This window comes from Strix aluco, chromosome 4 (genome assembly GCF_031877795.1).
Source record: "Strix aluco isolate bStrAlu1 chromosome 4, bStrAlu1.hap1, whole genome shotgun sequence".
Taxonomy (NCBI): Eukaryota; Metazoa; Chordata; class Aves; order Strigiformes; family Strigidae; genus Strix; species Strix aluco.
In genome coordinates, this window is record NC_133934.1 from 11,340,118 (window position 1) to 11,484,296 (window position 144,179).

At 39.4% G+C, this 144,179-nt stretch overlaps 1 protein-coding gene and 2 long non-coding RNA genes across 3 annotated transcripts; 2 read left to right on the plus strand and 1 right to left on the minus strand.

Annotated features, from left to right (window-relative positions):
* Positions 1-22,316: 22,316 nt before the first annotated feature.
* Positions 22,317-43,662, plus strand: LOC141922210 (uncharacterized). Its single transcript, XR_012622907.1, has 3 exons — positions 22,317-22,334; positions 39,884-40,052; positions 43,576-43,662. It is a non-coding gene; the product is annotated as an uncharacterized LOC141922210 (long non-coding RNA).
* Positions 43,663-62,040: 18,378 nt separating this feature from the next.
* On the plus strand, positions 62,041-64,234 carry ADRA2C (adrenoceptor alpha 2C). Its single transcript, XM_074821349.1, has one exon. The coding sequence runs from the start codon at positions 62,057-62,059 to the stop codon at positions 63,392-63,394; it is 1,338 nt and encodes a 445-aa protein (XP_074677450.1). The 5' UTR covers positions 62,041-62,056; the 3' UTR covers positions 63,395-64,234.
* A 21,104-nt stretch (positions 64,235-85,338) lies between these two features.
* On the minus strand, positions 85,339-121,568 carry LOC141922212 (uncharacterized). The gene is made up of 3 exons (XR_012622908.1): positions 121,504-121,568; positions 96,331-96,429; positions 85,339-85,401 (listed from the first exon to the last, which is right to left on the minus strand). It is a non-coding gene; the product is annotated as an uncharacterized LOC141922212 (long non-coding RNA).
* Between the last annotated feature and the right edge of the window lie 22,611 nt (positions 121,569-144,179).

Consider the following 144,179-nt stretch of genomic DNA (forward strand, 5'->3'; position numbering starts at 1 on the left):
GTGGCTCTTCTATATACATCCTGAGCTTCCAGTTCTGGGACCTGCTCAGAGCTAATAGTTTCACGTCCCCTTGTGGGTTTGCTGACTGTTTGCCCAAAAAGCAGGCATTAATGGGGTGATTGCATCTTGAAATTAAATTTACCCAGCATATATGAGGTATCTGATGTCTCCCAAAGCTGTTCTCTGTTTTCTGCACTGATTTGCCCCTTCCAAAATGATTTTCAGCACAACTCCCAGACCGCACTCCCACTAACAAGCCTGCAGGAAGAAGACAAACAGTGCTTAGAATCATCTTGCCGAATTCTCTACAAATCTCTACAAATCATCTTCACAAAGGGAGACAAGCTTAAGACTGCAGCGTGGAAAGCAGTGGATACAGGTATGCAGAGTCTTTACCTCTTTCCTGCCTGTCAGAAAATACCTTCTCTCTCTGCCTGTGCTTCCAAGTACCCATCACTTCTGCTGCGCTTCCTTGATACTCAAGAACAGTGACAAAAACTCTCACAGGGAAAAGCTACCCAATTCCCATAATTTAAACCAATTCAGAACTGAAGAGGTTTATTAATTTAAGAACATATAATTAACTGGCAATCAGCATACTATACACTCAGGATGAATACTTGCCACTCCCTATAACCTGTTGATCCCCATGTCAGTGAGAAAGCCCACCACAAGGTTGCATACACATATGAAGTGCAGGTCCCTGCTTGCTGCACCCTGTAATCCACTAGCCAGTTGAATGCCACTCATGGCATCTGATGAGGTGGCTGCTCCATCTTGCTGAGCAAAGGTTACGAAGACAGCGGGGCAGTATCTAGTGGGTTTTGACTCCTGCTGTTTCCACTCAAATATCTCTGCTGCTATTAAAAATTTCCGTGCTTCTTTTATACTTCTTTTCAGCCTTACTCTTTCTTCATTTCTAAAGTTCCTTTGAAATTTCCTGATTACTCTTTGATCTGGCTGATGGCCATCATCCTCTTTAAATTGATTGGTTTGGGGCCAATGCCCCCCAGAGAGTTTTATGTATTTGATACATGCATATACTGTGCACACCCGTACTCTTAAAAGCTGTGGTTATGCAGGCCACTTGCCATGCAGGCATCCCCACAAAAACATGTCAGGGATCTCTGGATCTCAGTCCTGCTCTCTACAAAGGAAAAACAGACAGTGAGCCATTACTCCACTTATTTTCTTGAGACGCAGAAGAACTGCCATCTTGTAGCTGTTCCCAGTAGGCTTCATCCCTCCCACGCCAAGAGGGGAAGTGATACCATCCATGAGGGGAGATTTTGTTGGCAACTTGTCAGCTGAATCCAGGCCACTTTCCTCATGCAGGTGAGGCATAGACTTCTCGTTCTTTATTTTTATGGCTAGTTCAGCTTTGCATACTCTCCAAGTTCTTATGTGACAAAAATGTAGGTTTGGTTTTTTTTCTTTTAGGCAGAGGATAGTATTCATAAAGATCCATGAACCCACATGGAGAAAACAGAAAAAGAAGAGTTTTTTAGACTCTCTTTCACTTATTTGACCCATAACATAGAAATTCACGATGACAAGGGGCTGAAAAAGCAATAAGGATTTTGTGACATGAAAACAATGGAGTCAATTATTGTCGTAAACCTTGTGGTTGCCCACTGAGGACAGTAAGCAATTACTGAAACAAACTGGTCAGGAGGCTGAAAATGAGTTTACAGTACATTAGTTGATCCACACTGAATCTGGCACATGGTAGCTTGCTCCAAAGCTGCCTCATATTTCTGTGTGCACTGAAACAGAGAAAAGCCTCTGAACTTTCCTTTAGAGACTCCTAATTTCCTTAAGAGACCAGAAAAAGAATTGAAAAGACTGAAAAGAATTGGCTGCAGAAGGAGGAAGGCAGCAGCAGCTAATGCTGAAAGGAAAACAAAGTTTTAAGCAAAGCCAAGACACTCAAGTGTCAGAGCTTGTAAAACTAATTGTATTAGCAAATAAGGTACATTGTGGAAATAGGAAATAAACATATATTTTGCAATCAATTTTTCTCTCCACCACTATAAAATAATCAGCTTGATGAAATGCAAGTGGGACATTTATCTTCTTTCTTTACAAGATGTCGTGTGAACTTCTCTCTCCTGCCAATTAGTATTGATCTTCTTCACTTCATGTTTCCATTCTACCAATGAAGTAATAGAATGTGACACATAATTTGCTGAAATAATTTTTTCATTAGACTGCACCAGACCTTGTCAATACCTTAAGAGGTTAGGCAGTTCATTGTTTGCAATGATATCTAGCAGTGTTGTCACATGGCTATGGCTCTTCATTTAATATCTTTATAAAAACAAGCTAGTCTGCAAAATAAATATGCTTTAGAGAAGGTTTTGGAGTTCAAGTTGCCAGCAAAGTTAAGTGGCATATGGCTAGAAGTAAACACTAGATGATAAATTGCTTTGATACAATTGTGATATTTGGTCTGGTTTTGAATTGTTGCTTTTATTGAGACAGAAGCGAGATGCATCTGCTTTCAGAGACAAGCTAAGGCACATTTATATTAAAGCCAATTAAAAAAAGTAGGCAAGGTAGCATAACAACATTCTCTTTCTGACCTGTGCTTCCTCAGAAAATGTTTTCCTTTCTGTTGTCTTACAAGGGCTGTAATTCCAACATATTTAAAATTGATCTCACCAAATCATTAGTTTGATTTTCCAATCTAAAGATCAGTGCTGCACCTATGCACGCAAATACCTTTTCCATTATGTAATTTCTTCCCTTCTGTTTTCAGGGATTTCATTTATACCTTGTCCTTCCTTGTATACTTGTCTGCTTGTAATTCTGTCTTTTGTTTTAGTCAGCCTGTAAGCTCTTCAGGGACAGATATCATTCTTTGTTCTGAATCTAGGCAGTGTCTCACTCAAAGGGCTCAAGGTCTATGACTGGAAACACTAGTTGCATGGTGCAAAGCCACCAGACCTTCGAGTACTCCCATCTTACAGACTTTCTCAAGAATCTCAGGGGCAAGGGGAACAAGTTTGGTTGGGGTAACTCAGGTAGATTTGATCCTGCTTTGTTCTTTGTGGAGGTACCTACTTCTGAGATAGACAACAAAGCTTCCATTACAAGTCAGTTGCAGACTGTGGATACAGTTAGGATAAGATTCATCCGACCAAATGGTGGTATCTCTTTTCAAATAATGTGAATTACTTCCTGGCTCCTACTGGCCTTTTTACCTAGATATACAGTGACTACAGAGGAAATCTAAAAAGGCTTATTATATGTAGACATAGATCTATGCAGGCACCTGTGAGTGTAGGTCCTCACACTCAGTTAAACAAATGTCACACTTTGTTAGTACCAGCCTGCAAATGCAGGCAGTTCACATTCTTTGATTTTGAACCTGCCAGAATAATGAGAGTTCAGATATTTTGCTCCACTATCCCAAATTAATGGGGAAAGACCCAATGTAAGAAGAACACTGAGCAAGTTGGAAGAGGGCCACAAAGATGATCAGAGGGCTAAAGTACCTCACCTATGAAGACAGGCTGAGAGAGTTGAAGTTGTTCATCCTGAAGGAGAGAAAGGTCTGGAGAGACCTTATAGCAGCCTTCCAGTACCTAAAGGGGGCCTGCAGAAAAGGTGGGGAGGGACTGTGTAAAAAGGCATGTACAAGGACAACGGGTAATGGCTTTAAACTGAAGGAGGGTAGATTTAGATATAGGAAGAAATTCTTCTCTATGAGGGTGGTGAGACACTGGAACAGGTTGCCCAGGGAGGTTGTGGATGCTCCATCCCTGGAAGTGTTCAAGGCCAGGTTGGATGGAGCTTTGAGCAACCTGATTTAGTGGAAGGTATCCCTGCCCATGCAGGGGGTTGGAACTAGATGATCTTTAGGGTCCCTTCCAACCCAAACCATTCTGCAATTCTATGATTCTATGATGATTAAAACCATGACATGATTCGTCTGACCTAATCCCAGTGGAATGATGGAAAGAAAGGTCAGCTGCATTTTTGGCAGAAATATAGTAAGGAAGGTCCTATGAACACACAGGTGCACAGAAAGGTATAGCATATGTGATGGAAATAAGTGATATTTTTCAGACCTTCATCCAGGGACTTGCTGTTCTCAACTGAGACCATTTCCACTGACTTCCGCTGGTGGAGGATCAGGGCCTTTAACATGCTGCATCACAAGTTGCCAACCCCACAAAGGCAAGACCAGAAAAAATGAGCAAATAAAAGGAAGTGATCACACGAATTTACAATATTCTGAATTTAAATAATAACAGTAATAGTCCTGCAGTAGTTCCATGTTTTCCTTGATAGGAATCTGAAACACACCTGAAGTTATGCCACACAAATTTGTGCCCAGAAGGTAGACCTTCATCATCTATTCCTGACATGATGCAGAATGCGTGTTTTTATAAACACAATGCATAAATAAATACATTTTTAAAATAAAGTCAGGCAGTCTTGAACATGAATGCATATAGCTGTAGATATCCCCAAAATATTGAAACCAACATAAAAACAGCCTCATTAATTACTTTGGCACTGAGACACAAATGGATATCTAAAAGTTTCTAAACAAAATGGAGAAGATTATAATCCATTCTGAATGTAACCAAAGGACAATTACAGACCACACCAAGCCACTAAAAACCTCAAAAAACCTCACAAAAGCATGAGAAGATCTGAAAACAGAAAACCATTAGGGGAGTTTTCTGAGTAGGAAGCATCAGGTATACAGAAAAAAAACCTCTAAACATACACATCCACAGGAATCTGTGAATATTAAGAGAGAAATGTAGCTCTAAGGGAGGGTTAGTAACCAATAAACAATTATAGTTGCATGACCAGTATCGACAGCACTGCCAAAAGTCACAGGGTTTATCTTCAGTTTATTATGACTGCAATGTTTTCTTTGGCTCCTGAAATGGTTTATTGGAAGGTTTTAACAGGCAACGACACAACCTCAATGGCCCTAAAAATGCTATGGTCTTAAGCAGTCTTAATAACTGGCAAACAAGCAAAACATCTAAGGTCATTGTCTACATTAAAAAAAAAAAAAAAAAAAAAAAGACATTCTTACATCTTAAAATACAGCAGCAGCCACTATTTGTATAGCAAAGCTTCAGACTTTGTATTGGATCTGAAAAAAATAAAAAACAAAATTAAAATTTATGGACTAATGTAACCCAAACAACACACCCACTTACTGGCAGATTTCCTTCAGCTACGAGAAATTAGCCCCTTTATGGGAAGTATCCTAATTTTGAGGCAGACCAGCAATGAGAAACTAAAGCAGTGTTCCTGATTCTGTTGAATATATTAAGACTGTTTGCAGCAAGCTATCTTTCAATCAGAGATGGTCAGCCGAAAGGCATCATTAAAGAATGAAAGGGAAAATTATTGTAATATTATTTAACTCTGCACATGATTGTAAGCCATATATTCTGAATGTTCCTTTCATTTCAAAGGGAATGTGAACAAATCATTCAATAAGTCATTCAAAAATATATACAAAACCAAAGATTGTCAGGATTTTTTTCTGAACTAGATTTGATGCAAAACTATAGAATTATTGCAAGCAAAACTCAATGTAAGTGGACATAAAAAAGTGTCTCTGGATGCATTTGCTAGGAAAAATGGCTGAGAAAGGAAGAAGAGAGAAGATCAGCCTGGTAGAAGAAGCTGTCAGCAAGTAACTAACCCTGCTGCAGGGTTGGTTAAAAAGAAATTGCTTATTAAAATTATGTAAACTAAAATGAATTACTGTAATTTTAACACTATTAACAAGACTTAAAAATCTTTACTGCATTAGTTTATCTTATGTAGTCTATGTATTGCATAATATTTGTAATTACATTTCTGTTGACCTTCTTAATCTATATAGAAACTATTAAAACGAGCCAAGTGAAATAAAATGTTGACATTTGACCTTTGCATTCTTGTCATGCCACAGTGTGCATCAAAGTGGTCATTCTGAAGACAAAAGGGTAAGGACTCAGCTCACTCAGGAAACAAAGACAGGCAAGAGTAATTTAAATGTTAAATTAACACACAAAAATCAGTGTAAAGTAGTTGCATATAGTCATGGGAGGATGCCCACAAAATGAGACTTCAGTACAGTCAATCAGTTAAAAGGGTAAGCAGAAATCTCACCATATGAAGAAAAGAGCGTTCAAAGACTTGTTGCATCAGGACATCTGTTTCTTTGATCATAAATTAAAAAATACAGTGTATTACTCTGAAAAAAAAAAGGGATTTGAGTAATTCTGGGTTTCACCATTAATCTCATTTTCCCATATATGCAATAAAAATAAGTATGTTCTTGCAATTGGAAATGCCTAGGAAATGAACATTCCAGCCAGAAATGGGAACTGGCTTTCCTTTTTTTTTGCATTTTTCACTTTTTCTTTTTTCGTGGGTCCTATTTTTACTCTTGCAAAACACATTGAAGGGTGTCTGTTATGCCTTTGTATAAATTAGAAAGAATTTTTGAAAATGTAAGTTCTTTGAGAAATATAACTACTTGTTTTCTTAGCTTGTCTTAATCTCTTACACACATATATTAGATTATTTTTTAAATGTTCAGTTTAGTTTGACAAAAACTGGAATGAATAACAAAGATATTGTTACTTAAAACCTGTATTTTCATTTAATTATTGTATGATTGTAGTTTCCTAAATGGGGCACAGACAGCAAGTTAATAAAACATTTTACTATTAAAAATGCTGAGAAGCACTCCTCCCTTTTTCTGAGAAACTAAAACTCTGAAGTCTCTCTTCACCTGGTTAGCCAGCAGCTTGAGTGAGATTCAGCTCCAGATGTAGACTCTAGTTCGTCTATCTAGACTGCTGCAGATGAAATAGAGATGTCTACATGTGCATTAAAGGTTTAAAACTCCCATTATAGCTGATGGAGTCTAAAGGTCTCAACCTCAAGTAAATGTATAGGTAGGTGCCTACTGTGAGCAGGATCCCTCCTACAAATTACGTAGGGACCCATTCCTTCTTTCCTTTCTGATTGAAATACCACCTGTGCCCAGATTAAAGTCATATTTAAATATATTTTTGTCATTCATGCCCAGTAGTTTTATTCTCTGGTGAGAGACAACACTTGAAGATTTATGAAGAAATAGCTACCTACATGGTCATGCTCAAAGTGGCATGTGCAGACGTTCACAAAACCTTCCTGGCTCAAAGGAAAGGAGGATTAAAAGAGCAGCTTCTGTAGCCTTGTTAGGCACTGTTTGCTGGTCTCAAGAATAAAGCTATGAGCACTGGATTTGATGCCGACACTGACACTTGCTTAACGGTTTCAGCAGCTTTCTGTGTCTCCGCAGGGAGACTGCACCTGCAAATTATCACTCGGCTGTTGATCACAGGTTTAAGAGCATCAGTGTCCTACAGTCATTGTCTGGTGATGCTTTTGAGCCACCTTAATAATCAGGATTTGTAATAAATTCAGAACTAGTCTCCAGTCAGTCACCCAGCTCCTGGTATTTGGAAAGTTCCTGTTTTTCTAGCACTCCTGCTGGGTCCCCAATCATTAGCCAAAACCAGTGCCCTGGTCGGTTATGGAGAATCTGTTTCTCCAGTGCTGTGATCAATGTTTGCCAGAGCAGTTTTTTTCAATAAGCTGTGTAAGCACGTTCTTGAAATTTGCCGCATTAATCATGTTGCATTTTGTTACTAGGGCAGCACACTACAGGGGTTGGTTATGGAATCAATTTTGACAAAGAGAAGAAAGTTCAGGCTCAGAAACTCTGAAATGTTAGCATTTCCCAAGAACATTAGGTTAGGCAGCTTTTTCCTTACACTCCAAATCTAAAAGAATAACACAGATGTTTCATGACACAAAACTCAAAGTAAACTTCATTTGATTCATGTATTACATTCATGAACTCTGGATTAGCTGAATTTGAAGCTTGAAGCCTTTATATTAATCTTTTTGCCAGGGCCCAGGCCCTTCTGTTCTTGCAGCAGACAGACAGAACATATAAAACAATAGAGACCATGGCACCTCATCTAGGTGGGGACAGGCTCAAGCTCTGCAACTGTCCACAGCTATTATGCACATTTCTGTAATTTACTTAATGTTCATAATATTACCAGTTCCACCCACTCTGTAGGCATTGCAAATTGTGATGATTTACAGCACCTAAAGAAAAATGAAACTTCTAGACCAGCACAACTAATAATACTGACAAAAAGGACTTCATAAGCCTCTTTAAAAAAAAAAAAAAATGCTATTTTTTAAACCCAGGTTCTGCAAAGGACACTGTAATACAGAATTAATTCATTCACTTAAAATGCCTGAGATCTGCCAAACTATGAATTAATAATGATAGCTAGTCTTTTATGTCAAATCAATCTCACCACTCTCCCTCCCCCAGGAAAGTTCATGACATTTTGTTATCTGCTTTTATCTGCTTCAAGTGAATTCACTGGACTTTAAGCATGTGAGTTCAGCAGTGGATGTTTTTGAACCCTACATTGCCTTTCTCAGCAAAACGATAATGAAGTCTGTGGCATTCATTTGTTTGTGCTTGGGTATGGGGATCTCTGTTCTGTTACTGTGTCCCTAGTGGGAACATTTCCAGAAGCTTTAATGAGTGCAGGATCAAGCAATTAAGAGTAAAATAATATGGAAGAAAAAGCATGTGACTTTAGGTAAAAGAGAGATAAACTGTATGTTGTTATAGGCTGCAAAATAGAGCAAGGAGACAATCAAGGAAGAATGAGGATAGTCCATCATCCAGGGCTGAATGTCAAAGACCTATCCAAAGGGAGAGAGAAAGAGGACCTGGGTTTATTAGCACAAACACAGTCTGCACAGAAGAAAAGATATTTCTGGGTCTTCCCCTTTGAGAAATCAAGAACAAAAGGTCAGACCCACAAAACAAGTTGGGGGCAGTAAATCCCGAACTGTAACCCTAATCCTTCTCTACCTTCACCCAAAATGACTGCTGGACTCTGTTTAAAGGTAGGACTTGTGGTCAGAACACTCACTTTTTTTTTTTCCTCTTGGTGTCCATGTAACATAAAGTGTGTGCTTGAAGGGTCCCAAAAGTTACTCGTTCAGAGATTTCTGCCACAAAGAACAGAGATTTCAGTAAAGGAAGGGATGGAGACTGCCCCTACCCAGAACTGCCTACAGACTTTTTCCTTAACGCTTTATCTAGAGGTAAGATTTGTAGTTTGAGCCCCTGAAACAGTAGAGAGCTGAGCTCAACCAAATACACCAGCCTCCTCCACACCCTACAACCACATTTCCTTCACCACCACCCTAGAAACAACCTGGGATCCTCCCCAAACTCTTGCATCCAGGTGACTGACCCGAGGTTTCCTCTGTTGCCTTCATACCCTATCAAGAAACCATCCCATGACCCCACCAGCACAGTGGCTAGTGCCTGAGAAAATGGGAGGAGCTGCCTTAAAACACAGCACTGCAACCAAGCAAAACAATTTGGGCTTTATTATAGCATATTCTAAAAGAACTGGAAGGACATGCCCTGTGCTGATCTGCTTTCCAAACACCCATTGCCTGTTCCTCATTAGTGCACATTAACAAAGCTGGGGAGACAACCTGACATTTCAAAGGACACTGAGGGATTATGGGCTGCTATGGTTTGTAAAACGTAAATTTACATCTGAGTGCAGGCAGGGGACATCAGATATCTCTGTTCCCCCTGCAGGGGTTTTTGGAAATTACACAATGTCAGATCATGCACTGGAAACTGCTTTCAGGCCTGGAGCATGAGGTAAGGAGTCAACTGAGCAACAAAGAACACAAATGTGATATACTCCTGAATAACTGGATGGAGCCTTGACTCAGTAAGAGAGTGACACTTTTTTAATCCTAGCAGGTGTTTTATTGATGACACTTTCATATTCACACACGTGAAGTGGTAAGCATTTGATTTATTGTGAGTTTCACCAGTGAAAGAAGAGCTATTCACCACTCAGCTTTGGCAGATTTAGCTGAGGTTTCAGCAGGTCTTGATGGCAATGTACCTTCACATACCTGAAAAAGCCTCAGACGGATTCCAGAGAAAAGAGAGCTCTTGTTTTTACTTCCAGTGTTGTTTTTGAGCAGGTAGACAAAAATGCTCAAAGAACACCGTCTGCAGAACACAGGTTGGTTTGCCTGCCCTGTGCCTAGGGGCTCTGCTGGGTATTCCCTGTACCCGACAGTTTGTGGCAGGGTCGAGCAAATGAGACCTTGAATTGGTTATTTGAAGAGCTTTCTCCCTTGCTGCAAGTAGACTGTTGCAAGAGGTCCTGCCTTTAACTTCCTACATGTATACAGATGAAAGATAAGTCTACCCAGTGAAGTGAAGGTACGATTCCAGCCCATTTGTCTACCCTTATTCTCAGTGCTCAGACAAGTAACAATAATATTTGAGCCTTAGCACAAAACGATTTCACTGTGATCTAATAACATGTTTTTCTTTGCATTTGGTAGGGGCTGAGCATATATGAGTACTCAGTCAGATGAGCCATGGAAGCTTGATTGTGTGCAAGAGCCCTGTGCAGCAGTGGCAACAAAAGCTGTGGAGCGAGGGTGGCATGGCACAGCTCAAGGGTTGTGCTCAGAGTACGGAAACCCCCAGTCCTAGGGGATTTGGTCCTTGATGCTCTGCCTGTAATGAATCCTCATATCCTCATCATCACGCAATGTGGAGAAGACACCAGCTGTTCTGCAGGGTAGATGTCCATGTCGTTGTACACCAGGTTAGGACAAAGCCTCCCCTGAGGGGTGGTGGGTAACACTATCTCAGGCTTTGGCTTCACTGACAGCTACTCTGCACTGGTGGACATGAATACCCACTTCACATCTAATTCTCATTATACCCAAAGCCTGTGTTTCTTTTTCATTCAATGAGAGGAAAAGCAATATGATTTGTCTGCTTTGAGCTCAGGTAGTATAAATCACTGGTTGATGTACACGGTGACAAATGAGCATCCTCCCCTGTCAGAAGAAAAGTCTGTGGGGAATGACAGGTAGAGCTGAGCCTGTTTTGTACCAGGGAGCCTCTGAAAGTCCTTCCTCTTTGCTTTCCTATGAGGCTGTGCTGCTTTGAGGATGCATAGCTAGCAGATTGTGTGAATGGTGACAAAGTACAAATTGCTTTAAAATGCTGAATAATTGACATGTCAGTATATGGACAGAAAGCTCCAAATTATCTCACACTCCCATGAAAGATAAACACCCTTGTTATGAAAAAATAATTGATATAAGGTTCACTTATACGGTGGAATCCATGTATGAACCCAACCTGCCCAGATGGATGCATAGTTCCAGATGCAAGTAATGGCATTACTACTGATTTCAAATTATTTCAAGAGAAGACATCCTTGTAATCTGAATAATCTGAATAGTCTACAGTTATATATCTATATTATACTGCTATTTGTGCAGAAACTCATATTTATACACCACCATTTAATAAATATCAGCTCTTGGTATTAGCTGGATTGTGATACACTTTGGAAGAATTTAAAGTCTTATTTCATTTAGTTTTACAGTTGCTACGATGCACAGAGTCACTGTGGAGTCACTGCTCTCATGCTAGAATTCATCTAATCCCCCTGAGGTAAGTTAAATGTCACAGGTAGCAGCCAGGTCCTCCTCCTCTGAAATACCTCCACTGTACGTTCATGCAGGAAACAGTGCTGAGCTGTGCTGAGACATTTTGACTTCTGTTTGATGTTGCAATGATATTTCCAGCACCCCCGTTTAAAAGCGTGGGATCAGCTCAGTTTCTGAGCCTGTTCCAAGCTGGAAAACACATTTTTCCTTCACCAGAACCTGCTGTGGCCTTCACTATCATTTACTAACTTCACGTATCTGATTTCAAGGTCTTTGCCTCATTAGAAATTTTTTGGAGCTTCAAGTGGAAATCTTTCTGACAACTGACACAGTTTGGATATATCAAGGAGTAAACCTTCCAGACCCAGACTGGGAATTCTTCCATCATCATGCCCAGTTTCCCAGGCACATGAGATAATCCTTTACACCTTCTACATTTATGCCTTTTTCTACTGACTTCTCTCTTTCTGGCTCCTCAGCTGCCAAGTCTGACTTTGTCCGTTTCTCATACCATGATCTCCCTTTTATCACACAGAGGGAATTCACAGCATGGAAGGGTGCTTGGAAAGAGGTAATGGGGCTTCTGCTTGTGCTATTCTGAGGGAATTTCCCTGTAAGCAAGTGTAGCTTCTCTGCCCAGTAAGGACTACTGTGCAAAGTCCACAGACAATAATGCCACAGTAGTTGACATATCCATTTTCCAGATACATCTATCTTCCAGATGGCTAAAAGTTCCTGTGGAGAATGATCTCCATGGGTGCATCTATGGTTACATTCCACCCTTATGCAACATTATACACTGTAGGCATTGCTAGTATCAACAGTGGTAATGTCTTGCTATTTCACTGCCAATTCTCAATTTGCAAAACACAGTGCCTGCAAATTACCCTTGATTTGTTTGCACCATTTACAACAAGAAAACCTCCCAAAACACAAGTCAACATGTCTATCTTATTTATCATTGCAGTTTATTTATAATTTTGCATTTTGGAAACATTAGATTTGCTTTTATTGTTGTCTTAGCACCAAGTTATGTCCCACTATCATACTATTTATATCAGAAAAGAAATTACCAGAGGCTAAATTTGAAAAATGAAAGTTGGATAACTATACATTTTGGCTAGCAACACAAAAGTTTGCTCATAATATAGAATGGCCTGGAACTGCAGTTTCACATTTCATGGTATCACAGATGTCCTGTTACTATGCCTCGGTCAGCAGATATGCCAACAGCAAGGCAGCTACCAGGCTTTATAAACTTGCTCCTAAATCTGGGTTACCAACTAGTCTGACCGTCATGTGGAAGCCAATCTAAGATACAGTGTTCCACAAGTAGTTCAACCGACAAAATGCAATTATTTATAAGAGCTAGGAACCTGTTGGATACATGCCAATATTTCTGTATTAGCCAAACACAAATAGCTTCCTTAGTACTTCAGATGCCTTAGCATTAAGGAAAGGCCAAAAATAGCTATAGTTACCCCAGGAGGAATGATAGAAATTATCTTTCAGACTTATATCTTTAAATTAACAATTACAGACCAGCAATGACTGAGTCCAGTCTGAGGATCACTGATATACACTGCAGTCCAGAACTCAGGAGTGAGGTATTTTTGACATGACCGAAATCCAAATTTGATCATTTTTGGCAGTTTTAGCAAGGGGGCAAATGACTGCAGAAGATGTGACTGGAACTCCTACTTCTTGTCTGCCCTTACTCTTGCCATGAGGCTTACAATTACTACTGGTTGGCTGAAGGCTAAAATCTCTACAAAATACCCCTTTTGCTTATTTCTACTGCCATGTTGGTAGAGCTCACCTGTTTCTCTACATATTCAGCCACTGTGCATTTATTAACCACTGGTAAGGATCACTCCAGAGAAGATACTCTCTGTAGTACTTACATGAAACAGGGCTCAATAGGATGAGGTTCAAGTTCTACCAAAAGAACAATATTAAAGCACCATCACTGTGTGGTTGTTAATAGTTCCAGCAGGATATACTACAGAAACATGACTGAAGTAGTAACTCCATACTCATATCTCCATCTCTGTATTGGTGTGGTACAAGACTCACTGTGATTTTGCCTAGTGTTGGCTGCACTCTATTCCACCCCCTTAGGCTGAAGCAGCCTCCAGGTACAGTACCAGTTCCAGAGGGCAGGACGCTCTGTTTGTTCAGAGCTAAAATTCACTAATAAAGAGGCATAAAAATACTGTCTGGCTGTTATTCATGTTATGTCTTGATTGTAATTAAATAGAGAACTCAGGTTTCCAGTTTGGTCAATCCAGTCTTGCCATAAGCAATACATTCACTTTAACTTTTTTTCCCCAAAGTGAAAGATTAAAATAATCACATAAGACCCATTCCCCCCAAGCTATGCATTTAGCTCCTTTAATAGTTACAGAAGCCACATTCCGCCCTCCTCCCTCCAAAATCCAATCTTGTTGCCAGAGATTGATTTTCATCTCTTATTTCCTAATGCTCTGGATAGTCAAAACTGAAGTGCTATTTCTACTTGGTTTGATTCTTCTCATCTTGAATTAATTAAGTCTTTTCAAGAGGTAAACAGCATGACTATTTAATAAAAAATACATCTAAATTGAAGGACAAAGCCAGGAAATGTGACAACTAACCTTCTCATACTCCAGGTCCCAATACATCAACTGAAATTATTTAACCACAAGAATTTGTTGTGGGATCTTGCACAGACTGTGTATACTGAGTCTTGAAGATAATTTCACTCATTTCTCATAGGGAAACAGGTCTCAACTTAAGGCAATTGCTCCTAACAAAACGAGAATAACAAATGCTGTTTTTACTAACAGACTGAGGAAATACAGGAGAGTTGCTTGCAAGTTATTCCTGACACAGATGCAAAAATAATAGACAAGAGAACATTTCTTTTGCTTATGAATCGAAGCCTCACTTTATTGAAATCCTGGTGTTTTTAATAGCTAGGTCAAAATGAGTTTAAATGATTCCCTGTGGCTTCATGGTGTATTATTTTGCATTTGAAGTTGGGCAGCAAAAGCCTCCCAAGGAGAATGGCAAGGCAAGTGGTTTGCCTCCCACCCAAGGAGAATTTTGTGGTCTTGATTTGTTCTGACAAGTGTGTGCACATCCTCTGGGTGATGTGGGGCACATCCATTGATAATGTCACCAGGGTCCACTGCTTTCAACCACTGACATGCAGCTGAATAACTTTTCAAGGATGCTACAGTGTCCCATTGGATTTTGGCAGTAATTCTATTAGGAGCAACTAGGATCAGCTGAACTAGCTTCTGTCTTGAAACACCTAATGTCTTTGCTTTTCCAGAGTGGAGAGGAGCAGAATAAGTACATGCCTGTCCCACACTTTTCCAGCCCAAAGACACATCCCCTGTTGGTTGCCCTTGCTCCCTCTGCAGCTATAGATGTTCTTCATCGCCTCCAGGGCTGCAGAAGGAACAAGTCCACAGAAGTCCTTTTCTCTCCTCTGCCAGCACCAAACCTCCAAGGACAGACTGAGAGGGGGGAGCAGAAGCATTTGGGCACCACCCTCCATTCCTCTGGTGACCCTTCTGGTACCCTAAAACAGGAGACCAGGAGAGAAAAAAGGAGGGACATAGAAAAGACAAAAGAATGATTTCTTCCTGATGTGTCTGCAAAATATAGTGACAGTATATATAGTATAGACCAAAAGTGTGTTTTCTATAGCTAAATTATGAATTTTGTCCATATATCTGAATCAAAATGAATATACACAAAAAAGACACTTAAAGTTACATGACAACACTTCTGAAATCTTCTGACTTGTTTTTCATTAGCAACACTTTGACATTCCTTTCTTTGTTTCTTATGTGAACTTATAGACACAGAGTCCACCCCTGTCATACACAACCTGTAGAAGAAAAATTGATTACCTATGAAACTCCTGTAATGCCTTTGCAATTGTGAGCTGGACTGTACTTGCACTGCTGCATAGTTATCCTCATGTATACACAGAAATACCCCATCACTACACTGCATATTAAATTTACAGGTTCTGACCAACTGCAGAAAGATCACAGAATCACAGAATCATCTAGGTTGGAAGGGACCTTGAAGATCATCTAGTCCAACCATTAACCTAGCACTGACAGTTCCCAACTACACCATATCCCTCAGCGCTATGTCAACCCACCTCTTGAACACCTCCAGGGATGGAGACTCCACCACCTCCCTGGGCAGACCATTCCAAAGTCTAACAACCCGTTCTGTAAAGAAATACTTCCTAATATCCAGTCTAAACCTTCCCTGGTGCAGCTTGAACCCATTCCCTCTTGTCCTATCGCTTGTTACTTGGTTAAAGAGACTCATCCCCAGCTCTCTGCAACCTCCTTTCAGGTAGTTATCGAGGGTGATGAGGTCTCCCCTCAGTCTCCTCTTCTCCAGACTAAACAGCCCCAGTTCCCTCAGCCGCTCCTCGTACGACATGTGCTCCAGACCCTGCACCAGCTTCGTTGCTCTTCTCTGGACACGCTCGAGTAATTCAATGTCCTTTTTGTAGTGAGGGGCCCAAAACTGAACACAGGAATCGAGGTGTGGCCTCACCAGTGCTGAGTACAGGGGCAAGTTCACTTCCCTGTCCCTGCTGGCCACGTTATTTCTGATACAAGCCAGGATACCATTGGCCTTCTTGGCCACCTGGGCACACTGCTGGCTCACGTTTAGCCAGCTGTCAATCAACACCCCCAGGTCCCTTTCTGACTGGCAGCTCTCCAGTCAATGATCAGATCAGACATGGAAGACTCCAGCTGAAAACCCCAAATGCTTTTACATTCTCAGATAAACACCAGTATTTTTTTTCTATTAAACATAAAAGTTACAGAATTAGTTGGTCTGTAAAAGATTTTCTTCAATTGGTCTAGAAGCATTTGAAAAGGTCATCATTATTTTACCTCAAGTTGTTATTTTCCCTTCACACATTCACTTTAAACCACAAGTAGTAACAATAATGGACAGTTTGATAAGCCTGATTTTTTGTTCTTAAAGAACACAATCAAATATTTCAAATGAAGTAATTTTTCTTCTTATACTTTCTTTTATCTTCCAGAGAAATGTAGTGCTTCTCAAAAATACTGGAAACACATTATCACAGCAATCACATTTTATGAACTCTAATTCCTTAAAACAAGGATTCAGTGTTATAAGGAGCTGATCTCACTAGAGAGACTTCAATTACCTCTGTCAGAAAGCAATTACATGTGTCAGAAAACAAACAAAATTCTTTTCCCATGAGAATTTCTGACATTTTGAACTTTATTTTAATTCCATAAAATATCAGTTTGGAAATGTTCAGTTTACTGTCATGATCATGAAACAGTTCCTTTCACTAACACTGAAATAGTTAAATAGATTATAAATGTATTAATAAAATAATGGTTACATTAACGTCCTATAGAACTGAAAAATCAGAACTCTCACATGAAATGTCATCAAAATCAATATGTGGATATATTTAAATTTCAATGAAATTGCATTTTCTGAAAGAGTTTTTTTCCATGCCCAACAACAAATATAGACCATATCTTCTTATAGGACCACGATGGATACCTGAAAGGGTTAGGCAGTAAGCTAGAGCTGGCACCTGGTTTACACGCTTAATTTTGAAATGAATACTCAGAACCCATACTCAGTTGCTCTTTAGCCTTGGAAGCATCTCAGGTGCCTTGAGAGCTAAGTTTTCAACACCAGCATTTCTCATGTGCCTCCAGCTGCCCCAGCATGGATGGTAGCTGTGATGTAACTTTTGTCTAAGCTCTCCTGGAATACAGGAATGAGGTGCACTTCCACATATACTGCTTCAGTGCCCTGATGCATTAGGTGTCCTCAGAAATTGCCATAAGCTTTGAGTAATGCTCTATATGTTGCTAATCAGTTGCTGCTCTCATCCAATAGTTTAGTGACTATAGCATCTCCTGTGATTGGAGAGACTATAGTACCATATTGTCTTCTGCCTGAAGTGAATCAGATCTACATTTTCTGTATTCATCCCCTTATCACTAAGCTGCAAATTGTTTTGGGAAAGGGCCAGACAGGCCTGCTCTACTTGTTGAAGAACAGGAGAGGCTAAGGGAATTCTGTTCAAGTCAGGCTTAGCTTACAGTGTTAGTAGAGCCTATGATTGTCCTGAGAGGAGGCTGTGGCATTCCCTGAGGAGCAAAGCAATCTGCATTGCAGTCCTTGGCTATTTTATTTTACATCAAGGAGTTACTTGACTGTGGCAGGAAGCTGGAAGTGAGAAGGTGCAATGACAGTCATGCTGCTGTGTCACCCTTGTGCTTAATTCCTCTCTCTCTAGTCAAATGAATATTTGATTAGCTGATATAAAGTTAAAGAGTTTCAGATAGAAAAATGAGGATAGAGTCAGCTGCAGAAAACAGACTTGATTTATACAGTAGCAGTTGTCTCCCCTCAGCTGAAAGAAAAAAGATCTGTGAGCATGCTTACTCTTTTGCAATGTGAAGAGTAAAAGCAAAATCTTGAACCACTTTTACTGGTGCTTTAGGAGAAGTATTGCCTATTACAGGAGTCAGTGTATCTGCTGTGTTTGGAAGAACAAAGGGTCAGCGACAGCAGGAAGAGAGCAAATAGAGTTACCTCATGCATGGATGAGAGGTTAGTTCATGAGGCACTCACAGGAATGTTTGTAAAGCCCAGAGAGGACTGTGATGAGTGTGCTGTGTTATGAATTTAAAGCTAACAAAGTGTGATGTCTTTTGAAAATCTAGTTACTTACTTGAGGCATTGCTCAGACACAAAAGATGTACCCTTAGGAAAATGAAAGATAAAGGTTTTCAATACTTCACAGCTGCAGAGTATCTTAGACATTCAATGTTTTCTGGCCACATTTGAAAGGTTCATTCCAAATTTATCAATCAGCTTGATGGCCACTGTATTAAAATAACTAAGTATACTGGACCAAAAAGAAAATTAAAATTGCAGAGGAACTGGAAAACAAATGAGTAGTTTCAGGCTACTGGCCCATATTTCAACAGAGTAACTTACAGCAGTAGGATGTGCTACTTTTCTTCTGGGAGACGCAGGCTTCCACTACACTGGCTTATAATGATAAGTGTTTAATAACTTGTAGAATTAACCTCAAAGAGGTACTGAAACCTGAAAATGAGAGTAAGGAAGCCCAATCTGAAAAAGGCACATTGGGTATAACTTAAAATCATAGAATCATTTAGGTTGGAAAAGACCTTTAAGATCATTGAGTCCAACTGTAAACCTAAAACTGCCAAGTCCACCACTAAACCATGACCCTAAGTGCCACACCTACATCTCTTTTAAATGCCTCCAGGGATGGTGACTCAGTCACTTCCTTGGGCAGCCTGTTCCAGTGCTTGACAACCCTTTTGGTGAAGAAATTTTTCCTAATATCCAATCTAAACTTCCCCTGGCACAACTTGAGTCTGTTTCCCCTTGTCCTCTCATTTGTTACCTGGGAAAAGAGACTGACACTCACCTTGCTACAACCTCCTTTCAGGTAGTTGTGAAGAGCAATAATGTCTCCCCTCAGCCTCCTTTTCTCCAGACTAAACAACCCCAGTTCCCTCAGCCGCTCCTCATAAGACTTGTGCTCTAGACCCTTCACCAGTTTTGTTGCTCTTCTCTGGACACATTCCAGCACCTCAATGTCTTTCTTGTAGTGAGGGGCCCAAAACTGAACACGGTATTTGAGGTGTGGCCTCACCAGTGCTGAGTGCAGGGGGATGATCACTTCCCTAGTCCTGCTGGCCACACTATTACTGATAGAAACCAGGATGCTATTGGCCTTCTTGGCCACCTGGACACACTGTTGGCTCATATTCAGCCAGCTGTTGAACAACATCTCAGGGTCCGTTTTCCACCAGCAGCTTTCCAGCCACTCTTCCCAAAGCCTGTAGCATTGCACAGGGATATTGTGACCCAAGTGCAGGACCTGGCACTTGGCCTTGTTGAATCTCATAAAATTGGCCTTGGACCACTGATCCAGCCTGTCCAGATCCCTCTGCAGAAACTTTCTATCCTCAAGCAGATCAACACTCTACCCAACTTGGTGTCATCTGCAAATTTCCTGAGGGTGCACTCGATCCCCTTGTCCAGATCATTGATAAAGATATTAAACAGAACTGGCCCCAATACTGAGCCCTGGGGAACCCCACTTGTGACCGGCCACCAATTGGTTTTAACTCCGTTCACCACAACTTTTTGGGCCCAGCCATTCAGCCAGTTTTTTAACCAGCAAAGGGTACACCCATCCAAGCCATGAGCAGCTAGTTTCTCCAGATGAATGCTGTGGGAAATGGTGTCAAAGGCTTTACTGAAGTCTAGGTAGACAACACCAACAGTTTTTTCCTCATCCATTAAGTGGGACACCTTGTCATAAAAGGAGATCAGGTTAGTCAAGCAAGACCTGTCTTTCATTAACCCATGCTGACTAGTCCTGATCACCTGGTGTCCTGTATGTGCGGTGTAATGGCACTCAAGATGATCTGGTCCATAACCTCCCCTGGCACTGAAGTCAGACTGACAGGCCTGTAGTTCCCTGGATCCTCCTTCCAGCCCTTCTTGTAGATGGGTGTCATCTTTTCTAACCCCCAGGCAAATTTTTTAACCTCCCCACAAATTTTTGAAATAGGATTTTATGGACCTAAAATATAGGTCAACAGGTCAACAATGAATATTGTTTAACCCATCATGGTCTCTCAAACAAGTTGAACTATCAATACAGGTTAATATCTCTGCAATTAAGCCTACCTGCTCACCATTCCTAAATATATCTTACACAAGGAGGGTTAGTGTGTTTGCACAGGTGAACCCTCACCTCTTCGAAACAATTCAAGAGAGGATGTGACTGGCATCCTAGGAACAGGATTAAGAGCATTAAACAGCATGGACGTTGAAGATTTACCAAGCAAAATAAGCTCAGCAACAAGTAATTTACAAGAATTAGAAAGTCCATTACGATCTTCCCTATCAGCACTGGGAACTAACCAATGTGCAACCGAGATTAATACCTCTCTTGCTCTTAGCTGTATTCTGTCTCAACTGTGGGTACAATCTACTGTGGCAGTGATTGTAAGAGGTGAAAGGAATACCTTACTCACTGAAGTTGGAAAGGTAATCTGGGATAATGCAACTAAATTTGAAAAGAAATTCCAATCCTGGTGGCATCTAGTTAATTTTGTTTATAACCCTACCAACAGTAAAGACATAGCTTTTGTTTTAAGAACATGCAATGCTTCGGTATACACCATATACCAAATCATTGTGCTGGGATTAAAACACCATGGAATTGTACCCTGTCCATTAGAACATAGAGTTTTGGCTCAACAAAATGGAAAAGAATGGCCAATTGACAATGTTGATGCATGTGTTGTATGGGAACAAGGATTTATTTGTGAAAGTAATACCATTAAGGTGCAAGACATTTGTCTTGACACTGAACAAAACATTTGTCATTTTGAAATACACCCTGATGAAACCCCTGAAACTACACTAGTATATATTGGAAATGTGTGTGTTTGTCTAAGAACCCTTTGTAATTCTATATTTATAGATGACACCACTGTAGAAATAAATAATCACTCAAATATCTGTATTTGTAATTTTAGCAAAAATATAGGATGCTACTTTAATTATTTGGCTCCTGTCACAACCTACCAATTGCTACAATCAAACTACACATAGTATCAAGATTTACTAGCTACCTCCATTGGAATGAGCCTTACATTGGTAAGAAAACTTGCAATATGATGACCTGACTCAATTGCTAAAATGAGTTTGGAACAATAGACACAAAACCCTGATTCCTGTCCATCATGATGTGGAAGAGATACTCTATATCCTAGAAAAGTAAAGAAAGATGGAGAGCATCAATCAAAAAGGTGGGAAAACCTTTTTGGATGCTCTCTAACAGCAACTATTGGCTCTTGCTGTATTATATTTGTTATTGAACATTGTTCTATATATCAAAGTTTGGAAGATGACAGAACAAGTTATGCTATTACAAGAACCTCCCCACATATATAATATTGTCCAATCCCATTTGATGAAATAACATATATGGTTCTTTAAGAGTTATAGAGGTTAACCTAACATAAATTTTCACTCTAATTATAATTAGAATGCAGCATTGTCTATTTATAGGCACAGAGGCAAGAGATGACCACACCACCACTCTGTGGAAAAAATAGATTGACTTCGGTCATGGGGTGGAATGTGGTGGTACAGACACATCCCCCCCTCAGGCCATGTCACGATGTCAGGACCAGCCAACACTGTGTTCTTGTCTTGGTTACAAGTGCAGTGGGCTGGGATCATCTGGCACTTTCTTGTCTCGGCTACAAGTGCAGTCAGTTGGGACAATCAGGCACTCCTTAAACATAGTTGAAACTCCTGTTGCCTGGATTGTAGCCTGCTCTGGAAGATATCAGAATTACCTGACAAGAATTGTGGCCAAAATGAAAAAAAAATACTGACCAAAGTCAATCATCTCATGATCCTATAAATAGTGATCCTAGATTAGACACTTTGAGCTCTCCGGGATTGCAGCAGGCTGGGATCCAGTATCTGTCCCTGAACTGGGATGCCTCTCAGGGTAGATTTTGCAAGGACTTTGAATAGTAGAGTTTGCAGGGATTTCAAAGAGTAGACTTTCATGAGGATTTCCAAGATCATCTGCTGATAGATGCTGACAAAGAAGGGTTCAAAGATCATCTGTTGACAAACGCTGACAAAGGAGACTAGTGAGTAATTCACTACAATTAGATTTTGCAAGGTTTCAAAGACCATTTGGTACCAATAGTTTACTACAATTTGCAAAGAGAGAAAAATCTTGATTATTAGTTAACCTCTATATCTGTGTGTGTGTGTGTGTTTGTGTGTGTGCGATTTGATTTAGGAAACTTTGTCGTAAGTCTCGTGTGAACCTTGCCATTTGCGAATCTTTAACTAAGTCACTGTGTTGATTATAGCAAATTTTATTAAATTACTCTGATAATTGGCTGATGATTAAGTATTATTAAACATAAAACAACCTAATCTTGTGATTTACTTTAATAGTGGTAATAAATCTTAAATTGCTGCTACCTTAAAGTTGTGTAAGATCCATGATCACTCATTTCACAACAGGTACCCAGAGAACAACTGGTCTTACTGTTAAAGACTGAGGCAAAGAAGGTATTAAGTGCCTCAGCCTTTTCCTTTGTCATTGTTTCCCCTCACATCCAATAAAGGCTGGAGATTCTCTTTAGCCCTCCTCTGTTGCTAATGTATTTATAGAAACATTTTTAATTGTCTTCTACAGCAGTAGCCAGATTAAGTTTTAGTTGGTCTTTGGCCTTTCTAATTTTCTTCCTGCATAACCTCATGACATCCTTGTTGTCCTCCTGAGTGTCCTTCCCCTTCTTCCAAAGGTCATAAACTCTCTTTTTTTTTCCTAAGTTCTAGCCAAAGCTCTCTGTTCAGCCAGGCCGGTCTTCACTGTTGTCTTGTCTTTCGGCACATGGGGACAGCCTGATCCTGCATCTTTAAGATCTCCTCTTGAAAAATGTCCAGCCTTCCTGGACTCCTTTGCCCTTCAGGACTGCTTCCCAAGGGACTCTGTCAACCAGGCTCCTAAACAGGTCAAAGTCTGCCCTCCAGAAGTCCAAGTCAGCAGTCCTGCTGACTCCCTTCCTTACTTCTCCAAGAATTGAGAACGATCATTTCATGATTGCTATGCCCAAGTCGTCCTCCAACCATGACATCACCCACAAGTCCTTCTCTGTTCACAAACAACAGGTACAGTGGAGCGCTTTCACTAGTAGGCTTACTCACCAGATACGTCAGGAAGTTATCATCCACACACTCCAGGAACCTCCTAGACTGTTTCCTCTTCTCTGTATTGTATTTCCAGCAGACATATGGTAAGTTGAAGTCCCCCATGAGAACAAGGGTTAGCAATTGTGAGACCTCCCCCAGCTGTTTATAGCATATTTCATCTGCCTCTTCATCACGGTTGGGTGGTCTGTAACAGACTTCCACCATGATATCTGCCTTGTTGGCCTTCCTGATTCTTACCCATAAACACTCAACCTTATTGTCACCATCATCAAATGGTGTTAGACAGTCAAAACACTCTCTAACATACAGGGCTACCCCACCACCTCTCCTTCCCTGCCTATCCCTTCTGAAGAGTTTATAGCCATCTATTGCAGCACTCCAGTAGTGCAAGTCACTCCATCATGTTTCCACAATGGCAACTATATCATAGTTTTCCCACTGCACAACGGCTTCCATCTCCTCCTGCTTGTTGCCCATGCTGCACACGCTGGTATAGATGCACTTCAGTTGGGCTATTGATCCCACCACCTTTTTGGGGGAGAAGCCCTAATTCCTACATGACGATTCTCAGGTGCTTCTGTGGTTTCTAACACATCAATAACCCTTGCGTCTTCACTGCCACATGGAACTCCATCCCCTACCTCCACTGAGATGGAAGACTGAAGGACCTCTTTAGCACACATCCCTCAAACATTGGCATACCACCCCCAGGCTTATCTCTAGTGAGCCTGGTTTTATCCCTTTCCCCTTCAAACCTAGTTTAAAGCTCTTGAACTTGGTGTAAACTTGGTGTACTACTAAATTTCACAAGTTACCACCTGTAAGGGAAAAAAATATATTAATCTAATCAAAGACTAGATAAATGTCCTGGGTCCAAAGGTAATAGCCTGTGCTCAGCTGCCAGGTTGCAGAGATCAGCTTTGATTTCAGAGGCTCACCAGTATGACTTTTGTTACGCAGCATCAGAAAAAACATGGTTTTACAGACAGACTATCCTCATCGTTCCAGCTCCCCAGAGAAACATACACAGAAAGTGCATAATTCCCCTAGATGACCTGCTTAATGCAGGCTGGGAAATAGCTCTGGAAAAAAGGCACACTTTGAACAGGCTAATGCATTATTCCTTTTAGGGATGATCTCATCACCTAGCTGAAAAGAAATGTAGCCTCAGTGTTTCTGCAAATTGAAACAGTCAGTGGAGAACCATTGTTTGCCATGGGATTTAAAATATTACTACCCTGAGGAATGTTTACAGAAAAAAATACCAGTAGAATTCTATACATGAGTAGGACCAAGAGGCACTGAAAATCCAAGGGAAGGCCAAGAGTGCAACGTGTTGGCCAACTTCAGATACAAACATAGAAATGAAAAGTGGTTGTTAAATAAAACACTGTAACATGCTAAAAATGGCATCACAGTACCCAGGCAAGCTGGTGACAGCTTCACTTGAAGTTTGGAGTAAAAACAGCAGTGCAGAGCAAGTGCATTTCATTATGTCCGTTAGCTGACATGGACGGCTGTTACTCATGGTCAGAAATAGTGCATATGACACATTTCTGATGTATAGAGTTGATATGATTCAGAATACACTTGTCACCCATATTATGCCTGAAATTAAGAACTCATGAAAATATAAGTTTCATTCATGATTAAAGCTGCTTACAACATGACAGTTTAAACAGAGTCCAGGTGAATGTTTTTTTCTACAAGTGTTTAAAAAAAAAACAAAAACAAAGAAGCACTGTTAGTGATTTCAAAAGAGGGCAACACAAAAGATTTTACTTACTCAGCATCTGGAACTGTAACCTAAATGCTATATCATTCTCCAGGCAGGTGAGAGATCAGATTTTTCATTATATCAAACAGACAAGAGCAGAGAATTGTGTCCTCCAGCTCCTGGTGATGTTCAAATCTAAGAAAAGATGAAGGAGTAGTGGAGTTTTTGCTTTCCATGTTTTTTTGAGAGACAGGACTTACTTATTTTGTCCGTGCTTTTAAAAAGACAATAGCGTGTTGTACTCTAGAAAATGGTGCAGAGTGGTAAATCCTAAACAGCAGAATATTCTTCTTATAATTTGATACTTGATGGCTAAGACCCAGAAAAGGGCCGGATTTTAGATTCATGTCATATGCCTACTGTAGATGTTGGCTGCGGTTAATTTTGGTAACAACCCCTAAGAAGCATAAGAATCCAACAGAAGAGTGATGGATGGTACTTCAGTGTCAAGTTCATCATCTCAAGACACAGTGCTGATGACAAGTCTATCCTGGATAGGAGTTAATCAGTCTGCTCCCACTGAATCCCTGGAACAGCACTACACATACATATGGCATATGTTTCATCTCCTATGATTAAGTGTATCCTAAAAAAGTAAAAAGGCCTCTTAAATGAAGAAGGGGTGAAGGATCATTCTTCTTCTAGCAGAATGACAGGTCTCTCACATCTCCCAGTGTTTCTTGTGGCAGGAGCTGCTTTCTGAGTGAATGCTTTTGGGTGTCCCAGACAAAAGTACAGATGTCAAAAGATGAAGTTTCTGAACTGTTAGAACTGTTAACACAGAGCTATTCAAATTCATTGCACCATACCAAGAACTAAGAGGTTATTAGGAGGGTTATTTTGCAGTCAGCATCCCTGCATGCTTGTGTATACCATAGCAGTGACTGATGGCATTCTTCACATAAAGAAGATTGCTCTTCGGATCAACTGGTTAATCTCTCTCTGGAAGGTTAGCTGGTGTAGTGTCTCCAGCTGCTACACAGAGTAATCTCTGTCATAATCCCTGTCTCCGCCACAGCCAGCCACTGCTCTTTTGTGGTGTACAGCTAGTAATGCTCACACACCTGGGCTCAGACCTTCTGTGCTTGCTGTGCATATCAAACAGAAGATGCTGGTACCATATGAGTAAGTAATTTTCTATGAAACTTAAGGAAGTTTTTACCAACCAACTCAACAAAACTACTCGCCTGAATATCTGATCATGATCTGCAGCAAAGACTTCTCACCTCTACTTCCACCTGCCTAACAAATAATTACTGGTGGTTGTAATGGGGGAATGCAGAAATGGCACCTCCCCAAATACCTATATATAAAATGAAAGTGTACTATGACTTTACTCCTTCTGTGTTGACCCAGTAGAATAACTCAACTGTAAGACTACAGAAATAACTGTAATAACTCAGCTGCAAGGCTACAGAAAATCTTCCAGCAACTCTGGAGCGTGTGGCTGGATGTTTTATCAACAAGGTAAGAATCCAGTAGGTTCACTGGTTATAAAGTAGCACCTTTTGTTTAGATATTCCACATTCACTCTTATCAGCATTTTAAGGTTCCTTGGCATTTGTCTGTTGTTTTGTCTGGGTTTTTTTTAGTAAGCAGAGGTTTCCTCACTCAATTTTTATATCTAGAAATAGAAATTCTCTGTTAATTGTGCCTGGAATGTAAAATTGTTGAAAAGAAAACATTGACACACAGCTCCTTCAGCATCTTTACAGAGTCTTTCTCCATCTAGCTTCAGGAATTTTGGACAAAAAACTTGAGAGGAAATAAAAATCTCATAATGTTGATTAGAAGCAATTTATTTTCAGAAAGAGAATGGTGTTTAATGAAGATTGAATCAAAGAGAAACAGTGGTATTTCCAAGGAAACTTAACATGCACCTCTATAAACATCAATGAATCCCTTTGTTTTGGGGGGGGTTTTTTCTTCTTTTTTTTTCCTCCCAGTTGCTGTTGAGGTGGGGTTTTTTTCTTACTGAGTTAATCCAAAGCAGGAATTCCAAACCATTTCACTTTTTTCAAATAGAAAGTGCATTGACACAAACATGTATTGGGAGGTGTTAGGTGTGCATGAAGTATCTAATTCCCGTGATACACATTTGACTTGATTCCAGACAGAAGCACATTGGGTGATCAGAAGAGAGTGGGTACCAAAGGCAGCAGAAGCAAACATGAATGTGACAAGCATAGTGTAATTACATGGTGTTTATGCCGGGGTGCAGCACTTGCCCAGCAAGAAGGGTGTCCTCTCTGACCATGTGCTTTGGGTTCCTCTCAGAGCAAACCAGGGAACACTGCATGATGGAGCCCACTCAGACCTTAGTCATGACAGGCAGTCAGGAAACAGCTGCAATGCATATCCAGGGATAAGGACAGCACAGCAAAGTGGACCTGCTCCTTTGGATAGATACAGCTGCAGAGTCTGTACCTAACAGGAGATGGAAGGAATCTGAAAGTATAGACATCTGTGTTAAATGAATTGCTTTTCCACTTTTTCTTGTCATCTGAAGATCATATTGCAGTTATTTGTGTGACCTATCTCACGGAGTGGGCTATTATAAGTCACTTGTAAACAGCTAGAGCAGATAAGGGTGTCTGGGTAGGCACGGCAGTCAGTGCTTGGAAGAGACAACTGCTGAGTGGCGGGTTTTGGCTCCTCTTACAGTTCTGCGTGTTGCTTCTCTGGGTTGTGGAATGGGGCAGTGAGCCCTGACTTAGCAGAAGGAGCTCATTGAGGCATGTTGATATTCTCAGAACATTAATATCCAAATCCTCAGTCAATTCTGTGCTGAAGTTTCTGCTGTCCAAAGAAAGGAGGACAGGGAAAAAGAGCAAGGTACAGAACATTTCACAAGAGAGCTTGAGAAGTGGAGTGAGACATTTTCCTTCCTGACTTCATTCTACATCCCATACGTTGTAGCCAGAGATGAATCAGTAACTGTGAATGGACAGATCATGCTTTATGCCTTCTTGAAGTCAGAAGGGACTAACAGCATATGAAAACTGAAGAAAATAGGGACAAGCACAGACAATAGAGATGATCAGACAAATCAAGGCTAAGATTCGTGAAGTGTCAGTAGCTTAGCAGACAACAGACTGATCAGGAATTGAAAACAGGAGACACACAAGGGGTAGCTTTGCATACTGTACACTGAGAGGCATGAGAGTGAGATGACCATCCACAAGAAGAGGAACAATATGAACATGACTGTGCCGGGACTACCAAAGTGCAGAGGACAGAAGGAATTCTCCATAGCACTCAGGCATTACCAGGTACTCAAAGAAACTACAGAAGTTATCTTGACAGAGCAGACAAATACCCCATGGTTGACTGCTCTTTGATGCAACCTTTAAGTACTCTAATATTGCATCATGAATGCACAGACTGCAGATGACTTACAAAGAACCTGGAGGGATGATGAATATGCAAGGACCATATTCAAGGACCAGCTTTTGCTATTCTCTACAAGAAGCAGTGTGAAAAAAAAAAGTTGAGTTAAATAGAGGATTTCTGTGGAAGATTTTGTGGAAGACTAGTCTCTCTTTAGAGGAAAGTGAACTTTTCAGGAGCAGACAGGGAGGATAATTAGGAAGGTATTCAATTCATAAAAGAGGAGGGGATAAATAACCACTAATTTAGCATAAAATCAAGATGTCAAGAACAAAATTATTTAAGGCACCCGGGGATAAGAAATGTGCTAATTTCCTATACACCAATGCTAGTGACCTGTGTAATAACAGGAATTGGAATGTATTTATGAGCATAAATTCAGCCTTGTGGGGAAGAATGAAGCCTGGTGAGAAGATCTGCATGACTGGAATGCTAAAGTCTCCTCCTATTACCTGTTTAGGAAGGGATGAGTGGACTAAGAGGGAGGTAATGTTTTATTCTACGTCAAAAATTATACTGTCTGTTTGAATCACTGCCATCTTGGAAGCAAACATTTAATGAATCTTTACAAGCCAATATCCTGACAGGTAAGACATAGTGCCATAGACCAAAGACTTGAGGAAAAACTGATGAGCTTTATAAATATTTAGCTAAAAACTGCAGGCTAAAAGGTCTGTTATCATGGGAAACTTCAGTCCCAGTGGTATGTGCTGACAGTTTCATTCTGCCAAATATCCTCAGATGTCTAAATTCTATAGAAGATAATCCTTAATTCAAAAATGTTGTCTCTGTTACAAGGGAATTCTATATTAGATGCCTTCTTGACAGCTAGAGAGGAATTGATCACACCGTTCAAAAGCCCTGGTAGTTGTGAACTAAACTGTGGAGTTTGGCTTGGGGCATGGAGGCAGTATGATCACATTTCCTCCATGGTCCATCAGGCTGATACAACTTGCTTCTCAGTGTGGTATGGCTGAACTAATGCAGCTGTTTGCCATACTCAGCATGTGAGTGGGTGTGGAGGTGGGAGGACAGTGCTTTCGTAGACTTTCAACTCCCAGCTGCTCTTTCCAGGGAAATGCCACCAAGTCACAATATTTTGCTTGTCATGGAGTTCATAACTCAATGAAGCTGTGATCTGCTGTCTCTCACCAAGGTCAGGCATTGCTGATCAACAGATTGGGAGTACCTTCTGTTTGTTGAAGCAGGGTTTCCAGACCCTCACTGAGTTTCTCAGATGGGAAAATGTGGGAGCATGCTGGATTCTCTGTGCATTGAGGAAGATTGTCTCGGCTCTCATAGGTGCAGAGGAGCAGACTGCCTTCTGATGCAGACCCCAGCTTCACTGAAAGTTAATGATGAGCTGTCACCTTACTCTATGAGCAAGAAAGCATGCAGGTTACAGAACCATGCAAAATGAGCTAGTCAAAACAAAGGGAGGTGAGACTGTGGAGTTGATACTCATTAGTAATAGTTCAAAGCAGAGAAATCATCCAATATTCAGGAAAAAAAAGGTACTTACCATGACAAGTTATAAAAATGCTACTAGAAGAAGAAAAACCTAAAAGAGTAGAAAAATAGCAATACAGCAGGACCAAGGATCCTCCATTTTCAAAGAGCAATATATTGACAACTGGTTGGTCAGCACAGACTCACTGGGTGGCCAGAGGTGGGGTGTGAGCATGTTAATGGTCAGGCTAATAATGGCTAGTTCCAGCCCATTACAATGTATAGAAAAAATAAATTAAATGGTGGCTGTGTACTCATAAGCTGTGTGCCTGATCTTGCTCTTGAGCCTCTGCAGCTAGTAAATGATGCCAGAATAAAGATAATTTCCCTGTTACACCCTCATTCATCAGTATTTGCCTCTTTTCAAAGCAACTGCACCTGAACCAGCTTGTTTTGCACCTTAGCAGAATATTTGACAGCAACTACTGTCTTGCAGTTGTTGCTGTTCAGAACATAGCTGTTACCTAAAAAAAATAAAATTCAATATTGCAATGTGAACATAGGGGATACTGCTCCAAATAACTGCACAATCAGCCTTATATTACTAGTCTGTTCAGAGTAAGCTCAGATAACTCTGTGTGATGCTGCATTGCTCTGTGCATATATAACTTCAAGTGATCATGACTTGATCATGTGTGCTCTGCATGTGTGAGCTCTGTGCTTTATATGAGCAGTTTCACAGTGTCACACCTTTGACAATATCAGCTGGAGGTAAAAAATACAAACAGAAAAGCATTAATAAAAATAAACTTTAAAAAATCAGAACCCTGCCACTGAAAATGAAATCACCCCAGCTCAAAAGTCAGACCCAGGCAGTAAAATGAGATAATTTAAATATTAATTAATGTATCACATGCATTACATATATCATAAAGGAAAGAAAGAAGAGACAGATATTGAAGAATATACATTAGGACATAAAACTGTAGGAACAAAGAAAACTACATGGTCAGCAAAGTTCAGGGTAAAAAGGAAAATGTGAAAGTAAATTTGGAACAAAAGAATATGTAAAGAAGTAAGGGTTTTTTGAGATGATGTCTATGGAATTGTCTACAATATGACAGAAAAGACAAGCTCCTCTACATGTTTCTGTTTTGGGCTTTGTGGAACAGTCAATATGCTGTGATGGCAGCACATCTCCTAGTGATGATGGTGGCAATGATGGCATATTTTCTATTCTGACAGTGACTCAAAGAAATATTAAAAAGCAGCTATTGAAGTTAGATATTTTCAAATCAGCGGGTCTGTATAGCTTGGATCAGAGAGTTTTAAAATGTTGTTTGAGTAGCTCTCTGAATCCTTAACACCGATTTTCAATAAAACTTGGAACAGTAAGCTAGTTTCAGAAAATTGAAAGGAAGTCAATGCAATCTGGAAAGGGTAAAATGGGCGATCTGGTGGGCCTAATGGGTCTTTCAGCCCTAAAGAATGGCCAAAGCAAAGATGGGTAATAAGATTATTTCCCCTTGCCAAGGATTTGTTGACAATAGGTTGTGCTAGTTAACTTGATATGTTCTCTCAATGAGGTCATAAATTTAGTTAAGAAGTAATAGTGCTGATGCAAGCACAGAGCTTTCTACAATTTCACACCACATTTTCATTAGAAATTAAAATATTATAAAATAAAGAAAAGACATATTAATTGGGTACTTTTCAAACCTGAATTGAAAACTCAATACATGTATCTCTGAATATAGTTGGCCAATGAGCATGATACTATTTAACATGTTTATAAATAACCTACTGAAACAAATGACAGATGATATAAAAGTGGGAGAGTTGTAAGCCCTGAAGACGACATGCCCCTCAGCAAGTCTGGCACTAAGACACCAGGAAGTGGAGCACTGGACTTGTTCACCATGGCTGAAGAGGATTTAGCAGTCACAGAAGATAGAGACATGAAGATGAGTTCATGCTGTTACTGTTATATGGTGTTTCCAAATATTTCCTCTTATTGGCAAAGACCTGAAGTGTTAACAACTATGGGTGTATTTTACACTGAGAATTGAACTAGCGGGACACCATGGATGTGAAAACAAGAAAGTTCTTTTGCGAAGGATTTTGTTAAACAGCAGACAGTACAGAGAAGGCACATGGGAAGGATGAAAAGATTGAAAATTTTTCTTTATACTGATAGAATCAAAGAGCTCTGCTGGCTTAGATTTATGCAGAAGAGATTAAGGGGATGACTTCATGTAGGTTTGTAAGTACTGACATGAGAACAGAAATCTCATAATAGAGTGTCCTTCAGTACAGCAGACTGAGACATAATAAGATGCATTGGCTGGAAGTTAAGGTTAGACAAATCAGATCAGACAAAAAAGATGCATTAAAGCCATTGGACCTATCTGTTGCTGAGGTATGCTCTTGATCCTCAGAAATGTTTAAATCAAACCTGCTTTACAGGGAACACCTCACTCTACTGAATAGTTAAACATTAAATTCACGAACTGTGATTTCCCCAGGAATTTCTAATGCCAATTCAATGCTCTGGACTCAAACTTTGATTTTCATAGAAGTCAAAGAAGTGAAAGATAAATGCTGGCAGGTCTTTAGGTGCATTCCTGAATCTGATGTTGTACCTTCAGGGAATTTCCTTTTGGTTTTACCTGGTGTCATTTCAGAATGTTTTTATGCACAGTTTACAGTTCTAGACAGACAACACATTGCTGGAAGCCCAAGGCAGCAGAGGATTGTCCTCAGTAGGGCAACGAGTCGCCACAGGAAAGTAGAAAGCTGAACCAAGGCCTAACTTTTTTGCACACACATTGCAAAATTCATGTTTTCCTAAATGTCTCTGTGGCCATCTTTTGAGAATGGGCAGGCTGTGACTGTGCTTCCTGGGTCCCATATTAGTGTTGTGGCACTTATCCACAAAATGGTAAACATGGGCTGAGGGGGCTGAGCCTGTTCTGAGCGCACATATCTGGAGAACTCCAACCCTGTTCCTCCTGAAGTTGAGCCGTTAGGCAGCGAGCATATATGCTCAAATGGTGAACAGGCAAGAAGTGATTTGACACTGTTCCAGTGGAGAGTTCACCAGATGGGAGGTAGTGAGAGCTACAGATTTGATCTCTGGTCCTGAGTCCTTTTTTTTCTTCTTCCACAAAGAAATCCATTCAGGGAGACTCCACACGATTTTTTTTTTTTCCCCATTCATTCACTTTCTCAAGGAATTGGTGAAACAGAATCTGGATTAGGCTGCACCATAATCCAATTAAGATGCAGCCTAACCCAGTTACAAGTAGTAATGGTAAAAGAGGGAAGAAGACAAAGGGACAGGCTGACTCAACTGCCCCATGGAGAAAAAAAGTAATAAAAAAAATTTCTAAAGAAAAAAAATGAATCCTCAGTCAGTGTTAAGTTTTCCACACAGGCAGAATCCTTCCAAACTCTTCCTGGAGAGTGAAAACAAATGGAAAGTTAAAAACATGAAGATGTGTTTCCCTGATGCATGGATAGCTCACATTAGCATTAATAGAACTACCCACATGCCTCATAGACAGAACAGGCTCAATATTTATATTGACTCTGGGAGCTGCTAGGTACAAAGTGAAATGCACAGGAGGCTCCTGGAATACATAATACCATAGGCTAGTAAGAGCTTCCTTTTTCTTAGGAGCGCCATGAAGCTAAATATGTACCTTGGAAGATGACTCTAGATAGAATTGCTTATATAGACAGGAGGCAAAGCTCATTTTTGAAGGATAGAGACCGTATGTAAAACCTACTGAAAATGAAAAATAGAAGATAAAGAAAAAAAGTGAGATACCTTTTTCAGCTATGACAGTTGCTATATCAAAAAGAAAAGTGATGTTTTTTCTCTTCTAGTTCTCTGTTGTGTGAATGTTTTTAATAGTTAGAATATAATATTCAAAAGCAAGACAGCCTTTGGAGGGATATTTCCATGTTACTCTAGAGAAATAATCTCATGCAACAGATTTCTAGATTGGTAAAGCCTGCTTATATGTTTCTGTCTCAAAAAACTTGTGCTCCTTCAAATTCATGTATTCTGGTTCTAGAATGAAATCAATTGCTTCCCAACAGAACTCTGTCATTTCACTCTTTTTTGGAACAGCTGTATGGAAAAAGATGTAAATAAGTGAAATGACATATTTTAATTTTGTTGAGGTGTTTAACCAGTAAATGTGCATTTCTTGATTACTGATGAATGAATACATTTTAATTGTAATACTCCCAAAAATATTAATATCATCAACATGCTAAAAAAATAAACTTTATAGAGAGAACTACCAGCTGTGTGCTAAATACGGTCTTGTGCATGCATTTTTAGATTACTTTTTAAGTATTAATGAATGCAAATGCACAAACTAACTTTTTTTTAAGGTATAAAGTGAATAAATTAGACATTTAAAACATGCTTTATTTCTCTTGATCAGTAGCCCATACAAGCACTTTCACTGACTCAGAAGGAAGCTAAATGAGCAATTTCTGAATAAAGGATGCACAGCATGCTTAAATTTGAAAAATCACTATTGTAATTTCTATTATTACAACTGAATAATTGGGTCAAGTTCTGCTCACATAATCTTACTGCATTCAGGCTACAAGCTACTGCAAATACAAGGCACTTGTAATCTAACTATTTTCTTTGTTGAAATACTAATGGTTTATAAGATGTATCTTCATTAAAGTTGTGCTCATTTTTAATTTTTCTTTTGTGAATGTGAAATGCAACCTCACTGACAAATGGCACCAAAAGGCACAGATATTTAATACTTTTCCACATCAGTCTTCACCAAAAAGGTCAAATGGTTAGAATGTTCAATATCACTGTGAAATAAAACATCAGCACAGAACAGGAAAGGAACAAGTAACACTGCTCTTTGACAAGTTGAATCTTTTCATAACTGCTGGCACTGATGGATTTCATTCAAGTTAGTTGTCGTGGTTTAACCCCAGCCAGCAACTAAGCCCCATGCATCTGCTTAGTCATTCCCCCCGGTGGGATGGGGGAGAGAATTGGAAGAACAAATCTGAGAAAACTTGTGGGTTGAGATAAAGACATTTTAATAGGTAAAGCAAAAGCCATGTGCACAAGCTAAGCAAAACAAGGGATTCATTCACCACTTCCCATCGGCAGGCAGGGGTTCAGCCATCTCCAGGAAAGCAGCGCTCCATCACACGTAACGGTTACTTGGAAGACAAATGCCATCACTCTGAATGTCTGCCCCTTCTTTCTTCTTCCCCCAGCTTTATATGCTGAACATGACATCATATAGTGTGGAATATCCCTTGGGCCAAATGGGGTCAGCTCTCCTGGCTGTGTTCCCTCCCAGCTTCTTGTGCTACTTGTTGTTGGGGTGGTGTGAGAGGCAGAAAATGCCTTGACACTGTGTAAGCACTGCTCAGCAGTAACTAAAACATCCCTGTGTTATCAACACTGTTTTCAGCACAAATCCAAAACACAGCCCCATACTAGCCACTATGAAGAACATTAACTCTAGCCCAGACAAACCAGCACACAACCAGAAATGACTGAAGCAATCTCAAAGCCACTGGGGTTATTTCTAAGAACTTCTGGCGGGGGAGGGTAAAATACTGTAAAACAAATATAGCTCAACCTTTTAAAAAAAATCTGAAACAAAAATAAAATTATATGTAAGAAGCCATAGGATGATAAGGAGATGGGTAAATCATGTTGAATTGCTATAATTTTGTTTTGTAATAGCATGATTGGTGTCATGAGACAATAGTAGCAGTACTGAATCACATATGTCTTGTCTCATTCCTGGAACTGTTTCACACAATATTCTCACAGGAAAGGTAGGGAGATATAGGCTAAGCTACCTACTTGTAGGGTGGATGTAATGCAGGCTACGTACTCATTCCTGAGGAATAATTATCAAATACCCACTCTCAGGACTAACAGATATACTGAGCGGGATTTTGTAATGTGTTGTTCTTGGTCTAGGATAGGCTTTGACACTTAGAAATAATCAGCAGTGGAAGTACAGGATGGGATTCACCTGGTGAATAGGCAGTTCTTCAGGACAGAAGGGAAAGCCACCCCTTCATATCATGTTACAGTGGGGCATTTAACTCAGAACACAGTATGCAAGATAAAGAAGGGAACCCTTCCTCCTCAGTAAGGGTCAGAGCCTTCATTTTTAGGCTCTGTATTTCGATATATATTGAGATATTGGAGAGAGTTCACAGGAGAGCTGCAGGAATAACCAGAGTCCTAAAAAATGCAACCTATGGAAGATTTCAGAGGCTTGTACAACTTGGAGAAGACTGAGGGAAGACAAGACAATGATTTTCTGATTTGCAAAATTTGCTGCCAAAAATAATGGAAGAATTTGTTCTTGAGCTCTGTGACGAATTCTGGCAAGAAAAGCTCAGATTAAATATCAGGAAAAAGTACCCAGTCATAAAGTTAGTAAAACTCTGTGATAGCTTGCTCAACTATAGTATTATGCAACATCATGTACATGCCTGGGTATAAGTAGGATTGGTATAGATATGAGGGTTTCTGCCTTTGGCAGGGGATAGACTAGATGAACTCTGCAGGCTGATATTTGACCTTTGTTCTCTATGGTTTGTATGCTCACCTGAATTTGTTAATGAAAAAAAGAATTTGGTATCTTGGGAACAGTTAGGCTGCTGATGTACTGAAGCCATTGCCTAGCACACTGGGTAAAATTTTTCCATTATTTTTCCTAGCTGTCTGAATCCATTTGCAACCTCTTGATTTATCTTAATCTTATAAACCCTCTGGGGCATGATCTGCCCTTTTTCTTTTTCTGTGAGTGTACTGTCTAGTGCAGTGGATTACACTACATTAATTCCAGTTATTATAACATATACAATTACTATATTGATCATCACCATCATTGCAGCTGTGGTGCACACTCTGAGCCAGTGTTTGGTACAAAGCATAGACAGGGAAATGAACAATCCGATGGCCATTGCCCTCTCCTGAGATCAGTGTGGACAACCCATAGGGGTTAGAAGCAGACATCAGAGAGTGCAAACCTAAACTGTGAGAGAAAATTATTGTGGGGAGATTCCTTGGGAAATCACTTCTCAACTAATAAACCTCCAGGAAAGTACAGAATATGCTAGCTCATAACCATTACCACTGCTACTGTTTGCCCATGGGACTGATATCAGGTAGAGAAGGGAGGTGAAAAATCTTTAAATACCAGTCCATGAGAATGGAATTGGAAAGAGGATAGAAAGGAAAGATCAAAGCAGTGTTTACTGTCTCAAGTGCATATGGACTCTGTCTGAAACCAGACCAGTATCATTTAAATGGGTTAGAAATTTCTCTCCATGCAGGATCTGAGAAAAGTTATTATCTAAAAGACTTCCTCTGTTTTGCAATAATACCTTAACCTAAATAAATCTGTCTGATTCTAGGATGAGCATGACAGAATGTCATCTCTTAGTGACATCAGCCTTTGAGGTTGGATTATAAATAAATGCTAACAGTAATAGATATGAGAAATTTAAACAAGCTAGCTGGGAACGATACATTGTTTTAATAGAAATATTCAGGTTTCAAAACTTTTTCATTGTTTTCCAAGGCGAAGAAATATGACATGTTTTATAACTTCTGATCAAATGAGAAAGGTTTATCACATAATAAGCAGAGCCCCAGGATCAGGGGACTCACCTGGAAGTTCTAGATTCAGGTCTCTAATCTGAATTCCTTCTGAGGAACATTATGTTTCTGACAGAAGACAGTACTAGTGAATATTTTTAACACTGATAGCTTGAATCAAAATTGTTAAATGTGGAGCAAATAATCCATTCTGTTTGATCTTCACTGGAGGACTATTGCTTCATCCAGTGAAGCAGCATCAAAGCCATTTTTTTCTACCTGAAATATGGCCTAAAATGTGTTTTGAAAGACATGTTTAGTTTTTTATATTTTGCAGATAGCAGCTTTAACTTTGAATTTTATTAGAAGTTCCATTCTTCTTTTCATGCTTTCTTAAGTATCTTAGCTCAGGTAGACATTATCGACCTGAATTTGATATTATAATTATTCTACATTGGGACAATACCATTGACTTCTAGTCCTGATACAGACTGTTAAATCAAAATCCAAACCAGGTATCATTTGAATTAATATGTGTATAACAACATAAACACTCAAGGGGATTCAGTTTTCTTAACTTAAGACATCTATGACATAGACATCTATGTCTGTATCATCCTGAAGTCCAATTTCTGGCCAACGGAGGGAAATCTATCTCACCAAATGTGTCTATTTTAGGATGAGATAAATGATATCAGAAAAGCAACTGATTCTGCCCATTGATGGAAAGAAGAGCCAGGACTGCTTGAAAGTCCACAGACATCTACACTTAATCAGATGAAGTCAACTTTTAAAGGCAATGACTGAGACTAAGCTCTTATCTGGGCACATGGAAATACATAATGAAAGCAAGCCCTCAGGAGTTTACAGCTTGGAGCCCAGATCCAGCTGGCTTCTGTACACATGCAGTCTGATAGATAAATCAAAAAGTTAAAACCAAGCGTGGGAAAAAACCAGCATTGTTACCCTTCCTACATCCATAAAAAATATTAAACATGCTAATACTCTGGATTGATCATGTTACTTGTAGCATGGGATGTCACATTACAGCTCACTTTGCAACCTTGGGTAAACAGAGCATTACCCACCAGCCATCCCACTACCTCTGCCAAGCAACTGAATTCTTAAGCCAGAATGAGAGTCCCTGCCAGTCTGATTCCCTAAACAAGTCATTTTGCCAGCATTCACATTCTATTAAGGAACATCTTTTAATTGTTTCATTCTTGATTAAACTGCCTTGGACATATATTAACATGTATTTTGGAGTAGGTTTAATTTTGAGTGATTAATTTTTCCAAATCCCTCTTCTGTAAACCAGCAACTTTCCTTTCCAGATAGGTAAACACCCAATTTAGAAATCACAGCATTTGAGGGGTATTTATAATTAAGTTTAGCATTTTAGCACTCCCAGTAAGAAATAAGCTAGTAAGATAGTCTGACAATAGACTTCAGTGGAGTTCAGAAAGTCTGCTCCCTTGCAGGGCTCTACACTACTTAGTACAGTCCAAATTCTGTAATTTCTTAGCATGCTTATTATATTATAGTAATGCTGCAGAACAGTGCATTAAAGTGGTAAGATTAAGGAATATCCACTTGAATTATAATGATCAAGGTCATTCAGAGTGCTCCAGTGAATGCAGACCCTGTTTGTATGTGCACAGTGATCTCATACACAATAGACCATCATTCAGTTAGTTTTACAAAGAGGTTCCCTTTGGACTATAACCCTCCACGTGATGGCAGCTAAGAGGATAGTCTTTACTGGCAGAAGAAAGTGCCCAGGAGGAGTACTGAAGATTTACTGTCTTTGGAGGGAAATGACTGGGGAAAAAGAGATAGTAGCCCCTCAGTACTGAAACTCTAGTCCTCTGTATCATGTAACTATCAAACATACTGGTCTCCAAAGCCTTTTATGACACTCCTTCTCAAGGTCTGAGCATGATGTAGCACCTTGCTTTGATCCTTGAAATGCTAATTTTCATTTCGAGGCAACAGTCAGTTTTAAAGTTGATGCTGTTGCCTCGAAATGAAGCTCGAAATGCTGTTGCAAAGTTGATGGCTTTGATGTCATTATCAGTGCTGGATTGACTCAAAATGCCAATTTATCCATATAGTTCTGAAGAGGTTTATGTATTTGAAAGTTTTTTTGTTTATTTCAGCTATATCTGCTGGTCTAATGAAAGATATTATTTCTCTCTAAAACCTTGTGTTCTTTGTATCCATAGACCTTCATTGCCATGGGGAATCTCCATCCTTGGAGACTTTCAGAACTTAGCTGGACAAGCTGATCCATATTTGAAGATGACTTTACTTTGAGCAGGAGATTGAACTAAGTGGTGTCCAGAAGCTTCTTCCAACCTACATCAATCTGTGACTTTATAAGTTTTAAATCTGGTAGGTTTCAAATCTGCTCTTTTTAGGTGTTTGTAATGAGGGATCTGATCACATATTTTAACTCCGGTAGTAGCTTAATCAGTTAAAAAAGGCAGATTCTCAGAAAGCTATGAGAAAATATGAAGCAACATAAGTTGAATTGCGAAGGATACTGTGAGGTTCCTTTTAACTGCCTTGGGCTTCCCAGATGGAGAATGGATTTCCAACTTGAGATGGTTTTCTGCAGGTCTGAGAGTTTTGCCCTCAATGAAAAGAAGAGTTCAACAGAGAAATGCAGGGTAGTAGATACACTCAGTCCAAAGAATACATATGAAATGCATGTACACAGTAGGATAAGCAGCAGCATGGCTTGAAGAGGTATCTCTGTCATATGTGATAATGCCTCTCCCTCACACTAGAAACAGATTTGGATATGGAAGGCAGTGCTGTAAATAGTCACATCTGTATTACATGCATGTGTTTGGGGTGGTGGTTGGACAGAGAGAAAGACTTTTATCAGAGGATTGGGTGGCTTTATTTTAATAAAAGAGCATATGCACTATCCTCAACTGCAACACCTATTTGAATTTCCACAACAGAAAAAACAAACAAACAAACAAACCTAAGCTACATTTTAAGGAAATTTATAGTCAATTTCAAGTAAGAGTTTTCTAAACTGATAATACAACATCTTTTACACTATTGGAGTTGAATGGGAGCTTCAATTTTCTGCAAGTATTTTGGAGTCTACTACTGTGCATTTATAATATCCATATATTTAGCATTCACTTTAATGGTTCAAATATTTCCTTAATTGAAAAACAACTCCAGTGCAGCAAGGGTAGTTGAGATTTTTACTTTAAATAATGTTTCACTTCATCTAAAATTAATGATGACTAGCAAGGGCTTATTTATATAGTAGAGTGCAATTAAAAATGATGCACTGATTTGGGTTATTCTCTATGGCCCTGGTCCTGCAAATACATGAGACTAATTTTATGCAAAACAGTTTTCACACTAAGTTCCACAGAAATATTCAAGCATATAAAAAGGCTCAGAAGAAGTGTTTTTAAAATTAAGATATATATAGACATGTTCTAGTGCTCAGGATGTTCTGCACATCCATATTGCTCTTACTGAACATCTTTACCTGCTCAGCATCAGTAAGAGTCAGTATTCTTAGTTCATAGAAAGAAAACCAAACATTATGTCTCCAGCAAGGACAGGAGTTGAGATGGGAGAATCAATGGATGAACTTTTGTTTACCAAGATTAATTGCTACCTGTAGCTTTGTTTTAATTCAGTCCAGTGTTGCCACTGCAATCCAGACCTTGTGAAGCCAAGATGATTTCGCTCAGCTCAAACTCCAAGTGCCTCATGTAGAAAAAAGATAAAGAAATCCAATGTTAGACATTTACAGATCTTGGCTCTCATCTTCTTGTAGCACAAATCAATTTGGCCTGGAATTTATTGGATTAAATATGCCTCCTGACACTCTGTATAGGTGATGGAAGCTACAAAAACATTTACATCTGACAATATGAGCTGCCAAAGAGAATCAGTTTCAAAATTTTGTCCATAAACTGCAGTAGCATTTACTGGGGGGATGCCATCTGGTGGGGATATTAAGAATTTTTAGGTCACCAGTAATGCCCTTTTTGCTAGGGTGCCTCTAGCAGTCTGTATCATATACAGAAGCAGATGTTGAATCCCATGTTGTGTTGATGTATGAGCTCTGAGCTATAACACATGAACCAGTGCCAGCCTACTGAGACTTACTGGTTGGGCATGGTCAATCATAACTTTAACTAAACAGCTTTGAACAGGAGGTAGTCCCTGTAAAACACTTGAGAGACCAGGCACAATGAGTCTGCATCAGACCATGTAGATGTGACTATGTCCTCAACAGCTGTCTAGACCTAACAGTCTGTGCTGAAGGTTTGGGTCTTGGCATGTCAACTCCCTCCCTGATTTTTCTGTAAAAATATGATGATGAGAGGGACCTGTTTTAGCTGATAGGACATTAAAAAATACATATGATTATAACTTTTAAAATTATGCTTATAATGTCATAGACTAAACAGGAAACATGACTGATTCCCTTCTTAACTTAAAGACTTTCCCAGCATATTCTTTTCATTCATGGCACACTTAATAATGTCTGAGCAAATGTTTCTGAGGGCCTCATTCTGGACCACTAAGCATGAATATGCACCATAGTGCTTTTGCTAAATGACCAGACTAACACAGCGTCAGTATAGTTAATGCATCATTTGTCATAGTCACAAAGACGGAAAATACTCTCATGCATTTGTTTTTATTTGGGAACTGCATACTTTCAGAAGCCATACTCAGCAGGAAAGCTAAGATTATTAGAGCACATTATGCAACCTTTGGAATCTAGATAAAATATGAGAGACGTCTCTATCACACATTATGATCAGGAAACTAAACTCCTTGCAGCTATCTTAGAATACAGCTGTGTACCTTCATCAGTCTTATTTTGAAAATGTTATGCTATTCTTCAATATTTCTAAGCTTTGGTTTGTGTACCAGTTAAGTCTCGAATCTCATTCACTTTGTCTGTATCTGCATTATTCTGACCAATGGCAAATTCTACACTAGCGACACACTCAAAAAAGTATTGTGTGTTTATTAGAGATGGTCAAGTCCATGGCAGGTACAAATATTAAAGTGTCAGATGACAAAAAATGTGATATGCATTTTTAGAAAAGCCCAAGCCTATCCAGTACACCTTCAAAAACACATTACTCACTTGAAACAGTGAACAGGAATAACAGTGCTTAAAACACTATTAAAAATTCAGTGAAATTAAAATAAAGGATTCCATGAATTTCTGTGAGGTTTTCATAAGTCTTCAGAGTATTATAGCTGCAAACTAAGCAACAGATATTCAACCAGCACCTTCTTCATGGACACAAAACAACAGCTACTTCCTTAAAGAACCTTCCTCTTTATTTACTGCTTGAGGGGAGCAATGATGCTGGGTGCTGCAGTAGCCCAATCCATGTGGTTCGAGCTATGCAGCTGCCTGCTGCACTTCTCTCCTGCTTGCATTTCAACATCAGCACATCTATCTGGAGCAGAATTAAAGTGTTTTCTCTCAAAGCAAACTTGGAGGAATGCAGAGAGAATGAAAGGGCCATCAGGATTCTGCTCTGAGCTGTGTCTGTCCAGTGCCTGCGCAGTGCCTGCTGCCACTTTTTCCTATTTCCTCCCATAACTTCCATATTAAAGTTATTTGATTTTAATTTCCCAAAGAGTTGGGTGTATGATGTGTGGGTGTTCATTTGTGATGGAGGGATTTGTAGATAAGTGAATTTTCAGATGTAATTCCTTCACTTCAGACCATTGTTTTCCCTTTATGATCCATTTCTCCTCCTCCCAACTTTTCACTAGGGTTTTTCCTTCCAGTCTCCCAATCTATCAGACTACCTCTAGTACCTTACCACAGCTAAAAAACCAAACCATTGTATTTTTCCTTCTTATCATCTTTTCCCACTTTCACTTCTCTGTCTTTCAGATGATGAGTACGAAAGAAATACTGTAATCTGAAAAAGTTATTAAGTTATTTTAACATTTTTGAAGATCTGCCTGTTGTTTACATACCTCATTGCAATTCCTGTCTGCCTTGTGGGCTGTCTGTACTGGACGTACAACAGCATACCACTGATTCCTTGGATCTTGCAGAAAGGTTTGTTTGCTTAGGCTTCTTTGTTGCATCTGAATTTATTTATCAAAGCCAAATGCTAACCCAGAGATTAACATTTTTTAAGAACTTCCTGGGCCTGACTGGTAAAATGATTAAGGAAAAGAAAAGAGGTTTTATCATGCTACAGAAAATGCAAGTCTTAATTTTAGCAGATCTAAGATCTAAAGCTGAAATGAAGTAACATTTTAAATGGCCAAATTGAACGAACTGAAAAATGCACCATCCGGAAAACATTCCATCTGACTCCCAATTGACATCTTAACTAAATCATTTTAGCAAACAAATAAGAAACAGAATTGAAAAGAGACAGATTGAAAGGGAATGAAAATGTCTGTGTGAAAGCTGAATCCCATAGTTTTATGAGTTACAGCTGATATCAAAGAAAAGTGATAATTACTAAGTAAATCTCTCATACTCATCAAATGACTGGAAGGTCTTTAATGCTGGCAAAACAACTACTGATCTTCCCCAATCAACTTCCACATTGCCAGAGAAGGGTGATATTTTTCATCTTTGGGCTATTATGCAGTTATTTCATTGACACTTTGATTTCTCTTTTCTAATCAAATGATGAAGAAACTATTCTACAAATATTGTGATTTTAGAATCCTTCATAGTTAAAGAAACAAAGAGAAGTCCCACTTTGAGATCCTAATGAAACATACTGTGATTGCAATGAATTCTTAAAAGATCTCACTGACCTCATTTCCCAGTGCCAGCACCATGTCAGTATACAAGTCATGGATAGCGATGCCCCCTTATAGCAGGGTCTTCCAACTGCATTTCATGTGTTGGATCATCTGGTCTGTGTTCATGAAATCATCTTATTTCCCACTAGCTAAAGCAACTTTCTGTAACATTTCAATGTTTGTATCATTATTTGAAAAATTAGGTACTATTGACTACAGGCTGGCAGATAACCTGTTTACATTTTTAACTGCCTTTGTCATGAAACTAGAAACATCTTTCAATGTTGCTCCTGAGATTTTTTATGATTTATAACATCTTATAAGCTTTTCTCAGAAGTGAAAAGGGACATTTCTCTCAGTCCCTAAACTGTTCATCTCTGCCCTGACAATTCATATTCCCTTTATATATATATATGTAAAAGATGATAACTGATGAAAAGAGTGGGAAATTGTAGTTGTCCAGCATGATGGCTTGTGTTACATGTCTCTGATTTTCATCTGGGAGAGTGTATACCAATTACAGATTTTTCTTTCCTAAAATTAATGGATGTACTTGAGTCACTTCATTTCCTTCTAGCTCACCTGAAAACATTCTAGAGCAAAAGAAAGCTGTGGTTTCTGGGGTTTGTCATGAGTGTAAGATTTCAAAGGCTTGGTCCAGTGGTAATAAAATAGAAAAGTTTCTCACTGACTTCAATAGTCATGCCTACAGCAGCATGGCCTGGTGGAAGCCCCCTAAAAGCTTTTCATCAGGCAGCACATTGTTTTTCCTCTGAGGAAAATGTTAGTCAGATCTTCTGGGAGCAGAGACCAGCCCTGAATCCCATGGGAAAGGAGAGAGTCATGTATGTGCATGTTCCACATGCAAGTGCATCCTACACCTACACCTACACCATGGCTGCCACAGCTGGCATCATTCTACACTGGAGCTGGCCCCTGCAGGTGTGTGGCTCATCCCTTGTGGGAATTGCAGCAAAGGCTGATACTAAAGCATTGGAGTTAAACTGTGCAGTAGTTCAGAGGGAGAGTGGAAGGCTGCAGGAGGAATAAAGAACAGTTTTTTAATGTGGAGGGATTGGCTGTTCCCTTCATCATCAAGTCACATGCAATATATTCTGTTCTCAAATGTTTTAGTACCCCAATAGATCAAATCTATCAACCTTTGCTTTTACTGGAGCTTTTTGCTAGAATTATTCTCTTTAATCGTATGTTTAATGCTTGACCACTGAGAAGGAAGAAAAGAACAAGTTCACTGCCTCTCACTACCTTTTTCAATGAAGTTGATGAATATTTTTGCCATCTTTGTGCTTTAAAAATTACTTAATAAATCTTTATAGACTGAGGAACAGTAAAAGTTCTAGCTTTCTTTTAAGCAGAAAAAACAGCATATATGAGAATAAATAATTTAGTTTAATACATCTCACTTCTCACTAAATAATGTTAGCACATTATTCAGAGAAAAGCTGGAATGAAAATCAACTGAGACATATTAAAATATTAAATACAATTTGCCTGATATATTTATTCATCTTTATGCCTTCCACATGATTAAATAAATGTACTTTTAGGGGAGAATCTGGATGACAGTAATACAGAGAAGGGTAATCAAAACACCTATGTCAACACTCTGTTTCTACTTCAAGTTGATGGTCAACAGACTTAGTGCAAACACATAGTGCTTTCAATTTATCCTATGTATGGCAAAACCATTTTTTATATAAGATATTAAGATGACAACGTACTGAGGAAGTGGCAAGCTTTTTGCAATGGCTTCTGCAGATTAAAAAGTTGACTTAAGTATGCATTGCTAGATGATCATTATTAAGTCAAATATTTACCAAAAAATTACCATAATTTAGGTCTGGATTTAGCAAACATCCCTCCATTTTAGGTGTAAAGACATGGTATTTTCTAGTGTCATAGCTGATGAAATAGCCACGATTTCTGAGATGATTAATACGTGTGGTATCATTTTAAGGGTTTTAATTAATTTGAACTACTAAAATGGGGTTTTTTAAAGGCTTTGGGGATAGATTTCGCTAAACAAAATACAGTAGAAAATCCCTCTTTGGTTTTTCAGGCACTTTCGACTTCAATCAGAATCAGGAAACTGCTGCATTTTATTTCTACATATTCCTTTACTGATGATACCATTACTCCTTCTTCCTGCGAGTGCATGTGCATTCGCACGTTCACATCCAATTGCACACAGCCCAGGTTTTGGTTATTGTTTTTGATTTTTCCTCTTTGGAAAGGAAAGAAGGGCAATGAAGCTGGTGAAGGGTCTGGAGCACATGTCGTACGAGGAGCGGCTGAGGGAACTGGGGTTGTTTAGTCTGGAGAAGAGGAGGCTGAGGGGAGACCTCATCGCCCTCTACAACTACCTGAAAGGAGGTTGCAGAGAGCTGGGGATGAGTCTCTTTAACCAAGTAATAAGTGATAGGACAAGAGGGAATGGCCTCAAGTTGCACCAGGGAAGGTTTAGACTAGATATTAGGAAGTATTTCTTTACAGAACGGGTAGTTAAGCGTTGGAATGGGCTGCCCAGGGAGGTGGTGGAGTCCCCATCCCTGGAGGTGTTTAAGAGTCGGGTTGACATAGCACTTAGGGATATGGTGTAGTTGGGAACTGTCAGTGCTAGGTTAACGGTTGGACTAGATGATCTTCAAGGTCCTTTCCAACCTAGATGATTCTGTGATTCTGTGAAAGGAGGCTGGGAATTCAGTGCTGTTAAAGCCCATTTCCTGCCTTTGCCTGTGGGGGGTTCCAGCCCACTGGTCCTCGCTAGACAGACCGCTACCTGTCAAAATCAGTGAGCATGGGGAAGGAAGGGGGTTTGCAGCTCCCCTGCTGAAAGTTTGTTTGAGAGCAAAATGTAGCTTGGCCAGGGGACTAAAGGCAAGTAAGCAAATCTTTCTAAGTAACATTTGGAGATGTCAAAGGGGATGAAGTCCACTTCTTACATTAAGGATCATTGCATTTAAAAAACCCATAAAAGGTCTTTGAGGCAGGGAACAGAACTCAAAATAGCACCTTATTATCCAGATGACAGGCAACAAAATGCTTACTAGTCTGACATAAAAGTATCTACTTAAGATGAAAAAAAAAGCCTCTGCCAGAGAATCAACCACATACCTCAAAACCTCAAAGCACAGCTAGAAATAAATTGATAGAATAATAATTGGTTCTAACTAATGGTGATACCCCATCATAATTTACAGGTAAGCAGTTAGATAAATGTTTATGATAGAAAATCAATGATACTATTGAGTTTTGCAGGAAAATATTGATTTCCATAGCTTTTTCCGAAGGAAATCATTAAAATAAAACATCTTTATATGGCTAAACCAAATATGTTTAAATATTTCAAATAATAATACATAAATTCTGGACTTGAATCTTGATTTATTTGCCTAAATTTTGGCAACATAGGTCTAAACGTAGTGCTGGCACAGTAACTGAAGGTTTAGCAGGATTTGCTATGGCATCTTCATTGGCACTAGACATCTAGGTTTAGACAACTGAACGAAGCCCTTTTGTCTTGTCCCATTTGAGGATGAAACCAACAGTTGAAAAATCTCAAAATATCCTATAAGATAAGTGTTCAAAATTTTAACTCTACTGTACAAAATAAGTACTTTCCATGAGTAAAGTGACTGCTTTTTTACTATAGTCAGCTGAGACCCACAATATTGTAAGACTACTGATTAATCATAACCATATTCTTTGTGTAAGATACCTGGACAGTAAGGACCAGACTAAATATATATGTTTACAGTAGGAAAATCTCTCTTATTATCAAACATTCTATAAAGACATTACATGATTACATCTGCATCTACTTGTCTTGCCTGTGATGGTTTTTCTTTCTCCTGAAGAAGTAAATTGTCCAGATTATTTTAATCATTCTTCTTAAGGACTCCAAGCTTAAAACATCTTTTCCAGTAATGCAACCATCAAGGGGTTTACTGCAGATTTCAGGAGACATTAAAATGTCAATAATTAAACACTTCAGGAATAGGAATTTTGAATGAAAATAGCTCATAAGGCTTGCTGCTTTCTATCTTCAAAGTGTTTTAAAATGAATTTCCAATAAATTTAGGGGATTTTCTCTTTTTATCCTTCATTTTTAAAATGAATGCAGGAGATCCATAAAAAGGATTCTTTTTTTTTACCCCAAGAAACACCAGAGTTCCAGGAACTGCTTATTTGTGCTTATTTATACCTATTACTAATTTTGAGATGCTTTCTTTTGTGATAACTCATAGCTTCATGTAAAAGAGGTTGATGAATAGAGTATTCCTCTACAACACTGATTAGATTTATTCACATTAGAAATGCATTGCTTTCTTCGTTGGTCAATATTCATTCTTCTGAAACTTCAGATTTTATTATTTGATGAATTTTACAAACATCATAGAGTTTTTGAATCCAGGAGTACTGCAAACTTGTAAAACAAATGTTTGCCTCACCTTTTGTTATCAGGATCAAATACTGAAGATATTTGAATATCATTCTATTATCTTCAAGGTATGGAAATCATAAAGTAAAGTACAGCCTGCTAACATTTTCACTGTTTCGTTCATTCAGTGCCCTCCTTGTGACTTTCAAAATAAGACAGTGGGACACATTCAACTAAAATTCACAGTCAGTTTCTTGAATCATGCATAGTAATACACTTAACTGGCTTATCATGGCTATTCTAAAATGTTTCTTCCTATTCCTTTTAATGGTGGATATAGATCTTTGCATATTGGTCACCAGTGAGAAGCACTTGAGATGCACTACTTTAAAACAGCACACCAAGAATGAAGCAGCACTACTTGTGATAAAAAAGATATATTAGAAATAGAAGGAGATATGGCAACAAAAATGGCAATCTGACTCTTACTTTTAACAGCAAATGTAAAACATGGGTAAATGTTGATCATTTCAGTAGCTATCAATTCATAAATATACAGACATGGATCGTTAGCATTTGCAAACAAACATCACCTCTTTTCCAAGAGCTGAGAACCTCAAGTGCAGTGAATGATGCTTTTCATATTCCAATTCAATATATTTTTTATATTTCTTTAGTATTTGTTTTCAAAATAAATTAGGACTGCAATACTATTAATATTGTTCTTCAAAATATTTTCCATAAAGGTGTATGCCCAGTCACACAATCCAATACTGTAGTCTGCTCTTGAAATTATTCCTTTAAGTCTCAAAGCTAAAAAATAAGGTAACAATCCAGTATATATTTTATCAGTAACTGATTGTTCACAAGACTTTTTTTAATCATACAGTCTACAGGAAATCACAGCAGAAACCACTTCTTTTTCGTAAATGTATGGCCCATTAAATATTCTTGACAGTCACTGATACTGTTGTTGGAAAGCCTGAATTAAAAATGTCTTCTGTTGTAACCTGCAATCATTAAGGGACAGTCTGCAACAAGTCAGTGCACACCCCATCATTCTGTTCTCTTATAGGAATTAGAAAACAAAGTACAGCCAGGTGACTTTTCCACTGTCTGCCTCTTCAGTGCTTTCTTTGTGACTATTAAAATAAAAGTGTCTCACGTTCTACCAAAATTCCGTTGTATTTCCTGAGCCTCGTGTTTCCATGTGGTTAGGTGTCTCTGGAGGCTTTCTTCTTATTTAGTCAATAGTAAATTGGGTGGTATTTAGGTCTTCCAAATACAGTCTAGATTACTGACGTCTAGGATTACACTAAGGAAAATGTTTGCTGCTTTGTTGTTCAGTAATGCTTTCTGCCTATGGAGCAAAAGCTTGGACCTTCACCCTCTAAACAAGAAAAAGAGGCATTACCTTCCCCAGACCCCCAAGTCCCAGGCTGAGTTCCCCACCATGCAGCAGTATCCTGGGGGCTCCGCTGCTGCTTAGGGATGAGGAAACTGCCCTAAATATACTCTCCAGATCATCTGACACAAAGCAGGGTGCCATGGCCCTGCTATGTGTCTTGGAAGGGACATGTGGTGGGTCTATAGATGCCTTGGGGAGCGAGAATTGGGTGATAGCAGAGGCACATCAGACAGCACACCAGAATGGCCCAGGGTGTTTTCAGCCGAAAATCACCATGGGCAACATTACTGACCAGTTCATTACTACGTGGAAACACACAAAGGGCTTTTCTCTCCTGTCACTTGCTGTAGTATAAACCAGGATGAGTCCTGTGGAATGTAGTCAATTTAGGCTGACATTAACCTGGAACAAATGTCTATACCTAGCCTCTTTATGTATACTGAGAGACAGGGCTTTGTTGTTGTAATTACATTTTTTTAGAGATGTGAGTTGCATAAATCTCATAATCATTTCCTCTGTCTATAATGGCTGTAATCTGCAGTTCAAGAAGATTCCTAATTAATATTAATTCCCACCCTGCGCACAGTGTGTTTTGGCAAGTAATTAGGTCTGAAGGGATGGCCAAACACACTGATCTTCAAATTTTGAACAATTTAATTACAGGTTTGTTTTCTGTGTGGAGCTGCATAAGCTATGAGTTTAGTAGAGAGCATCAGTGCGGTCCTGTTACTGAAGATGTCTCTGGAGCGAACAGCAGAGTGTGCTCTGCAGGAGGGACGCCAGGCTGCTCTCTCTTTTTCTGCCCAAAACCATTTGATTTAAATGAAAGCCAAACTATCAGCTTATGTGAGTGACTGTTTACCTGGAGGCTGCTCTGTCAGACTGTTAAAATTGCTGCAAATGTCTTCCTGGGAGAAGCTGACTAACAACTGAAAGCAGAAAGTAGCCATTCGAAAGAAGGAATACTTTAAATTTTAAATGAGTTCATCAACAAAGAAGCTGCCTTTGTCACAGATTTACAGAGTAATTTTGCATGACTACACACATGAGAAATTATTCTCTTTACTCTTTTAGAAATTCAGCCCTTTCTTAGATATTTTTAAATTTATTTCTTAATATTTTTTACTCATTAAGCTAAACTGACTAATGCAGAGGCCACCTTTAAGGGCAAGTTACTGTTCTAGATAAGAAAGGAACCTCACCTGTCCCAGTCTGTCATTTGCTAGATGTTTCTTTGATGCCAGGTAACGGGATCTTCACTGGTAAGGGGAGCTCTGAAACCTTTACCCATTCTCTTAACAGATGTTCTAAAGAAATCTTGAAAATTCGTATCAGTCAAATAGCTGTTATATATCTCACTCCATTTTTCAGAGACAGAAGAGAATCCAAATGGCCTCTGCCCAGCCAAAGGTGACAAAACAAAGTCATAAAAGTACCAGAAGGAGCAAGATTGCTAACTTGCCAATGACTTAAATGATGGAGAATGACAATACAAGCAAATAGTTAAATGTGTAATGTTAAATTACAAATGCGATACAAATGATTAAATGTGTTTTTACAGGTGCTTCAGAAAGTCTTTACTTGTAAACTCTTTACTTATAACCTAATGGTAATTGTGGTGGATATGAGCCAAGATTTGCACCTGCTGGAATTGCTTAATATAAATAGCATGAGCCAGAACATCTGACTGGGGTGCTCATGATTAAAGATCGAGAGAGGGAAAAAAAAAAAAAAAAATCTTTGATGCATTGGTATTTCCTCACAGGATACTCCCAGCACTGTCACGCATGCTTGTCTACTTTATGCAAAGTATTTATTCACTTGAATAATTTAACTGTTGAAGAATAATTGATCTTGAATCAGGTGCAGTAAGAACGCTTATTTATCTGACCCACGCTGACACTCTGAGTCCTTACGCTTGACCCTGGTACTCTGCAATGTCATTACTTATGGCTGTGTCTTCCTCTGAGAATTCTGGAGTGCTCCTACAGGGAGGCTAGCTCTAGGAGGGCAATGTTAAAAGACAGATATGTCTCACATGTCCCTCTGCAATGGGCACCAAAATGTGTTTGAACAGGATGTGAATCTGTTTAAGAGGAGGAACAGTAGACAAATGTCACAGGTATTAGTTCTGTTTATAATAACAGTGCATGTGTGTTGGTATCTAATGTTTATGCTGGTACACTTTAAGAAAACATTCACATCTAAGTAGGGGCCTTTTCTGCACTGATCTCTGAACCAGGCATTTGTGATTCATATTCATGTCAGTTCAAGAATTTGAGTTAAATTTTGATTCTGCATAGTATTAATAAAACTTCTTCAGTGTGAATTTTTTCTTTGTACAACCTATAGTTAATTTGTATGGCTTCTGTGTTGTTATTTTCAAGACTGAAAGATTCTTAGAGTTAGCTGAATCTTACATAGCTATGACAAGCAAGTAAAAGACAAATAAGGGAATGTTAAATATTGTGCTAAACTGGCTTCCATTTCCAATAGCTGCAGTAACTTAAATAATCAAGGACTGGTAACAGATATCATAAGTTTCCGATTGATTACGGTCTTCCTACGGCTAATCGATGATTTGAATGAGTTATACATTTTGATCTCCTGAACTTTATGTGAACTTGAAATCAACATTTCCTTTGCATGACAGATAAATAGCAGGCTACAATACTTGCTGCTACTCCTGCTGTGCATCATCTGTGAGTTAAACCATTTTTATCTGAAAGATCCTGTGTTCACCACATTCAGTAGATAATTTGTTCTTAAAGGTACACTACAATTTTTTACATGTTTTATCTAACATTCTTGGTGATTGCCATTAGCCTAGATACAAGCATAAACTACTGCACACTGAAGATGTTGAAAAAATGGATAAGATCAGAAAAACCCCAACACATTAGCCCATATTCCTCACATGTTTTGTGAAGGGGGGATGAAAGTAATAATTTCATCCCTCCCTTCTTTCCTCTCTCCTTCCCTTGTTTCCACTCTCCATCTCTTCCTTGCTTCATCTTTCTCACTGGAAAACATGAGTAAGAATGAGTTACATGAATTAAGAATTAATTTTATGACACCTCTTCCGTTCTGTAAGATGTTTCTTATGAGCCAATTTCACTTAAAAACTTTGCTAACACTTAGTTATTTATTGATATGTACTGATTTGCCATTTCTAAATATAAGGCTCCATTCATCAAAACACAGAAGGACGTGCGTAATTTTAATTACATGCTTGAGTTCAAATCCAAAATAGACAGTAAAATGTCAAATGCATCTCTTTGACCTGCAGGTGATTCTCCAGTGGATTGCATAAAGTGTACCGAGAGATACTGCTATAGCAGGGAGACGATGCCTCCCAGAAGTCACTACTCCAAACTCATTTCCAATTTTGGGTTCCCTTCTGGACTATACAACTTGTAATACAGGCTGAAAATAGTCTCAAGACATCAAAGAAATGAAATATTACAACACAGACAGAGTATCAGAAATCTTGGCAATATTTTAAGTGCATGTGTGAAAATGACTACCATCTAATATCAAGCTGGAACAAATTAATATGATAAGGAAAAGAGTATTATTCTTTACAGGGCTTTTACTGGGTCTTACTAGCAAGGTCCAGTGTGACATCAATGATGTATTGACATGACAGATACAGATACAGTGTATATACAGTCAAGGCTCACTTGACAATAGTGAAAAGGCTTCTTGATTGAACTGTCCTTTTTGGTGGAGGGACACTATTCCCTCAAAATTAAATACATGAAGAAATGCTGGATCTCCTCTAATAGTATTACTAGAAATCAGGTAGCTCTTTCCTGTATATGATGAAATTCACAGACACCGGGGACATATGAATATCAATTATACATAACCACCATGAAAATGAAAAAAACCCATGAAAATATTGCAAGAAAGATTAGTAGAACTAAAATGAAGGATGAACACATAAGGAATGATTTTCAGTTGTAACATTCAAATAAGCTTTCAGATACAGCAGAAACTGCATTTGACATTATATAAAAAGAATGGGAAGCCATTTGTAAATTTTATATTAATACAGCAGATTGTTCTTTATTAAAACTAGGAAAGAAGAGTGGATTAGCAATGCCACATGGGATGCTATTACAGAAAAAAAGACAGGATAAGTTAAATCTACTCAGTACATTAAGGCCAGAAAAGTAAACAAAGAAAAAAGGAATATAGGAATAAAGATAAAACAGTAAAAAGATCAGCCAAGAAAAGGATAAAAGAGGTTCTGTTGATAGACAGGCACTGAAAGCAGAAACAGCAGCACTGAAGGGAGACATAAGAACATTTTATCAAACTGTTTAAAGACTTACTGGAGATTTTAAGCCACAAGGAAAGTGCAGTAAGGAGTAATGACTGGAAGAAATGAACCTCACCTTATTTTAGAGGAACAAAAGAACAGAAGGGCAGAACACCTCCCAAACACTGCAAGAAAAACTCCTTATTTTGCTAGTCAAAGATGGCAGAACTTGACACCTGTCTTGAAGAAATCAAATCTTCATGAGCTTAAAGTAGCCTCTGAAAGATGGAAGAATGTGAAATTAACAACTACAAATCACTACAGCATAGATATGAGGAAATGAAAAGGACAACATAATATCTGGACATGTCCCTTAGGTTTCATGTGAAGCAGAAATAATACAATCTGCTCTTGTTGCCATGGAAAGTCTTCACTGTAGTCAACTATGTTCCTTTGAAGTTGCCACCCATAGCAGACACAGGAAACATGGCAACATATGATCTTGTGCAGACAAGATCTTCTTTCTGCAAAGCATCATAGAACAATGTACAAAATGTGAGATGTCTCTTGAACTGCATGGGGTTTGATTTAATAATGGATTGTCATGGCAAGTACCACCCTTTGAAATCCCTCGATGGCAATTCAAAATATTAAGCAGAAGCATGCCATGAAGTAGATGCAGCTGGGAGGTGATGCACTTTAGTGACAAAGAACCCATCTTCTTCTTCCCCACCTTCATTAAAATCCATTGAAATGGATTCTGTTACTTCATCATTACTGTGGAAATGGGTATTTCAATATAAATTAAGAGAGCGGAGATGTAAAGGTTTGTAGCCAAAATCTGCCTCCTAACTAAATCAGTTGAAAATATGTCATGAAAAAGACTGTCTTACACTTATGACAAACAGGCCCTACAATTAATAAACTGGACATAGGCAATGTCACAGGTGATAAGTTATCTACACAGAATTGTCTCTATTTAGAATTTGAAGTTTGTAGAAACTCGTAACCTCATTCAAAATGCAAATAAATGCATGCTTGATATAAGTTCAGAACAATAAACTAAGTACTTCCCATACATATTACTGTGCAGAAATCTTGCATGATTAAAAAAATACTGAAATCAAGGGGAAGCGTCTTCAAATACAGTGCAGAGTGCTAGAAAAATAATGCACTCGTCCTGTGCAAATGGCACAGCTATCAGTACAGGTGTCTATGAAGGCTATTTAAAGTACTGACTTAATAAATAAGAAATGAAGAAGCCTTAAAATGAGTGCAGATAATGGAAACAGTACAAATAGGAAAAAGGAAGAGAGGGGACATAGATCAATTTTTCATGACTCTCCAGTAATAGGGAGAATCAAACAAATACTTCTGCAGTAGCCCCAGGTTTGGTTCCAAAGGGCTGAATCAATGGCACTCTGCAACACAGTTATGGTTGATGTGATCCTGTTACAAAACCAAAAAAGTCTTACAGAAATGAGCTAGACAGGATATGGCTGACTAACATTATTTGAGTTCTGGTTTATGGTCTTACCAACAACAATGATGCTGTTTAGTAAGAGCATGAAAAATAGTTACAAATATATGAGAGAATAAAAATTGCATTAGGGAGCTGAACCAATAAATTTCTTTATTCAATTTTAGCTCAAGCATAATACTATCTTCAACAGGGCAATTAAGTTTTAGTTTCACATCAAGGAAAAAAACAATGAATAAACTGCTTTTGATTTGGTCTTGATCCCTTAATTGTCAGTGAAATACTCTTTCATACAGAAGAATGAGTTTCAAACAGACTAATTTCAATAAAAATTTTCTCCTTCTCTGGATATTGTACTAAAAGAATAATTGGGGCGGGGGGACAGTTAATGAAGAAAGAACATAACTGGTCAAAATTACATTTTCAAACAGAAGTTCAGCTGATGCCTAGATTTACAAAAGAGTTCCATTTTCATATGTCAAAGGAAAAATGAACAGATGCTGTCACGAGAATCACAATGGAAACAAGTTGACACTTAGATCTTTTGAAAATTTGGTTCCATTTGCAGATACTAAAAGTTTACCCTGACTTCTTTCAGGAATTTACAGATTAATGTCCATTTAATACTATAGAATTTCACAATCTTTCCCTTAATAACAATAGTTAAATTTTGAAGGACCTGAATTCACCTCCAAAGTAACTGTTGGTTTCCATATATTTAGCTCCTTTTTTTCAAAATCCAGGACAGGCTACTTACTCTTCACCTCTTATCCCATTTTTCTATCACATGGTTTGTACTGCAGCTTATCTCTTTAACTACTCACAGAGATTTCAGCTGACCCACTCTATTTGATCACGGCATCCTGAGCAGATTTATAACATAAATTGTGTCTTAGAAAGTATATAAATGTACAGGATGTTTTGTCAGCAGACAGTTTCTCGTATGGTTGATAAGGCTGCATAATTTTGCCTATTGATGTAAAGCTTAGTTTGAGAGATTAGAGAGCACTTCCAGATGTTTAGTAAATCAGGCTGTCCTATAAACCTTTTTGTTTATCTAAGACACATTTTCAAAGTCACAAGGGGGAAGTAAGGAACCCAGTTCCCACTGAAAATCAAATATCATCTCCTTTATTAAGACAGATGACATATTTCCTCTATAAATGTCAACGTTGTTCTCCTGTGGAGGGAGGGATTATTTAAAAAAAAAATTGCATTGAAAAGCATTTAATAGCATGGTTGCAATTGTGACAACTAAAGACATAAAGTATAACAAGACAGGTTTCTAGGAGGAGGTACTTTTCATCTGATACGTTTGGGAGGAAAAGGAGACAAGCTTTTGGGCACACAAGTTTTTCTTCAGATCTTGGACAGAAGAGGCATAACATATTTGGAAACACAAACCAGCTGGAACACTTTTTTCTCCTAAATCTATCTGTGTGCAAACACAGTGCGCACTTGTGACAGCATTATTCAAAGCAAATGTCCTTATACAACCTAACAGAAGCTTAAAGGTTTCAGTGTCAGAGATTATCTTTCCACAACTTCAGTGGCTGGGTTGATGTCACCTTTGGTAACTGTTCCTGAGTTTGGACTTGAGTTCTTGAGGCCACTGCTGTCCAGTTTCCCAGTGACAGCTTTTGGATTTCCCAAGACTTAAACCCAGGTGCAGGTGGTGAGTCTCTTTGGCCAATACAGTCTTCTGGTAGCTCAAACTGAACTAAAGGTCAGTCCAACTTGAGAATCCAAGTAAAAGCCAACAAGAATTAGAGACAACAAGCAATAACAAATAGTCCTGCTCCTGCGGGATCTTCTCAGCCTGCTGTGATGGGAGGTTTATAGTGGGATGCTGGATGAGGGAACCAGGGCAGCAGTGACAGTGTACAGCAGATGGATGTGTTCCCGATAGCACAGTATCTATTGGATTACTTCAGGAAGACTGGGCTTGGGTCAGTTTAAGCCAGGTCCAGTTTATTGCCTAGAAGAGCCTCATCCAGCCTCACCAGACCCTATTAACGCCTACCAAGCGTGAGGTCAAATGAAGGCCAATGGTTAGGAGCTGATAACTATTGGGAAACCAGTTTTAAGAGTGAACATAACATAAATGCAGGGTTTTGGAAGGAAAAAAAGCAGCAAGATGCCTACCTATCTTGCCAAGTTTCTACAGACCTTAGCCTTTGTGTTTTATACCGCTGTTGTTCACCCTGCTCCTACCTTTGTCTCTCAGTAGACTAAGCAGATTTTCACGAGGGTAGATTTCTTGTATCTATGCCCACGCTTCATTCACCTCAATATACATGAGCTGGGGTGACATATGGCTATTTAGGCAAACTGAATCTCAGATACCTACGTAAGAACCCAAACGATCTTTCCCTGGTTTCAGTGGAGTTATATGCTGAATTGTTTCAGCATCACAGTACAACTTTAGTGCTAAAGAAACCACAGCAAAACAGGAATATTTTGCTCCAAATTTATTTTTAATTTTTTCCATATCCCAGTTGGCATTTCCTCATTAGAAATGCTAAATAATTGCTCAGACATTTCCTTCTCATTCCTTTTGATATGAAACTTCTGCATTGACTTATTTTGAGCAAAGATAAGTCTTGAAAAGCTTCAACTCTTTTAATCTGAAACCCCAAATCATTAGCTGAAAGTTTATTTCAAGTTCCAGTTCATACAACTTCAAGACATACTTTGTCAGTCTGACTTCATAACAACCCTAGTAAGGGAATTGAATATCGCAGGGCTTATATACCCCTTTTTTGACAGTTAGTTCCTGAATCCCAAATCTTCATGTGATTTTGCAGTTTGTATTTACTATATTTTAAATCCAGATGGAACCAGTTAGATCATACATTCCAGCTTTCTGCCTAATGCCAGTCACATCAAAGGTTAGACCTTAAATTCCCGTACTCTGTCCTCTCAGTTCATAGATACCATTATGAAATTCTCAAATATGAAGAACTGACCACAAATATTAGGGAGCTGCTTCAGTGGTTATTCAGGTTTCATGTTAAAAATGTGCTATTTACTTCTTGTCTGAACTTTACTAAACTCAACCTCCATTCATTTAATCTTCCTGTAGCTTTGCAAGATTTTTAAGGAGCTCACTTTATCAGGTTGCCTGTCTATGTAGAAGGACTTGAGGGGGCATCAGATTTCTACTTCATTTTGTTCTGTATGTTACACTTTGGTTGTTTAGGTGATTACTGCTTCTGCATTTCAGTCATATTAGAGTTTGTTACCTGACAAAATTTAGTTTCAACATTATGTCCTTTCGCTTTTAGATGCAGTCACAGTGTATTTGTTAATGAGTTTTCAAATACAAAAAAAAAAAAACCCTTGAGTAAATTGCTTACAAAACAGATTAATTAGACCATAATCTCCAGAGGAATTTTCCTTCCTATCAGAGCTAAGTATATTCACTTCCAACCCTTCATAATCCAGTCCATGTACCTACGCAAATGGGCAGAGAACAGAGCAGCCAGCGCTGGTTGCGTCAAAAAGGTAACTGGAATCAAGAGTATCCCTTATCACTCCCCAAAGCCGCAGGCTGTTCTATTTCAACTTGTGGACCATTACAATATCAAGTATTTTGTTATTTTTAAAGTTATACAGTGAGAGAGAAGTTCTCTTGGGTACATGTGCCTTCACTACTCACAGTTTTGTGTTGAATATGATCCTGGCAGTAGTAAAGAGTGTGTACCAGTCTGCAACTCTCCCAAGACCTAGGGACGCTGCATTTCTGGGTCCGGACAGGGCACAGAAGGGAGGCACAAACCAGTTGCTCAGGCTGGGAATGCCCATAGGCAAAACATCAAGTTCGTCTCTTTAGAAGTCAGCAGGATGATGATGAAGGAGTTTAGGCAGCTTCAAAACTAGGTACTAGCCATGGAATCCAGTCAGGCTGTGGTTTTCAGCACTGCTGTGCCCTGCAAGTTCTGTTGCAGAGATCTACCTCTTTTACTGGATCTTTTACAGTGTCACAGTGGGAAAAATCACCCATCCCACGCAAGCCGGTAACATTGCCACACAGCATAAAAGGAATACACTATTCTGGATTAAAAGTGAATTAACCGGCTGTGGATGAATTCATATTCTGTCTCACCTGAAAAGAAAGCTAATCCTGTGGTTAGGGTTTCGGTACTATTGTATTATATAAGCACAGGCTCTTTGCACCGTGGCACAAGAAAAGCAAGCACAGCAGAAAAGAGACCAGTGGCGTCCCAAAACCTTTGACAAAAACTTTGAAGAAGTTGTGATCCAAAATCCAGGCACCAGGACGGGCTCCCAGAAGAGGCATGCTGCGTATATGGCTGTTCTTACCCTAATTGCACAGTGTCCCACAGGCAATCTGCAGAGGAGGACCTGGGGGATGTGGGGAGAGTGGGCGGACGAAGGGGCTTGAGCAGAGAGAACATATTCTCCGGTGCAGGGCAGTGGCTTTGCTCAGGACCACGTATCACCACAGACCGGGGCTACACTGAACTACCTTCTACCCCCCACTGGGCCGGTTCAGCTAAAGAAAGAGACATTAAAGTGCCCCCAACTTCATTTTTATCGTCAGTTCTCAAATTTGTTTTCCAAATGAACGTAATGTACGACACAGGGCTGTCAGCAAAGGAGCTCCGAAGATGCGTCCCTCAGAGCCCCCACAGGAGGCCGGTGAGACGGGTGGGGCCGAGGCAAGCCCAGAGCTCCACCGCCCCCCTGCCCGCCTCTGCCGGGCGGGAGCCGGGGGAGCCGCCCCAACTGCTGCCGCACCGGTTACCTCTGGCAACCGCTGGGGCATCTTCCACAGAAAGCCCGAAAGGCCAAACAGGGGAAATACCGCTCTAAGTTTCCTCAGTGCTTTCTCTCCCACATTGTCGAGGTTTCTCTCTTTTCCCGACGAAAACTGAACACTTCCGAGAGTTTTCCCTCCCAGGCCAGCACTTGCCCGGTGCGCGCTCGCACCAGTTTCCAGCGGAGAAGCGTGCGGCGGACAGCCTGCCGTCACCCGGGCGTTACTCACCCTCCAGCTGCGCCCGGACACCGCTACGTGTCCCCAGAACGAGCCGAGCAGCCCTCGCCCGCCGCGGTCCCCTCAGGGCGGCGCGGCGCCGCCGGCCGGTAGCGGCCTCGCGCGGGCGGGCAAGGCCGCCCCCTAGCGCGCGAGACCGGCGCCGCAGGCAGCGCCCCCCCCTCTCCCGCCGCGCCCCCGGGGCTGAACTCGGCGCCGCTCCCCATGGCACCGGCAACTCCTGCCCGCCGGGGCGGCCCCCGCGAGGGCCGTTCCCGCTCAGAGCAGCGCCGCGGCCAAGAGAAACACCTGCCGGGCCGCCGAGCGGGGCCGGAGCCTGCGGCGGCACCGCGCCGCCGCCCCTCCCGGAGAGCGCCGCGGGGAGGAGGAGAGGGCAGCGCGGCTCGGCGGCTGCCGGCGCTCGGGGCGTTTTTCCGCCCGCCGGGGTGTTCCGCTGAGGCGGGCGCGGCGGCTTCACCTGGCGGGACTGAGCATGCGCGCGGCGGCGGGGCACGCCGCCGATTGGGAGCGCGATGCAAGACTAGGACGGAGCCGCCGGGCGGCCGCGACTTCGCCGAGAGCGCGCTGCCGCGCCGCCGGAGCGGGGGCGCTGGGAGCCGCTCTCCATGGGATTGGATGCCGCCGCTGCCTCGGACCCTGCTCCCTGCCAGGATCCAGCTCCCGCCGGGGACTCCCGCTGGCCGGGCGGTGCCCTCTCCGGAGCCGCGGGCTGCCTTGAGCCGGGCATGACCGGGCGGGCGGCGGGGGCCAGCCGTGCCCCGCTGCCCCCTCGCCGGGGGCCGGGCGGAGGCAGCGCCGCCGCGCTCCCTGCCGCGCCGGGGCGGCGCTGCCCGGCCCTGCCCTGAGGGGCCGGCGGGGGCGGGGGAGCGGCGGGCGGCTCCGCCGCGGGGCTCCGCGCGTCGGGGCGGCCGTTGGACCGTTGGCAGGGGGCGATGAGGGCGGCGGGGCGGCGGCGGCGGGGCGGCGGGGCGGGGCGGGGGCTCCGCGGGGCTCTCTAAGACGCCGGCGCCCCGCACACCCACCATGGATCTGCTGCTGGTGGTGAACACGAGCCTGGGCTCCCCCAACGAGTCCCTGGCGCTGCCCCCCTCCTCGCCGTCGTCCTCGGCCCTCCTGCAGCCGCCCTCCCCTTACTCCCCGGCGGCCGTGGCCAGCCTGGCGGCGGTGGTGGGCTTCCTCATCGTCTTCACCATCGTGGGCAACGTGCTGGTGGTGATAGCTGTGCTCACCAGCCGGGCGCTGAGAGCCCCCCAGAACCTCTTCCTCGTGTCCCTGGCCAGCGCGGACATCCTGGTGGCTACCCTGGTCATGCCTTTCTCCTTAGCCAACGAGCTTATGAATTACTGGTACTTCGGCAAGGCTTGGTGTAACATTTACCTGGCGCTGGACGTGCTCTTCTGCACCTCCTCCATCGTCCACCTGTGCGCCATCAGCCTCGACAGGTATTGGTCGGTCACACAGGCGGTGGAGTACAACCTCAAACGGACCCCCCGGCGGATCAAGGCCATCATCCTTACTGTCTGGCTCATTTCAGCTGTCATCTCCTTCCCACCATTGATCTCCATGTACCGGGACCCTGAAGGAGATGGCTTTCCCCAGTGCAAGCTCAATGACGAGACATGGTACATCCTTTCTTCTTGCATTGGCTCTTTCTTTGCCCCCTGCCTCATCATGGTGTTGGTCTATATCCGCATCTACCGCGTGGCCAAGCTAAGGACCAGGACCCTCTCTGAGAAGCGTACGATGCCAGAGGGGTCCTCCCAGACTGAGAATGGCTTGAGCCGCGCTGCTGGCGGCTGCACGTCCCTGAGGATGCAGCTGGGAGAGAATGGACATTACTCAGTGCACCACTGGCGCAAAGCCTCTGAGCTGGAGGACATTGAGCTGGAGGAGAGCAGCACCTCAGAGAGCAGACGGAGGCGGAGCCGGGAGGAGCATCCCCGCAAAAGCAGCAAGAGCCAGTCCTTCTCCTACTCATATTCCTCCAAGCACTCTAGTAGCCGTCTGTCCCGCTCTAGCAATCGCTCCATGCAGTTCTTCTCATATCGCCGTCGCCGGAAGCGTAGCAGCATCTGCCGGAAGAAAGTCACCCAGGCCCGGGAGAAACGCTTCACTTTTGTGCTGGCCGTGGTCATGGGGGTCTTTGTAGTTTGCTGGTTCCCTTTCTTCTTCAGCTACAGCCTCTATGGTATTTGCCGGGAGGCGTGTGAGGTCCCTGAGACTCTGTTCAAGTTCTTCTTCTGGATTGGGTATTGCAATAGCTCCCTCAACCCAGTCATCTACACCATCTTCAACCAGGACTTCCGCAGGTCCTTTAAACACATTCTCTTTAAGAAGAAGAAGAAGAACTTCAGACATTGAGCTGGAGGGATGGATTTTCCTTGAGCAGGAGTAGAGTTAAAAGAGAAGGAGAAGGCTCTATGCTGAAAGAGGAGTGAGGGAAGAGAACATGGGGTTTGGGCTTAGAGAGAAGGAAGAGAGCTCTCCCCCTCGGTGGAGCAGAGTGATGCTGTGGGGTACAGGGACAGTGTTGGGGAGGCTGAGAGCATTCACCGTGGTACAGAATGGCAATGTGGTGCTGGAGTGCGGGTGGGTAAACGGGGAGGAGAGTGATTGTCTTTGAACCCTGACAGAGAGCATGGGGATTCCGCAGAGGTAAATAGGCTAGGACACTGAGTTTAGGAGGCAGTGAGCTTTTGTGGGCTCTGGAATTTTATGGGAAAATAAGCAGAGACATCGAGAGGAAAGGATGAAGTGACAGTGGTGGTGGAGATTTGAGTATTTATAAATAGAGCAGCTGGGGCCTATGGTGGGCTCGTCCCAGTAAGACATTGGCTTTTACTGCTTATGTGGGGAAAGAAAGTGCAAAGTATCAGGCACTGACAGTATTTTGAGTTACGAAAGGATTTAAATGTTTGCCAAAAAAACCCTAAAGAACAATCCAAACTCTTTTCTAAATAAACCTTTGTACTGTTAAAACCTTCTGAATGATGATTTTACACAGGACTTAAATGAAGCAGAAAGCATGGGGTTTTCTTTTTCTTTGGAGGGGTCTTTGCATATAGAGCTGGATGGGAAAGGTTTTTTCTATCTCCCCACAATTTTTGATTTGTCAGTGGGACAAACCTGAGAGTGTTGCATGTTTTCATGAAATATGAAAAAGAGTACATGCACCCCATGACCTTATTTCCCCCTGTTGGATTACCAGGCAGTAAATTCCTGCTCCATCCCTCTCAGATCAGTGGCCTAAGCACCTTGCTGTCCTGGAACAGGTAGTGTAAAAAATAATTTGGTGGACTCACCTAACGTTTTCTCAGTTAAAAGAAAAAAAAAAAATTTCCAACCAGCTCAACTTGCATGTGCCCTAGGGAACTTTTTCCCCCTTCTTTTTAGGTCCCCCTCAAAAGGCTTATCTCAGGGGCTGGCTGCATGCTGCTCTCATTCTCGGACAGGCAGTTGGAGGCAGTCTGCTATGCAGATTTTCAGAGGAAGAGCAATTGCCATACCACTAAGGTCTTTAAATCTTTTGTATTTGCAGTCTTAGGGCAACTAAATCCTTTATTTTTTTAATGAGAAGCATACATTGCAGATTTTCAGTGGTGTATGTGAACAAATCTCAAAAGAAGGTGCAGCTGTTCCAAACCTTTACTATTAATGTTGCTTTCTTTCCCTTTTCCTGTTTGCATTTCTAGTTTATGATTTCAGAGGATTTTGTTGCAGGGAGGGGAGAAGAGTTTGAATAGTTATTAAAACAAACTGTATTTCCCATGGGTTTATAAAATGTCATAAACTGTAATGAAGAGAATGAGGGACGGGACTGTTGTCTGTACATTCACCACTGAATGCATACCGAGTATAAGACACAGCTGAGCATTTACATCCCGTCTCCAGCTGTGCTGCTGCAAGGTGTGTATTCTGTTTGTGGGGTAAATACTGCTCCATTTTATGTGTATCGCTCCTTCCATGGGTAGCAGGATTTGGCATCTGCCTCAAATGAACCTTTCCACAGTAAACAGCTCTTTGTAAAATGTAACGAAATCTAATCTCATACGGCAGGCTTCTTGAAACAGCTAATTTTAATCTATACTTAAGAATCATTAGATATCCCGTTCTTTACTCCCTCTGCTCTGTCTGACAGGTGTCTGTAGCCTCTCTTCTCTTGAAATCTCTATGACATAAGGAGAAATGATAGAGCAGTCACTTTGTTTCATCAGTTTTTCGTAATAAGCATTTGGTTCACTTAACCCTGGAAGAGGAGGTTGTCAGTGGCTAAGATTCTCATGTTAATTCAATAGACAACTCAAGTGGGAGTTCTGCTGAAGTAAAGGATTAGATGATTGCACCAAATGCATTAGAAGTTTGCTTGATTTCACTAAAGAAACAACTGAGACAATTTCAAAGTCCTAAGTCAGTAACTTATTGCATCTTTCTTGAAAAAAAGTCTTAAGAGTTGTGAAAAGATTTGGGCTTTGTTTGAACATCTGCACTTAAGGATGTTAAGACTTATTTTCAGGAGCACCCCTTTGTAAATAATAAATGGTTTGGTACAAGTACATACCTGAGACAGATAAATTAAGAGAAAAAGATAGCAACCAAGAGGAGAAATTACAAGCCATTTTCTCTTTTGCAAAATGGAGAATTCTTTTTAAAGTTACATCAAGAAGAGCTGAAACAAGCTCATGTTATTTGTAGATAACGACGTAGCTAAAAAGTTCAGGTTTGTTTAATCTGAAGAAACTACATAATTGCCAGAGCAACCAAAGCAACATATGGTACATAGCTACTACCTCTAAGCTACTGGATGGCTTCATTAGAGACACCCGTTCCTACCAAGATGAAGGTCTGCTTTTGTCATTTAATGCCCGTTTAGAGTGGTTTCCCAGTCTGCAGACACACAGCAGTTTCACTGTTGCACTGCTTTTGGAATGAGATTTGTTGCCTGTAAACACAATCCTTCCCATTTGTTTTTCCTTGTAGAATTCAAGGAGTCTATGGAAATGAAATTTAATTGACAGTCAGATTTTAGTGGATGTGAAGTATATATGGAATGACTGATGTGCCTTAAAAGTAATTTCTTTGCTATAAAATGATTCTGTGGTCATTATAAACATACAGGAAGTAATGCTTCTAATTTTGTTTTGCATTTCCAAATGTCTAAAAAGAATTGATGCAGATACTGAACGTCTATGTGCAGCAGCATACTTAAAACCAGGGCATTTTCTGTGGTTTTAATTTATTTCTCATCACAGTTACTCATCTGATTCAATGCCTCAAGAGGATCTTATTTCTTCTGAGCTAGATAAAAGTAATATTCATTAATAAAGATGTGCAGTATACACCCCTTTTAAGTGCATTTCCCTTTAAATTAGTGAATACAGAGGATTTCTATAAAAATTGTTTTTAATGTAACTACTGAATATGCTTCAAGGAAGTAAAATGGGGCTGATTTATTTTTTTAATTACAGTGTTCTCTTATTACTTGTAAAGCTGAAGACTGGAATTTGTTTGTAACATATTGTGTGGTGTTAACTTTTCATAAAAAATTATCAGCTCTGCTACTCACACTGTGGTTGTGCTTCCACTGTAAGTTGACTAATAGCATATACAGGAAAAAAAAAAGTCAATGCAGCTTTTGCTTAAGAAAAAGGGAGAAGATATTTTATGTTTCTAATGTGTCCAGTTGTGTCTTTGATCACATCTGATGAGCTAGTTGAAACACGCACTCTTCACTGTTGTGAAGAACGAAATGTTGCTGTGAAGCCGCATTGATTTTAACAACAAGCACCCAATCTTTAACTCTTCATTTGCTCATTTCACCATGAAGAAAATTTTCTGTCTGCCTGAAGTGAGCAGTTAGTGTTTTATTCTCAAAACCAATTTTCTGAACAGTACCACTATTGGTTGGTTACTGAAATATCAAACAGTGTAACTTAGCTTGGATGGGAACTCGGTGCTGCCCTTAAGCCCTCTTCTGTGGGAGTTTTTCAGAGAGAACTGCAGAATTAGCCTCTTCAAGGCTTGAGGCAGATGGAAGGGACCTTATATATAGGAGATTTGACAGGATCACAGCTTTAAATCATTGTCTAAAATAAGGATCAGGCCCTTGTTGTTCTGTGTGATCTCTGCTCAGAAGAGTCATGTTGCTCCAAGAACACTGGCAATTCTGAGAAGTAGACCTGCGATGAAAGACCACATGCGAGCAGCTTTGCCCTCATTGAGCTGTATCACTCTTTATGAGTAATCCCAGAAAACTTCAGCAGAGTTTACCTGTGAGTGAATGAGGGATCTACTCAGTGTGGGCAAGGATGTTGGGAACTTCCTTAGACATTGCCTCTTTTTCAGTAAATATGTCTGAAGAATGTAAGCAAATGTTTGTGCATAAATGCACGTGAACTGAAAGCAAGCAATCCTCTGCTTAACTTCAACTACTGTTCAAACCCATAGAAGGTGTGGGTCAAGGGGTTTTTTTACTATACAACCAGAACAACAAACCCTATTGTATATTTTCAGTATAAGCTGTGTGAAGAGCATTATCTGATCGCATATGTTTTTTGGAGAAGAAAACTGTTGGTCTCTTTCTTGCTCTGTGGAAGTTGGTATTGGTTAGAACAGCATCTGAGAAGTGTAAGGATTTTGTAGGAAATGTCAGTAACATGTGTTTCAGGAGAATGTTCTAACCTTAAACTATGACTACAGTCAAGGAGACAATACCTACGAGCTGTGCAAAATGAAGGCCAGTTGCTATCTGTGAGTTTGTTTTCATGATTGCTCATGGTGACCTTGTTGGTGAGCAGAAGGCAACTAGATGCTTCAGAGAAAAAGCTCTAATTTGGAGAGGGGGTGGTGCATGAGGAAATGACTACTCACAACACTAGAGGAATTAATATTTACTTACCTTCTCTGCACTGTAGACAAGTACAGTGGAGGAATTTGCCTTCTTCATTGCACAATACCAAATGTTAATTTGCCTTCCAGATCTGTGGGTCAACTAGGCCATACAAAAAAATGACACAGGAGAAAGTAGGGATAGGGGATTGTTCACTTCAGTGTTCAACACCAAGCTTAAGTTTGTCCTTCATCCTTGAAATTAAGCCAAAAATACAGTTTGGCACTTGTACCCAAAAGCATCTATAATGCTACACTGAATATAGTCTGGTTCTAGCAAAAAGCATCAGTCTGTATTATACACCCTGCACATCTCCATTTCAGGATAGAAGTGGGAGAGTGACACTTAAGGCATCTGAGAAAGGACTAATCAGCAGGTTGAAGGGTCATGGGTGTATTGTGAGATTTCCATAGATCCCATTCTGATAACTGAGATGGCTTAATTTTGTGGCTTCCCAAACACTTTGAACTCCTAAGAAAGACTTAAGGGGGTACATGATGTGGGAACGGTAGAAATACTGCTTCTCAAGGAAGCAAAAAGTGGCAAATTGCTCAGAGAGTGTTCAGATGGTTATACCAGATGCCCAGTCCTCCAGTGGGTGGATAACTGCTACTGGTTTTAGTGGGAAAGGCTGGGGTATCTTCAACTCACAGTGACTGCCGTGCCTGATCTGAATTTAGGTGATACCTACAGTTGGTACCTTGCCTTTGTTTGAAGTGGCAGCTCTTAGAGTATGACGGAAGACATTTTCAGTAGTTTATCTCTCTGGCACATGTCCTTCACTATACTATCCCAAACATTTTTTAATTCAACTGCACAACAGTTGATAAGGTAGAAAAGGCTCCCAGTATCTTACAGAAAAAAAGAAACAGAGGCATGGAAAAATATTAGGAATTGAAACCTGGTGTTCTAGCCTAACAACTTACCGTGATACCAGTCTTCCTCCCCCACCCCCTTTTTTCTTTTGGAAAACAGAAATTCATGCAAAATTACATAAGCTTATTTTTAATAGACTACACTGATGATACTGTTTACACTAGAAAAAAGAGTTTTTCTGTCAATAAATGGCATTCTGCTGTAAAGAAATTTTCTTTACTTCTCTGAAAAATCTAATGAAAAGTAAAACAGCACTTAATTCAATTTGTCTATATGTAACTCTCTTAACAAAAATGCTTTATTAAAGTTCCTGAATGTAAAGTACACAAATCAAATACAGCTTTCTGCTTCATCAAAATCAATTAAGTTGTGTTTCAGCATTTTTGTGAACAGCAGTCATTCATTTTGTATGATACTCTTTCCTGATAGCTCTCTGCTGACAGAGAAAGCTGTACACTCTGTTGACAACAGGAAAAAATTGAGGATTCATATTTGCCTCCATTAACTCTGTTAAGTCTCCTCTAATAAATTAAAAAGCAGGCCACTAGAAGTAGATCTTTTGGTGTAATGTCTAGTAAGTGACATGAGTCAGAGAAATAATAACCTGACTGGTTCTGAGATGTACAGCACACTTAATAGAGAGGCTAACCCTAGGCTGCAGGGACATGCTTCTTTTGGTTTTGTTCTCTATGTCTTTGACCCAACATTTCAAATTATTTCCTCTGTAGCAGAACACTTTCAGCACAGCATCCCTTTCAACCTAGTCTGCTGGAGTAAGAAATTAATACTGAGGTCTCCCACTTCCTCACTGAGTGCTTTCACCAATAGACTATTTATAAAGGTGACGCAGCTAAAATGCTTTTCCTTTAGGCACATAAATGTTTTATTTGATCTAGCTTTTTATCTCGGTAGACTAACATTCTCATTCCACAAGGACATTCTCTATCTGCAAAGCAAACACATGTCAAATACTGGGGAGAATATGAGAAATCCTGAAAAGCCCCAGCCATTCCAGCTAAATTTTAAAAGAAAAGGCTACAGCTGAACTAAGAAAAAGGCTTAATCTTGTCTGTGGTGGGGATGCCCTATCTGAGACCACCTACTCTGATGTGCCGCTCATCAGATTTTGGTGCAGTGTGTGGAGCTGTTCAGCTGGGGCCCTTGTAGCTCTACTGAGAAGAGCAATTTCAAGTGTCCAGCGAAGATTTAGAGTATGAAAATATGTGCCTATTGAATCACTCCACATTATAGCAGGCTCTCTTACTTTGTCTTTCTGTTCCCTTTTTGCACTCTTTAAATCAGTCCCGGCTTGCAATCTGAGTACAATACACAGCACAGGCTCGCTGTGCCTTTACCTTGTACGCCTCAGTGTCTGATCTACAAAGGGTAGACAGTGCTTCCCCTCCTCCCAGGTATGCTGGGAAGATTCCCCAGACAACTACCTGTGCAGTGTTGTGCTGTATGTAAGTACCTCTAGTGGAGTAACAGGAGTGATGCTAAAAGTTCTTGACTCACTCCAAGCCATACCATTTTATTACCAATAAATGGGTGTGTTCAGAGTTTCAAAGTGTCTAAAAATGTCCATTCACTAAGGCTGGCACTGATGTGTTTACATCAGCGGCCATTTCTGTTGGTGATTAAAGGGAAACTTTTAGTCAATCCATCAGACCACTACTTTTGATTTGCCACATGGTACATTAGAGGAACCCGATGCATTGTTTTGACAACACAATTAGCAATAAAAGTGATTAAAGATTCCTGGATGGCATATTTTTCTGTCAGAAAAAATGCTAGTTTGATGAAATCTGATCTTTATCCTTAAAGAATGTGTCTGTTTTGTCCCATATATAATGGAAACCAGGAGATCGTTAATCAGCTTCTGCTGGCCTGACTGCTTACTGGCTTGTCTGGCTGGCTCCTGGGCAGGCTGCTGAATAAGGTGCCAGAAAGCCGAGACTTCCAGGCTCCTGGATGCTGGGCAGCCCAGGCCCCTGGGTTTATGGGCACTCAGCTCTGAGCTCCATTATCATAGTATCTAAATGCTTCATAACCTTTGTTATGCTTAGTCTGTCAATGTCTTTATGCATTAAGGAGGGACTATCATGCCCTTTTTGCTGATGAGAAACCAAAAGACTAATGGCATATAGGTAGGTAAATCTTAACAAGCTTCTACTTCATGTGTATGCTTCCAGTTGCAAATTCACTACTGGTTCTCAGACCCCTGTTATACTCCAATGTATAAGTTCTGCCTGTGCTTTAAAGTTCTGCTTCTGGCTCTGTGAATGTTGCATGCCCACAGAACTTGCACACAAATCCTATCAGGATACACAAACAAAATGTTTCTCTCTTTTCCTTGTCTGCATCTGGTAGGCAGGTCATGCAGTTTGGGTTTTGCAGAATAAGAAAAAAGTAAGGCACTACTTCCAGTTTGTGAGGAGGCACTGGCATTGCTAACCTTTTATTAAGGACTGTGTTTGTAATTTTAGTCACCAGTGTTGGATTCACATTACCATTTCTAGATGCCTGTTTTTTTCAATGTATTGAACAAGTACCCTCAGGGCATAACTCTGACCTATAATTTACACCCCAAAGGGGTGGAATTCTTCTGTACTTCTGGCAAAGCACAGAAGTCAGAAGTACTACTAAAAAAAAATTGACCCAAGATCCCCAAAAACTAGTCACTGAAATAGCCAGGCCTCATTTACGGGTCAAGGCTCAAATTCAGGCAGAAAACCAGAGATGAACCATGGGATCTTTCATAGCTCCCATTTCTTTTAGTGCCTGCCAGGTGTCTCAGGATACAACGTGGATCGGTACATTGTTCTTTTCCCACGCTTTGAATGTCACCTCCTTTGAGATTACTGAACCTATGTCTTCAATAATCCAGCAATTACATGGAAACCCAATGAAAAACTTATGTTATAGAACCAAGAAATAACATACATGATTCCAACATTAGGCATGATGCACTCCCTAACTGGCAATACACCTGTTGGGAACAAACATTTCAGGCTATTGAACAACTCTGTGTATATTTTTCAGGCAAAGTGATAATCATAGCGAGAACTTGAATGCCAGGTGAACGATTTGTACAGGCTTCCTGACAGTATTTACAACCTTCAGAAATGCCAGTCAGTGTCTATCAAACTCATACTTTTCATAACTAAGGGAAAGTATTGTCCTCAAATATGATATTAAAGGAAAAAAAGTAGGTAGAAGTAATTTTTAAAAGTAGTCATGCATAGTAAATGTGGAAGGAGAAGAAATCCGTCTGTTCCTGGAGAGAGTTCAGCAGCAGTTCATTCTTATGTAACTCTGTCACCTCTAGCTTGGGATAACTGACAGTCACATAGGTTGAGGCTGCCCTCAGGTTACAATGTTTTCAGAAAGTGTCAAAACTTTTTTGTGTGTTAACTACATTTTTGTTGTGGTAACAGTTACTATGAATTAATGACAGAAATTACTTTTTTCCCCTCCCTTTCATTCAAGGGAGAAACAAACAGAAAAGATATTTTACAGGATCATGAGAATAACTGTTCCTTTTCTATTTTGGCAATGCGAAAGTAAACATTAAGAATAATCACATTTAAAACAGTCATTAGGATGCAAATTAACCATTTCATTCTCTGATTAATCATGCACAACTCAATTAACTCAACGCACTTACTTATCCCTGAGGTTTTATTTGTCATGTAATAAAATATCTCGGTTGCCCAGAGAGGCTGTGCTGTCTGTCCTTAGAGTATTTCAAGACCTGTCTGGATAATACCCCGAGTAACCTGGTTTGGCCTCATAGCTGACCCTGCTTTGAGGAGGAGACTGGACTAGAGACATCCTGAGGTCCCTTCCAACCTGAAGTAGCCTATGACTCTAAGACCTGTTTCCTCCTAATAATAAACAGAAAGAAAGTCCTAATAGTTGGATAGCATCAAAATAATAGTCTATAGAAAGATGCACATACATTGCTATAGGTGGGCATATTTGCTCATCTCTTCCTTAGGCTATTCCTATCTCTAGATCTCTAAAACTTTTCAGTCATCTGCTGTGTGCAAATTCTGTCTTAATACACATTTGGCTGGGTCCAGGGGACAAACCTTGTCTTTGTTTAGAATTAATTTAGTAACTAGAGACCCCTACAGCATGTTCCCTTCTCCTGTCACCCCCACTCACCCCAGTCTTTAACACAGTAGAGGCACATACACATACAAATATTTTACAGGCATTTTCTTTAGAACCTTTGATTTTTTTTCCCAAAAAAAGCAAACTATGTTAATGTCCAGCTAGTCAAATGTGTCTTCATGATCTACTGACTCTGAAGTGATAATATAGATCATAAAGTACCAAGTCATGATTTATACCATAGCTGTCATGGGCAGGATAAAACTAACAAGGAAATGAGTATGTTTCCATACACAGCTGAAGACTTTAGTTAAAGCCTGAGCAATGGGAGTCTCTGAACATGACACACATTGCTTCATTCCTCATTCATTTTTGCATGGAAGGTGCCTGACCCTTTTGTAGAAGTGGCATTTCAGAGGATCAGGTGCTAGCTGATGAATTCATGAATATGTTGTCACATCTGTAATTGCAAATCCTTCTCTTCCTTTCAAAATGCCAGTAATATTTCTCTGCATTTGCTATTGTAGGGCATGACAATACAGTTGTATATTCCATGTAAGTTATAAAGTTTGTTATTTGGTTGCCACTAAATATATCACAGGGCTAGAAAATGCTCTTAACATACAGTTATAGTCCTTGATGTAGCTTGCACAAGTACAGCGTAAAGTATCTATTTCCTCTTTGTGTCCAGTCAAGAAAGAAACAAGATTCCTGGGGCCAAATCTGCAGCAAGGTGTGAGCAGAGCCAGTCTGCAGCTGCTTGCTGCAGTCTCTGGTCTGTGGATACCGCTGAGGCAGCTGAAGTGACCTGGCTGAGGGAGTGGTGAATCAACAGCATCATGAAGCCACGGGCTACATTTGTTCCTCACTAAACTTGTCCATGGGATCAACAGAGAACAAGGTCCCATTGCTACAGCTCATAAATACGCTGTTCTGTTTAGTTATCAAACAAATCCTTTCTGCCCACCTCTGCTGTCTTTTATGAAGCTCCAGAGGTGCTTGGTACCATTTGCACTCCCACCTGGCTTCAGAAAGTTTAGAAAACTCTTTGAGGCCTGCTTCTGTTTGATGAGGACTCCAAAAACACTTTAAAATGTCATCAGTTATTTTTAGCCTTTGATACTATTTGGATGGAGTAGAAGTGCTAGTTCTGGGCCCAAAACTTTTAAAATTCTGTTTTATTAGAAGTTAACAGCAGAGACATTATTGAGGCATGGACAAGGATTTATATCTAGTTCTATTGCTGGCCTCTAGCCCAGTGTGCTATGTGATTTAAACCTGTCATTTCAATATCTTGCCTCTTTGTTTCATTAAGGGATATTCACAATATTACTTAATTCATAAATATTTTTGAAAGTTATGAACCAAAAAAAGTGCTACAGAAGTCCTAGGTCATTATTGTTAGAAAAACGTATCATAAAAACTTGAGGATAGTCACTGAGGTACTACTTGTTAAGGAGTTCATCTATCCTCTATTTTTGCTTTAAATGACTTGAAATTTGACAGTTGCAACATGCATCATCAATGTCTACTTTAATGTCTAACTTCTGTAGCTTTCCCAAACTCTTGTGCGCTGAAGTGGCTCTAAAAATGTTGAGTTTGCTCTTTTATGTATCTACAGAAGATATTACAGAACTGACAATTTATCAGTGGGTGACATTCTCTTCTCCCAAGGAACAAGTGATAGGACAAGAGGAAATGGCCTCAAGTTGTGCCAGAGGAGGTTTAGATTGCATATTAGGAAAAATGTCTTCACTGAAAGGGTTATCAAGCACTGGAACAGGCTGCCCAGGGAAGTGGTTGAGTCACCATCCCTGGAGGTATTTAAAAGATGTGCAGATGTGGTGTGTAGGGACATGGTTTAGTGGTGGACTTGGCAGTGTTAGGTTAACGGTTGGATTTGATGATCTTAAGAGTATTTTCCAACCTAAATGATTCTATGATCATAGCTGAAGGCCAGAACAATTTTCAGAGGAAAACTTTTGCCTTATATTTTCCTGCTTAGCTTAAGTTCATATTATTTGCAAATATTCAGTTCAAAACCTCTCACTGTCTGTGATTGAGCATTAGGAAGGAGGTATAAATTTTTGTGGGAGCTGTGATTCTGGGAACAGCACTTGCATTGAGATTTTGATGTTTCTGAGGCCATTCCTGTTTTGGGGTTTCTTATGTGCAGGTTCAGTGCCTAGAAGCATGATTCCTGCTCAGGATACAAATATGACAAATTGTCTGAATGTGGAAAAAACTCTGGAATGATAAATGTCAATGTTTTGTCTACATATATCCAGAAAACTGCACTTATGAAACTTCTAAATCAGTGTGCTCTGTTTCTGTTCTTTGAAGTTATTTTTATAACTATTTCCCAAGCAATTGCACATCCTACAATGACAACTACATATGTCCCAAGATTAAAATATCAGAAATAAGCCATTTTTAAATCTTCAATGCTCAAAACAAATGACGAGCACTTTCTTTATATGCTAGCTGAATATTCAACTCAAACAATTAAAATAAATAATTGATTGTGGAAAAACACAGTACAGATCAGGATAACTATATATTTTTACTTAGTATTGTTAAAGCTGTAAGTTGCCCCCTTAGACTGATTTAACATATATGTAAATTTGTCACATGCTTTTAAAAGATTTTTTCTCTTAAAGTTCCGTTTTTATTCTTTTTTAAGGAGTAATCACACACACACACATATTCAGGTAACTAGTTCCATGAATAGCCTCAGGGTTCCTTGGCAAGGATGTAGCTGTCTGCACTGACTCTATAACTGAATTGCCTTCCTTAATAATGGGATATTGGTTTTATTTTTAATTTTTTTTAGTCTCTTTTTATTCCTTCATGTTTCTTTTTTCTTCCCTGTTCCACAAACCCCTTGCAAAAGTGCAGCTAGTGCAAGAAAATAAAGCAGCAAAATGCCTGTAAGCTGGCATTTACAGACTCCTATTCATTTCAGCTAGAAGACTCCTGAGCAGCAATTGAATTAACTGATGTTAGAGCTCAGAAACACAAGCAGGCTCACTCCTATCATTCACAACTGCCCCTCCCAGTTGCTGCTGCCTTCTTGTAATCATTTAGATCCAGAGACCTATAATACTGAAAAATATTTATTTCTTTGGGTAAGTGTATCTGGGAATAAATTTGAGTAATGCATAGGAAAAAAACCCAGAGAATACCAGTTCTGCAGTGTGCACTAGCTACAACTGCCTACTAGTCCATCAACATTAACTTCCAAATGGGGCCTAGGAGAAGCCAACCCATGAAACAGGCATCATTTCAGTGATGAAATGTTCCAGTGCAGATTATTTGGGTTTTCTGCTAGCCTTTAGAAAAGCTTCAGTTCTGTGCTGGAAACTAGTATGGGACATCTCAACCCCCAAAATAATTGAGAAAACTGGTGCTCAGGTCAACTGGGCTATTAAAACCATAACTATGGCTTTGCTGGAGTGATGATTGCAATATATATTGTCCAGTAGAAACAAATAGATTCAGCATATGTGACCACAAAATACAATTCTTGTATTACTGCTTCTTCCAAAATCAGGTAGAGAAATCCTGAAGAATTTATAGCTCCATCCTTCTTTTGCTGCAGGGTAGCCTCACGGTATTGATTAGTAAATCCTGTGAAGAGACTACAGAGGAGAAAATATCATTCATTCATGAAATGGAAATACACTGCCACAGAGCATTTATTTTGCATGGGCCAACTACTTGTAATTCCTCTAGAAATCACCCATTATTATATTCAAACTTGGATTCTGGGGTTCAGAGTGGGGAAAAGAAAGGACCTCTTACTTTATAAAGGTAGATTTGATTTTTACACACCTATTAATGTGTTCAACAGCTTTAATAGCTGATGCCTCCTCTGCAGGAGAACTGAATGACAAAGCTGATAGAGGGTTTTGCTGGAAGAGAGTACACAGACCTTTGTGATACGTAGCAGATTTCAAGGACGAGAAAAGATGTTGGAAAGGACAGGAACTGAACTGAGTGGGCTGCCCAGGTTAGCTGGTGATACTGTCTGGCAGGACCAAGCAAGAAAATCCCTTAGAATGGGAGACAGATGTTTACTGAAACACCTGGATATTGTAAGCAGGTCTGAGAGGTGGGTGGAGGCATTACTAAAAGGACCATCTGATCAGTGGATGGAAAGGAAAGGAACAAGCTACCACTAAAGTCACTGAGGACGGGAGTCTTACTCCTGTTTGTACAGGGATTCTTATGCTGCATCTCCCCAAGTTATGATGTATTTACTCTCCTAATAATTGTTTGTTTACATATATATGTAATACTAGCAAATAGGGAATATTTTCCTCTATGCCACCCCACAGGTTATATGCAGTTTTCAAAGGCATTTTAATGAAAAAAAAACCCTAATTAACAAAAATGAAACCTTTTTCGTACCACTGGCTACCTAGCAGGAGAACTAGAGCTAGTTTTCAACATTATTTTCCCATTTTGACAATGTTTTTCACAGAGTTTTAATATTTCCTATTTTTTTTCAAATGGAAAACACCAATGTTGGGAAAAACTCTCCCAAACCATATGACCTAAAGCCCCCTTTTCTATATTTTTATTCCTCTACACCTCTCTTCTTACTTGTACCTTTTTCCCTATTTTGCTACAGAAGTATGGAGAAAAGTAAAATCCACACCTGCAAAAAAATCAAGAATTTCAGATTATTTTTTTCTTGAAAAAGTTCTTAAAATCCAAACAAGACAAACAGTAGGAAGATTGAAATGAAAAATTCTGATGACTAATAAGTCCTTTATTGGCAGAGATTTTTGTTTGAGATAGGGTTTCTAAACCAGTGTTTTCCATTTGAGCTTAGAGGTGATAATGTGAGTGCATGATGGGCATATTTCTGCCTTTGGTTTTATTCTTTACTAAGAGTAAATTTTGTAATGCTTTTGTCAGAAGCTGGATTTCACCAGTGTTAACTAAACAAACCACAGTGCTCCGAGGGGAAGACTACCCAAACACATGCCTACAACTTTGCAGCTACTGTCTCAGACCGTGAGCATTGGTTGTTTTCAGAAAGAGCTGCTCCATTAGCATGGCAAAAACTCAAGCCTGGAATTTAGGTATCTTCACTCTGGACTAAAGAAAGTAACTTCAGACAATGGGTTTTGCAAATCTTGGCTCCTTGCATCTGATCTCAAGCAAAGAGCACTACATTAAATCTCTTTGCTTGGATTATAACCATTTTCTTTAGCAGCTTTTAAAAATCATATCAGGGAATCTGTTGTCATAAAACAATACTTTTATTATTCAGTCCCTGACATCAACAGTTTTTGTTTTCATAATATGTTCTATCAATAAAACATTTACTATCATTCAATCAGTGTAAACTCTCTTCAGGCTACTGTACATTTCTTGATGAAAAATTTGTGACAGTTCTAAAGCCAACCGATTGGCAAGCTGATTTCTTAATCATATGCATGGGTGAATGTATTTTACTAAAAAGGAGATATGGAAAAGAAGTAGATCATTATTACTGAAGCAGAGATTGCTTTATATTTTTATCTTCTAAAATGCAGCTGAGAAGATCATTATTAAGAAGACAATGTCATTTTTCAAAAGAATTTGTGGCAGTAACACCTAGTGAGGCATTTTTTTCTTAGCTTCAAGAGGGAATGCCTGTTACATAATACTAGAGCAATTGTTTCAGGGCACAAAATTCAGACCTAGATGATAAGAAGAAAACATTCAAGAGGGCACAGATTCAGAAATTTGGTTTAGAAACTTCTACAGAATTGGCATTTATAGATTTCCTGTGTTCTGTATAAGGAATAATAAAGAGTACCATTGCTGAAATAAAGTATACATTTACTACATGATGCACATACTTTTATCTTGCCCTGATAGGTATGGAAGCTGTTCCTCAGTATATAAGAAATGAGATTTCAAGCTGTAATAATAATATATTAGATTTCGGGGGGAAGTCCAAAAGAAAAAACAGAGAAGTTTTGTTCTCAGGGCAGAATGTATAGAACAGGTTCCATTCCAGTATTGAGGGGGAAAAGTTAGACTTAATTTACAATGGTGAATGCATGTTTCAAGCTAAACTAATTGAATTTCATCTACTTGTCCGCCAGTAGTCATGACAGTTTTATTTCTTTTTGTTTCATTTCTCCCCAGTAGGCTTCACTTATTGGCACAGATGGGTTCTGATATCAAAAGCAATTTCCAGTTGGCTTTAGGACTGCTATTATTTAATTGTTCCCTTTAACTATCTTTTTTCTGTCACCAGAAACTTCTGAAAACTCTTGCATTTAAAAAAAGCTGTGGGGCAAATTCCCTGCTGGGATATTTCTATGGAGCTACACTAGTAACAAATTTCACCTAGTAAATTCCACCCCCACTGCACTATCTTAAATTTCTCTATATCTTTTTGTGATAGCATGTAAAACCTTTATGAAGATAACCAACATCTATACTCTGAGCATATCCCAATAGAAACCTAGCAAGCCACAGCATCCATCACTTCCCTAAGCTACTGAGGAGAGCTACTGTAAAGGGGCTTGTGTCCTGGGGTCACAAACCAAAGCCTTTTGAAGGAGACAAGCTCCGTAGCCTCACTAAAGAAGGACATGTTGCTTTGCACCTCCTTATATCATTGCTCAGCACAGTAAGAGGACAGGCACCAGGAGGGACATTCTTCAGTTTACCATCCTGCAGCACCCGTCAGTTTAAGAGCCACAAAAATTATATTAAGAGATGGTTGCTCAGCAAATTCAGTTGGTCTGTGAAGAGGGATAAAATCACAGAAAAATGGTGAACTGGAACACTGGATGTCAGTGGCACCTCAGGAATCTCCATACCATGTTCCACAGCATGGGGCAAACATGTCATTAATCATAATTCACAGGCTGAACTGCTTTGGGGATGTTGCTCCTTACATTGGGGCACATTGTGCTTATGCTGGTAGGAGCAGGTGTGGTGTCAACTATGTCACTGTAAAAAACATTGAGTAGCTGGTGGCAATGAAAGAAGAGACAGTTCGTAATCCTACCTGCTTTCCTAGTCAGAGATGCTCTGGAGGCAATTTTGTACCATTTGACAAATAGCGCGAGGATACACTGAAGACAAAATTACCCCCTTCCCAACTAGTGGATCAAAATCTGCTTTACCTTTCTGAGGGTCGAGAGGGCATGAAGAGGGTTCAGAGAAGATTTAGACATATCCTGTAGAATATGACTACAAAATTTCTGTGTACCTTAGTTATTAAAGAACTGTTGATTGACAGATGAGTGGTGTGTGCATTTGTGCTTCAGAGCACTATGGTGTGTAAATAGGTGAGAAGTACCCTGAAATATTGTTTCGTTCAGCTGGAAAGCTGGCAGGGATAATTGGCCTTGACTCGAAAAGAAAGAGAAACTAGAACAGGAGACATAATTTGGGGATATCATATTAACAAAAGAAAAAGAAGGTTATTTCCCTGAATATTTTTTCACACTTACAGCAACCTAAATCTGACAAGCCATCAGAAATGCCAGAGACAAAGACATTTGCATTTCTAAACACACCAAATGCTTAGAAGCTAAATTCTTTTTCTGTAAGATCATGAGACCTTTCTAAACAAAGCCAATGCCAAGAGCTAGCTGCCTGTAGGAAACATCTCCGTTAAGAGCTCTATTCTGAACCTTTTTGCATCAGAGCTTTGTTTATGTCATGTGCTCTTGCATGCATGTTTCCTGCTAGCTCAGGAGTACGTAATCAATCCTACATAAGATGTATTCCCAGGCCACTAAGCAAGACTCAATTAAGGATACACTTCTGGTGTGTTTAAAATGGTCTTGTAATGATATTTATTTTTATGCTGACATATATGTCATCTCAGCAAATCCTTCTATCACGCTCTAGATATAAGACTGTAAGCAAAATAATCCTATGGACAAATAAATGTATGGATTTAAACTTTAAAACAGGAAACTTTTATTGTAATACAGTGGTAACACTCACAGATATAGCCAGGTGGCATCATTCATTTACAGCTAGCTCTCTGAAGGGACTTGGGCATTGCAGTGCTCAAATTTGTGCCCCGTGCTGAACTCTGGTGATTCATAAATTCTAAAATTAAGCCATTTTCTCCTCTATATGCTATATGAGGGTAGAAAGCTCATGTAATGAGAGTGGGAGAGTATGAAGGAGTGTCTGCAAGAAATGCATGCTAAGCACACTGCTGCTGGAAAAATCTTGATGGGATGGGTGGGTGGGGTGGAGAGATATTTTATCAGGGTGTCAGGCAGCTAATTGGGCTTCAGGACTGTACCTCTTTTTCCTTGGTATTACAGGAATACCATGAGGTAAACTGGGGGTAGAAATTGTGCTTTCTTTCCCTGTTACTCAAATTCTCTGCAGAAGTTTGAACCTTATTTCTCATGGCTTTCCCCTAGCCATAAGTTTGCAGGGTAATCTGACAGGGAGAGCTGCTCTCCTTCACAGGTGGAAACTCTTCCTCTATACAGAGAATAATTTAATATTATTTTGCCCAGAGTAAAATGTAACCCAGGAACTTAAATCTTACAGAATTCATGAAAAGAAAGGGAAGACCTGAGCTTCAGTCCTGAACTCTCTAATGCTCAGTCTGAAGCAGGAAGAAAATCACAATTTCTGTGGCCCAGCACATATGTAATTCTATTAGGCAGGGAACAGTTATGACAAAAGCGAGTAAGAGGCATGCAGGCACACACAGGCACAGAGCTCATAGCAAGGCTGTCTGGCCAGGCAGCTAGTCGACTTGAGGGCTGGAAGAGAAATCTTCCACAGCCCTGGAGAGCGGGTGGGAGAAGGGAGATATTAATATATTCCCATATGCTTCTCTGTGAGCTACAGATGTGGCCCCAGTTCTGGCTGGATTGAATTTGCCATAAAGGGAGAATGAGGAATGGCCACTTTGTGAGTCCCAGCAAACTGCCCCTGTGGCTCAGCCCAGGTGGTGGCAGAGAATACAGAGAAACGCATGTGCTTGGGGAGCTTTCATGTGAAAGTCTTGCAAGGAGGATAAGCAAAACATCTCACAAAACATTAATTCCTGCATATATTAGATGAGATCACATAAGGGCACGTCAGCTGAGGGGCCTCAGCCTCACACTGCTTTCAGGTCTTATAGGCACAGGAGATGAAACCTGACATCTGCAAACACTTACAGCAGAGTCTTCACATGCATAGCTTGTTTGTCCAAACAGACTGTTCACACACAGGATTTCACCAGCGGTCTGATGGCATGTCCAAGAAGCCCTTTGTGAAGGATTTGTTCCACCACTGCTTTAATAAATATTCCCTCTGTGTCACAGGGAATATTAACCTCCGATATCAGTTCCATCCCTATATTTTGGTCTCCACCTCCAGAACAGGATTAAATATGTACATTAAAAGAAAACTTCTTAATACTAAAATAATAATAATTGTTATTTATTATTATTTTGAAAAATTTCATTCTTTATTGTCCTACTGTTACTGTTTCCATCCATTGACTGAGGTAATGAAGTAAGGAAATGAAATGTTCTCTGGTTTTGAGATTGCTAGTGAAATTATGCAGACAGATCATCTTCTAATCTTAAATCTAAATAATTCAGTTGCCATAGGATCAAAGTATGTGTTACGCTACCCGCAGTTTTCTACGCATTGATTCATCCTTATTCCCCTTAGCACATTTCCCTTTGATTTGATAATGCTCATAAAAGCAGTTGGCAGTGAGTATGGTCAGCATCCAGATTGCTCATTATCACATTTATTGTTCTAAGCCTTATGTTCTCCTCCTCCTCTTGTAACCATTTATACTTGAAAAGTAAAACCTTACCTTGTGTGTACATCTGTGTAAGTGTTCAGGAGAAAGTCAAATCTCTTGCATTCATACTGTAGCACACAAAAGCAAATATTGCAAAATGGCTTAATCTTTGTTGTACTAAACTGAAATTCATGAAGTAAAATACAATAACATAAAACCCAAATGCAGTCACTGGTGATGCTTATAGTCAACTTCCTCTGATGTATCAGAGCAGCTGCATTCTGCTAGAAAAATTAGACTTCTCAGAGGGATGGTATGGCTTATTGGCTGTATTTGAGAACCAGTGGAGTTAAACACCTGATGAATTTAGGTGTTACAAGTCAAGGACTTTTTATTCATCCTTGCACCTTTCGCAAAGCATTATTCTACAGAAGCCTACAGAGCTGCCCCTCGTTAACAGGGGTGTGAGTCAGGCCTCAGCATTGTTCTCCAGTTTTTTGCTAGCAGAGAAGAAAGTATTCCTCAAGTCATTCTATAGTTCTGGTCTGTAGAGGCTGTACTTTTACAGACAGTCCCACATGAAGGGACACATTCAGATGCCTGATAGGTCTTTTTTTAATAATATATTACAAAAGCCTCTTTGTGCTGAAATCTTTCAGGCAGTTATCTTAATCGTCTTACGCTATCCTTATGTGTGTGAATACATACATTTAAATCTCTTTCTATCCTCATTTCCTTAGCAAAGAGTTATTTTCTATTTGCATCATACCTAACAATGAGGTCCTAATTATACAGGAGCCTTTTGTTTCTACCACATTAAACATAAATAACAATAAAATAGAATCTTTCCTATGACTAGTTCACCCAGGTCTAAACATAAGGTACTTGAACAAACATTTTTGGCTATCATATTGCAGATTTTAATGCTTTTCCAAGAGTACAGTTTTTTGCTACCAACTACAAAATGTATCCTTGTTACACAGAAAGTTTCTAATTCACATTTGTGCAGAACCTTGCAATTCTCTAATTCATCTTATCTTACAGTGTGCTTAAAATTCTTCTGGAGGAAAGAAAAGTGAGACAAAATCTTTATCAGAACAAAATATATTTAAGGTTACAGCTCTATTTTTAGCTCCCACACCTGGTTTTGTTTGATTAATAAAACTGGTTTGAAAATTGCCAGATCTACTTGGAAGAAAAATTTCTCAGGTTTCCTTGATTATACACATCAGTTATTTTTGCCACTGAATTGTCTTACTTGTTTTACCAATTGGATAAGAAATATGATGTTCTGGAGTAATCTGAAAGAAAAATCCTATTACAGAGAAATCAAGGGGGCTTGGGCATGTCACTGACATTGCCACAACGGATGTAAAGAGATGAAAATTCTGAGTGTTGTAATGCTTTCTGGGAATTGTAACACTACAATTCAAATCCTGGAGGTAGGCACAAAACTGCTACAAGAGGGACTGAAAAAATGGGAAGATTGCTGAGGAGAAACTCAAAATTCCACCTGCAATTCAGTATCACAGCACCAGGTATCACCAAAAGTATTTCCGTCTAACAAGCAGCCCTTAAAGTCTGACAGACTGTAGAGCATTTCCTGCTTTAGATCCACCTTAAAAATAACATTTCTCAGCTCAAAAATCACATAGCCAATCCAGGACATATGAGTCCCCAGAACTGAATTATTTGTCAAAGTCAGTTCTGCCCTTTTATTGAACAGGCTTTGGCTTGGGAGGGGTAATTTTGTTGTTTTTTCTCTGAAATATTTAATTGAATTTACACCAGGAAAAAACAGTCTTTCTGTATATGTTAATATTAAACACTAGCCATTTAAGGTTTGCACAGAGTAAATCATAAAAACAGAGACAAAAACTTCAAAGGATTGTTTAGGCTACATCCATGAACTAGTGCAGAATAGCCACTCCTGGACCAACCCTCGCAGATGCTTACTCAACACACTGTCCTGAGTTGGGCTCTTGCCTCCCTAGCAGTTACAAAGTTTTTCCTAACATCCAGCCAGAATCTTCTCTCTTCCAAATTAAGCCAATTTCCCTTTGTTCCTCCCCATGGGTATGTAAAACAATTGATCTCTATTCTCTTTCTGTTCAAACAACCAGGACTGATGAACGTTTCATGTAAAAACACATGCTCACCTAAGAAATCTCTCTGAATCATTATGTCTCTTTTCAGTGGGAAGCTGGCCTGTTGCTGACTGATGATTTTAAGACCTTGCAAGAGTTACAATCTAGTCTAATTTGTAAATAAGGTTTCAAAGTTAGAAAAAGCCAACACCAAAACAAACAAACAAAAAAATCAAAACCCAACCTGTGTATCCCATGGCAGGCACCTGCCCTTCTGCATCCTTGAAACACAACCTGCATTGACATATATAATGAAATAAAGTCACACTGTGCTGAAGCTATTCCATCCCAGAATATGCCCCACACTGCACATTTGCTGTGCAAAGCCTGTACAATGCAACCTTGCATCTCTCTACAGTATATCCTGCATCTCTTTAGCCTCTGCTTACCAGGTCATCTCGGAGGTGAACGTCAATGCCATCATGTGAAAGAAAAAGAGCAGAAGTGGGTGAGCTGGGATGCCATGGTTTGTTCAAGTCACTGCACAGGGAGGATTGAACAAATGTTTGGAGGCATCTGGTAGAGTTTCTTTTTCTTTTTGTTGAGCCTTTGAATATGTTCACTGAGGCAGATGATCTGTGAGTAAAAGTGATTCACACTGAAATGGAATATGATTACAAAATTTCAACGACCACAAGAAGATTCTGCTTTGCATTGCATTGTAATTCTCATAATCTAACTTTCCCTTTCAAACAATTAAGTACTCTGTTTTAGTGGGTAGGTTCTGAAATTATCAGAACCTTCCCTGTGTTCAACCTTATACAACAGAGCATAAAGGGCCTGATGTACACAGGACTGAGTAATCTCTGGGTTTTCATGCAAATCACTCCACTAGCATAATCATTCTTCCAAGACTGTGGATGCCATGCAGTGTGTGGATGGCTGCTTCTGCATCCAGCCCTATAGGTGATGGAAGACAGCCTGTGCCAAAGGAGGGCACATGCATCCTGTTTAAGATACTCCAGGAGGCACAATGGCTCAAGATGAGGCATTAACTCCTTTTTTCCATTTTTTTACTCAGTCACAGTATACATAGCAATAATCCTTCATTTCTTGATCACGACTCATTCAGTTATTTGTAAAGAAGATACAAACCTGGAATTAATCTGTATTGGGTGTCCATGGCAAGATGTTGGCAGTGGGGGGCTACATGAATGGCCTTTGTGAGGAGAGGTCAGGGGCTGCCCTGTGCCGGACATGGTCAGATCCAGCCAGCTCCAATGGAGCCATCACAGGACACAGCTGAGTCCACCAGCCAAGCTGGTGGTGCCTCTGGGAAAACATATTTAAGAAAGGGCAAGATGCCACACAGTGGAGAGAGGAGCGAGGAAAAAAGTGTGAGAAACAGCCCCACAAGAACCAAGGTCAGTGAAGAAGTAGGTGCTCCAGACACTGGAGCAGAGAATCCTCTGCAGCCTGTGGAGAGACCATGGTAAGGCAGGCTGTTCCCTGCAGCCCATGGAGGACCACGTCAGAGCAGATATCCACCTGCAGACAGTGGAGGACCCCACATTGGAGTAGGTGGATATGCCCTGAAGGAAGCTGCTGCCCATGGAGAATGTATGCTTGGAGCAGGGGAAAAGTGTGAGTAGGAAGGAGCAGCGGAACTGTTATGGACTGACCATAAGTCTCCATTCCCCATCCCCTCTTCCTGCTCAGAGCAGAGGAACTAGAGGAGTTGGGAATGAAGGAGTGAAGCTTGAAGGAGTGAAGCTGATCCTGGGAAAAAGGAGGGATGGGGGAAAGTTGTTTTAATTTGTCTTTGTTTCTCACTATCCAAATATATTTAAATTAAATTAATTTCCCCCAAGTCTGTTTTGCCCATGATGGCAATTGGTGAGTGATCTCTCTGTTTTTGTCTTGACCCATGAGCTTTCTTGTGTTATGTTCCCCCCCTTCCCTGTTGAGGAGAGAGAATGAGAGAGCAGCTGGGTGGGTGTCTGGCAGCTGTCCAAGGTAAACCTACCACAGAATCATTGCACTCAGTCCTTGTAAAAGATTATTTTTAAGTATTCTTGAAGCGGGGATGAACTACTACGCCTTTTTGATTCTCAAGATTGGTTCACCAGCATTTATGCATGCTATTGCATTTTAGAATTTTTTTACTTACTTTACTCCTACAACCAGCTTCTGAATTTCAAGGCATTTTATCTTTGAAGAGCAGACACCCCTCTTCTGATCTCTAATAGATTTTTTAGCTTTGATCACATTACAGGTAGACTTTGTAACACCACTTATTTGAGGTTTCCCAACATCATGGATTATAAATTCCTGGTTTCAGTTTCTTATGACATTACTAAGCTTCAGCTTTTGGAATACACAATTTCTGTAGCGCATATATACTGAAATATTTTTAGAAAATATAAACCAATGTATTTTAGTCATTTCTGAAAATGAAGTAATGGAAAAATGTTATTTTGTGCATCACAAAAATGGCATCATTCAGAAGCAAGTGTCCTGAAAATGGTTTACTAAGGATCAAAGACAGGTGGTCCTGCTTTGGCACTACCCCCAGCCTTTCTGAATCCACTCTTCTTTGTTGACACACTCATTCCCCAACTTCATATCTAACTTCCAGGGGAAGTAATATTTTTTTATTATTTAATGGAAACCAGAAGCTCTTGTTCATTTCTTGGCACTTCACGAGAACCATTCTCTTTTTAAATAACTGTATCTCCATCCCTACATTTATTTTAAAACAGCTATTTCCTTTTCCCCATCTTTTATCTGACCTGCCAATTATATATGTATCAGGGCTGAAACGCCATCTGTGTGTTTGTGGAATGTTTATTCCACTAAGGCTGTGCCTTAAATTGATAACTTTTGATGTTGTCATAAAAATACAATCTGGAAAATTGATCGAGACCTGCAGTCTGGATAGCAGAAAAGAGTATAATGAAAGGAGGTGCACTGGAGTTTACCTGCGTTGCATCAGGAAATCCACGCAGGTGACATGAAGTGGTAGTTATCACTAGTATGAGTTATCTTTCTTCTTCCCCTGTAATACAGGATCTGATAGAGTAGGGATATCTTTCCATCTTTCACTGCCTTGTTAAACTGCACCCACAGCTATCAGATCTGAATGTGAGGGCTTCACAACACAATGTGATATATCTGATGCCTTTCAAACTAAGATCATTAAAAGGAATAGTAGTACTGGTAATGTAACATCTTATACTCTAGATAATGTTTAGGGTGCTGTAACTAAGGAAGACCCAAGAAGAACACGGGGCTTTTATCAAAGGAAATGTCTTAAGTTGTCGAATGAATGAGAAACTCTGAATATTGCAGTTTTGTAGACAGGTAAAAATCCTAACGTTAAGATATAAAAGGCTGAAAAATATGTGATGCAGTGCTTTGCTTCAGATGAGATCTCTGTGTTTAGTTTCATCATAACCTACATGCAGATGTGGAGCACAGGTGAGGCATCTAAAGAAATCCTAGTCATTATTAGCATTGCACATTCTTCTGTAACCACAGGAGACATCACAGCTCAAGAGAAAGGTCCTTCACGGATTAGATAAATTATATACTTTGTCAGTTGATGGTAGTGCCACAATCCAAGCTCTACTTTATGAAAACTGGCTTAAAGTTCAAACTATCATGCATTTATATGGTACATATTCTAGCATGGCCAATACACACTACAGAGCACCATACTCATTATTAATTTTCCCTGGTACTAGGAGTACTAGATGTCTGAAGGATAAAGTCACCAGAATTAATACACAAGTTTAATCACATCAGTTCTTTCTAACCTTAAACCATACCCACTTTGCTTTATGTAAGCTTATTTATAGGCTGTTGGACATTACTGTAGAGGTGCAATAATGAAGAAAAGCTACTCCAAATTCTGGTAATTGTTTTCTTGGCTTAAATATTTAGTGCAATGTTTATCCATGCCATTATGTTTTAGTATTGAAGCACAATAGTGCTTTTACCAGCTGGTTTCATGAGGTGAATGTAGTGATTGATATGTTGTTGGAATGGTGACTTTAAATGAGACTACTGTTTGAAAATGCTTTTCTTGTCTAGGGTCAGGAGTTCAAAGAAAAGGCAAACAGAAAAGAACTAGAAAAGTGTTACAAGAATGATCTGAGTTCTGAAAAACAAGATTTAATGAGAGGACATAGTGAATAACAGTCTATTTAGCCTATTCAAAAGAAGGTTAAAAGACTAAGATCACAATCAAGTAGTATCTAATTGTGAAAGAATTATGACTCTTCAGTGCAGAATAGAGAGATTCAAATTTTGGAGGCTGAAGCTTGATGTACTTGAATACACATATTTTAAGGGAGGATAACTAGCTGTTTGAACAACCTATTAAGGGATGTGATAGCTCTTCTAATCAAGTTAGAGTGGTTTTTTAAAAGACAGATTATAGCTTAGTGTTACAGCCTTGATGCAAAAATGTTTGGTGAAGGTCTTTGGTCTGTGTTGTGCAGTGGAGTCAAACTAGATTATCATTATGGCCTTTACTGTCCATAGTAATCTACATGTATAAAATTTCATCATGGCTAAAGGCAAGTGTGGGTGGCATAAGCAAGTTTAGAGCCTTTGTGTCAGAAACCTTTCCCTGCATTCTCCCTTACCTCCCATGCGAACAATGGGAACGGTGTTCTTCATGTTACAAGTTTAAGAAGAAACAAATAAAAAAAAAGTCCCTTTCATAAATGTCTTGGAACATTTCGTAAGAGAAGTTAAAATATAAAAATCAAAACTGTTTAAACTAGTTAGACAGCAGTGCTGAGTGCCTAGAAATTAAACAGGCTGTCCACAGGGAGGTTTCAGTATGTTCTTCAATCCCAGTTCAGCTACAACTTTCTATAATTCATCTGAGGAGCAATCTTTTAAGTCATCTAAAGTAAAAAAGGGATCTTAAAGAACTCACCTACTACATTCCTCAGCCTAAAGGAAAAATCATTATGAACCATCTCTGACTAAAAACCTGATCTAAATGCTTTACTGAGAGAGATTTCAGCTTATTGAACTGTTCAAAACACGTAAGAAGGGTTTTTTTTCTAACACAGATGGCCTTTGCAGCAGACTTTAGTATCTGATAAACAGAATTATACTTCCAATACTAATTACACTAAATCCATATAAAATAGTAATGAAACCAAGGTAAGGGCACATACACATAAAGAAGATGGAGGCACAGAAGAAGTAACATGAAGGATTTTTCTTTGATCTTCTGTGGAGATTTGTAATGGTTAACCCTGTGGCCATCTATGAAATTCAGATTCTAATTGTCCTCTCTACGTGATGGGAAAATTCTTAGAGTTCATTTTCTGTTGCACATCTGATAGGTGTAAATACACTGAAATGGAGGGAAAAAAAAAACAAAAACAAAAACAAACAAAAAAAAAAAAACAAAACAAAACAAAACAAAAACAAAACAAAAAAAAAAAACAAAAAACCAAAACACAAACAAACAGGTTGAGAAATATATCTGGCTTTGGGATGAGTTTGTCCAGTAATTTTAAAGCTTTCCAAAGGGAAACAGTTGGCTTTTCTGAGTAGAAAGATATGACCATATTGAACTGTGTATGTAAAAGATTATCTGTGCCCATTGCTTAGAAAAAGGGTTAGAAATCGAATCAATTGCTTTTGGAAGCAAAGATATAAATGCTTTCTATCCTGTCTTTCTTGTGGCCTTTTATGTCAAACATACAACTATGGGAGGCTGCTAAGAGCTAGTTTCACTTAAGCCTTCACAGTCATTCAGCAAGATGACAGCTCAAAGGAAAAAAAAAGTATATTGTCAGATAAACAAGCAGTAGCTTCTGTATGACAAAATGTCACTAAATGCTTTGTATTAAGGACAGAGGAATGCAAGCATGTACAAAGAGGAGAAATCCAAACTTGTGTGGCACTGATGCTGTGAAAAGAGAGAAAGGGAGCATCTTTTCTTCATTTCAGAAACCACCACAAAGAAACAAGAAGAGATTGCAGCAAGTGTTACAAGGGAGCTGCTGCTGGGCGTGAGCAACAGGGATGAAAGGGAGCAGTGGTTTGATCACAAGGTATCTGGTGAATATTCTTTCATATACTTTCTCATCATCCTTTTACCTCCTCTGTAATTTTCTCATCTACTAGGAAATATCTGTTTTCTGTTTTAAGTCTTACTCTGATTATGTAAATGGACAATTTTCTTTCTATGAGGTCAGACTTCTCTCACTGCTACATAGCCAAGGTTTAGACCCTTAACAGGCATAAGCCCATTAAACCAGAATCTCATCCATACTACTCTCACTCTGAGAAATTCGTTCTGATACCCAAGGCTTGGAAAATTATTAAAATGGTCTTAAGCATATTTGAGATTGAAACTGGAAGGCTTTACACACCAAGGCTGAAAGCCTGACAGTCTCTTTCACAAAAGGGCCTGAAATCAGATAGCTGATTATAGGCTTTTGTGAATCATAAGAGAAAAGAGATGGGACTGGTCAACAAGAGATTGAGTGTCTAACCTACCCAGGATGATTAATGAGGTACTCTCAGTATTTAAAAGCACTAGGTAAAAGTCTGTATGCTTTTAACATTTCCAAAAGACCAAAATCTTAAGAAAGCCAGAGTGTAACTCAAAATTAAACTTTCCTTTCTGTCAACTTACGGGTTTCCATTACTATCTCATTCCTTTCATCACATGGCTCTAGCAAGGAATAACAGTGAGATGATTTGGATCAGATCCCATCTGAAATCTCCAAATAATACAAAATTTTTGGCCTTTTGGGGAGGGTCAAGAAGATATCAAGCAATTTGACTCCTGCAGTTCTAGTAATTATTAATGTCACCTTTAAAACCTAAGTGCTTGGTGAGATGATACAGTTTGATCATTTGACTTCAGGGGATTGACGATATTAAGGGCACCTTAGCTTAAACAGCACATCACTGGATGGTCAAGCATAAAAAGGCCTTGAAAGCACCCCTGGGAAGGATAATACTGCTTATGTTTATGTCCTAATGGAATCAAGTGAAGCTTTCAGTCCTCACTGAAGGATGCTGGCCTTGCTTTCAAAGAATTTAGGGACTGTAATTTGTGATTATTTCCACCAACTTGGTAACATACTTAACCAAACTCTAAGAAATTGCACTTTTGTATTGATTGTGACTTTCTTTCTGTGAAGTCAGATTGACTTTAGTGGTACAAAAACATCATGATGGAAGTGGCTAATTTAATCTTTAAGTTGCAGTGCAACATTCAGAGAAAGCTTTTAGTCCTTAGGTAAGTTGACAAATTTAATTTAGGGTTTCTGGTCTGGGGACATGTTTTTGTGATTCCTGCTATTCATTTTGTATTATGCTTGCTGTTTCCTGGTATTCTGTGTGGAAGCTGAGAGTTTAAAAGTTTGTTTTATTTTACTTACAGGATTTGTAAATTGAAGGGAGTGAGTGAAGGGGAGGAAGGTAGACAGACAAGGAAAAAGAGAGACTAACAAGGGGAACACTCCCACCAGATCAGTACACTGAACAACTGAAACAAGGATGCTTGTTCAGTGACTATGCAAGACCTGGGGCCCTATTAAGATTGGTGAAAATTTGAATTAAGCCTGCTGAAGACAGAAACAGAGGGAGAGATTTCTGTGGCACACTAAACTGAACAGCTAGTGTTACAAAGGGATCTGCCACTAAATCCAGTGCTGTGAGCCAGGTACCCTTCTGCTCCAACAGCCTTTTTACTGTGAAGCTACAAACCACTACGCTGGGCAAAATTTGGTCTTTCAGGGTCCTTTTTGTTTCACAGTTGAACTGTGAAATTTAATTGAATAACATTAATGCTTCTTGCAAAATCTTACTTCAGAAAGTATTTTTATGTACAATATACCAGCCAAATGCTGTAGCTATCTCTTGAGTTTTATACAGTGTCTTTTATAGTGTGGCAGACTCCACAAGCTCAAAAATAATGAGTCATATTATACTCTCCCTTACAAAGAATAACAATCGTGTCATTGGCTTAAAAATCATGCCATGCAATTATTTATTTGGATTGGTGAAAATTATCTCCTGATTTTTGAAGCTTTCTAGGGAAGTGGCTGGACTCTAAAATATGTGCAAGAGAACTGAAGGATCAAAATCCAAATGCAAACAGGCATGCATGAACTGCCTTCTGTTTTGGCTCGTTAGAGGAGTTATTCTATGTGTGGCACAGAAGATCGGGGACCAGCCCTTCAACCTCTGTCTGTCACCTCCACCAGCGTTGGCTGTGGTCACGTTTGCTTGTATTCCTCTTCAGGTGTATGCTCTTTTAAATCCTCTACCTGTTAATCTCCTCAGGCCTTATAGATGAGAATGGCTCCCCCACCAGAGGCCCCTTTATATCAGGCCCTTTGACATCTTCCTCCTCAAGCAAGGGGCAGAGTCCCTCTCCTCCCTACCCATCACACCCCCTCCAGTATCTTCACTAGAGCTTTGAAGCTCTGTGTCTTAACCACAACTTGGCTGCCCCATAGAGTGACAGTAATTTCCCTTCTGCTGATGTCTGGCTATAGTCCTGGGATCCACAATTCACATTTTTAGCATCTCTTCTCAAATCATCTTGCTACAGCATGTGAAACAATATTTCATTTGCTAACATTTGTGAAGCATTAGTGGATGGTCTGTCTGTGTAACATCCTGGAACCTCTCACAGAAATCAGAGATATTTGTTTCTCTGGCCCTGATAGTGCTAAATTACAAGCTCCTAGAAATTGAACACATTTATTGCAAGACTGATTGCTTGAATAAACTAGTTTGTACTGCTTTGAAGAAATCAATTTGCTTTCTAGGATTCTGCTCTAACTTTAGATTAAACATGGCCTGAACCAGTAAAGTTCCCTCATACTGTGGTTATTTTTTCTAGTGCTAAATGTGTAAAAGAATAATCTCTTGTTACATTAAGGTTTAGTAGATAGATACAAGTCCATTTATTTTAATGGCATTTTGTCTACTCAGTGGCTCAGAGCTTGCCCTGAGACAGAATCTAGTTTGCCATAGCAGTGAGGGCTCTGTTGGAGTGCACAAGACTAGCCCTGTCTGGATGAAGCAGTTAAATCTGTCAGAGGTGAGACCTTAGTTCCCATACCTGCAGTAGGAAACAGACCTGTGTGTTCACACTTAACCTGTCTAATGCTTTTGTACCCGATTCACGTCTGTGTGAAGCTGGTACAAAACTGAGGTCAGGGGATTTACCCAACTCCAGCCTTGATATCAAAGAAAATGACTGATCCCTTATTTTGTCATTTTGCTGGCTTTCCTTCCCCTCAGATCTTTTGGTTAGTTTTGAGAATCTGGCAGAACCAGAGTGCTTCAGAGACAGGCAGGTGAGATTTTTTTGGTGGGAAGGAGAGGAGCTTGTTTTTGGAAAAGACTGTGGTCTTGTCAGCTTTTCTGATTTTTTTTTTTTTTTCCTGTTGAGAAGTATATCTGAAGTTGCATGAACCCAGGGGATTGTTGATTGCTACTGCTGCTGGGAAATAATATTCTGGCACTTTCATACCTTAAGTTTCCTGTAAATCTCTGTGCATGTGAGCTTAGATATCTTCTGGGTTTCCACTTAACACAACCTGACATTTTCATCCCAATGGGAGGAAGATAAGAAGCATACAGTCTTCTCCATGACAATCCTCTCCACAAGGCTTGACTTTATGGTTTTCTAAATCTCTTATATGAAAAGTAAAGGGTATTTGGCAAGTACCACCTGATTAATTGTCATATTCCCAAATCAGGCTGAAAAATCCATGTTTTAGTTGCAGGCACTTTGGTTTCTCATCAGGTATAGGATATGCATGTGATATTTTTGACAAAGAATATGCAGCTCTGGTGGTAAAGTGATCAACATCACTATAAGGATTCCTCCCTGCTCTTCTCGGAAATAATATGAAGCTATCAACTCAACCTTAGCTTACTAAGCAGCAAGCAAACTGCAAAAGACTTCATTTCTCACTTCTGTGATCTTTCCTATGTTGGTTTGGTTTTTATAAGAATGAAGCAATACTTCCAAGATTCAAAATCTTGGTACTGTGAAATGGAATGATAAAGCTCTGATTGATTTTACTGAGCTGAGAGTTTTCAGCCAGACTTTTTAACGTGTTGCACCTAGTCTGTTCACTTCATTGATGTGCAGTCTTCTCGGAGTTCCTAAATATCCACTAGAATTTGTAACAGAGGCACAGACATGTGAATGGTAAATTAAAATCTGCACCAAACAAGTCTGCTTTTCTCAGTTGCTCTTTCAAAATGTTATAGACCATAAACTGAAAACTAGTTGTAAATGTTATCTTCCATGCTTGTTAGGTTTTAGTTTGCAGTAGTCAAATGATACAATTTGAAAAAGGCAAAACATAACAGGAAGGTAGTCTCCAATCCTAAGAAAAATAATCCTTAAAACATTTTATACTGTTTCCTCTGCTCTGCTTTTGAAGTGGAAGTTTATTTCCTGTTGCTTCAACTGTGGTGAAGTGCTAAATGCTCTTGAATGAAAAATAGAAAAAATTTGTAAGAAATATTCAGCTCTAACAGCAGAGAATGAAATGATATAAAAGTGCTAAAATAAATGCAAATCAAGAGACTTCTGTTTGCTAATCATGAAAATTAAAATCTTCATTTTGTCTAATCATAGTGATGCAGTATTATATTAATATAAAACTGAGCCAAAACCCAGGCATTTGGACCATAATTCTTAGTTATAAGAAAATTAATATTTGAGTGATGCTGGTTTGCTTCATGACTTCAGAACCATTCATTAACAAAAGTAAGAGGTTTGTATTTTTTAGCCATTTGTCAGGATGAGAAGTCAATGCCAAATTTAGAAACAAGGATTTAATATGTTGTCCTGGAGTTATTGTAGTGATGGTTTTGTTGACAGAAGATGACTGAATGAAAATTTAATCTTGATATTAAAACCTCAAGTTTAACAAGAAGACAATAAGGATGTTCATAGATTTGTTTGTAAAGTTGATGAAGGTAACTCATTCCTAAAGAGGTCTGAAATAAAAAGAAGCATGCAATAGCTTTGGAGAAAGCCAGAGATAAGTAATAATGGAAAGATTTCAGTGCAGAAGGTCTGGAAAGGCAAAAATACAACTTTCAAATTTACTAATTTACAGGGAAAACTACATATCCAAAGCAGCTGAACCAGCTTAAAACTAGTTAGCTCTGCTCTAGCTCCATGGAAATGCATGATTCTGTGAGTGTCTCTTCTCCCTCCTGTGCACATTTCCTTTCTCATGCTGTGATATTACTGGAACATAGGCTGGCTTTGGTTGTGTGCACTATCTAGGTGACTTGAGCAGTGGAGCTCTATTCCTACTTAGGACATTTGATGCTTTTATAGCACAATTAATAATTTCAGAAGACTAAAAGGAAAAACAATTTGTATGCAAAATGCCCTCAAGCAAAAATCCCCAAACACTGATTCTAATTAATTAAGCCTCACAGCTCCTTAAGAAGCAGGCAAACATCATGGCCCTTGTTTTCCAGCTGAATGAACTGAGGAACAGAGTTACTATTACATGTTTCTTTCTTTTCAGCTGCAAGTAGCCGTACTTACCCTGCCACAAGTCAGTCATCTCAGTGAATCCTCCAATCCTCGCAGGGTTTGCAAGATCTTGGTCAGTTTTTACATATGCATAATCTGGGCAGAGAAATCCTACATGGAAGAACAGATAGCAGACATCTGGTATCAGCAACAAGACTTCACCTGGAGAGGAATAGTTTCAAAATTAGTCATTACTATTTCTGGTTATGCCTGGGATTGATCAGTTTGCTTTTGGTGGTGGTGTATCAATAAATGCAAACAGCAGTGAGTAGCTGGTCAAAAACGAGACAATATGGATGAAGATTTTTCCTAAATTGCTTTCTTGACTGTTGGAAATTTTTTTTTTTTTGGGGGGGGGGGGGCGGGGCGTGAAGGTGTTTTGGCCCACATGGTTTTGTTTCATCAAAAGCTAAATAAGAATTCCAGTTTCTGGATTTGTGGATCACCTGATGTTTTATTGCTTCTCAGGTTCTGTTTCCCTCTAAAAGAGAGATGGTATTTGTTTACCTGATTTCTCTGGGGTTATTTAGTGTATTACTGACTGTGCAGACAGTATAATGATATGCAAATATAAGGCAAAATATCTTGTAAATGTCTTTTACATACATATATGTAGGAAAGGCTTCTATTGGGTGGCGTCACAAGTGCCACAGAAAATATTTATCTCATATTGTATCATAACTCATAAAATTTAAGTTTGGTTTCAATCTATGCAGTACAGAAATCTAGATAATATTATTTCATTTCAAATAGGCCTGATCTGAGCATCTGGACAGAAAATTTATTTTTATGATGCTCTGTGTGATAAAGCAAGACATTTTCACAATGCTTTATAGCCATAATATGTTGGCCCACATATTTTTAATGAGGAATTTTTTCTTTTGCATATTATTAACTACAAAAATGATGGCTTTCAGATTGATTGCATGAATTCTGTAACACGCACTGTTGGACTTATGTCTGAGACAGGGTTCAACATCACAAACTTTTTGGAAATCTGTGCTAAAATGACTAATAATAACATATTTGAAGCAAAATTTGGTATAGCAAGGAGGGTTTTTTTCAGATAACACCATCTCTTATCAAACTGAAAATCAGACCCTACTGTGAAAGAACTGCTGAAATAATTTTAGAAGCAATGCCAAACTTATTTTGTGCTATCTGTTGTGCACTGTTATTCTTTCATGGTAACCTCCAGGTACCAGAGTGGATGTCACCTGATGTGCTTCAGTTATGAGGGCAGGTGAGTAAATGGCAGCCCTTGGTTCAACTCTATTCTCTGCCTGTTTTAGAGAAAAATTGGCTAAATGTTTCCCAGGTGACTGTCCTAATGTCTGGGCTGTGGATTTACTCCCATTCTGTTTCTCCCTAGCCAACTTAATTATTGATTATTGATATAATACCTTTATTTCATGCAGACCAGGGCATGAGGGAACCCTACCCCAGAAGTGGTAGCCTTTTGACTGAAGTATTCCCAATAGGGGTGTGGGTTCGCTTCCCACAGGCAGGGAAGGAAATTGAGCAAAGGCTTCATTTCAGCCAAAATTATTCAGAGAATTCCACCCACATTTGCAAATATAGGATTCAAAAAAATCATTTCACTCCTTTCTGCTCCATTACCGTGAGGTGCTGTGAGAACATCTTTTCAAGCTCTCCATCATCCCACACCACATGCAAGGTGTTGAGTAATGCCACTCTAGATGAGTGTCATGAAGGCAGAACACCTTTCTTTCCATGTTGATGTTTCCTCTGGTGATAAGATATCACTCAAATAGTATGATGGCTGACTGCAGTGTAGAGGTCTATTAAAAAAAAATAATTTCTAACCAGTGATATATCCACGTTAAACGTTAAGAGGCCATCTCTGGGTGAATAATAAATTGGTTAATTTTACCTGGGCATTAAGCAGTGCTGTTATCTATCTGTTATCTCTACTCTATTTCTTTAAGAAACATAAGCATAACAGAAATAGCTAATTTAATTCAGTCAGTACTTTGACAAATTTGTCAATCTTAAAGTTAGTGTATTAAATAAACAATTAGTTACATCTTCATAGATTATTGTAAACCCTTAAATCCCCAAATTACTGTATTAAGGTGTTTTCATAGCAGTGTTTCATTGCTGAGGCAAGCAGTACTTCTAGGAAGTTTCTGGAGCCACATCTGATGTGTTAACGTGAATAAGATGTTAGAAAGGCAACTTTATATTGGAAAATGTTTACCTGATAGATTTAGTATTACATTTGTGTCCTCATTTTGTTTCTCACACAAAACTTTCAGAAAACCTGTCAACATTAATATAAAATATTCCTCCATCTGGCATAATAGAACGTCTAATTATGCCATGTTAAGCCTGTGCAATTACTTCTAGTTGGTATAGGGGGTAGTATATACAGCTTACAGTAATGAAAAATTACTTTCACAAAAACACTGTTGTTACAAGCTCTGTTTGGGAGATTCATGTTGTAGTGGTGGCCACACTGTTACACAGCAGTGCACGTGGAATATCTCCACCCACAACAATGGAATCATTTAGCTGGGAAAACTACTTATACCATAAAATCAATTAGGTTGCTCAGGTAAATAACAGTGCTTCCCAACAGTTTGATGGTACAGCTGGTACCAGCAGAATATACTCACCCCTCTCAACTGAATGCTTCTTTACTCTCATTTTCGACAGATAAAATAAGGCAGAGAATTACAACCACCAGAAATCGGAAAACAACAGCTAAGATTAAAATTAATACCATACCCGTCTTTCTGTATTCAGCAAATACAGCACGCTTTTGAAAAACAATTCTGTTATTCTTCAGCATCTCTACCAGCACAGGGAGCTATAAAAAAAAAATCACTATTCAGATCTATTCAGGGTTTGCGTCCTGGTTTCAGCTGAGACAGAGTTAAGTTTTCTTCTTAGTAGCTAGAATAGTGCTGTGTTTTGGATTCAGTATGGGATTTGGTATGAGAAGAATGTTGACAATGCACTGATGTTTAAAGTTGTTGCTAAGAGATCAAGGACTCTTCAATTCCCCATGTCCTGCTGCTGCGAAAGCGTACAAGAAGCTGGGAGGGACCAGAGCCAGAGCGCTGGACCCAAACTGGCCAATGAAATATTCCATATCACGTAACATCATGCTCAGTATATAAAGAAGGGTCAGCTGGGAAGGAGGGGGTTCTTGGATCTTGGGATTTGGGGATTGCTAGAGGGGAATGGGCTGGCTATCAGTCGGCAGGTGGTGAGCATTGTGCATTACCCATTTGTCCTTTCTATTATTGTTATTGTTTTATTTTATTTCAACTATTAAACTCTCCCTCATCCCCTGGGAGGGGGAGCAGGCGGCTGTGTGGTGTTTGGCTGCCAACCGGGTTTAAACCATGACAGTTCATTTCTCAAGTCCAGCTTGACCACATCTCTACAGATGATATTTAGTTGATAATCACTCTGTTAAAGTCAGTCTGACTTGGTCACAATGTGTAATAGCACTCATCCTGACTTCTAACTGTGCCATGTAATGTCTCTCCCTCACTTAAGTAAAGGTAAGGAATGGCTTTCAAAAACATTATATCATATATAACAAGTAATCCCCTCTGTCAAAGTAGTCTCGCTCAGGTTGCAGACTAAATATTTGGAAACAAGGAAGTTGCAGTGAGCCCTGTTGCATTAATTCTTTTCTGTTCTGTGTCTACATCATGTACCAGATGGGATCGGGACTTCATGGAGAAAATACATGATCATGCAACTCCATCCAATACCATGGTGTATCCATAGTTCAGTAAAAATTCAAGTAGCATGAGCAACTTTTATGCTTGTTGTTTTATTACAATTTCCTAGGGTTTATTTTAAAGGAGAAGACATAAGAAAATTGCTTTTTCAGTCCTTTTTTTTTTTTTTACTCAGAAAAATGTCAGCAGAGACAGCTGTCATTTCAGACAGAGAATCAACTGCATTAACTAGGAGGCTGTCAAAGGGAGGACAGAACTGGCCCCAGGGTAAAGAGAAACTTTACTCATTGCCCCTTTTCAGGTTTGTGTAAAATTTTGGAAAGGCAATAGGCTGTTGGGCCTGGAGGCTTTTAGAGGAATTTCTTGTCCACAAATGGGTCTCAGAGGGGTGTGAACCACTGAAGTACATGATTGAAATAACATTTGATATTGTAGCAAAAGCTGAACATCTGTAACCTGAGCATATTCTAGAAAATATTAACGACTCATTATTAACATAGGAGGTATGAGTATTTTGCAAAGAGAAAACTGAAAGAATACTGTATAGAAAAGTTCTGGCTAACCCAATATAGATTGGGAGCATCTTTAATAAAAACATATGTGGCTATAGCAGTATCTTTTCCAGATTATTATATGGCAATCCTCAGAGTGAATCTCATGTTCTGGATATTGCCCTATTCAAAACTACAAACTGAGTCACCTCACAATACAAAGAAGTTCTGAATCTTCTGTATGCTCAGTAATCACTGCCTCTGTGGTAAAAAGCAAAAACCATCATAAAATAAAGCCATGGTTTACTCCAGATTGAATCAAGTACATTTAAAATAAAGCTCAGTGATACCTTTCCTCAATCCCAATTAGCCAGCAACTTAAAATTGCCTAAATGTGGAAATTGCTTATGAAATATTGAAAAGCTGCACATTATCCTGCTTTTCTCTTAATCTCTAATGGGCACTGATGCATAAAAAATAAAAATGCTCCCTGTTCTTGTTCTTTTTATTCTTTCCAAAAGAATGTTTTAAGATTACATTATTTTGCAACATATTTAGATGTATTTATGCATTGCTCTCATAGCAAGATCTGGAGTTGATATAAACACAAGCTCCAAAAGATCTGCTTCTCTGTCTAGTATTTCAACTATTCATTAACATCTTTGGAGTATTTTGAATGAAAAATAAAAGCATCCAAGTGACATTTGCATCATGGTGAAATCCTACAGTTTCTTTGCTGTAGGAGTAATAAATTAAATATAAAAAAGAGAAGTCTGATGAAGAGCTGTTGCAGTTGGTTGTTTATGAATGTTAACGAACACACTGTGTAAGAGATGAGAAACAGAAACAGCAAGAACTATTCTTCTATCACTAAAAAAAAAAAAAAAATGAAAAAAAAAGAGCACATTTCCACAGAAACTCAGTCAATTTATAGCAAGCAAATGGGACCTGCTTGAAACATGATTTACGTGCATTTATTGCACAAAGGCAGGACCTGTCAGCTCACTAGTCAGTTGCCACTTCTTCTTTTCCCCCATTAAGAAAAGATAATACAAAAATGTGAACATCTACTTCAGATACAGTCCAAATCCACACAACCAATAAGTGAGAAGTTTGACCATACAGGAGTGCTGTGAACAAGAAGTGAGACCATTGTTCCTCATGAGGGAGCCATGGCATTGGCATGTCCCAGGGCTTCTTTAGGCTTTCAAAGGCACTGGCATGTCCCAGTGCCTTCATCCAAGCATTCCTCCTCCCAGTTATGCAGCACTTGACGCTCCAATTACCTGTGTTATGAGGCTCCCACTCTATGAGTGGGTGGACTTCAATGTTGAGGAGAGAAAGTCGTGCATGTTCAGAAAGTTTCAATGTTCCCAATGAGCCCTTCCTGTGAGAAAGCGCGTACTATTTAAATATCAGACAGTAATAGTAGGGAGATGTTCCCATGTGCAAAATGCCACGAGAAGTCAAGATCTATTTTGGAGTAAAGAAATTATGGGTTGTCTTCACCAGGTAGACAAAGACAAATTTTAACAGCTCCACTAAACCCAAAATATATGTAAGAAATTAAAACCATATTGTCTTGGAAAGTAGCTCGACACTGAAGATTTTGAAAAGGCTTCGCCACTCAGACAATGCTGAATGGATCAGGTTTGAAGAAGGAGTTAATGTAAAACTAAATAAGGAAATGGAGCAAGTCTTGCTCTCAGTTAAAAAAATGTAAATGACAGCATATTTTCCAAATTTTTACATTAAAAAGTCAGGGCAAAATTTGGCCCTGGTTTTAAGGCTACCTGGATATAAATGAGGGACAATATAGCTTTGTACCATTTTTCTATGCTTTTTATTTTGAGGGGGGAAAACCCGACTTTGAATGCACTTTCACAGTTAGTCTTTTCTGTCAACACAGCTGGTCAAAAATAGTTGAAATGCATTACAGAAATATTTTCAGACTAAGTCTTTCCAGCTTACTCTTTAGCAATTGCTTGTACATCCTCCACCAGCCACATGCTGATATGCACTACTTTTATGGTTTTTTTCAATGGGTCTAAATGTATAGTAAGTGCAAGAAAATGTTCAAGCTGCCCTCTGAGGACAGCAGATTATTGTTCTAATAATTCTCTCCAACAGTAAGCAGCTAAACATTTTTCATTAACTTCAGGCTTTCTCTTTCTTTCAAGATTGTTTCTGAAATTCATATATTTCATAAATTAAGGATAACTGATATTTAGGCTGGGACTCAAACCCAAAAATAATTAGTTGTGTAAACAGAGTAGTTCAGCTTTATTGCCTGAAGTAGAGCAATGAATAAATGAAATATATTTCCTGTCATAAAAAGGACCTTTAAATTACAGTGCTGTTTTATGAACAGTCTATGAGGGATTGAACAAGTCAGTACAATTATTTGCATGTCAATGGTTTTACTTTTAACTTCAATATTAAAACAAGAATGTGGATATTTTATCTGAGTTTAAAATAATTTCCTTCCAGGTTTTGATGATTCTAAATGCAAATTTAAGCCAATCACAATATGTTAGATGATTTAGCAAAATCATTATGTTACAGATTGATATAGGATACAACACGCTCCTTCTCATGAGCTTTAACACTTTCTGTGTGCTCGTCACCTCCCAGGACTCACAAAATTCTCACATCTGTGAATCACTAACTGATCTATATTTTGTGCAAGTGGAAATACATAGTGCAAAGAGGTCTGGTGAGTCCTACAGCTCATCCTGCCTTCTCCACTCATGCAGAATGAATCAGTAGATTTTTCACAAGCATGCAGTGACTTCAGCACAGGAAAGCTATGAAGTTATGAATAGCCCACCCCAGAAACTGAAGCAACTTGTTAAAGAGCCAATAATGAACGTAATACCTGATCGGTATTCCATTTGAAAGCCTTGCTACTGCAATTTTTATAGACATAGACAAATTTTCTTTGACAATCTCTTTGTGCTGTTGTGATGTTTGTTTTGTTTGAAACCCCCTTTTTTAGAAATAATAAAGGAAGAGATCAATCATCTTGAAAGTATCTTAAAACTATTCAGTAGCAGCATGACAGATTTTTTTTTTTTCACATGTGCTCAGGATCTGATTATATCCCCACCAGTTAACATGAGCACTTTGGATACACATACATGACACGCTCTGCTACAACAATTTTGAAGACTGGTCTTCAAGACTGAAGTGCTTTTTACGATATATTGCTTAGAACTTTCTGAGATAATTCTGATGGATGTTCACAGGAATACAAGAAAATTATTAGAAAGAGTCCATCTGAAACAAATAAATACAAGATTCTTTAGATGTGTAGCTCCAGATTCAGTCCCAAGACTGAGATGTTTCTGAAACATGTGCACACACCCACTCACCCTTAAAGCAACGTTAATAAGCACCTCCATCCTAGCTGACAGCAGCCAAACAGTCTCAATTGCAAACCACCCCCAATTACATTAACAGAAACATGAGTAATCCATACCAAGGAATGCATATGAGTCAGTAAAGATGTGAAATTATACAGTGGCTCCCTAAGACAGTGACCTTTAGTTCACGAACTAAGTTTGCTATATCCATTTTAATTTTGTTTTAAATCCACAGTCCCGTTGTTATAGTTTAACCTTGTCAGCCAAGACAGAGCATGACTGACTATGTCAGTGCTACAAAAGCCAAAGCCAGCAGATCTCTATTTTTGACCAGATCTTACATAACATTAAAAATTTTTAACTGTTGAAACACATCAATATATAAACAGCTGAAGACAACACCTTCTATTCTGTAATTCTCACTGACATTAATTATTTTATTGTCTCCCAAGTAGGTTAGGATTACTGTCATATATAAACACAATTAACCATAGCCAAGGCTGAAGAAAAGTGAGGTGGAGGTATCTAATAAACAACTTCATATTTCAAAAATACTTTTGAGTCAATGTCTACAACATACCCTGCTAGAGTTGGAATCATGTCACAATCTTGTTATCCAATCTTTTACGCAAATTCATCAAATTCCATTTTAAAGTATCAGGGATTTTTACTTTGCTATTACACTACAAAGATTGAAAGAAGCTTCTCTCTAAATTCATGGGAGCTTTGTATTTATTTGTTCTTGAAATAGGATCTGAAAATACATGCAGGTCTTCTTCATGTCTGTTATTGAAAACTACAGGTACCTGATTTCTTTGTAGGATTAATTCCTTAGAGTATGACCTGGAATTCTGATTTTCTTGTCAGTATTCCAGTTCTCACAGCTGTCTAATTTTCTTTGTACTGTATTTCAATTCTCTACCTATTGAAAAAACTTCAATTTTAGTTACTAGAATATTTTGTTAGCTCAAACATACCACAACTTCAGTGAAAATATCAAAGAAGGTCTTTCAGACTTCATCCATCCTTCCATGTAACTGTCATTTCTCTCTTCAGCCTGTTCCTTGTTCAATTCAACATTTCCCCCATTCCTCAACTGTCCAAAATATCTAGTGAATGATTCTAAAATTGTTGCTATAACCTGATTTTATATAATCATGTCAAAAAGGAATATATAGCAAATTTGTAGCATCTGCAAAAGAAAATGGGTTAGGAAAAATTGCAAGCAGTACTGAGACTAGAGAAACACAATGACCAAGATCTCGTATTCAGTTCGTGTGCAAACATCCCGTGAATGAACAAATTTACAATATTGGAAGTGGAGTTGCTCTGAAACACTGAATATTAAAATATCACCATGAAAGCTGTTGAGGACTTCAATCATTCCCTACCAATTCAGTCATTCCATGTGCCTACACACAGACACCCCCATATACAAACAAAATGATGAAAAACTTTGGGTGCTTGGAGAAAAAATTAAAACCAAAAAAAAAAAAAAACACCTATGAATAGTGGTTATGGGTAGCATTAGGATTTATGGGATCACTCAGACTGTTCTCCATAAAATATGCTCGTTCACTCATACTGTATGTAAACCACGAATCACCGCTCTCCACTGATAGACTTGATTCTGAGATGGGCTTGAGACAGTGACTAGCTTAGAAGCACACTGGCTCATCCTAATCCCTTCATCCTTTAAAGCTGCCAGGCTTCATCCTGTGTTGAACTTCACTGTCAGAGTAAGCAGAGAAAGCAGCAACTTTGGTGATGCAGCAGTTGCTGCAAAATGACTAACTGAGATTCCAGTCTTTGTAAACTCATATATAGAATATCTTCAAAAATAGCCTGCCATATTAAAAAATGTCTTACTGGCCTATTTCTGAAATAATTCACAATTTTCATATTGCAGTTTCAGTTCCAGTATCTGAAGTTCTGCCTCTGAAAATATTCTGAAGTGAAGGCAAAGCTGGCAAAATAAATGCTACTAAACTCATCTCAGTCTTTTCTATTCTGTAGATATAAAGTTAAAATCTCTTTCGAAATATCTGAAAAAATCGGCTCATTTTGCCAAGCAATGATTCTATTAAATTCCTTTATAGATGTGGTACATCTATACCTTTTTATTACTAGCAATTATAATATATTACCATTTCTTTCAATAAAAAGATCATTACTTTATTATAGCAATGCCTAGCATATGACTGGAGGAAGGTTTTTTATTCAGAGGATTTTTAACATCTGACTCAATCAATGTATTTTCTTAATGAAATTAAAATGCCAGTCATTTCATCCCAGGTCAACAAGTAATTTTGTGTTAATTGAAATGAGAGGTTTAATTTATTTTTTCATTAATGGTCCTTAATTTTTAATTAAAACTCAGGTCAAATTTTATACAATAATATCAGTATGAAAACTCACTTCTAGTTTTAAAGGTATCAGTATGAAACATGAAGGTTTTTGATTCTTTTAAGTACCTAGCTCTGCCCACTTCTTTTTTTTTTCCCCTAACAATATTAAATTAATTCAGATAAGAATCTACAAATGGTTTGGGTATGAGTGGCATTGAATTCTGGAGCAAACATACCATAACCTGAAAGGGGAAAAAAAGTCTACTTTTAGCCTACAGGCTTCAAGTTTTTGGGTGTTGTTTGGCAGAAGACATTGTGGAAACAGATAGAAAAAGGACAAGTTCTCCCTTTAAAAGTTACTGTTTATGGCTTGGATCCCTCAAAGTTTAATTGCAATTGGTTGTATACTTTTTATTGTAGTTACTTCAACTCTGTGAAGGACCAGGACTACAAGGTTTTCCAGATCTACAAGCCCTCATAGGTATCTTGTTCAGTGCAGGTAGATACCTAAATTCTTTTCTTTTTATTGCAGTCATCTGCACTATCTGAACTAGCCAGGCACTTACCCTGTGCCTGAATGCCTTTGCAAGCCACAGCCAAAACTCTTTGAAAATGGAGAATTAGGTTTATGACAGGAGACAGTAGGTGAAGTAGTTACTGAGATGTAGGACTGGATAAAAGAATAGGATAAAATAACATTCTGAAAATGAAATCTGATTTGAGAGGAATCTTGAGTATCCAAATACACCTGAACTTACACCAAATGTCTCGCTTGTTGCTCATTACGTCCTGAGTAGGACTGAGCACCAGTTCTTCTTGTAATGTGAGCTGTATGTGCCCTGAGCTTTCCAGTATCAAACCCTCCATGGACTGTGGTGGTTATCAGATGCTTAAAACGAGCACAGTTTCTTTGGGTTGAGTCAGTCAAGCTATCATTTTGGTATTACCCAGCACAGGACACCATAGGAAAATGTAGTTACTCAGAAAAAAAAGAGATAAGTATTTAGATATTGAGCACATCCAAACAACACAGAGGTCAGCCTTTTTGCTTATATTCATAGTAGGTTCAATGCCCATCAGAAAGCTTTCAGTGGGAAATAAATGTTTTCCCATTTTGACTCCTTTCTTCAAAAGAACATCATAGAGTTCCCCAAGTTATAAACAGAGGGCGCCTTTACAATGATTCTGTTTTCATTTTGGGCTCCCTTCTCCTGTCTGAGCACAGAGGAATTCTTGCTTGCTCAGTGTCAGAAGTTCCCCCATTCTCGATTCCAGTCCTCATTCTGGTCCTCAGGAGTGAAAGAGGAAGGAAAAGTGGTGTCACCTCCTCATTGTCCTTCCTCTGGTTTTGGGCCAGCTCTACTCCTATCTAAAATTTCTTCTGTTCAGAAAAAAAAAAGGGTTGGCTGTAAAAGCCAGCCCTCCTCCTGACACAAGTCTCCACACACCACCCAAAATGAGTGTGATGCATTATGACACACTACTACACCTGATTTACAGACAGCACTGACTACGTCAACTACATTTTAACAGGAGGGGGGCAAAGATCTCAAAGTAACTTACAACCTCCTTGAAAATCAAGGGCCAGACAGTGATAGATCCCACAGGAAGAAGCAGGGTTCTGTAAGGGGAACTGTAAGGATATTTCTGCATTTTCTGATGGGGTGCTAGAAAAAGCTAAGAAGAGAGATTGAATTCATCTTTTTCTTCAACCAGATTTAGATCATTCTTCCTTCATTTGTTTTCTGATGCACCCCTCCCTTCTCAAGCTTTCTACATATCATCAACCAAGATCTCCACCAGAATAGAAGAGCAGGAAAATGTCTGGCAAAATAGCTGTCAAGTTATGAAGGATTTGACCAAGCAAAAGACTAGAGTCTTGCAATAAGAACAATATGAGCACAGCAGAGGTCAAAATGTCCTGACAACCTTTGTTTCTCTCACTTTTAAAAAGGCCTGTAAACTGTGTTTTGCTACCAAAGGTCAATGCCATGGCCTGTGAATACTCACATGAATCTTGCACAGAAAAAGCAAAGTGTGGTTCAAGCAAACCTGACCTGACCTGACCTCAGGAGCTGTCACTGCTAAAACAGTCCAGAACACCTAAAATTTTTAATTGACTCCCAATGGCTTATTGAAAGCACCATCTCTGACCCGACAACATTGCGGTTCAAAAGGTAATCCTGTACAGTCTGCTGCAGCTCTTGGGACTGTCTCAAATAAATGTGGAAATTCATCCTGTAACACAGACCTCTCTCTTTAGAAAATTATTCTTGTAAAATAATTCTTGTCAAAATGTTGCCTTTAGTGGATCTATTGAACAGAAAGCATTATTGAAATTCACAGGGTTTTTTTTAAAAAAAAGTGGAAGAAATGTAGGAGTGTACCAGTAGTAAAGTGAAAGAAACTTTAGGAGCATATTCTCAGCTATGGTCATCATGGTAATTGTATTGATTTACTGGCATCTCAATCTATGTGAGGTCCTATATGAACACAGTGGAGGAAAGCCTCCCTGTCCAGAGCAACCAGTCATTTCAAAAGGCAAAAACCAGCAAAGATGAGGAGAGAGGAAGTTGAATGGCCACCTTTTATAGCAACCATACTAACAGAGGGTATCAAAAGGACTTGCAGCAAAGCCAGAAGCTGGATCCTGATCTCAAGGATCCTTCCAGCAAGCGAAGACAATACAAGCTAGGGTGAAAAACTGCTTTTTTCATTCTGGAAGTTGTAAGAAAAGAATAAAAGCACTCAAAGACTAAAAATATCCCATTGACCTGTTATGAAAAGGGAAGGAAGAAATTTGTTATCCCTCCGAAGGTGTTACACATCAACAAAAATATGTGCAAAAAAAGTTAAGTGTCATACTTCAGCAGAATAAACACAAGGTCATGGAAGTAAATGGAAAGGCAGGCCAGGCAAGGATAAGAAAACAGTACAGGTGTCAATGGCTTAGTTAGTGACCTCTATAAATATCTTTGTCAAGGAATGGAACTTAGAGAGAAAGGACACAGCCACAGCAGCTCTTCTGGAGAACAGGCAAAGAATGCCTGGAGAAAAATGTGTACTTTCCCACTTCTTAATGTCAGAGCCTATAGCTTAGCTAGGTGAGCAGACAGACCAAAGACTCAAGTGTGTGACATAGCTGGAGACACGTCTCAGTCAATCCAGAAAAAAAATACCTCTACTTTCAAGAGCTCTGTAAAAAGCAGATAAAAGGGAATTAATTAGCCCGCGTTAGCTGAGGGATCTAGTGCAGCCACCAGCACTCAACTTTTTGAACTTATTTATATGGAAGTGCTTCACACTTGCATTCAAAGACCAATTCCATATTTAATTCCCATCGGCCCTTCAACAGCCTCATCACAGACTTTAGCAAAATGAGCATCCTTGCTTAGGTACTTTATTACAAGTGTAACCATAGTCCTTCAATACGTGATGACTACTGATGAATTTATACAACTTCCAGGCATGTTGTGTAGAGTTAGTATTCTACCAGTATCTAAGTACAATATTTTAAGATGATCTCAAGTCTACTTAGAGGATACTGCAGCTTTGATTGCAATTTAGAGGTATAGTAAGCCAGAGAAAATGCTTCCAAAGGAATACTAAGCCCACTGTGCTCTCAAAAGCATGAAGATGCACAAAGATGCAGTTCAGGTCCTGTTGGCAGTTTTTGGTGCTAATACAGCTGAAGCACCCAGCAATGTTTGTTACACTCTAGGCTGCAAAGTGCCTGTCAATTGTGACAAACTAACGAGATTATGTATTCAATGAAAGAAGATGAGCAGTTTTGGGTCCCACGTGTCAGACAAGCTGTAGCCCTTCCCAAGAATTGTGGGGCTTTCACTCCTCTAACATGTGGAGATGGATTTCATTAGGTAGAGATGTGGAAGCATCCTGCACTCAGGAGGGCCAGCTGAAAGCTTTCAGTTAAAATCCAGTTTCCATGCTGCGTCTATGCCGATGAAATGTCTACTGTATTAATCTGATGATTGTCTTTAAGGAAAGAGGAAATGGTTGCTAACGATGCTGGATTCCTGAGAGGTCCAGATAACCTGACCAGCTGCAAGCTGCAGCAGACAAGTGGAAGTCCTGAGAAACCTCAGAGGTCATCTCACATACTACAGACCTCATTAAACTGAGGGAGGTTTAGTTCACAGTGTGGTCTCATCTTCAACTTAGTAAGTGAAGGCTGGCTGCTCCTCAGAGACATCAAACCCTTGTTTTACTCAAGCACTATCTGACCTATCCATTTTTTCCTGAGTGCATGATTTCTCAGGAAGTCATTCAAATTCATAGCACTCCTACACACACATATCAACTCAAAGATCCTCCTCAGGTCCCAAATGTTCCAGACAGAAAAACCTCATTTGATGATCTCAAAAACATTTTACAGGATATTCCTGCTGCTCTGCAGCTTTCCAATTCCCCAATACACAGGTGGGTTTTTCCAGCTTCTGACCCCCTATCTAGTCCCCTCCTTTTACTCCCTGGTAGCCCTTTGCCAGGCTGAGTAACTACTTACAGGTGCTGCCCACCAGCTGTGAACAGGCTAGTTCTCACCAATGATAGACGTGCACTTAGCAGCCCGGCCTGCTTCCTGGCACCTTGGCTAACAGAAGGGTCTCAGTTCTGCCTAGAACCCCCCTTTTTAATTTTTATCATATGTAAAATACAAATGACCACAACAATGGTTACTTATCAAATAGGGACACAGAAGATCTTCCAAAGGACTATTACAAATGATCAAATAAATAAAAACATACAAAACATGCAAAACAAACACAAAAGATCAAGCCACTGTAGCAATGGATAGTCAAAAGATTTCAAATTTTTTTGACATTATCCAGCACCTAATAATCAAGGCCAAGCAAGAAAAAAAAGAGCACATATGCAAAGTTTCAGATTTTCCACTTGTAAACCAACCAAACTGACCTAGCGAGATTTGATCAATTGATTTTTAGTATGTAATTATTTCAAAAGGTCTCTCATACTACATAAAGCTTTTCTTCAGATATAAGCAGTCTCTGGAACTAGATACCACATACTTTGCCATTTAACTCACCGGCACAACTATTTCATGTTCACGGCCCTTGAAGAGGCTCCCTGTTACAGTGTAAGGGTAGGAAATATTGTGATAAGAAAAATCAAGTGGCAGTACACATTCCCTATCAGATTTGCTTAGGGAAAACTTATAATATTCAGTGAAATCTTTTTATTGCCATTCATCTTTATTCTGGTGATTTACTTATTACTAAAACGTACACTTAAGGGAAGTGTTGCACTCTCTGATTAAGAGTCTGTAAGCAAGAGAGATTCAAAAGGCCACATCTTTGCACCTTGTGTTCTGTATTGTCTTAGGAAAGCACCGACACAGCAACCAGGACGACCAAAAGTCACTAGTAGTCATGGCAAACAACTTCTGTTCACACACATTGTCTCTTAGTCTGCAGCTGGCTCTTCTCAAGGAGTCAAGGCAGCATGACTGCTGAAGCACTGCCCTCCAAGTGCCTTTGGCAGGGAATTTCTAATGTACAGCAACTTATTTAACATCAGTCTTTAGCACTGGAGAAATTCATCAACCACGTCCTCCCAAGTAAAATTGGTATTTGAGAGGTGACTGATATCAAAGAGGCATATTTGCATGGGAGGGACAATATATACCAGTGCAGGTGGATAAAGTTTAGCACCTCTTACAAAATGCAAAACATCTCCAAATGGCTTTCACATGAAATTCACTTGTATTTAGCCAACCAATGTCAATATATTTATTAAAATCTTTGGCTGCTTTGTAACATAAACATTAATAAATTTGCATTTCCCTTTACAAGATTTTGTCTAATGAAAATCCATTTTCTGAGGCAATACATAGATTTCAGTTCAAAATTATATCCTGTTTCAAAAAGGAATACAATTCCTGGCTGAAACTATATCAGGTAGTTCAGTAACACCCCCCCCCCCAAAAAAAAAAAAAAAAATTATGCAATTATGAGAATTATATGCTAATGTTGGGGTTTTTTTTCCAGAAACTTAGAAGCTTTACACTTTTGTTAACTTAATTGTATTTGAAGACTACATGCTGAAAAACAATCCAGCAGTACAGTGCAACTAGTTGATCAAATAGCAGTTGTTATATCCCTTTATATAAAGTGGGACATAAAAGAAAGAAAATTCCTTCTAAGTCTTGTCTTCAAACTCCTGCTCCTCAGGCTTTGCCTTTGTCTATGATCTCCTTGCTTGGAACTTCAAAAGATGACATACATTTAAACTTTTTTTTCCCCAGTCAAACTGTTTTTAAAGCCTTCACAAAATGGTTTTGCCCAAATTAAAGCTGAATGGCCATTCTTCCCACACTCCTATCACTTATTTCCCTCCCACCTTGCAGAAACTTCAAAACCATCAGGACTCAAAACCCTTTAGAAATTCAAGATGTACTTTCTTATGCACCTTGCAGGATGAAATCATATTAGTACTATGTTAGGCTGCTACTGCATTTTTACTTGTCTCCTAAATATCTTCTCCATTGATGAGATTTACAGCACCTTTGCCTCATCACTGAGGGGTCAGAATATCACATACAGTTGATCAACGGGGCCTAGTCTTGTTCCAGTCTCACATCATGTTGGCATTACCTGTGCTTTGCGTATTTTTTATTCAGTCTTTCTATTTCCACAGTGTCCAGACTATTTGACATTGACAAGATCCTCCCAGCCAAGAGGAAGTGGGGACAACTCTTTTCATAGTCTGTTCCCACTAATTAATTTACTAGTCATGTTCCTCACAGAACACAAGACACTTCTTTTCCCATCACAGGGCAAATCAGGGACATACTGGTCTCTAGTCTGTGGAAACATTAAAGACTGAAACAATCAAAAGTGGTTTTTTTCTAATCAGTTGGTCTTTTACCTCAAAACACCTACTTCTGATTGGGATGTCAAAAGCCAGTCCCTCCAATACTTTCTACTGCAGGAAGTCTTTCTGCCAAGTCCTTGAAAGTACATAACATTCAGAGGTTGATTGTAGTGAAAATTACGGGTGCTCAGTACATTTCAGCATTTGACCTTTTATTAGGAAGGTCAGAGGACTTTTTGCTATGTTCAGAAGAGCCTAAACCTTTACTATAAGTGAATACCAAAAACTGTTATTCTTTTTCTACTCCTAGAGTTGCTATGGTTAGAGCTTTCTTCAAAACTCATGCCTAAAAGTTTGTAGGCAAAAGCCTAGTATGTCTTTGTTTTACAAAAAGCTTTTCTGAAGTTCATAGCTGTGAAGTACCAGTATGACTGTGCCCTTGCACAACACTGGTTCTGAGGAGTTGTTTGAAGAGCACCTGGTTGGCCTTGGTTTGATCTACCTCAGATACTTTCAACTTCAGTCAGCTCTCAGTACTGCCTCTTACTCAGTTTTTCTGTTCCCCACAGTGGTATAGTAAGTACAGACATACTGCAAACTGTTTCTTCTTTGCTTCGGATTTTAAGATCTGATTTTGTCTGATGGTTTTCTTTGCACAAAGTCCCTGCACTTTACCAGGTATTTGAACACATACAAAGGGACACAGAATGAGCTATTCCCTTAGTAATTAAGTGAATTGCTAGGAGATTAGATCTGGGTATAAGAAAGCAAAAAACATACCCAAATAAGAAGTTCCTTAATGTAATCCATAATAGGGGAGTTACTATCCGAAACCCATCACATGCTGCAACTCATAGAAACCATATCCTTTCAAACACAAGGGACAGCTGTCTGTTAAAGTCTATATGGTGGCAATGGTTAACATTCACCACAGACTGATGCAGAAATCTCTACTGGCATTAAAAAAGACTGCTGTCCAAAAATGATGGCATTGTATAGCTCTAATACTTTTTTGATCCAGCACAACATTAAATGCCCATTAAACCATAAGCATGTGTCTAAGTGCTTTGCTGGATCTGGGCCATAAACAGACCCTTGAAATCAGGCTGGACTAGGGCCCCATAAATATAGGGTTGACTGAACAGAGTCTGAGCACCAAGAAATATGCTATTTCATGTGAATTTATCTATAATCAAGCTTAATTGTGTTAACATGGAGATGTTTTCTGGTCAGTCTCACACTGATCATATGAACATACTTGACACAAAACATGGTGGTGCACCCTGCACGACAGGTTCTGTCCTTTGAGGTTTACATGGTAGAATATCCCTTTATAACAAATTGAAACTGAATAAGGACATCCTTCCCCTGCAAAACTTATTTACATTTTTCCTTTTGAAAAGATAAATCATGGAAAAAAAGGAGAAGAGAGTTCTCTTGTCTGAAACAGAAGAGCTGATAGAATGCTTCTGAGATGACAAATGTGATTACCATATTAATCACATTTAGCATAATATTATTATCTCACTTTGTCTACTTTACAAAAAAGCCTAAGCGAGAGACAGGAGCGCTTCTCTTGGCAACACTATTGCTTATCTTTATGATGTTACAGACTTGGAAGTCTGCACATTGGCAGCAGGTTTCTTAAATTGGTCAGGAACGCTATGAAAAGTAACCTGGGAGGATATAATTGAACTATGATAGCAACGGGATATAACAGAGAAGGAAAAACTATCAGAAAGCAGATTCAATATTCAGAGATTTTTCCCATAGTAAGGAGCAGAGACTAAGTTAAAAAACCTTACTGACATTATTTTCAAGCAATGGAAGTTAAGCTGTGATTTCCATATCTGTTATGAATAGTCATGAAGTATGAACACACAAAAGGTAACTTTTTCTTCAAAGTGTAATGAAATAAAACATTGAAAAATATCAATTTTAACTGGAATAAGATTCACTTCTGACTTATTCTGTTGGTTTGGCTTTATAACATGTGAAAACCACCCAAGTCTTGAAGAGCTTTAGCAACAATTTAGCAACTTTAGTTGAAAAGCTTTAGCAATTCTCCCCTAAAGCCGATTTCCAACTTAAACAGTAAAAAAAAAAAAAAAAAAGATTAAAATAAAATTTAGTTAAAAGTTAAAGAAAATGGTAACTATAGTAAGACAATGTGATCCAAGATATAAATTCATGGCCACTTTAAGTACTTATAGGAAAGATAGTCCAGTTTGTTTTAAGTTGTTCAGAATATATTGGGTATTGTAAGGCCACTTGTAAGGAACTGTGTTAAACTTTGTTTGTCTCAACATTGCTGTTGCCCCACCACCATTTCCTGGCTTTGGCACCCTGTTGCCATGGAGGAGTACGTTCTAAAGGAGACAAAGGGTCCCAGACAAAACCACAACATCCGCCCGAAGCTAAATCGGGGTGCGGGAGACACGCGGGCCGGCATGACCAGCGCCTGGGCATCTGCGCATGGAGGACCACAGGACCAGGAGCCCCATGATTGGGATGAGACGTGCAGGCTGGCACGAAATGGGTGGATGCTTTTGGAAAAGGTTGAGGGGACTGGGACAATAAAAGGACTGCGTACTCCTCCCTCGGGGGCACCTTCTTCGACATCTGTTGCTTGGAGCCAGGACCTCAGCGGAGCTTGGAGCTTGGAGTCACCATCACCTGCACCGAGCCCAAGCCAACAGAACATCGCTGGATCCCTGGTGGTGGTGGTAATTAGCTGCATATCTACTGTTTTTCTTGCTTAAGGATTCTGACTTTCCTCTTCTTTTCCTCTCTGTCCTATCGCTATAACTAATTGTTACAGCAAATAAAGTGAACAAGGTTGTATGGCATCTGACCTCATTTGTGTCTTAATTTCACTCCTGGGATTAAGAACCCTTCCCGATATCGGATTGGGACACCACTGTGTCTGTCTTCCTCTTGACAGCAATATTTTTGAGACACTTGATGTCATGCTGACATCCACTTTGGCTACTGAAAGGTTTCTTTCACTTTGGAAATTCCTGAACTGAACAGATGTCCAGCTCACTGAAGGAAAGGTGGAGTGAAACTCTCGCACCCTGACCTGTAGCCACATATTTTCATGCTCTCCCATTACATGGGAGACACAAGTTTATAACTTGTCTGACAAGCAGTATTGCATCAACTACCCCTTTTGTCCTCAGTTTTTCAGATTCCTCTGCCATAGGGGGCTCCTGCTCATTGTGTAGGTGAATTAAAGCACTTTATTCCCTCTATGCACTGTACAGTGATACAAACTTGTACACAGATGTCGTGGTTTGAGCTCAGAGGGCAACTGAGCAGCACACTGCCACTCACTTCCCCCTTCCTACAAATTGTTTCTACATACTTTCTGATCCCTCCAAGTCCACAAAAGGAATCTAGAGGATGTGAATGGCTGTTAAGTTTGGCCCTGACACACTTAAAGACCCAAAAGCTTAGTAAGGAGGATGTAAACATTTTCTCCCACCTGCTGCTACGGAAGAGAAAAAGTATGATCAATCTGTGTACAAAAGGTAAGTGGGCTATAATCTAAACAAGCTGTTTTCTTCCACCTACTGCCAAGTTACAGAAAAAGGGATGAGAGGAGGAAGAGAGAGAGAAAGATAAATTGAGAAGTTTCAATACCAGTGAGAAGTACTTGGATACCATTGTTACAGGCACAACACACAAATGAATCAAATAAATCATCAGCATATGTAACTTTAGTCTGATCTTCCTGTTGACCCAATAATTATACAGAAACATTTCCTTTCACAATGAGATAAAAACACCCTACTCTCTTCAGGTTTATAGAAGATGGAATGATTTAATTGCTGTTGGAGAGGCTCCAGATCTTGGCTAAATTGCAAAGAAAATAAAGCTTACTCTCTACTTATGAGTGCATGTGCATGATTTCAGTCACCACACAGGAAAATGAGAACATGATTTAAAAAGTTCCTTTTCCAAGGGAGAGACCAGCTACCCCAGAGTCGATTTGTAATCACTAGTTGACTACAGCCAAGATCTGCTGATGATGTGGCTGATTAATTAATTAAAATGAATGCTACCTTTGTTAGAATAAGGAAGTACAATTGATCTTGTGTTAGTAAGATGCATCCATTTTACTGGCTGGCAATCAGCATTTCATTAACACAGCAAAAAAATCCATTACGACGGATGAAAACCCTACCACCAGATTTACAGTCAGGAGGTTTTTTTTTCATTCCCCTAAATCAGAGTAGCTGAGTCCATAAGAGTTTTCCTCTGGGGAATTGTATTTAACAAATTCCTGCTATTGCAAAGACACAAAGCACTGGGAAAACGCTTAGTCTTTCTTAATACCTTTCTGAACATACTCTAGCTTCAGCTTGCTCTTTCAGTCTAGGTCTTTGAACAGGTTTGGTGGTGGCATGTGAAACACATTTTCCGTGAATATTACTATTTTACTTTCTTCGTCTGTCTTGCTTTTCTTTTTTATTTGATTATTTCTTGAACCGGTGCCTGGTACTGCTGCCATGATTACAGCTACACTGACATTTCCATTAAGAAGTTGCTTAGAATTTGACTGTTCTAATTTAAATTTTGCTATATTAGGGAATACATCTTCTGCCCACCCACATTATTTTTTTTTTTTGTTTGTAGGTTCACACCTCACATTTTAGCTCTTTATGGTAGCTCAAGCCTGTCAAATTCTCTCATCTTTCATTTTCAAATAATGACTTGTCATTCTCCTGTTTTGAAAAACAAACTAAGAATCACCTTAATTTAGAAAGCATTGTGTTATATAGTAGATATTTCCCTACAGGCTAAAACTGATCCTGCAACTGAACTCAAAAATACAATTAATATACATTTGTGTGAGCTATTTTTCAAAAGTGTTAGTTTACTAATCATCAGCAAGCTAAACTCTGAAATGTTTAATTGCCATAGGGACAAATTCTGGTTTCAGTTACAGTTACATAAATCCAAAATAATTCCAGTGAAGCCCCATGTGTCCAAAAGCATAACTGAGTCTATAATAGCCATACTTCAAATAAGTCTTGGAATCTATCATTGCTGAAGTCTCAATATAATGACATGTCATCATGAATTAATAGTTTCCGGTGCTACAATGCAGCTTAAGGAATGCAGCACCCAGAATACCAAAGAAGGCTGATGTTCAAAGCTCTTGGAAAACTAGTCACCAGTTTGCAGTTAATAACCCTGATGAAAGAGGCCATCCATACACACCTTTGCACACTGGGAGTCTGCAAAACTCCTAAGGTTGAGCCCAGATCATATGTTTTAAAGGTAGCCCTGGCACGTGCATCAAAGTCTGTACCAGTGACTTACTGACAGAAATATCACTAGTTGGGAGGGAAATACTGGTAGGGAAAATCACCATCATTATGAAGAAGGGCACCAGAATCTAATTCATAGAATAGTATGGGAACTGCTCAGGGTCATGCACCTCACCTTGACATCTGGCAGAGGGTGTTGTACATGGACAGAAGGATTGCCTCTCATGTCTGAAGCAGAGAAATACAGGTTTCAGCCACCTGTGGTTGGTGGTTTGGTCTTAATGGTTGCCTTGGCTAGGAAATTGGTCAAGAGACTTCACGTGTAAGTGCATTAAATGGACAAGACTATTTTGTCATTTACATCTAACTGCCTACATCAGAAGTAGAAGCCCTGTAGAAGCTTGGCTTCATCCATTTACAGGAATAAAATTCCAAAATTAGACTCATTGACTCAAAAAGCCTTCTGCCCCAAAAAGCCAGTGGTTATAAACAGAACTGGAATTTATCATCTAGAAAAGGGAAACTCCATTTCTTTCTAAAACCATGTGTGTGCCTTAACCAATGTGGTCAAAATTTAGTTTATGCTTGAATATCTATTAGGTCCTCTTAGGCTGGAGGAGATGGAGACATTGAATTTCTTTCTCATGACCATTTCGTTATTAATATGAAAGTTCAAGTCAAGTGGACCGTATATTTCAATCTTAAAGTAGTTATGTTTGGGATCAATTTCAACTTGTTTGGAAAGGAGATAGGAATACTTTGCCAAGAGATTTGTTTTCAGGAGCTACCACTCACAGTCCTGAGCCAATAGCAGCTGAACCATCAGTTTTTAAATGAACCCAGCCACTGGGGAACAGCTGAAAAATCATCCTCTTTACTAACGATGTTTGTCTAAAATGACTTCTGCACGTAATACCCTCATCGGGTTTTGCAATGGCTCCTCAGAACCCTGCAAAATTTCCAGATACCCCATGACATTACTCTGAGACTGCTGATTTCTACATTCCTGAAAAAACATCCCCCACTGAGCTCAACCGTCCTTATAATGCTTCAATACTTCTAGTATTAGTACCTGGAATATAACAAAATTATTACCAATAGTACTCTATTTCTACTATCTTCTTGATATTATATACTACTCTTTACTTGCAACATGAACACTGATATCCTCATTAGAACTGTATGTAAATGTCACCTAAGAACCTGCTTCTTAAATAAGCACAGCAATATAGCCACAGTTTTATTATTGGCATGACTATTACTGATATTACAGACCCATCACTCAGAATGCTTCTATTTATGAGACTTGTATGCAAATCATTGATGTTACACTCTTCCCACTACAATATTGTGTATTACATGATAACATGTCTTCACTTTTTTTATGATCTATATTCTGCCATGTCTCACAATAAAAGAAGCAAAATCATTTAGAAATAATATCTAACAGAATTTTGTGCAACAGCAACAGTTACGAAAATACATAGGTAAATGCGTAAAATAAAGATGTGATTCTTTAGTTTAATAATGTAAGTGATGGGGAGTGAGTAATCAGTCCGCTTTCACCCTACTGTTCTTGTTGCTAATGATAATTTTTTTCCAGGGACTTTATTTGACTGGTGTCAAGTAACTTCAATGGAAAAATGTTTTGTATATAATAAATGATTGATTTGGTTTCATAAAACAGGGCTTTCCACCGGAATGGTATGCTGACACAGCAAAGTATTCCTGGAACGTAGGAGAGAGAGATTCAAATATCTCCTTCCTTAGAAGACACAAAGCTATGAGAACTATCCTAAGAGATCAAAGACCTAATAATCAAAAACCTTGTGGTTTCAGTAAAAGGGTCAACAAAATGGCACTTGGAAGCACACTCTGTCAAGGGGCTTATTTAATATAAATTCTAATGCTTTAACCTGAGGGCACAAATACTATTTAAAGCAGATACTGTTTGCTATAGTCAGAAGTACTTATGTATATCTTATCACCTGGACCTTCTTTGCAAGATATCCTCTCTCAAGTTAATAAATTCTATACTGAATTCTACGTCAAGTTCTGATTAGTGTTTTTGCATTAGATTGAAATTTGGCCTCCAGGGTGTGACAGTTATATTACTTGTTGTCTTTAGAAATATTAACCAGTATAACTACAGAAAGCAGACATTGCAAGGAAACTCCATAGGGAGGAATTACTCTGTTGTATCACTTTCTGTTCTTTACTGGAAATTATCGGGTCATTGAAGCTATGTTAGATAGCTTATTATACCTCTAGCCATGCTTCAGAGCAAAGAGGGATTTTCCTTAATTCTTAGGATTGTGCTTTGGATGGGACGAATACACCGAGACAGACCATCCTAGGCAGCGTCATGAGACTTCAGATGACACTGGAACATCCATTTCATTCTTACATTAAACAAGTTTCTGAAGGGAGAAAAAGCAATGTCCTGATGTTTGGAATTCATTTGAAGAGAAAGAAAATACAAAACTGGATTAAAGCATGCCAGCCCTCTTTCAGCTTTGTGAGTTCATTCACTGTGCAACATAACTCCTGAGCTTTTTAGCTTTGCCTGTTGCCTGTGAGATGACCTTGAATAGGTCATTTGGCTACTTTGCCTCCATATCATGTTTATAGTATTCTTTGAGAAGAGAATCTCCTCATCTATTCAAGCCTTACACAGATAAAAGACAATTTTTCTTTCCTTCTTTCTTTCCAGTCAGTTATACTTCAGTGCATTCAGTTGCACAAGTTCTGCTCTACTAGATATTTAAGTGTATTCACAATATGCTAGCTGTTCACAAAACATGGATAATTAACAAAAACCTAGATAGTTCTGCTACTTGGAAATTTTGAATTTTGCCTTTTTTTTCTCTTCCTCCCACTCCCTTCTGTTTATCTCTCTTAAACACTTCATGAGTTAATTTTGCTATATGAATTCTTCCTCTGCCTTTGCCTCTTCCTTTTCTTTCCTTCACCTCCTTGTTTTTGTTTTATATCCTTCCCTTCCCTTCCCTTGACAAGACCTCATTCAATAGACTCTCAGGCTGTCATTGGCAAAACTGCTACTTATTTCAGGGCACACAGGAGTGGGCCCATTTCTCCACATCATCAACATTTCTTTACTTGATTACCTGGTAGTCACATATTCTGTGTCTCCTCCTCTGTTTCTCTCGGTTCTCCCAGCTCTGCACTTTTTCTGTGTACACACCCCCTTCCTCATCCAGGGTTATGGGTTGACTTTGCCAGGCAGCCTCTGCACAACACAAGCTGTAAAGTCCCTAGTCCCTGATTAAGGGTGCAAGGTTATCTTTGCAAGCTACTATCAGACTGTCATTTTTTATCCCCTCATAGCTAACATCATGTGCCAAGAGCTGTCAGAACTGTGTCACTCCAATGCAGTGAAGTCTTGGATAATAAGTGATATTAAACAAAGATAAAAGCACAGCTATATATCTTAGATATATATATCCACACACACCATGCATAACCATTTTCAGACTGAAAATGTGGACACTATTTTTAGAAGTTTAATCTAATCACATGCTCATGCCCATACATACACACATCCTTCCCATACCATGGATAAAGAGAAGCAGTGCACTAAGCACCACAATAAGTAGCTCTAACTTTTGTTCTCTCTTTCATTTGTTTCTCATCTTCAATGTCACAGGCTACATACTGTTCCCCAAGATGATAGTCTCCAGTTGTCTTTTGTATTGAGCAGGGGAGGAAAGAAAAAAAACCCACGCATTTTCTTTGCTACTTTCATCAGAAGTGGATCTTAATCTGCTTATTTACATAGAGTCTACTCTAGAAGAGTTACAAGCAACTTCAGTAAGATAAAATTGTGGTTCTGTTAACATAAACATCATTTTAGTGGTGCCAGCTAGCACCATGACTGTATGATACAGGGCCAGTTTTCAGTGGCTTGGCTAGAAGAGTCATTCTTTCTCTGTCTTGCCCCACCTTTAATTCTACAGAGCTATCCAGAACCAGGGATGGTAACATCTTAACTGCCCCATCAATATTTGGCAGCAGCCATCTGTCAGATTGCTTTGACTTTTCATGTTCCAGAGACTCCCTGCATTGACTACTGCCCCATATATGGGAGACAAGCAATGTTTTTTCACAGTTGCTATACATTGGACGCAATATTCTGCATACATAACCTGATCAGTTATAACCATCTCAAATAAGGACCTGGAGTTTCAGGAAGCTATTTTCTCATCTGTGATAATTTGAATAATAAGAAGCCTGCCACGCTACTGTAGTTGCTATTGCAGAAATGCTATATGGCAGCACTGATGTACTGAGTGGAGAGGACTGGCAGAATATGGAGAAAGCAGGAGCGAAAGAAATGCTGAGGGCTTCTACTAAATGATTACTTCAACATGTCCTTCTGAAGAAGACAATGTAACTGCACAAGAATGAGGAGGAAAAGGGCTGCAGACGAGTCTTGGATTTTCAAAGAAAACACTGTCCTTAATCCCAAAGGGTTCCTGAAGCACTGAGAAATAAAGGAAAAAAAGACTGCTGGGATTTGCCTATTTGTAATTCTCTTGAGCTGGTCTGGAAAGGGTTATCAAAAGACTTGTTTTAGCCATTCATAGAGGCTTAAACTATATAATAGCATTTTTTCTAGTGTGAAGCATAGAGGAGAGCATGCATGAGAAACTAGCATACCTGGGGAGCCTGGGGCATTTGATCTCCTGTGCAAAAAAACCATCTGAAAGTGGCACTAAACATAGCCTGTGCCAAGGACCTGCACATAGGATCAGAATCAACCTCCACTGGCTCAGAAGCGTGCTCAGTCCAACAGGAACCTTGAAGCATGAAAGTTCAGAGATCCAACACTAAACATGGAAATGCAGCATGTTTCCTGCAGAGAGAGCTCAAGCCAAACACCCTTCTAAGTTTGGGATAATGATGTTCCTGTATCCAGAATGAAAACAGCAGCTGCATGCAAGTTTGCATCCTCACAAGTGTGTAGGGAGAATATTCTTCCCACAACATTTCTTTGTTAATCTCCTGGGTAATCTACAAGGCCCCTTTCCTGAAATGAATTTTGAGTAAATATTAAGAGGTAGACAAAAATAAAGTAAGATCTGGACTGTGATAGACAAAAATATAATAAGATCTGAGCTGAGGGCAGAGGAAGGGGAACACCAGAGTAAAGGAAAATGTGAGTTCTAATGGCAAACATTACTGAGATTGAGCATATGCGTTTCAGATTGTTCTTACACATTTGATTACTTGAACTTTGATACAATTATGTTATTACTTATCCATACTTAGAATGGAGTTGGAATAAGTCTAAGGAAATAATAAAATCAGTCAAGCAAATGTTTCTTTTACATTTGTGAGCAGAGAAGCAAAATGTACTCACTGGCCTTTTACCATAATGGATAAGGATGATGAGAAAACAATTACATTTTACTCACCTCATTAAAAAATATATGCCCAAAGGCTGTGTGTGAATAGGATTTTGCAAAAGTGAAATTAATAAATAAAAGAGTGTAACATATGAATAGATGCCTTACTTAATAATACATGTTGTCTTGCTAAAAAAATAAGGGCTTGTTTTTATTGTGTCTACAATATATGAAGCAAAGATAAATAATTTCTCAACCTGGAAAGGGAACTTCAGCTCCCCTCCCTGAAGGCTGGATCCTACCCTGACTCACAGTGATGTACAGTTGGAAACAGCTCAGCTGAAGTCGTTCTCCTTCAGAACATCTGTGAAAGTTACAGAGGTTGAAACGTCAGGTTTTGCTAGTGTTAAACACAACTGCAGCAGTTAGAATTAGTAACTGCCAAGGGTATGTCTCCCTGGAAAAGGAAAATACTTCCATTTAAATCTGTAGCTGTGGAACTGTGCTTTCATCATCCTTTCTCCTGGTTATGGCAGGTAGCTTACTTGTTGTAACCTGTAAGTAACCCAGTACCAGGCTTCCCAGATCCCTGATACCTGCTAGGAGAGCCTCTCCTTCTGCATTTCATTTGCAGGGAGAAAATTACAGCTATGTAAAGGAACCATGAATTCCACAAAACTGCTTTTACCCCACAGAGAAACACTTCACCTGAAATGAAAGTCATCCCTAGTTTTGTTCATTGCTGTATCCTGCCATCAGAAACATATAGCACCAATCCTGTATCAACAGGCCATCTGGTCAGAGCTCTACCAGTCATTCACTGACCCAGGCAGGACGTGTGCAAGACACCATCATCCACAGACATCAGACCAATAAAAAAGGAAAAACAAAGATGTTTTAGCCGTTTCTCCTGGAAAGTGAAGCTATCTGACTTCCTTAAAGTCACAATGAAAATTAATTCAAGACTTTATACAACTCTGCTGTCAACAAAGGATCAAATCCAGGTACAGCCAGCGAAAAGTAAGCCCTCCAAGGCATTGCCCCAGCCACACTTCTGAGCTGGCTGACAAACCATACCAATCTTACCCAATACTTTTCCACTGAGAAAAAAACAGTGGGAAATACCAACACATTAAAATAAAGTAATTCAGTAGGCTGCTGTCTGTTGAATAGGATAATACACACTGAAATCCTGCGTGTGACAAATTCATGTGAAAAACAGCAACAAAAAACCCCAACTAGAAAACATTAACCAAAACCAGAGATATACTCTATCTATAACAAAAGAGATAAAGACTATGAACTTAATACATTTTCTTGGTCTGAAAACATACCTAAAGAATAAAAGTCAGTCTCTTATATCCTTGTTTTACTTTTTCTGCCATTAGATTAAAAATAAATATGGACATTTTCAAGTATCTTTCACAAAGAGGTATGGCAGATACAATGTTTTTGCAGGATCCAACCAGCTCTTTGGCAAAATACTCAAAGTCCACAAAGCATGGCTTTGACTTTGTTCTTCTATGACTTTGTTCTTCTGGAATTCAGAAGTTTCAGTAACACCCACTGAAGAGTTTGTTTCAATAACATGTCACAAACACCTGATAGTCTAGTTCAATAATTTACAAAGTAAATTCTGCAATTAGTCTGCAATTAGTTCACTTGAACTATTCCATGAATTACTTATAAATAATTAATGCATTTGAAAAAAAAAAATCTAATGTATCTATCTGTCCATAGATCTTCTAGCACTGAAACATGCAAGCATTCTTAAACAGATCATAGTTAAGAAAAAAGCATTTGCTAGATTAAGATGTAGCAATTCAATTGGTTCTACCTGCAAATTATTATTACAAGTAATTAAACAAAAGACAAAAATCAGTGCAAGTGTTCCTAAAAACTACTAAAGTATTTTGGCCAAACTCTTGAAAATTAATGCACAAGTAGAATATTATGGGATGCTGAATGCAACTTGTTCATTTAAAAATAAGATTTGGACAAGAAATATCTAACTTCTTCTGTGGGACTTCAATATCCCATTGCACAATGACGACATACTGCACAGCTTCACATTGATGGGAAAAACACATGTAGTAAGTCATTTTGGATATGGAAAAACACGATGAGTAAGGGAGTAACCATGACTAAACATACCTTTTGCTCCTGGGAATACGGGGAGGCTGAGATTTATATCAAGTACATGAATATGAATCTATAGTTTGAGGTATCAGAGAAGACTGTTTGAGAAAAGGCAGGATTTGGGGTTTTGGGGGGTTTGGTTGTTTGTGGGGTTTGGGTTTTGTGGGCTGTTTGGGTTTTTTTTAGGAACAGAGAATGAAACCGGGAGCTCCTAGCTAGCTGTAATACCAAGAAATTACATCGCCACATGCCTCAGCCTGGATCCAAGTACAAAAAATCACAGCAATAACAAAATGACTTGTTTAGGGAAAGCTCTTTTTCACTGAATCAAATGCTTAGAGCTAGTGCCAGAATGACAGTAACTGAAATGACTTTTTTTTCTCCCAAAACAGATGTATGACAACCCATGCACAGTGCAAGCTTACTCCCACCACCCTTGCAGGGCATTTGAGGTGGTGATGAGAAAGCTGTTACTAGTAAGCAAACCAGTAACCCCCCAACTTCTCATGCTTTAGATCCCTTCTGGAGCCAGTGTTCAGCTGTACAAACAAGCTCAGCTTAAATTTAGTTGTGGAGACTGTGAAACATTTAGTTGTGGAGACTGTGAAACATTTGGCTCTGGTTGGCATCATTCTCCACTCACACATGTACATGCAGACACATAGAGTTCTGACTGAGGCACTGTTACTTGAAGTAGGAAAATAAAAGGTATCTCCACCGCCACATCAAACTGCAGCTAGCTCTGAAGAACTGCGAGTGCCTTTTCTTTTCAGATATAAAACCTAACTTCTGAGAAAATTTGAAAAAGCTTCAGATAAGCATCCAAATCCTGAAAGCTTGTTCCAGCTCATTTTGAATCTAAGCTGACACAGCAGTATGCTAGTCTTCATGTTGATTCACATCACTTACGTCCTGATGGGCCATAACAATAAATTAAAGAGAGGAGTCTAGTTGCAAGCTTTCTTTTGAAGGGGCAGGTAGAGAGATTTAAGAATTGAATACAAATTCATTTTAAATATTCTTTGGTGACAGGAGTTCAACTGCCTGCAGAGACTCAAGAGGATCTTTCTCTTGTAGGATTAGTTTACAGTGTCAGATGTCATTTTATTTCCATCCCCAAGTACAACAGAACGAGCCACCCTGACATCACCGTGACCAATAAAGTGAGGTCACATGGTCCCATTCCTTCACAGAAGGAAAACTTAGGAGAGTGTCTCTCCACACAAAATAGATGCATGAACAGATTTTCTTTTGCTTTCTCCTCAGCCTGATGTATCATTTCAAAAATGACAGGTTCAGATAGTATATTGCAAAACACATCAGATCTCTGCCTTGGTGAATATGATTTTAACACAAATATGCAGCATTTATGTCTGTATTAGTAGCATCATTGAATATCATTCTCTTAGATGGCAGGCATGCTGTTATTAAAGTATAATATCTAGGAAGGAAACAGCTCACTTAGAGTTTTCAGAAGGTATTTAATTTAACTCCTCTTCACAATTCTCACATCACATTTGCTGAACTAAGAAAAAAAAGTTGGGAATGTTATTTCAGGATGCTTAACCTATAATTATGTTCCTGTTTCAATGGCACAGCTTCTAAGGAGACCTCACTAACTGCTAAGCAAACCTCTTTCTTATTTAAAATTCACTCATCTACATCCCTATGACTAACTCTAATTCACAGAATTTCTTCCCAGCCAGTCCATGTTCCTCTCCTTCCCTTGAAGAAAACAGGTGACTAGGAACAAACATACAATTATTGGACTCCAGTTTTGAGGGGGGAGAGGGGTTGTTTTGCTTTGGCTTATTTTTTTAATTTACAATAATGTTTTTGTTTGCAATGTGAAGAATCATCTGTTAGCAAAGACTCTCACTGGGTTCACAGAGAGCTGGAAGAGTCTTTAATTACTGAAGAACAGAAATAAGAATTAACAAGCAGGCTGAGCAGCTCTCTTCTTGCTGCTTCGTACTTTATTCCTCAGAGACCAACTAAAAACAGGCAGAGGCCACTTTCCATGTGGATACACACAGTCTGTTCCTAGGATGCAGAGCTTTTTCATGGTTTGGATACCAGCGTGTGTCACATGCTCACGTTTCAATGTGCATTTTTATGACAGCAGGCTTATGAACATGCACCTGTTAGAACAGGTCCAGAGGAGGCCATGAAAATGATCAGGGGGCTGGAGCACCTCTCCTGTGAAGACAGGATGAGGGAGTTGGGGTTGTTCAGCCTGGAGAAGAGAAGGCTTATGGAAGAACTTATAGTGACCTTCCAGTACTTAAAGGGGGCTACAGAAAAGATGGGGAGGGACTCTTGATCAGGGGGTGTAGTGACAGAAAAATTTAGATTAGATATAAGGAAGAAGTTCTTTACTGTGTGGGTGGTGAGACACCAGAACAGGTTGCCCAGCGAAGTTGTGAATGCTCCCTCCCTGGAAGTGTTCAAGGACAGGTTGGACGGGGCTTTGAGCAACCTGGTCTAGTGGATGGAAGGCATCCCTGCCCATGGAATGGTGGTTGGAACTAGATGACCTTTAAGGTCCCTTCCAACCCAAACCATTCTATGATTCTATACTTCCCAATTTAAATTCCACCTCTCCTACTAATCTGCTCTTTCCTAAACTCATCTTTTTACTGTCCAACCTACCAAGTCCTTCTAGGAAAAACTGTAAACATCCCCCCCAAAAACAGGAAAACTTAATTTTCTCGATTATTTGTCCTTCAAACCCTGAGGGTGTTCTGAAGGTTCACAACAACAGTTTCAATGAATGCAGCAACTGAGCCTTTACACACACAAAAAAATCTAGTCTAATCTAGGTCTTTACCTCTCTCCAAAATCTTGCCAGGCTTGTAGACAGTCATAGCTGTGACAACACTATTATTACAAAAAAAACTTCTCCTTTCTTTCAGACTACAACTTGCACCACCCCTACCAAATACAACTGCACTAAAATGTTGCAGTTATAACCTAAGTCAAAAAAGGAAAACCCTAAATGCAGTCCCTCATGTATGAGGAGAAAGGGTTTCTTATCAGGCAATTCATAAACAGAAATGTAACAAATGCAGAACACAGCCATGCTGTGTCACACAACAGGTCCATCCAGGTTGGCACTTTGTTTTCAGTACTGACCAAAGTTTAAGATGGTATGTAAGCAACAGAGAATTAATAGAGTGGTCCTTTCCCCATCCCTTCCTTCTTCTAGCAATCAGCAACTTAAAAAGCTCCTTAGAGGTAGCATCACAACTGCTAAGCTGCGTAGTGTTATTGGATTTATTTCTTTATCTCCCTTTATGACCTAATTTTACTTGTTGTATCCAACAGTGCAGTAGAAAAAAATAAAAGAAAGAAAATTCATATTTGCTGTTGACTAAAAGGACATTTGAAGGACTCCTTTAAAACATGCTCCATCCTCTCAACTTTCAATTCACAAGACTTCACTGAATAGAAGTATATATTAGGGAGTTATAAACATTGAATTATTTCAGCTTCACAAAATATACAGGAATGTGTGCCCTAAATATTTGTGTGACAAACCAGTGCTAAGCAAGCCATGTACTCGCCTGCCGTTGACTCACACCCATGCTGTGCTTTTCTGGAAGTTGCAAATTATGCTGTAGAAAGAGCATGATGAGAAGCAGAATCAACAGAGCTCAGAAAAGGCTTCAATTTTATCCTCCTGGAAAATAAACACATGTTCCTTTATTGAAAAACTGCTGGGACTTTTGTCTCCTAGTAGATCTGTAACACATTACATTGATGCTGTACACCACTAATGAATTAATAAGTCCATGCAGGGGAAGAGAAACACAAATAAGAAGGGATAAGAAAAGCTTACTTAGGGTCTGAGACGCTCCTATAATACCTCACAAAACACTATATAGTAGGAAGTCAGATCGGTTATTTGACGATGATAGACACAGTGAGAGTAAAAAGAATTCATGAGCATTACCTGGGAAAAAGAGCACATAATGAGTACATTGCAATCACATGCTATGTGATTTGTGGGGTTTTTTTAAACATATCACATTGTAGTATTTCACTGCTGGCTTTGGCACCACTAACCTGACCTAGAAAATATGCTAGCGATTTCTTGGAGAAAGTAATGAAAGCATCTCCAACATGTGTTATTTTTCTCAGACAAAACCATAATATCTAATACTGACTGAGCCAGTGCTCCAACACTTTTGTTCATTTTTGCTACTAAATACAGATAATTTCCCTAGTATGGCTACTACAGTAAACAAACATTTGAATTAGATGAAAAGAATTCTTACTTTCTCTAATTTCAAACTCATTCTAACATCTGTTTTAAATTATCATGGCATATATTGAGGGTCAGTCTTTTCAGAAATTGCAGGAACAGAAGCTGACAGTGCAGGCAGAGGGAGACATCCCAGACTGGGTGACTGAAGAGCATGAGGAAGAGAGAAGGAAAAGAGACATTAACAAAAACAAAAAAACCCCAAACACCAAAAAACACCACAAACAGAAAAAAACCTACCCACGCCTACACCTCATTCTGAATTCTTGTTCTTCATCTTTGTGATTATACTGGCCATTTGAAAGATGATTTGGGGCCAGTAGTCCCCTAATACATCTACTTCTCCCTCATGCTAAGTTTCCTCTATATTCCAACAGTCTACAAAAACAAAATACTTTGAAAAGTAATTATGATATCAATTCCTTCCACTCAAAGGCTTCTATTCACCAAAGCAGAGTCAAAAAACCCTACGGTAGATGAGACTCAATCTTCTGATATACTCATTTAGCAGTTAAAATTTTGTGAAGCACTTCAAGACTAAAGTACTGTGTAACTGACAGGGTTACTGCTGTTACTCCATAAAGTATGGTCTAGTGATAGTTCTGCTTTGGGAGTGTTTTTCTTCTATTCCTAATTTAAAGGTGGTCCCTTAGCTAGGAAATATGTCCTTGCTGATATAAACAAGGAATGCTTTCTTCCTCAAAAAGGAAAAATGCAGATCAGCTGAAGAGAACTGATATCAGAATGACAAAATGAGACTGAAAAAAAGAGAGAGTCAAAACTTGACCAGATGTATGAAAACACACTGGGAAATTAGAGGTAGAAGGTGGCAGGAGGGGCTCCCTCTTCTAGCAGAGCCTAGTACTGATCATAAACTATGCCAAGTGAAGAAGCTGAGATGGGAGAGTAACCCATCAGCACCACAGCTGCTTCCAGGCTTGGTAAGAAGGAGCTTGAAACACCACATATTTTGTGATGAAGGTAATTAAAAGAGAAACAAATTGGACACTTGAAAGACAGCAACTGAGGTGGAGAAAAAAAGAAAATTGTATTGTGTCATTTCTCTGCTCTCTAAACCATTGCTGCCTATGCTGACTTTTGCTTTCTGATTACTGGAGTAACAGCAGTGGCTCACTAGTAAGTGCCCCACACAGTAGTAGAGATCCTGACTAGAAAAATCTTCCTGTCTGCTACCAAGTGCAGTAGTCCTGGTTGGGTGCATTCTTCTATTTGTCTGAACGCAACCGTTACCTCCTATGTTTACACAGTCAATTTTGTGGGGGAAAATAAGGGTATTTTTGTTATGTTTGTAGATAGCACAGTACACTAGGGACTGGGTCAGTTTTTATTTCTTAGTAACCTTTCAAAAAGGGCCTCAGATGGCATGCTTATTTTCCAGTGTGCTCTAAAGAAAAAGTGAGTAATGGAACATTTTTATATTTCATTTGAAGTTTAAGTCTTGTAGTCTTCAAAAAAGCAGATAGTAAGATACTGTAAATTGCAATGAATAAGCTTTGTTTCCTTGCAGTGAGAACTGATTTTTTTTAGTTTCATTAAAATGGCTCAAAAGTCCTGCAAATATTTTCCTTGCATCAGGTAGGAAGGATGTTGGTTTCCCACATTTCTCTGAAGCACAAGGTACCTGCCTGCTGCATCACCTGGCCATCCATTCAGTTCCCAAAGCTGCTAACTCTGGAGTTAAGACTGCTACTTAACAGCACCAGGAGTAAATAAACCATTGTTTTAGCTATAATAATCTACGGCCATAAGAAAGACAAACCTCACAGGAGAGAAAAAAATATATTATTAGACCGACCAATGCTACCAGAGGTGAAAAATACAAACAAAAAACTAAAAAGACAGACTTTCCAGCACACCAGCTCTTCTTCAGTCCAAAAGCAGCAGTCATCTTGCTAAAGACAAGCTGAGAACTACTGCCTGAAGTTTCTTTTTATAGTATATAATGGAACTTCTTAAGAAAGGAAGGGATTTAGTTAAAATGAGGTTCTAGTGTGTTGAAACTTCATGATCAGGAGCAATGAACAGGTCAAACTGGATGAGCTAATAAACCCTTTGGCCTTTGAGGATGTGAAATGTGAGAGAGAATTCCAGAAGAAAAAGCTGATTTTTTGGTTACCACATAAACAAATTCAACATGAATCCTTGAAAAAAAAGATACCTAATTTATAAAAGCTCAAAAAGACAAAAAGCAGTTTTTTCCTCCTCCGTGTTGTCATAGAAGAGATTGATAGCACCATTATAGCAAGCCTCAGGATTGGTAGCTTAGATGTAGAAAAAGCAGACACATTTCTGGGCCTGATTCAAGATCTAAGGAAGAAGATAGCCTGAGATGCCCTCACATTACCCTTGTTTTTTATAGGGGGGGGGGCGTGGGAAAGAAAAAAAGATGGGTTTACACCTGATTTTGTAGTGGAAATTAATATTCTGAAGATTTACATTCTTACTCATCCAAAGTCATGTGCAACACTGGTGAGGGAATAGGGCCAGAAAATTTGACAAGATGTCCAACATCAGAAGGTATATTTAAGAAGAAAGAAAAGAAAAATTATGTATTCATATTGAGTTTTATTCTCAGCCAGCAAAGACTGAATTTTGGTAGCAGTAAAATATATTTCCATTAAGAGCCATGCTTCATGTATAGATGGGATTGGCAAGGATATAACCATACACAAAGGAAGGTGTGATTTTACAGAGCCCTATGTTTTTTACTTTGGTACTCCATGCAGATAAGCTTAACATGAACTAAGAATGACACCAAACAAGGTAACTCACCTTGCTTTGAAAATGGGATAAATGCAGAATAAACGCAGTCACTAGGACTTTTAGCAGGGAGAGCTTGAACAGGTGAACTAGCATGCTATAAAATCTGTGCCCTAAGTTTTGTCTGTCCTCAGTGGCTAAGAATGCAAGGATAAGAGAACAGAAGACAGATACAGCCTTGGGGTTAAGCCTTTCTTTGGCCTTGTGGAGGCTTGGGTCAAACTTTCACTCCTTCACCACAATGGTAAAAAGAAAGTCTTGTCTAGCTCATCAGGGGCTCGAGAGGCTGGGGTTCAAAATCCTTGCCCTGTAGCAGGCTTCTCAGGAACAAAATAGTTCCATGAGAAATCACATTCCCCAGGATGGTAAGCAGCTTGTGGACAAGTGGGGAATGATGAGGACTGCAATGATGACACCCAAGTGCAAACATATCTGTATTTTCAGGCCAGGTGAGTACCTGCCATTCTGTTGTGCACTATGTATGCGTGCACCTTGGCCCATGGCTGCACAGCGCAGGTCCTTCCTTGGGACCATGTCAGAATACCTTGACAGAAGTTCCTCCATATGTTTCATACCAAGAGCAGGATTTGGTGGATGTTGTGCCAACAAGGTCAAATGATCTAACTATAGAAGATATCTGTCTTTCCCCCAAAACGCATGAACCAAAATATAGTTTGGTGAATAAATTCCATCATTCAGACATTCAAAGCCACATTTCTCAACTGAAGGAACTCTGAAGACTGTAGCAAAAGATCTTCTTCCCTTGAGTAAATTTACTTCAGGTGAAAAACAGAGTCAAACTACCACCCCTCACTGTCAGAACATATGCAGCCTGGGGAATAAAATGAGGAAAAAAAAAAAAGAAAAGCATAGGAATTCCTACCTTTCTGTAGAAAAACATTCAGCATGAACATTAAGACCAAATTGCTCTTGTTCAGCCCTTGAGCATGTTTTGAAAGCTGCAGGAATCTAAATCCCAAAGTATAAAACTCCCACCCAGAAAAAGTGGGATCTGAGATGCAGTGTAGTCCAAGATGTACCCAACATGAAATACTGAGGATGGGCAACTTGGAAACCTTATTTTGGCAACAGTGGGTGTACTGTGTTACAGTTTCCAATATTGCCACTAAATCAAAGCCTGCTTTCATGTGACAGAAAACACAATGTGATATAAACCCATGTTTTTTACAATACATTTGCTAACAATATTTTGACAGGAAGGTTGCAACTACAGAATTATCACGTCAGATTCAGTGTCTTACGTCCTCCTATTGTCAGCGTGAAGCCAGCTCTGGGGTCTGGCTAATTGGACAATCTGTGTGCTCAGACATTAGAATCAGAGAGTCCTCAGATAATTCAGGATGGAAGGGATCTCAGGATGTCTCTAGTCCAGACTCCTGCTCAAACTATGATCATCAAGGAAATTAGACCAGGATGTTCAGTGCCATGTCCAGTTAGTGCATGAAAACCTTCAAGGAGGAAAACTGTACAACTTCACTGGGAAACCTGCTCCAGACTTGACTGTCCTCACAGTGAGAAAAATTTCTCCTTATACTTATGCTCACTGTCTTTCAACCTTCTGCCATGCACCATTGTAAAGAGACTGGCTACATCTTCTCAATAACCTCATTGGATGCTTCCTATTTAGTCCCTCTGAAGCCTTCTTTTCTCCAGGCTGAACAAACCCATCTCTCTCAGCTTCAAAGATCGAAGATGTTACAAATGAGATGTCCCAGGACAGATCGCTGCAGTACTCCACGTATCGCAGGCTCCAGGCTGAATACAACTCTTTAATCACTATCCTCTGAGCCCAACCATTCATCCAGTTATCAACCCATCTAGTTGTCCAACGACCAAACTATGATGTTCCAGCTTGGACAGAAAAACATTATGGGAGAGACCGCTGAAAGCATTATTAAAGTCCTGGTAAGTGACATCCACTGTTCTCCTCTCATCCACAAACCTAGTTATTTTATCACAGAAGGCAGTCAGGTTGGTCAGGCATGGCTTACCCTTAGTCAATCCATTCCAGCAGTTCCAGATCACCATCATCTCTCAATCATATTCATAGCAGAAGACGCAGTGAGACACACATCTGGTAGTGTTGACTATAGAGCTGTAATAACCAACTCAGGATCCTAAACTTTCCCATTTCCACCTCCAGAAGCTAGTTCTCTTTTAGCATTTCAAAGAAATCTGATCCCTGACTCAGGACTGTGGATTCTGCTGTGTGGATTGCCTTGGGCCATTTGGGTCTCATAGTCTCCTTGTGTCTGTTATTCATCCAGCAACATTTCAAAACAGCTCATGAAGATGGACTGATGCATTCAGGGCTCTGATGCTGTGTGTTTGCAGCAGTAGTAGCAGAATAAGCAAGGCAGAATCTTACTTCTCCCCCTCTTCCCTAACTGTACATAAAGACAATAGAAAGTATTTTAGCCCATTTTTAAATCTATCCACTTTGTTATGGTCCCTGTGAACAGATATTAAAATATCTTTAAAAACTGGCTCTGCTTACCTTTGAGACTGGTTTATTTGATATTTACTGTTACCCTCAGTATAAACCCTTGCCTAGTCAGCACAGAACACCTGACCTACACAAACCAAAGGAGACAAGCTACCTTCAGGCTTTTGTTCTCCATTTGTTTTAAATTATTAACTATTCTTATTATGCCTCTGGATTTTATAAATTAGGTTCGGTTTTTTTCATGGATCAATCTTCAATTCCTTCCTATATTAACCAAAATATTAGATGACCTTCTCAACTAATGTGTAGAAAAGCATTAAAACATTTTATTTAAGAAGACAGAAAATAGAACACACTTTTGTAACAGTACTCACTGTCTGTATTTTGGATAATGCTTGAGAATTGCTAATGTATCACATTATTCAGGAAATACAAATTAAATCACAGCTTAAAAGTGTAAGCTGGAAAACAGGGACCTGAAAAGTTTGGGAATTCCACCCCAAGCACAGTATGCAGCCAAAAGCCAATACTTAGAACTGACAGAGGAGGAGAACGGAGATGTTGGAGACAGGCCAGAAATACACAGTCCATGTTTTTATAGAAGCTGCAGTGAATAGGAATGACACAATTCCAGAGTAGGGGGACTTTAATGTCATTCTTTCAGTCTAAGATAGCATATTATGTATATGCATAAAAAGCTCACGCACGCACACACATGTACGTCAGTAGATCAGGAAGACCTTTAAGTAATAGGGTTATAAAAGAGAAAGAGAGGCAACAAAAGATCAGATAAGCTACCTGATTCAGAGTATGTTGTAATACGTAAAGGGAACATGTTGGTAAGCAAACAAAGAAGCTATTACAATTGTCCAAACAAGGGATGCACTGAGACTGTAGATATGGCCTTTATTAAACATGGCTGTGTTTGTGTCATTTAATGAAAGAAACTTTTTTCTCCCTTCGTTAAAAAATATTTAGATGTTGTCTATAATCTTAGCTTTCAGCTGAAGAAAAGACAAGAAGAAAGAAAAACTCACCGTACTTTTCAAAAGCACTGCCAGGTGCCTGGTGAGAGCAGGATCTTTTTAATATTTAAAATTGCAACCACACTTCTGTTGAAGCTACTTGTGAAATTGGATCATTTTTTCTTGTATCTACTCAAGTGGCATTAAAATAAGGGGATTATTTCAAAAGCACAGAATTAAAGATGTTGGGAAGAAGTTATACTCTTGCTCAGATTATCCCCTACAGCCATTGTGAATTTTAACTTGTGTCACCCAACTAAAGTTCTTCAGTTATAATATTTTGAGAGCTGGAAGAGGTGGGAGCCAGGAGGAATTTTATCATAATTTAAAAAAAACAAGTGTAGTGGAAAATTGTAAAATTATCATGGATCCCTTGTCTACAGAAGTGCCAAGGGACAGTTTGCAAGGACAACTGGACTACCATTTTTAGCGTGTTAACAGCAAACTCTGTACCTCTTCCACAACACAGGGGAGGTGAAGTATGAAGGGGCAGATCCTCTGGCCCAGAGCAGTCAGAAGAGCCCAGCTGCCCTGAAAGGCCCAAGAAAAATGGCATTCCCCACCAGAGGCAGCAATGACAAGAAAGGGAGAGACCAAAGAACATAAGTTAAGGGAAGTCATTGTACAGATTAATTTCTGATAAGACGCTGATTGCTCCAGATGCATAAAATACTCAGTGAGGGGATACTTGTCCCTCAGAGGTGTTCCAGAGCACTGAAATTAATCTTGTTCTCCAAATCATCTCCTAGAGCATGTCCCCGCTCCAGTGACTGTTGTGAATCACGGAAGATGATAGTCCATAGTCAAATGCTTGTGTTTGTTGACTTTCTTACTGGGGGCTGTCCCACAGCACAACGTAAGACAATCACCCTCAAAAACAGATGTCAAGAGGTATCTCTGACCATTCTATCCCTATCCGTCTTTTTTCTCTTTCCACATCACCAGCCATGCTCAGTCACACTGACAGATCTGGCAGCTGCTGGATGCCCCTATGAAGAGATTCAGCTCAGCAGCCCTGTAGAAAAACCCAGATAATGTTTCTGCTGGGATAGTGGGCTAAACTAGCACAAGGGAAGGTGTGATAAGTATTGGGGCCACTGGAAAGAAGGTGGTAGCACCACATAACTCGGAGCAGGGGAAACCAAAGCAAGCGGTGGCAAACTGATGAGTGAAAGAGTTGCCACCTTGTCCTTTCTCACAATGAATGCACTGTGCAACTTGACTTTGGGAGCTTATTTCCAGGTAGGGAACAATTTAGGTGTATTCATTTATTTTACGGTCAGCTGTGAACAGCCCTCAAAACCAAACCCTGGTGGGCTTAGAACAAACCTGACTTTGTGTATCAAAGCAGAATTGTAGAGGGACTACTCAGAAGCAAGCAAGATAAATGTGACCCCAACTTTAGGATAGGAATAAATTACCATATTGCAGTCTAAAATATTATTTTCAGACTTCTTTTAAAGAAAGAAAACCACAACTGCTGATGTGCAAAAAGCAAGCAAATTTAAATTTAAAAAGCACACTTTGTTCGCCTTTTTTCTTATTGAACTATGGCAAAACCTGTCAGACTGTACTGACAGATAATGAAGATAAATAAAAACAAACATTTCCCAGAGATCTCACCTTCCTTTCATTTTAAGAATATAGCCTAGCAATAGTTTAACACATTCATATGAAAGGAAACAGCTAAAAACCATCACAATGATCCCCTCTTAAAGTTTTCCATTCATCATACTCTATCACTACCGGACACAGGCACAATAAATCCAGGCTCTCCAAAAATCCTATCCCTCTAGAGAGGTGTAAACATGGGAGCAGCATTGCTTGCAGACAGAATTGGACAGCTGCTTCCTACAGCACCCCTATTGCAGTTCATCACCAAAGCTAGGAAAACAAGTGCATGGAGGGCAAATCCCAAGGCAGTAGCTCTGGTGGACACTCACCTGCTGCTATTTTCTATCCTTTAAGCTGTATACAGTACTTACAGAAAGATCATATATTGTGTCTCTCTTAATAAGCTCTGCACTGTCTAAATGAGGCAGAGAGACTGGTGAAATGCTTTACTTTTATTATTATTAATTTTTTTCAGAAGCAAGCTCATTTACTCAAAGTCTCACTCAATTGTCTGCAGTTGAGAAAATTATTTGAGGCAGGTCGCCCCCTTAGACAGGCACACTTAGCTGTACAGCATCTTCCCTTTGGGCCTGAAAGGAATTGATCCCTGGCAGTGATAATGATAGAAGTGCTGACTACGTGAAAACAAGTAATGATCTCTGATTTCTGAAGATAGGAAATCTTTTCATCTTCACAATCCAACATAACAGTTTTACTTCTGCTTTTTAAAGTAGAACGTTTTCAAAGCCAGAAAAGACCAACCAAAAATGTCTGCATAAATGGGTGAGAAAAGAATAATCCTGTATTTCCAGTGGCAGGAGTAGTTCTATTGAACCAGATATTTGGTGGATGAGATTTATTCTTACCACATTCTTCACACACAGATACAATTGTAGTACCAGAAATGGCTCAAAGACAGAGAGAGCAGGGCAACTGAAAGCATCCTGTGGCCTTGTCCTTCCCTTCTGGCATAATGTTAAGTGTTAATTGGGGTTTCTAGAGCTTGAAGTTTCTGCCAAGATCTGAAGAGAATTTATAGTCTGAGATCCTACTGGAAAAACAACCAACAACACAATGAAGACAGGAATTATGTCTTGCATGTGTTAGCTGCTAACTTTATTTACACAATGAATTAAACAAAAGGAATAAATAGACATTGGGCAGCATAAACATTTCTTGAAAAAGAATTGGTATCTATATTACAGGATGTGCTACTTACTCCATTTTGTTGCACTACAAATGAGAAATAGTTCAACCAATTTTATTAATAAAACCTAAATCAGACTGCTTGAATCTCTTTCTCTACAGAAAGTAGAATTGGGGAAAAAAACCAGAGCTGTTTATACAAATAAAATAAATCAAACACACCTCTAAAGACCAGGAGTTTTACAGGTAAAATATCTCCCACAACAGTTCAGAAGTTCACATTAAGTATTGTCGGATTTGCAGAGGTTTGCAGGATAATTAGAACACAATTTACAAGATTATAACAAACATAGACTAACCTAAAACATTACTTATTTCTTACTTATAATATTTCTTAAAGCAAGAGCTACTGATAATGCTACAGTGTAGGCAAAGGACCAGAAAGGATGTGGAAAGAGCAAAGACCTGGGAGAAGAAGGCAAGCAATTCCCATTCAAGAAACCAACTTACTGTCTTAGTTACTGGGGAGTGCTATTCTCTAGCAGACAAAGTTGAAATTCCTTAATTTCTAGTTAATGTCAATAAGACAAGCATACTTCAGTAAGCTGTTATGCAGGTTGTTTTCTAGTGCACATCAGTGGTTGGCCATATATGTATTTTCCTTTATCACACAAGTTATCTTTAAGATCAGCGTGGAAACACGTTGAATGCATGTAATTACATCTTTCCTACTGAAATAAATGATAAATAAAAGAATACACCTAAGATGTCAGACACCATCTCTACATCTTTTTCAGACAAAACCAAGAGTGGGGGGCATGGAATTGAGATCCATTGATCCAGCAAGCTGTCATAAAAGATTGCTCAGCTTCTTATTCCTGTAATTTAGAAAATTCTAGTAAGTGGGAGACATTCTGTTCTACAACTCCTACTCCAAACATGGTGTCATGCAAATCTGAAGTATAAACAAGTAAAAAAACCCACAGCAACCCATCTAAACTGTCAGCAACCCATAGGTTCAAATAACTCTGTTATTTGAAATTTTTTCTACTGTTGCCTATAAGTTTTTCATGAACTCCTCACTCCAAGTTTTCCATCAAATCCCCAGTTCCAAATGCTTGCTGTTTGAGATGTCTGGCGACTATTAAAAAATGTGACAGTTTTGTGAGAACATGTCATGTCTGACAACATTTGATGGAGAAATTGGAAGTGATACTATTTCCACTTTTATTGTGATTAGAACTGTTTGGAATTTTTCTGATGAAAATGTTTTACTATCACTTGCTAAAGCTGAAGTCAGGAACAGGGAACAGATCAAGCCAGGACCGTGAAGTATTCATCAAGGCACAAAGGCTAATCTAGAGCTCAGGACTGCCTGGACAGCACAATTAAAAGGGCTGGGAGTTACTGGGGGAAATTTTACACAGGCAGCCATGGCCACAGTGTTGGTTTAAAAATACTAACCAACCTAACAGGATCTTGGCATAGAATAAGACTGAGTGTGATCAAATTCTTGAACAGAATGGCTGGTTGCTGTCCAGAGGGCAGCAGGAGTCCCATTTGCGAGGATCTTTTACTAAATTGTGTGAGACTCCCTGAACCGCTGTTTTCCTTAACTCTTGTAATCCACCTCACCCATGGTCCTACATGACCACCCCAGCATATGGTGGATCCATTGCTACAAATCACTGTGAGTACATACATAAACTGTTTGTTCTACATGACCATTTTTGCATCTGCAAGAATAGTTTCTACTGACCATTTATAAGCATCTTCCCTATGTACATTTGTTCAATTTTGCAACAGGAGCCTCTAGTGGAGTCTGTGGGAGGAAGGGACAAATTGTTCACCTAGGATGTTAATCAAAATGTTCAAGCACAAGAATTAGCCTAGGCATAGCAAGAACTGCCTGGAAGGAGTCTTCAGGTCATTCTGACTTTCCCACCTAGAGAGGAGCTCTTGCACCAATTAATCAAATATTTGGCTGAGAAGGTGGTTATTTGCACAATCAACTTTGTTTCAAATTGGTCCACCATCTCAAGCCAGTCAATTATCTCATCTGTGCTCATGAGTAGCCCCAGAGTTCTTGATCCAGCCAAGGATTTTATGATTGAAGTGCACTGGTCATGCACACAGGCACAGTCTCAACGCTTGACTACTCCTTGGTTATAACCAAAAGACAAACCTGAGTTTCACACTTAAAAGTTCCATAGCTTTTACTACAGAAAGAAATTACATTTTCTCCCAATTTCTATTGTCTTCTTACTTAAGTAAGATTTGTACTGTTTCTATGCCCTAAATGAGCTACATAGATCAAAGGTTTTGCAAACTACTGCTGTTTTCCTCAAAAATTGAACTTTGATTCATGACTGAGAGTTTAACTCTACAATTCTGTAAACAACCCAAGAACCATATTTCTAATCAAGAATTCCTTCTAGCTGTGCATTTAAAGCAGTTTAAAATGGGACAGGAGCTAGCAGGAGCTGGAGGCCAACTCAACGCCTCCCAGAAATTCTCTGTACTTTGCCTGGGGTTCTTTTTCATACTTGCAACAAGAAAAACTAAACAGGAGATGCAAATTTAAGAAAAATATTAGTGACATGGAAGTAATTGAAATACTTGTCTTCTATCATGCATGCCACACAAATCCACATATTTATTCGAGATTAGGAATACTTTTTCAAAAGTGTATATGTTCCTGCTACACTGAGAGGCAGGTTAAAAATGGATGAGCAATTTAACTATTTCACAAGGTAGTCTAGAGCAGAGTTGTCTTAATTTCTTTATATTAAGCATAACTTTGACTGTGCTCCATGAAACTGAACGCAGTTTGATGAATGCCAAGAAATTCCTTTCAGAAGGCTAAGCCTGTTCTGATTGTCTGCTGTATTTTTTGCTTGTCGTTATAGGAAGCTCAGAAGTAGGTTCATATTCTTTTCCTTGTGCAAAATGTAGTGTGATACAGAACAGTAAGATCTCAGTATGTTCTGCACTTGCCTTCCATTTATTCTCATGTTCATGACACAAAGGGACATACAGCCTCATGTTTGGAAAATGCATCATTTAAACAGAACTTACAAGAATGATTAGCAGAGTTGTCAGAAAGCAAGCTGTAACATGGGTTTGACATGATGACTGGGATGCTCTCAGGCAAAGATTACCTGTCCAGACAGTCTTTTGGCCTGACCCACTGTGACACCGTGACCCAGCATTTATGTCAGCCCCTCAAAACCTGCTTTCCTCCAGTCCTACTCTTCCCTGCTCACCTCTCCTTCCTACGCTCAGGAGCCAGAGCTCTGATTCAGGATTTAGGCAAGATTAGTTCAACCTCAGCATCTGGCAGAAGAGCTTCAAACTCACATTTCCTGCCTTCCAGGAGACTTCCATAAATGTTTGGGTACAGATTCTGGGTACTCTCCATGCAGCTGAAATTACACTACCGTAGAGGTAATCAGTTGGGATCCCACAGGATGACAGCTACAAGCCAGTGACTAAGGCAATACTGCAGGGAAGAGATATGGCTTCTACTCATTGCTCCAGCCACTGGAGGAAAAATAACACAGTTACCAGTGTTGAAGTGTATCCTATTTCATTTCTGGAAGGAAATGGCTTCTTTCTTTAGGCCATGAATTACAGGTGGAGGCACAGTTGTTAGCTGTCTTAGGGACAAAACTCAGGATGTATCCCTGCCTTTAGCATTTCCCATAGCCTGCCAGAATGGCTTCTGTCTGTTCTGTGGTACCCAGCTTTGTCCATGTACTACCTCAGGAGCAAAGGCATCTGCTGGCATTCCCCAAATGCCATGGGTCTGCATGATCCTAGGGACATATTATGCAAAAAGCCACTGGTTGAAGAACTGTGTTTTGTGCAAGACAGTTCAGCCATTTCCAAATTTTCACAGTTTTATACAAGCTTTTTACAGCTTTATATAAAACCCTCCAACACATAAACCCCATGACGGGGTGCGACATCATAGGATCACAGTTTTACAGATCTTCTGATTTCAGCTGTGGTCCCATGAAGACCAGATACATCTGCACAGCTGTGGAGACAACAGATCTGCTCTTAGACAGTATCCTGCATCCTTGGCAAGGCAGCCCTGCTTCAAATTTTCCTGTAAATTCAGTCCCCCATGTTTCAGGTAGCATAAGCTACTAGTAAAGAAAAAGAGGAGGAAACTGTGTATTTTTCAGTTCGAGGACTTTAAAGCCAGAGCTGCAGGACACAGTAAGGGAAGATCAGTCCTGCTGCCTGTGATCAAAGAGGGTTTAATCTTTCCTCCAGATGACTGCATGCTTTCCCTCTCCCCCCTTCCTTTTGACTAACCTCATTCCCAAATCTGAAATAGAAATATTTATGTATTTACACTGAGCATGCTTATATGGCTATCTCCTTCAAACATTTAAGGGAACACTAAAAAAAGCCTGTCTTTTAGGAATATTCGCAGCAAGAATAGAAAAAAAAAAAAAAAAAACCAAACACAAAACACACAACAAAAAGCAAAGAGCAGTGATAAACTTACAGTGAGTCCCCTATTGCATTGTTTTTTCACCCAGCAGTCCACAGAAGTCAGCATACTCAAACTCACATATTATCATACTTAAATCATAGTAGTTAAATAAACACTATCTTGGGCGGATCTTAATTTCCCCTACTTCACATACATCAATAAAAATGTTCAGATTGTGATGGGTTTCCCACATAACAGAAGATGGGCTAAAATGACATTCCCTGCCTTCTCAGTTTGTATTTCCTATAGTATTCTGCAGTCTTCCTTGAGATAGCAAGAAATCACTAGTCTCATGAAAATGAAGGCAAATTTATTATTAGTTCAAACAGACATTTTATTCATGTGTAAATGACAGGGTAATAGAACTGTTGTTTGACACCTTGCTGAGAAAATTGTAGCTTTCATCATCTTAGATGATAAATTTTTCCTAAAATAAAATGAACACTCATGGAAGAAATTGGAATTAGAGTTTTAGACAGAGAAAAG

What these genes read in the sequence shown, in the direction of transcription:
- ADRA2C (XM_074821349.1), top strand. Translation starts at nt 62,057, where the DNA reads ATGGATCTGCTGCTGGTGGTGAACACGAGCCTGGGCTCCCCCAACGAG.